The sequence below is a fragment of the Osmerus eperlanus genome, chromosome 10, assembly GCF_963692335.1.
Source record: "Osmerus eperlanus chromosome 10, fOsmEpe2.1, whole genome shotgun sequence".
Taxonomy (NCBI): domain Eukaryota; kingdom Metazoa; phylum Chordata; class Actinopteri; order Osmeriformes; family Osmeridae; genus Osmerus; species Osmerus eperlanus.
In genome coordinates, this window is record NC_085027.1 from 7,152,754 (window position 1) to 7,274,649 (window position 121,896).

The 121,896-nt window shown below is 42.6% G+C and overlaps 1 protein-coding gene and 1 long non-coding RNA gene across 2 annotated transcripts; one reads left to right on the plus strand and one right to left on the minus strand.

Moving 5' to 3' along the window:
* Positions 1–34,973: 34,973 nt before the first annotated feature.
* ntrk3b (neurotrophic tyrosine kinase, receptor, type 3b) lies at positions 34,974–121,174 on the minus strand. The gene is made up of 16 exons (XM_062471874.1): positions 120,574–121,174; positions 106,427–106,501; positions 103,755–103,826; positions 87,285–87,353; positions 82,325–82,479; positions 82,022–82,164; positions 81,541–81,682; positions 74,894–75,199; positions 73,474–73,529; positions 73,097–73,199; positions 54,055–54,243; positions 47,500–47,630; positions 44,850–45,022; positions 43,312–43,555; positions 38,311–38,469; positions 34,974–37,542 (listed from the first exon to the last, which is right to left on the minus strand). The coding sequence occupies exons 1-16, from the start codon at positions 120,816–120,818 to the stop codon at positions 37,357–37,359; spliced, it is 2,448 nt and encodes an 815-aa protein (XP_062327858.1). The 5' UTR covers positions 120,819–121,174; the 3' UTR covers positions 34,974–37,356.
* Positions 105,081–108,675, plus strand: LOC134028383 (uncharacterized). Its single transcript, XR_009931518.1, has 4 exons — positions 105,081–105,197; positions 107,268–107,410; positions 107,643–107,779; positions 108,010–108,675. It is a non-coding gene; the product is annotated as an uncharacterized LOC134028383 (long non-coding RNA).
* Positions 121,175–121,896: the final 722 nt, after the last annotated feature.

A 121,896-nucleotide genomic window follows, 5' to 3' on the forward strand; every position in this document is an offset into this window, starting at 1 on the left:
CATGAGGATGAGAGAGGATAAAATCAGTCCAAGGTAGCTAGTCTAATCACAATGGCACTTGAGGGGGTATTTTTTCGAAGTTGTTCCTTGTTGGGAGAAACACACTTAATGTTTCAGTTTGTTTGGGCAGGTTTGTCCCTGGAGGTCCAATTTAGAATGAAGCATTCTGATTAGCTGAGCTCCCCGGGAGTAGCGTCCCTTGGGGTCTGAGGCCCAGGGCATTGCTTGAATTCTAATCAGACTATGCACAGTCCTTTCCTCTTACGAGGAGAAGAAGCTCAAAGATGTTTTCGTAATCTTGCATGCTTGCACCAGTTTCATAAATGCTGAAGTCCCTGCTACCACATAATCAGGCCCTGTATGCAGAGACATTATCATAACATAGTGATAGCACACAGTAGCATAGCATAACATGGCATAGCATTGCACACAGTAGCACAACACAACAGACTGTAATACAACATAATACAACAACTTGACTCAGTGTTTTGCATACCTGTGAAGACTATGACACAATTTTGACATTCACAATCCTACTTCTGACTTTGTCTGTAGTGTTCCAGAAACAACCAGCAACCCTTGATTTGAACCCAGAGGGCTATGGTATTATGTATTGGGTTGTTAGACCTCCAGTTTCTCGCTTGAAGTGTGACTAGATAAACTAGCTTGGCACAAACAGAATGGACAAAAGCAAGAGTATTTGTCTGACTAGATCATAGTTTGAACACCTTTCAAAGTTTCTGTAAAGTTTTCAAAAAATTTCAGCTTTTAATCAATCTATTATTTTGTGACTGTCACTCCCAGGCAGACAAAGACTGACATGATGAAGTACTGTGTGAAGGTAGTGTGACATGTGGAATACAGGGTTGTCATTCATCATGGATCCCAATAATGATGTGTCTCATCAAAGCTGCACATCATATTGCAGAGTTTTTGTCTTGATGACAGAGTCTTTGTTTGTTTGCTATGCACTCGTAAACAGGAACTACACTGCTAGTGTGATATTTGTTTTGTTTCCTTATTTGGCATGTCAGTGTAAATCAGTTAACCGTGTAACAACTGTGTCTACAGCATGGATTGTGGTGCTGTGCATAGTGTCTTTAGATACGCTCTCATGGTTTCCTTCTGTCTCCTGTGCTCACACACACACACACACACACACACATACATACATACATACACACACACACAAGCACACACTACCATCTTCACTTTTCCACCTGTGATTGGAATATAAATGATCAATTTTCCAAGCTCAAGTAGAAATACTCGTAGAGGAAAATTAAATCCCATGCCTGGGGCAGATGTGATATTTATCTCTCCCATTTGATCTGCTCCTCTCTTCTGCACCTTTTCCATCAGTCACTTTCTCCTTCAGTCAATTGCTCCATATGTACCCTGGCACAGATACTTCCCATCTTATTTCAAGGCAGAGGTTATAATTTGATAAATGCACTTTGGGACCAAAAGGGATAACCACAGTTTCACACATCTTTTTTTTTCAGTGCTGAAAGCCTATATGGAACATGTACGCAAAGACATCATTTTCATACTGTGGTAAACACAGACGTGTCCAACCGTAACTCTTCATTTGCTTGTGACACAACATGACTCTGGTGTACAAGTTCAAAGCGGGTAGACTGTTCCCATGATGCTGGTTCTTCTGAGACCTACCCTGCTCTACTTGCACTCTGCTCATGTCTAAAGCTAATCAATATCTTCCTGCCCCACTGTCATCCACCCATCCTTTGTGTGTGATTGTACAGTGCCAAAGGAAAGCATGGAGTCAGGCCTCCATAAACTCTGCTGCTCTCTTTGTATCCTCAGTACAAGTCAAGTGGAGGGGGAACGGTCTAGTGGCTCGGGAACAGAGTCAGTCTCAATCCAGGAGAGACTGATTGTTTATTTTGAGAGGAGATAACTAGCACCCGTCAATACAGACAAGTCTCGACGGAGCACCAAAAACCTATTTCTCCCTCTTCCTCTTCCAAGCCTTCTGTCAATAATGAGCTGTATCGACAGCCTCCGGTTGTGTCAGGGAGAAACTGCGGTAGCCTGTGACTCAGGAGTGATAGTTGGATTCAGCACCGGGCGCACTTTCCACAGCCCTCTGATCTCGTCTGACAATTGGGCTGTCAGAAGACCGGAGCGGTGCTGGGCTGGTAATCAATGATACCCTAAGTGATGCATGACTCCTCAGGGGCAGCTCTCCTCAGGAATCACCTGCATCACCTGTTCTACAGTACATAGGTTACAGCTGTCATATATATATGTATATATTTATAGTTTACATATATTATTTGTATTCAATAAATATAGTTTATTTTAGGTATGACGGCTTGTTTGATACTGTGAGAATGCATAACGTATCAATACATTCATGTTTAGCTTACAAGCTAAGGTGTTTAAAGGGTCTTAAAACTAATCTGATCAAACATTTTGGTTGGTATTTGCTTCAGTGGAAACTGTTAGTTAAATGATATTACCTGGAATCAAAAAAGGTTCTCACAATGAACTTAATGTCAGAACTTAAGGTTCTCCCACGTTCCCCTAACCCCTAATGATTAAGTACCACAGCAACAATTTGTAAAAAATAATTCTAACATGTTAACTTCAACAACCTTGGTGTTGGTGTTAAAAAGGCCTCAAAAAGGTAAATGAGAATAATAAGTTTAAAGTGATACCCTTTCAATTAAATTGTAAACGGAAACCCATATCCAAGAGCAAATGTATGAAAGTATGAAACAAATGTTTGCACCCCCTTTTATGTGATCCAGTCATTTGTGTGAATGTAAATATAACTCAAGTCAATCCAATCGTATTCTGGATCCCAAGAGATATTTGAAGTTCACGAGGATTGTCTTTACAGTATCCTTAGTGATCACTCAGGATGACAGTGAGTTTGCATGTCTGGACAACTGAATGGCAGAGCACAATTCTCTGTATTACGTTTGACCTAACAACCATTGATTCCAAGAACTTCACACCAGAGGTTGGATCTTTATATTCTTATTCATCTGTTTGCGAGGGAACACTAGCTTCTAATATCACTTTGATGCAATGCAACAAGCAACAAGCTACCTTATAGCTCAGCAAGCCACAACCAGCCATGGTCTCTACAATAAAACCTGCTCTGTGATCTGTACTCCCTGAGATAAACATAATGATCCAGTCAGTTCCAGAAGGTGTGTTCTGGCCTAACCAGTCAGTACTGTGTCTCCCACTGTGCCCGGCCTCTTGGCCCTGGGAGGCCCTGCTAGTCTGCTGGTGTGGATTCACAAACCCTCCACCCATCTGCCTCCCAGATGCTGTGGTACAACTGATGCTGTGGTACAACTGATGTTGTGGTAACAGGGCTGGTCGGGACACTCCTGAATCCCAGCAGCTCCACAAGGTGATTCAAAAAAAATAAAATAATACATAATAATAAAAACTCTCACAAAGAAAACAAAGAGATTACCTGTATCTGTATGCGTAATGGCCCCGGGGTCACTCAGAAACAGTGCTTTGATTATGTGGTCCAAAAACACAGTCCGAGTTTCCGTGACAAACTGAAAGTAGTGTAGCTTCCGTTAGTTTCTACAACGCTTTTGCTCCTTAAACCCAAGAGACCTACAATACTGAGTGTTTCTGCGTTGATCATGTGCTTAACAACCTAGTGGGCGCAGACTAGTTTCCTTTGCCCTTGCTTCTGAGTGTAGGGATTAGAACGCCAGTCCATCCGCCATCTTGGCCTCTTAATAAACACATGCTGTGTCGCTGCAGTGAGTCAATGTGCTGGATCACTGTGTCCAATCTTGTACGAAATTGAATTCTATTAATATTCCATGGGCCGTTGTCAGAGAGTGATAATGCCCTTCATTTGTGTGTGTGTGTGTGTGTGTGTTTGTGTTTTTGGAAGGGTTGGGGGAATGATAGGTTTGTTGTTTCATTTACTGTAGCTGATGAAAAGCGTTGAAAGCACTTTATTGAAGTAAAGCAGTAAAGAGAAGTCTTGCTGATTGGATGGCCACAGGGACAACAGGTAGACGGTGTCTGGGGCTGTTTCTTAATCTGTCTTGTGGCTTGATATCTTGTTGACTCATTTTTTAAACTCTCCATCAGTCTGTGTAAGTGAAAGTGCCCACCCTTCAGCTGGAAATCATCAGCTGGCAGCCATCACACGTTTTTGTCTGCTTAACGCAACCTAAGAACACGTTGTCATAAAATCACATTCTTACTGAAGGCTAAAAAAACAGTGCAGGTGTTGAACATTGAGTCCAAAAGTCATCGTGACATTCAATGGGTGGAACTCAAAGAGAGGTATAATCTTACCTCTGTGCACTGAGTGAAGTATGACATCTTGAAGCTTCAAAAAAAAAAACAAGAGCATTGTAGCCTTCCAGAAAAAAAAGTTAAACTAGGATATGTTTTCTCTTTGCAGTTTATATTGTGGCATTAATGTTGACATTTCTATACCACCAATATACTAAATGATGGCTATGGTACATAGAGGTGTCGTAAGACAACGGGCCAGTTGAGTATAGCCTAAATGGACAAGCTGGCTTTCACTGCTAAGTTCCAAGGCAACCTAGCTTCACAATTAAGGCATGCTGGAATCGTGAAAAAAACACGGCAAAATGTGTTCGTTTTAGTGCTTATGTATTTTATGATTGCAATCCCCAGATTTATGTTCATGACTTATCTTTAAGTGCTTGAGTGGCCGTGTTCTATTTTACTGTCATGAAAGGGATCATTGAGCTCATGAAATATAAAAATGGTCAAGAAGAGAAAAAGGCAACAAATTCGATTGATTTACAGTACCTTGAGACGAGCGTGGGCATAGTTGTATCCGGCCCGATCATAAGCTGTCAGTCGTTCAGCTTTTTATAAACTGGTTTGCAAAGTATTATTAAAGAAAAATACATTAAATCTTGGGCAAGTTAATCTTCTAAAGCATTCACGATGCTATGAAAAGAAGCAACTTTCTCGCTATTGATCGGAAGGAACACCGGACAAAAGGGCAAGGGCAACGATGCATGAAGAAGCAGGGTGAGCTCACAGTAACTATATGGAAACATTCTGTTCCATTCTCTACCATCTTGCATGCAACATTGACATATCGTGGCACTCCCTGTTGGCATCAGAATGGACACTTAGATGACAAACGGCCTAGTGTGTCGGACAACAGCTGTTATTTATCATCCGTGCTGGTCTGGCAGTGCCCGCTGCCAACCCCCCCTGCCGGGCCACTGCCTGGCACTGGCACAGGTGACTGCCTCCTTTAAAGACCCAGGCGGCACAGCTTACCCAGATGAAGAAGTAGGACCGATTAACAACTTCCTTTTATTACCTCTAACCTTCACCCCTGCCAGCACTCTTCAGAGTGTATCCCACAATTGATCACAACAATAATTTCTGAGCCATATATTGAGGTAAAAGTTCATTAACAAATGGTCACACGTGGAGTCATTTATGTTATTATAATTATGTTACCAAATCTTTCCCTAACTAAATGTTGGAATTGGGATTTGTTGATAGAAAGCTGTTCTATAAATGATCATAATAATGTTCTGGAAAAGAGTGTCTGCTAAATGACACTTAAACACTTACAATTAAGTGTACAGGCTTAATGGAGCACAGATTTGAAATGCACTTGTGTTCCTCTCTGCCGGATGCCATTGGTGTGGATATGTTTACCAGAGAGCAGAGTTCCTCAAGGTCAAAAGGACTAGGTGTTTTGGTTTTCTTCCATACATTCAGTAATGTTTTGCAGTTGTGATGATTATTGATGGTGGAAAGCGGCAGAATGTGGATTGTTATCTGCAAAATCCATTCATTTCTAATGTTTTTATAATATTCTCAATGTTGTTATCTGGAAATCAGTTTTCCTTGGGCAGAATAGTGCACTGTACTGTAGAATAAAAAGCCCTGTACAGAATGTATATCCCAGACAATACACTTATTTCCTGAGCGACCTACTGTACAGTCTCAATGTAAAAAATCCTTGAAAATATCAAGTCTCTAATACTTAGAGGCTACAGGGGCTATTTTTTCCTATCAATGCTGGGTAATCATAGCAGCCCAACATGGATTGGAGCAGAGAGTTCCAGGGTATTAAGTTACATCCCAGCAAATCCCATGTGGGGTTATGGCCAGTGATCAGCTCACAGTTCTATCTGTCAGCCTGTCTGTTCTCTCACATTCCAGCAGAGGCGCAGCATAATGCTGCTTACCCATTTGTTGGAGCTGCAGCAGAAAGTATGCACCCCTACCTCCCTTTCTGTTTCTCTCTCTCTCTCTCTCTCTCTCTCTCTCTCTCTCTCTCTCTCTCTCTCTCTCTCTCTCTCTCTCTCTCTCTCTCTCTGTTTCCTCTCTCTCTATGTTTGTCTCTCGCTCTATCTCTCTCTCTGTGTCTCTCTCTGTGTTTCTCTCTCACTCTGTTTCTCTTTCTGTGTATCTGTGCCTCTATCTCTCTGTCTACCCCTCGCTTTATCTTTCTCTCTCATCTTTTTCTCTCTATCTCTATCTATCTCTTTCTCTCTCTCTCACTGTCATTCTTCCTTTTACAAACGCAAACAGTATATGTGAACACACATATAAACAACATGTGCACACAGTGTGTGTGCTTATGCTTACACGTGGTCTCTTTCCCTCGTTCTCTGTCTCTCCTTGTCTCTTTCTATCCCTCTCTCTCTCTATGACACACACACACAAATACGCCCACACACACAAAACACACTGCCTGTCTGCCTGTAGTCATGTGGCGTGTCTTCTCCCATGGCCCCTTATCAGCCATGCTGCTGCAGCTGTGCTGATGAGCACCAAGCCCCCTGTGCCACACGTACATCTCTCTACGTCTCTCACTCTCTCTCTCTCTCTCTCTCTCTCTCTCTCTCTCTCTCTCTCTCTCTCTCTCTCTCTCTCTCTCTCTCTCTCTCTCTCTCTCTCTCTCTCTCTCTCACACACACACACACACACACATTCCAACACACACACACACAGTCCAACACACACACACACACACATATGGAGACATTGGCAAATGTAGTCATGCATTCACACTTACACATAGACAAACACGTTCATTTTCTTGTATGCCTCAACCTGCCCATGCTGCCACCTCAGAGACACCACCCAGCATTTAGATGGGTCGAGAATTAATTGTGTCATAAAGCCAATCTCTGTCAGTGAACTAGGGGACTCTGTGTCTTTCTCTCCTTCTCTCAATCCCTCTCTCTCTCTGCTTTTTACGTAAAAGTGATTTCTCAACGCAGTCCTAATTACAGATTTGATATGAGTAATTAAATGCTAGGCAAATCTCAGCTGACTGGGCTCCAGGGGTAGTGATGCACCTCACTTGTTATTGATATACTCAGCAGTACCACCAAGTAAAGTTCATGTCTTGCATATAAGAATTGTTTTCTACCTCCACTTATTATAATGGTTCATACATTTTATCTGTTTAGCGTGCATGTATCACTTCTACCTTTTACCACTTGCCAGTACACTGCATGGGTAACCAAGTAGCACTGAAATGTTTGTGGTACATGTACATGAAACGTATGTACCTAATGAGACATTAGTCATGTAATAATAATGCTACGGTCACACCTCACAGACTCTGTCAGTGTTTCACTGGATGGCTCTGCACTGTCTCGTTGAATTACTTGGTGTTTATACAATACTTCTAATAAATATATTATAGTATCAGATTTGAGCAGCATCCCACTATGACAAGTAAATAAACAACAGCCATGTATTTAGGATCTTTGTGTTTGTTCACCTTGGGTATGTAGAGGAATCCTGTCACTGTGTTCTCTCCACAGATAGCATGTCATCATGTCTCATGAAGACACGTTCGGCTGCAATCCAACGTTGACACCACCACAACAAACATTATTTGACAAGCCTGCCATGTTTCACTGCCGTCGGGGTTTTCCACTCTATCTCCACGTCTATCTGCTAACTGCAGCCCCATCTCCGTGAAACACAAAATTCCCTTTTCAAACTCAGAGCTCCAAGGAGAACTGAACGGAGCCGTGTTTATTTGACCCTTCTGTTTGTATCTACAGATGATACGGTGCTGAAGCTCGTTCCTCTGCTTTGAAACGTCCCCTGTGTACCTTTTCCACTCTCGGTGATGAAGTCAGTGGTACAGACACAGCAGGAAGGACATATGTCAATTAAACATCTGAAGTCCTAGAGAAGTCTGCAGGCCTTGATAGGTCAAATATGTAAATTAATTCAGTGTCTTATGTGTCTTAGTTAAACCGGAGAGGAGTAGAAACCATCTAATTTTCTTCTCCCAAGACTTGATTATGTGTGTGCGTATGTGTGTGTGTGTGTGTGTGCGCGCACGTGTGCACACGCAAATATTTCTGGGTCAAAAACAAGGAAGTCATTTTTAATATAAAGCAACTGAGCCAAAGAGATGTCTTTATTCACAGTTTGAGCCAGTGATGTGATAAACATCAGCTTTTGTTAGGATAATTGAAATTTGAATAATGAAATTACTCCCTTTGTGGGCATTGAGATGAAAAGTCTTAAATGTCAACCGACCAAAACATGTCTCATATTTTTATCCTGTGCTTTGAGTCTCTTTTCTCTTTCTCTGCTTCGAAAGTGCCCCCGTTTCAGATACTTCTGATCTGTAATATCCAGCGGCCTCTGGCGATACATATTTTTTACTTGAACCTGTGGCAGAAAACTCATTAAATGCACCACTTAGCATTGCTGAAGTGCAGTTCAGTGACACCAGGTATGACCCAAAAAGGTAGACATCATAATTAGACACACCAGATTCAGGGCAGAGAGGGCAGAGCTGACTTTTCCTCATTTCAGTCTCCTTCAAATTAATGACAGGCCGGATGTCTTCAAATAATTAATTCACCCCTCCCGACAAAAGTTAAAAGGAAGGACTGATATGAGCAGGAAGTAGGCGCAGTAATATCACAGCATTATATAATCTGGAGATTCTGTCAGTTATAGAGTTACAAGGCTGGTACAAGGCTAGAATATCAAGTAATATTACTGTTCTGTGCTTATATGGTCTATCTCCCAGGCCTTACTGTGTGGAGTTTGCATGTTTTCCCCGACCAACAGATTTCTCTTCTGCCCATGTCCCTAGTTAGCACTTCGTTCCTGGTTGCCTTGACATGGCTGATCACTGTTCCAGGCTGCCCTTGGAGGAAGGACTGCAGGAAGGGAGAGCAGAGAGGGAATTTCATCTGTAGACACTCATGCATGTATGTACTCTCCCTGCACATGTGTGTCACATCACATGATCAATAAATATTCTTCTAATAGTCCTTTCTCTCTTTTCCTTAGAGGAATACATATGGTGGGGACAATACCGAGTGCCTCCCCTACTTTCCTGCAATGATGTTTCACAACTAATGTGAACAAGTAGCAGATGGACTGAAAGGAGACAACTGTTCTGCAATGAGATTTTACTTAACTGTACTTTGATATCCAAGTCAAGTCAAGTCAGTTTATTTATAAAGCACATTTAAAAACAGCCAACCCCGACCAAAGTGCTGTACAAAATTATCTAATAAGGCAAACACCAATAAATAGAAACAACAGACAAACCAGGAGTAACGTGAGATACAGGAGATCATTCTAAATCAATTCTGGGTCCTATTTGATGACTGACATGGACCTACAGTATGTGTCTCAGTAAAGTAAAAATTGTATTGACCAAAACCCCAATCCTTAAATCTAAAATTCTCACAAACCTTTTTACTTCTACAGTGTCATTATCGATAGTCAGTCACGTTATGCCAGTGCACAATCATTTTTATGAATGACACTGGTAAATGACAGTATTTGGAGTACAAAAAGAAAAATACATGTGGTTGGAACATGTGGGAGTTATCAGAAGAGTCATTAGCCTTAATCTTTGTAGAAACCGCCTTCTCTGCGACAGATCTCAATCAAAACATTCTGAATAACAAGAGGAGACAGGATATCACAATGCTAATTGCTTCATTGTGTTCTTCTATGGTTTCATTTCCCAACATAGAAACAGGCCCAGAGGATCCCTCGGCAGTGATCATACAGAATCTGGCAGATGAGCAGGGGAGCTTCGCTTCACTCTTCTCTGAGCCTGAGTGACAGTTGGAGACGATGGGTTGTCCAGTCACCAGGCCTTGTCTGAGCATGTCTCTGTGTGTGTCCCAGCCGTATATGACGAGGCTGACTTTTTGACCCTACGTTGCGTTGTCTCCGGCAAGCAGCAGCTGGTCTTATCTGAGTGGAGATCCCTGATAAGGGTAAGTGAGACCTTTGTAACTGAGAACCAGTGAAAAGTTCTGCACCATCAGCACAGGGATGAAGAAACCACCTTTAATCCAGGAAAACTGAGAAAGTATGTGTCATTCCCAATACATCACTGTGCACCTCAAAAGGCACTAAGGAATAGCAGGGAGTTGTTTGGCCTTGTGCTGTACTGCACTCTGAATGTACAACAGGTTTTAGGACATGGTAACAGTTTGCTACTCCATCGTGATATTTCTTATCTTCATTGTCCGCTGAGTTGCGAACAAAGTCAAGAGTTTTTTTGTGTTGCTAACATCCCACTCAATGGGGAGCTTTCAATATGCACATGCATATTCAGGCGGAGATACTCCCTTCCTCCTCAATGCCAGCTAATTGTTCTTATGCTCAGTCAGGCGGTGCTCCCTTAAGTCACCGTGCTCTCACATATCTCTGCAGCAACACAGCCAGGGGCTAGCTGCAGACTTAGCTACACTACTCACACATGCTTGGTCCCAGGTACACTGTGGTTTTCTGTCTGCTTTGCTTTGAGACCAACTGTGCAGAGAAAGTGTAGGCAAATAGAGTAGGGCGAGAGAGGGCACCTGGCACACAGAGAAGCTGCAAATGACTCCAGCTCAGTGGAGCAGAGCATGGGTTGGGGGGTCAGCAAGGGAACGAGACAGGGCTCTAAAGGGATGCTGAATGCCGTACAAAGAGACTGCCAACAATGACAAATCACCTGTAATCTGGAGTGGAGGCTTTGCAAGGGAGGTGCAGATAGAACATTACCTCCATTTTGGGGTGTCACTGGGGTTGGCGTCTACTTTTATTTTTGATGGATTTTAGGGGCGGAGATGGACAGCTCATTGGTGTTAGGTACTGCTTAGGTTCTGACTCTAAAAAGGTGTGCATATTTGCTTTAGTACAACGATAAAAAGGCAGATGAATCATGAGAAATAAAACATGTTTATCTGTAAAAAAAAAAAAAAAGAGTAGCATAATCAAAATCATAGAGCTAGATTTCCGGTTTTCTGTGATGTTTGTTTCGTCAGGCATGCCATGTCTATGTGCTTACTGTAGTTCAGTGGGCCTGGCCACATTTTCCCTCTCGCTATACCGCCTTGAAGGTTATATTCTGAGTAAAGTGTCAGAGCCAATCAGTTCCACACGTTGCTCTCAGTGGAGGTGACACATCATTACCATCCTGCACAATGACACCCATATCCTGGTGCACAACTTAATTAGACAAAAAAAAACAAGCTGTGCTCACACAGGCACTGTGCAGTGTGCATCCAGCAACCTGCATCTAACACTGTTGTCCCACATGTGCCAACTCTTGCCTGTTCAATGTGATTTTCTTTCTTCTAAAAATCTTTCATCTTTTAAGATGGCAAAAACGTAGTGTGAACTGTCTCTTTTTATTAAGAGAAGCAGGGTCACATAAAACATGGCTCTGGGCAAGGTGTGATAGAAAGACGAAGAGATAGTCCTCTATATAGGAGGTACCTGGAGCTGTGAGGCTGATTGAATTAAAAACTGCCACTGTACTGCAATCCCGCAGGCCCCCTTCCCTTGAGACAATCGGGCCACTCACATTATTGATTGCCCACCTTCTGATAGTGACTCAAAATCACTCTAAAGCAGATTCTCAAAGATCAGGAGATTTATTGCATGGCATCGAGCAACATTAGCTCTATAAGGATGTAATCAAAGGCTGTGCTTTGAGGATCATTGGAAAAATATTCTCTTTAAGAGCTTGGTCTCCGGAGAATAACGCTTTAGATAAAAAACATTTGTAGTGTCATAGAAGAGTCATTGTGTTACAGGAGTCACAGAAGTGTTATGCTGTGTGAAACACATACTGTATGTTTTCTTTGTGATTCAGACACTGAGATATGAGTTGTGGTCAATACGATGCTTCTGTCAACTCTTTAGTTTTCAACTTTAAGAAACATACAGATCAAACAAATGAACCCTAAACCTAACCCTACCCCTAACCCGACCATTAGTTCAATGAATTAATCAGCTGCAAGGCTTTCTGTAATGGGCAATGGGGTGACCACTCAGAAATGCGCTGGGAATAGCCTCATCATAACCCACTGTCACAATCATAAACCAGCACAATAACAAACCAGTAGGACCAGTGGTTGTTCTCACACATTTTACATCATTTCATCTTCACTCACCCAGATTGAGTCACCAGTCTGAGCAGTGTGGGTCCATCCTGTCCAGCCGTGTGCCAGGGCTTTCTTGAGCTCAACAGCTTGTGCCTGAGTTTCCGGGTGGATGGACCAGAGCCTGATTGGGCTGTGTTTGGCCAGAAGCCTCTTCACAGACGCCGCACAGCTCCGTTTTTGATCCAGGACCTTGGCCAACGTGAACCATGCTTCCCCACTGTCCAATCCAATCTAGTCTGCCTTGAGGTTCACCATGTTTTCTTCTTTATGGGGCTTTGGAGTTGGGAAATGAAATAGCTATTTAGTCATGCTTGACATGGAATTAAATATGGCTTTTATTGGATCATACAGCCAGCCTCGAATGTTGTAAAGTTGTTAATCGACATTAAGAGGTCCATTGGTCTGTGATTCTGTTGCTCTTCGCTCATTACCATGCTAATAAAAGCAAAGATATCCCTTTTCACTCCAAGTCTGAAATCTTTCTTAATACATGCAATTGAAAATGGTATTGTAGTTTGGTTTTGTCTGTATAGGGGCAGACAAATGCTATTCTCAGGGACTTATACAGACACATTCTCTGACGGACATGTTTAAGAATGTTTCTGATTAGCGATGAAACATACTTCCTTGATCCTCAGTCATAAACGGCAGATATGTTGCCAGCATGTTGGGGCTCCTATGTAACTCCTGGTCCAAGCTGTCAGAAGAGCAATGTTAGAGACAGCCCATGCAATGTTTTGTCAAGTGTGATACAGTAGTGTTGCCTAACGCTCGACTCTCAACTGGATGACAGTGAAAAATATTTATCTCCCTCTTTAAAATTTAATTTGGAATAATACTGTCACTCTGGATTCCTCACTGGATTCCATTGAGTGGTTTAAAGATCTCAATTAAGCATGTACTTTAACACGAATTTCAGCTTTTCAATTAATACATTAAATGAAACGCTAAATTGCTTTTGGCCATGAATTTACATGGTGATTACAAGGTGGATAAGACTTTTAAAATCTAAACGTTTGAACACATAGTATTGAGCTTCTCATTTTACACTTGGCTGCTTTGATATGTCCTTAATTCGATGTTTTCTTCCTTCATAAAAGACAGGCACACCATTTGAATTATACTTTTATGCTAATCACACTTTTATACAACATTTATACAACATTTCCCATGTCTTTAGCCCTATTTGATATCACATATTTTAAACATTTCTTGTGACATGTCAGTTTTCTCTCTTGTTTCTGCCCACATTGGCAGTAGTATCCAGGCTCCTGTATGGCCATACGGCCAGGTCAGGAGGTGTGACAACTTATTCTAAGAACATTAAGAAACAGATTAGGTTAGTCGAGGACAGGTGGCCCACCCAGATGTTTGGCTCATGTGTGTTAAGGTTAAGGTGTATTGAGCAATAAGCTACATTTCTTTGATTACAAAGTTTGTATACTTTACATTCTAGATATCTAAGAAGCCTGGACAATGATCAGTCTGCAAAGTAAATTAAAATAAATTACATGTGGCCTTTAACATGCTTCCTAACACCGTCCAATTTCCACTTATCAGGATTTACTGCTGATCTACTTATTAGGAGGTGATTCTTGTTCAAAATGCAGCAGAGATTTGGTATTCTCATGTTTTTGTTTATAAATGGGCATTGTCCATGGTATTCCAGAGCAGTTCTTTGAACAGATGTACCTTTAAGATATAGAACAAAGCCACGGTGACTGGGAGAGAACACTACACAGTAACAACATTTAAAGGAGTAAAGGGCATGATTGCACAGTTTTTCTTAGTCAGGCTGTTTCAAAGGAAGACAGCATCAGTTCAATATTTTGTGAGTTTTCCCCTCCAGTGTTTTCCATCACATTACGCTCATGGCTCTAACCCATGGGACTAGGATGGACTTCAAACGGTAGAACAGAGCCACTGTGAAGGTCAATCCTTTGCCACTGAGGTTCCTTTTCATACAATATTCATCAAGGCCTAATAACTGATGAAAAGACATGACATAAAGTTCTTAGTGTAGGGAATGTCAAATATGAGCCCATGAACAAAACCGTTTCCCCAGGGAACATCGTGTCGTGGGTTGTACTCCTCAGGGCTATGTAGTATATACACACCGAGTCTTAGTCTGAAAGAATTGTGTTTTAATCCCCCAGACTGAGAACATGGGACCTTTTTGTATGTAATACATTTGTATGTATTGTTTCAATCAGAACAAATTTCTTCTACGTTTTTTTAGAATAACACATTCAACATCATTGATTCAACATCAAACAGCCCCTCCTTAATACATCTTGTATGAGTATACATTGGCAGAAATCATACAGATTACAGATTATGACTGCTCTGAAGTCTCATTTTATGTTTGGGTTTTGTGTGTCTACCAGTACAGTTCTTAGGATTTGGAAGTCTGAATACATTCTTCATAGCTAACGTTGCTGAAAAACATGATAGTTTGTCTCCTGCAGACCTATTTATTTGGAATATCAACACGGTGCCATGTCTTATAGACGTCTTTCCCCCTTTGCTCATGACCTCTTCTTTGAGGAAATGCATGAAGAAAAAGATTGCTATTCTCATTTCACAACTGATACAGCACAGCGCATGACATTCATCCCATGTAGATATAATGTTTTTAGAAGCTGATGTGACATTACAGAATGACACATAAACAACTGCTAATACTGAGGGAAATACTAAATCATCACCCTTCAGTTGTAATAACTGGGTTCTTTAAACCCAGTGGAATATGGTGAGAATGTAAAAAGAAGGCTGTCAGGCTTGATTTTAATTTCGAGGTTGGGTAGTGCATTTAGACTAAAGTAAATACCCTATGGTCCTGAGCCATTCAAGCTCTGATGAGCACATTTCCTCTCCAAGCTAATATTCAGTGGTATAGAAAGGTTATTTTGCAAATGAAATTTTCCCAGCGCGTAAGGTGCTAGCTGTCGAGAGAGATTGAGGTAATTTTGAGCTGTGATTGCAAAGGTGGATGCAGTGCTGTACATTTTCATTTTTTCCCATTAATATTTACAGTCAATCTCGAAGGACTAAACATTACAGATCAACATGGTGAGTGCCTTACCTCATGTTTACCAGACAGCCTCGGCCTTGATTCTGATTGCCTCAAAGCGGCCAGCTGGTGGCCCTGTTGATCATCTGCAGTTGTCAAAATACCTGTTTGGTGCTAAAGGAAGCGTCCATGATAGATCCCCTTTCATATAATATAGAAAATGTTGTGTTGCCAATCCAATGCATTCTAAACCCCAAATCAATGCAGATGGACCACAAATAATCAGACCACTCTTAGTTGTCAGTCCTCATTTGAAACGTGAAAGCCAAAAAGACCAGTGAGTGCATCAGAGAGGAAGCAGCAGAGCAAGAGGTGCGTATTCAACCCTTTGTGTTGCTGTGGAGCACTGTGTGCGGCGCCTCGCTCACTGACGAAACTGTCTCCACATTTGCTGCTTTTGAGACAGATAAAGAACGACCTGAGAGCTGAGTCAGGATATCTGACCGTATGAAATTCAGGTATTCAAATGTTACGCCAGCCATTTCAGTGTGTGTCTGGTGTCAGGCTTTTCCCTCCTTTTTCCCCCTCCTTCCCTATTTATTCTTGCATTACTTTCACAGATGCTGAATCAATCTTTTGCATTGAGAACTGCCTTCTGTGTGAATGAGAAGAGGAATCTTCGATGGCACACCTGCAGCTTAAAAAGTTTTGAACAAACTGTAGCAGCACTTCAACATTTTTAAAAGTAAAAAGTAAACCATTTACTGACTATGCCCCCATATTACTTATTGAGAGACCATGGACAGGCGGACTCAGGAGGGGCCATGTGTGACATGATCCTATAGTAAAGGATGTTATAATCCTCAAAAAAATATGTTTTAACAGCGCGGGTACAAATAGGAGCATTTGGACACAGACAAGGAATGTGTTGTGTTTGCACAACTAGCAAGGACATTTTACTCTGTCTTCACTTTAATATTGCAAAGGCCTCCATTTTGTTTCCTCCCTGAAGATTGCTGGGGATCAGAGGGAGAAACAGCCTCTACACACTCACTCTGCAGAGTTCATTAATTGTTGCTTTGCCAAAGGCAGTGTTGTATCACATTCTCAATTTCTAATTTGGTTTAGCCTTTGCAACTGCTCTTAGCCAGTCTTATCATCCTGTTTCCAAATCGAATTAAAGTTGGCAAAGAAATTAGGAAATCTAATAATTGGAGTCATCAGGATGAAAATAAGAATGCAAATGTGCAGATCAATCTCTAGGCATGTTCAGAGCACCTTGTTTCTTGTGTTAGTCAGGTACGAAATATCACACTTATAACACAATTGTCACACATTTTGCTATCAGTGTCCCATAATTTGTTATATATAAATAGTTACACGCTTGTGATATTACTTTGGTTTTACAATATTAATCACATTCCTATTCAGCATGCTGTGTCTCATCACTCTTGAGGAGTAGGTTATGCTGCTCTAACAATAAAATACTCTGACCTGTAAAGAGCTCAGTGTTTTGGTGTATACCATATTATAAATGTATTAAATCTACAGTTAGGTACTGGACTGTATCGGGAACTTTCAGCTGTAAAGCACATTCCACAAGCGGGACTGTGAGGATTGTTGTATTGCTGCCACAGTGAAACAATGTAAAAAGTAGGTCTTTGAAAAGTAAGATGTGAAAGTGCTAGGAAGTTAGAAAGTGAGCACTCGCGAGAATAACTGGTTCACTGAATTCAGTATTGTATATTCAGAGCTATTGCTCTACTGGGGCTCTGCCAATATAAATGACAGCCATCCCTTTGCTGTCAGCCTTCATCTGCCATCATGAGGATGGCATACAGTATGGTGTTAAACCTTGGGGCACTTCATTATGAGCCATAACACAGTCATGATTCTCTTTGAGACTGTGTAATCTGTATATTACGAATGTAATTTGCTTCAACCATAATTTTACTCACATTAATTATCAGCCATTGCTGGTGTTAGTGTTATTACAGGATACTTTATCAGCTAAATAAGTGTTAACAACAAGGTCTGAGGACAAATAAATATATATTTATGTATTCAGCTATTATCCAATAAGGAGTCATTTTCCAAACATTCACCTCTTGTTGGAGGGATGAAGTCAAAACGGATCAACTCCAAGAAGAGAAACTCTCCCCTCCTGTTGGAGATATGAAGAAGGACCAGATCAATCCCAGACAGAGAAACTCTCATGTCAGAAGACAACAAAGTTCTTTCGCCAGGGGGAATGTTAATTACAAAGGGAGCCATAGACATAAAACACTTGTATTATTTTGTTGGATCTCTCAGTATCTCTCCTCTTCCACCGAATGCTGATTAAATTCCTCGGGGAAATAGATCCACCCAACGGCCTACAGATGAGACTAAACAACACACTGCTTTGTTCCAGTGTCAGTGTCCCCTAGAGAGAGACGGGATGGAGGAGAGATAGGGGAAAGTAATGGAGCCATAGAGTTTGTTGTAATTAAACTAGACAATGATTGAAGTTGTTAATCAGGCAGATGAGTGCCTCTCTCTGCTCGCGCTGTCTGCCAGGATGGCTGCTTCACAACACACTCTCCAGGGTTAGCAGGTGAGATATATCTGTACAGTACTCGGGCCATTACTGTTTCTTGCATGGGCAGTGGGTATTCGTCACACAGCGTGGTTGCTTTTAGCATTTTTTTCTTCTTCAAAAGAACATATATGAGATACTTACTGGGAACGCTTTACATTAAGGTTAAGTAACAATACCAATAATAACCACATAGTAGTTACACAGGAAATGCTATGTAGTTACACTTCATTAGAGTTTAGGGGTATTACGCAAGTGAAACTTGATATGTAGGAGGGAACACAACCTTCAACTGTCAATTTTCAACGTCCACTCACCTCTTACACCCTGCCTCATACTGTGCCTTCTTACACTTTTGAAACAACCTGTACTGCTAAGACTTAATACAATTTAATACCCATGTTCCTACAATGTTATTACTATAGGTCTCACTATGTAGTTACACAGTACTGTAGTTAATGCAACCGTAATGCTGCCTTTATTTATATGTATATTTAGAAAGAATATACCTATGTCTTTAAATTACTATTACTATTAAGTCTACAGGCAAGAAGAGAATTAACCAGTCGTGTTTCTGTATATATTCTCCTAAAAGATCTGTTATATGCCAGTGAACATGTGTGACAAGCTAATTTGATATTTTTCTTTGATACCTGATGTGTGTCGGAAGGGCTAATGATTATCTGTCTGAAAGAGACTCATGGTGTCCTTTTGGCTAAGTTCGGCAAACAAATGAGGGCTGAGAGTGTTGTTAGAGAGATGGCTTAATTAGAACAGGAGCAGGAGAGGGAGTCAAATGGTAATCCATTTCATCAACACTGGCTATGCAGATTGCCCAATGAGTGGTCTCTCCACTCAGGTTATTGATGCCTTTGCCCTTTCCAATGCCAACCCTTTCATGATGTCATATCCGGTTGACATCCCTATAAGACATCTCCATCATGCATTGGCAACAACAGTGTTGAACGACAAACTGAACAATTTTAAGTTCTAAGTTGACACCAGAAAATGTCTCTTCTCCTTATATATACACAAACACTCATGGAGAGAATATGAAATAATTTGAAGAAGCCCTGATTGGGGCGAGAGAGAGAATGAAAAGAAGAGAGAGAGAGGGGGAGTAAGAGAGAAAAGGAGGGAGAGAGAGAGAGAGAGAGAGAGAGAGAGAGAGAGAGAGAGAGAGAGAGAGAGACATCTAGTGATCAACATGCAGGTCACATCCTCATCCCTCCGGATCCATGTTTTTTAATCTAATTAGTTGGGCAGGGCTTTGTGTTGACTGTCAATCAAGAGCAGGCTGCCTGAAGGTCAAATCTTTCTTCAGAGGTCTAGCTAGCAGATTGACAAGCGTAAACACAACTCCTGTTGCTATTAAATTACAGCTTAGCCTGCCCCTCACCCTGTAACTCACACCCCCCTGAGTCCCCCAACAGAAAACCTGATGGAGTTTACTTATACACTGGCAACACTAAGACAGTGTTATGTGTAATTTCTTGAATGATTGAAAATGTTTCTGTCCACACTATACTGCGGCTGATTGATAGATAGACTTATTGATTGGTTAAATCATTGATTGACAGACATATTGACCAGTTGGATACAGCATATTCAGGTTAAAGACATTATGTATTATTATTATAATTTGTTCTTTTATTTTTACTAAAATGATGACAAGACAATAACACAGGTAGCTGTGTGGAAAATGAATAATGTACATCAGACAAACTGTACAGGAAACATCCCAGGGATTATATTTACTGTCACTGTTCAAGTAGTGTAAACAGCCCTCCTCAACTCCCAAGGCCATCTTGTTTCATAATGACACCAGGGGGAACACAATGTTTATGCACACATGCAACGAGCATTTGGCTTGACAGTGGTGTGAACTGCAGCTCTGCTGGCAGGGGGCCAGCACAGAAGACAGCTGTACTGTAGGAAAGAGACAGAGAGAGAGACAAAGACAGAGAGTGAGAGAGATAAAGAGAAGACAGAGTGAAACAGAGAGAGAAAAAGAGAGCAAGAGAGAGAGTCAGGTCACCACATTACACAGAAATCTCTCTTCAAGTCCCTGTTCAGTCTCCTCTCTGCAGACCAAGGCAGCGTAAACAACAGGATGAAATGGATTCTCATTTAGCAGCTCCTCCAGGAAAGACCTCACTGATAGCCGCTCAGCCTGGCTTAGTCTGCTTTCCACTGCTCCCGTCTCAAACTGTCCTACCGTCCTGACCACCACGGAAGAGTACTGTAGCTCTCATAATCTCACCACTCTCATAATAGTATATTGTACCATGTCAGGAACAAGTTTTTACATTTAGATTTGTTGAAATGTGAAGGTAACTAGATCCTGAGCAGCTGGTAGGCAATCTGTGTAGATGCCCAGCTGGGTACCTATTGACAGAAAGGAAATAGTTTATCAATGTTCTAACTTTCTGATTGCATTAAAGAAGATGAAGGAAGGTGAAGGAAAGTCAGGGATTCTTCTGACTCATAACCTTGGAAAGCAGAGGAGGCTACAATGCTGTAGGCACTGACGTGCCTCATAATAAAGACGTCCTCTGCTAAAGCTTTATGCTAAAATGTTTGGAAACACACATGCTCCTAGAGTAAGGCAAGGGTGAATGGACACCTAGAGTGTGCTAGGCCATAACCTAAGCATTTCTGGTGTGTTGAAATATGGAAGTTATTCAACTTTTGGCCAGGTTCATTACATTTACATTTTACATTTAGTCATTTAGCAGACGCTCTTATCCAGAGCGACTTACAGTAAGTACAAGGACATTCCCCCGAGGCAAGTAGGGTGAAGTGCCTTTCCCAAGGACACAACGTCAGTTGGCATGACCGGGAATCGAACTGGCAACCTTCGGATTACTAGCCCGATTCCCTCACCGCTCAGCCACCTGACTCCCTTGGTTCATGATATTTGATTAAATATATATGGGAATTATTTTGAAGGCATATTTCTTGAGGAGCAGTTTTAAGGTTATTTTCTCTCGCTAACTCTTGGTTATAATCTAAATGTCCTTTCAGAATATTTACAAATAAGAGATGTGTGATTATGTTTTAATTATGTTGCAAAATGTGATTAACAAAATCCTTATTTTTAAATGCCATTAGAGTTGAGAAGTGTCATCATCTATTTAATCATTGGTAATGTATAAGACTAAATTAGCCTCACAGGAGTCTTCGTAATACATGCAAAAAAAATCTGTCCATTGCTACATTCTGTAAGAAGTCCTGAAAACACAGGCTGTCATTCTAGACACATATCTAATAGTCAAACAACCTTCATGTACTAACATGTCCGTTTGGTTTCTATCTTTCCACAATTACATCACAAATCTATAAAGGACCCTGCAAACACAGACAGAGCTTCATTGAGGATGCTGTTAGTACTGCTGAATGCACATCAAGCATAATAATGTGTGATGTCTAAGACTGTAGGCACACCATATGGATAGCCATCTTAACAGAACAAGAGGTCCTTGAAAACTGTACTAAAGACAATGTTCATTCAACAGTCCTCTCATTTTGCAAAGTTATCAGTCTTGCATTTTATTTCACACAGCATATCTTATCCCTACTGTTAAACATAATTTTTTAAAGAGAAAAAAAAGCCTTAATCTCATTTCACTACATCAGTTTCTCTGTTGTTGCGCTGACGTTGTGTAATGTTGCAAAGTGTCATACACGTACTCTTGCAAAACAAATGAATTGCATTACAATTATAATCATATTCTCCCATTTGGGAGATGAGTGAAATATAGGGGGAAGTCGATGTCCCAAACAGGTAGCATTGGCTTCATTTGAATGCTACAGGCATGAGGCGGTTCACACATCACTGCATTTCTTAATTAGTGTCTCACTCGAATCACTCTGCTTCAACTCTCTAAAGGATCAGATCAGTGTGCTATTACCAGCCAAGTCAGCCAGTCTGGAACCACACAAAGAACCTCACTTAGTTGGCCCTGCAATAATTGCTCAACAACTTTTCTTTTCACTAGTTGATAGTACATAATGCATATTCATTAGTCATTTCCCCTGCCATTATCAATATGTGGTAATGTGTACATTTGTAGTACATTTTTGGCACTCATGCTGTGTAGGTATGGCATGTACTTGTATGAGGTATGACAATGACTATTTTATACTGGATGCAAGGAGATTCTAACAAGTTGTAATGTTTTGTAATTGTAAAATCTATTTACGTAACTAAGCGGCCATCTATAGGCAACTCAAAATGACTGCAATCCGGTATGAACATTACTGATGTTGAGGTACTTACACAGGACCACTTAAAGTTCAAAAACTTTTATTGCACATTGATGTCTTTATTAATATCTTAAGCCAACCCATTATACCAAAAGCTTGTATCCGTCCCTATTTTCAGCTACCATTATGCTTTATTCATGTCACACTATGAAGTCTTACTGTTTCAGATGTATAAAATTCATATTAAGATAAAATTGTTGGTTCATCCAATTAAACATTAAACCAGTATTGGCTAAAAATGAGCGTACTGAAAAAGGATTAGGAATTCCAGTACACAGGTCTACACTATGCATTGTTATGAATAAAATATCCATACCTTTCTTGGACTTCACATCTGCAGTTTTTTTCTTCAGTACTGGTGACAGTTATCTGTCAAAGCAGTGGAGACTCACTTTTGCTCATGCATACAGGTAGTACTCATCACTGAAATGTGGAACAGCCGACACATTTAAAAATAGGTGCAGACTACTTTATGATAGCTTTTTTTACACAGAACTTCACTTTCATTCACAGTAACCTTTAGTTTGGTGGTTACAAGCCAGAAAGGGTAATTGAAAAGTATGTACATTGTCCCGGTCTTAAAGAAGTTGTGAAGGGATTCCATTATGCAAATCCAATAAAGCTCATCTGTCCTCATGTGACCGATATTAATGGGATGTAACAGGGGATTTGTACAATTCACATTCGGTCCCAATGACAGGCTTTCATCAGCAATAATAACCAACATTCATCAATAGTTTCCTGCCTCTCACCCCTCACATCTGTCTCAGGGGATCCATTAAGGATAAAACCATTAGACAGTTTCAACAAATAGCTCTGTCACGGATGTACTAGCAAACAGCTTGTCAATGTAAGAAGCAGAAGCCTCTAATGCTATGATGAGGAAGTTCCTAGATTTGAATGTGAACAGACACACAACGACAACTCACAATGCCCCCATGTGGAGAGAAAATCACGAGGACATGTGCCATGCCATCTCACATCCTCATTCTGCCATGATAAAGTCTTTCTGACATCCTGAAGCATTGCTCAGTTGTCCCACTATCTGGCAAAGCCCATAGTTCTAGGTCAGACCGTGCTGTGCTTGTTCAGGGTATTAGTCATTTGGGGGCCTGTGTCCTTCAGCCACCAAGGAAAACCCACAGGAGAGTAGCACCACATGGAGTGGCACTTCCCTGGACTCTCTGGGAGTGGAGAGGAGCGGGCTGGGAGTTGGTCTCATGCACACCACGTCGGGGGAGCGTGAGCTCCCCAGAACAGGAGCTCCAAAGTAGGAAGTCTCCGTCTGTTTCCTATTGGAAGCTCAAACTGCCAACGAAACATGAAATTAAATTAGCATCTAAGGCTCTGTGGTTCCGAGGGCAAGTCTACCCACTGAGAGGCAGGCTTTTCTTTCCCAATGTCTCTAATAAAATGTTTTTGTTATATATTTATTAGTCTGAGTCTTTATTTCGTAGCCATATCCACTCCTCCTACACTCTCCAATTTTGGACTGCTGCACCAGATTACATAACACACCACATATTGGAGACTGCAAGATAATTATTATTATAATTATAGATATATGTTATTTACATTATTGTACAGTAATATTATGCAACCCCCATTTGTGCAACAGTATAAAAATAATAATAATTAAGACAAAATGTAAGTGGTGTAGACTTTTAAAATCTTATTTATCTACACTACACCATTTAGAATAGCATGCTTTCCTGATTTACAAAAATGTATTTTATGCTTGTTTGTATGTATATTTCTCCTGATACTGGTATGGGGTAAATCTGTACTAAATAGTGACTCGTCCATTTGAACACCTTACTTTGTTGAGAACATCTTAATTCACAGACAGACAGATTTTGGTTCCCTCTTTAAAGCATCATCAAAAGAATGTGATTTATAAATCCTCACTTAGTAATGTTCATAAATGCAGAAAAACATACATTGTGCATCCCAAATCAGATGAGCACAGATGCTAAAATCCTCCTAAGAGGATCGTCACAATTTGTTTAACTGAGGTCTTAGGTAGAATTTTAGAGTATGAGGAGGGAAATCAATTCTGCTCCATGTCTAAGAAACAAATTAGATGACATACACAAGTTGGAAAAGTTAAACTAGGATTTGAATCATTACTAGAGTATATTGTCACCGATTTTGAAATTCTTCATGCATTTATTTTTTGAATTCCCAGAGTTGTTGCCAGGAATGGAATAGGCTAATGGCAAATGCCCAAGATTTGTGATTGCACAACCCCCACACAAGTGTGCACACGTACATGCTCACATGCTCACACACTTACGCACACACACACACACACACATGCACACAAACTCACACACACACAGAAACAAACACACATACACATGCACACACAAATACGCGCATGTATCTTAAGTGATAATGATGTACAGTACTGTAAAATGAAATTAGGTTCTTTCAAAATAATTTATAAAGACTGTACTGTACCATATACATGTCTTACCTGAGTTGCTTGTTGGTCAAAGTCATTTATCTAATTGTCACTTGTCAGGTCTCATCTTGACCTGCATTCACACTCTGTACAGTAGTTCATTTGAAATTAATTTCTGGTTAATGCAGTGTGACTGCCTCGACTGGCCTCAAAGGACCCAAAGACTGATTGGATGACCTTTCCAGGCCAGGGTCATATGACTATTAAAAAGTCATGCAGGTTTGAGAGGGTGTCATTTCTAAATATTAATTATTGCTACATAAGACACTATGCAATCTAATGACAATTAAAAATAAGCATTTTAATGATCACATCATTTGTAAACATGTAATAAACATGTAATAATATATTCCATCTCTTCTTTCTAAATATGGTGAAATATCTTTGAGATTATAACCATGAGTTAACCAGCGAGATTGACCTTACTCTGGAAATATGCCTTCAAAAGAATCCTCATACATATTTTATCAAATATCATGACCCTTTTCAAAAGTTGAAAAAGTTCAATATTTCATGCCAGCAAAAATGCATGACTGTGAGTCATGACTGTGAGTCAAGACTCTTCTAGTTTTGTGTCAACACCGAATGGGGTGTGTTGTGATAATAATAATAATAATAATAATAATAAAAAAACACCTTTTCAAGGTCAAGATACTCTCCTTCAACATCCTCATGGAAGGTGGGAGCGGGGGGGGGGGGGGATGTTGGTGCTTCTCCAGGAGAAAGACAGATGAAATGTCAAGAACAGATTGCCTGGGAAGGGATATCCTAATTAACTGGCACCAGGGTGAATACGTTTCCGTGCCTCGACCGTGCCGTGTGTGTCTGATCTTTTATCTACTTCCACCACCTCAGCTCCAACAGTACAAGGAGAAGTCGTCTCTTATAAAGTCAATGAGGACATGCCTGGCTGGCTGGGGGGTGGTGGGTTATGGTGCAATGCAAAGGTCAGGAAATTGAGTGGTGGTTTGTCCCCGAGGGCTAGTCCTAACAGGGGTGCTTTAACCGCAAAATTTAATTTTCTGGGACAAAAATCCCAAGCACTGACAGGTCAAAAACGCCTCAACACTGTTGTTGTGTCTGTTGTGTTGTGCCTTGCAGGGAGTATGTGATATGGTGTTTGGTGTAAAATCTGAGGCCTGTGGTAAGTGTTTCTCCAAGGCTTGGACCACAGGCTGCCTGGAGGGGGGGCTTCTTATCACGACCCCTGGGGGGAATCTGAAAGATGGATTGGCTCTCGAGCAACCCCCTGCAGTGTTCAAGGATCAAAGCAACCAATTATACGAGTACCCACTCTTTTTTTGATTTTTAGAAGATGAATACAATGATTTGAATATAGGGCCTACTGCATTGCTAGGTTTCTGTCTCAATGTTGACAAATAATTTAACATGAGTTGTCAATTCAACAAACCCATCACATTTTTCAGAGCTCAGTATACTGAGGCAATGAGTATTGATTTGCAGTATTTATAAAGGTCAACTGTTCGATTAGATGCATTGAGATGAGAAGAAGTTATCCATCAGCTGGTCTGTGTGTGACAGGCATGTTCACATGAACACGTGCCATTCATTATGCCATGAGAACAGTTTATTGATGATATGGTATGTCTGCATATTCTTGTAAAAACACTTCACTTACAGAGCTCATTTAAAAACATCATAGTGTCATTGCATATATGTCATTGCTTTGTCTCACACAAATGCCTTTGTTTTATAAACATAGACACTCAAGGTATTGTCTTTATTTATTTGTATGTCCTATTACCAAACTGCAATGATGTGGTTGTTATGGTGTAGGTTGGTCTTTAGAAACTGCAGGCCATTAAAAAAGAGAAAAACACTGGTCAGATAAAGCACAGCCTGTCTTATTGTAGCTTCAAGGAGCACTTGATTCAATGAGACCCTCTCTCCAACTATAATAAGGTTTCTATCTGATGTTTATCATTCAACATATGAACCCTTAAAGTCAGACAGGGGAGGGAATGGTTTTAAATTATTTGATTTAGTGATTGGACCATGTATTTCCCGACTTTAAAATTGCATTTCCTGTAACCAAGAATACTTCATCAAACTCTTGTCATTCAATTTATGTCAAAGCCCACTGTTCTGTTATATAAATTCTCCAAATCTGCAATTTTCTCTCAAATCTGAAGTAGCAGGATGTTAGGCCCTCTGTAAATAAACACCACATGTGTGCTGGGAGGATATGGGTTGTAAGGACTGCTTTGGATTCATATCAGATTCAGTATAGACAGCTGTTTTTGTAGATTTATGGCTTCAATGGATGTGCGTCACTTTCCTCACTTACTGTATTTCCTCACAAACTGCAATTTCAATACAGTTATACACATAAACTTTCTGCTAACTGGTTCTATACTTCATTGCACATATATTGTTTCACCCTGCTATGTAGGTACAGTAGAAAGTGTTTGTATACAACAACCACATGTTCTGTGGTGAGGAGAACCTGGGAGACCGCTTACATGTCAGACAAACGTGTGGTGGATTACCATAAGCCCATACCGTATCCGCATCAAATCAAAATCAAATCAAATTTATTTGTATAGCCCTTTTTACACGCAAGCATGTCACAGAGGGCTTCACATATGCCCATAGAACTGCATCAGGGCTCTTTGAAGGATTCACAAGCAGGATGTAGAGCACAAACAGCGAGTCCACATTATACATGGCAAAAAATGCAAATACAAGAGTACCCAGTGTAAAAGCAGCGAGAACTCTGAGTTCACTGAGGTGAAGATCCCACTGTATGAACTCTATGCCCCATTTTACACAATCCTCGCCTCTTCTCCGTCATTCGACAGAACCTGTCTAAGCTTACCTGCTTACCTGTCTTGATCTCCGCTCCACTTTTTACTCTCAGCTGGGGGTCCCCGGCTTAAAAATCTGCACTGAGGACCTTAGATATCATTGTTTTCTCAGACAATTCACTCCTACCTTTCATCTCTCTCCCTGCGTTTGGGTTTATCATGACTGAAGTCTTCCTGTGCTGCTGTGAAGGAGAGGTGAGGTGTTTTTGTATTCTACAGATTTTGAAAACACTTTTCATGACCACCTAACATCTGTTGTCATTGGAGGCAGAGGATTGTGTGCAGTTGCACACATCCATGCTATTCAGGGAAACCGCACGATCCTTTTGACCACCATCCATGTCTCAATGGCGATGATTAGATTTGAATCTTTAGGTTTTTTTCCAGTCACCCGTGACATCATCAATGGAGCCCTTACAGTAAAGGATGAAATATGTGTGCTTATCATACAGGGATTATTATCAGGATCATGGGGATAAGAAGATTTAACAAATCTCAACAAAACAATCTCTTCTTGAAAGTGAATGGGAGAAAATAATGGAAAACCTTTAAAGCTAAAACTTTATTTGAGGATTCCTGGATCCATGTACAGGAGCTTACAATCTTTATATCGATAATATCCTAATTCATGCTTAACTAACATGCTTGTATTGTCATAGTGCTTTGAGGCTAACATTCATTTGTATCTGTTTACTTTATCTCCGCCATCACCTGCCCCTATCTGTCCTGAAGTTTTACTATGTAATTAAATATTATAATCAAACCAGGAAAGTATTCATGCCTGGGAGTTCGACTGAGAGTATAGACAGAGTTTGTGCTAGGGTGTTTGAGGAGAAGGACAAAAAAATGGCCACCAGGTAACATTGAGCAAATGACAAGGGTAGATTTCTCAGCAGTTGGTTACCACAGTGGTTGTATACTTTTCTCTGTCTAATAAGCAGGAGAAGGTATTTCACTGTGTACATGTTGCAGTGGCTCTTTTGCTTAGAACCATCTGAGCCAGCCTGTCCCTTTGAGGACTATGTGAAGTCCTTCCATCACATACCCACCATACAAGAAAACGGAGGCAATTTTTCCCCAACAGATGTTACTGTAGATCTGATATCCTGCTAGCCAGATCCAGAGCTCTTTTCTGCGCCAAGCCGATTATCTTTCCTTCACAAACTGGGAGAGTGGTGCATACATGTCCAGTAAACCCCAGTCTCCAATGGTGCAGTGTTACACGGAGTTGCTCTAGGAAATCCAGCATCAACAAGTCAACAGAAGTCCTTGTGAAAGTGACATCTTTTGACACAAGACATGGTGTTGACAAGCTGTAAGCAGGGCTCTATAGAGCTGTCAGTGGAGCCAAGGCTGTCAGTTGGTCCAAAGGCCCCCCCAGTCATGACCCTGTCACTGCCCTTTGTGGCTCATCTCAAAACAGAGGGTGCGATAACAGAGACCTTCGCTTTGAAGTGCGTGTAAACGTCTATCTCTGCTGCACACTTCTTGGTCTACTGTATCTCCAAGAACAACATGTATATTCATGACACGAGTACACTCTGTGGCACATCAAGAGGCAGCCTGAGCAAGAGTGACATGGCGATATGAATTACCATGCAGACAACATGTCAGACTCACAGGCAGAGGAATAAGTGTCTGAATTCAACTGTTCAACAAAGCTGCGGTTTGTGATATGAAACGCAGACCCGAGACGTAACACTGTTTTCTGGCTCACAAACAAACCAGGTGCTGGATTGAAAGCTGAGAGAAAAACTAACTTGAGATTTCCTTCCTCATGTTGTCCAAAGATATCCTCTCAACGGCCAGATGATAAAAATGCAGATTGAGGTGACGAGTCACTGGCAATACCAATACCAAAAAAGATCAAAGTACTGAAGCCTAACAGTTATTACCTGGTGCTTGTCAGTATTTGTTATGGGAATTGAATCTGGGCCTGCAGACTTACAAACACATGTAACCACCTCCTTATTCCATAAAAGACTGTTGATTGAGAGTGCAAGTGGGCAGTATTTATACTAGGAACCATGTCAACTTGGCTCATAGAGCTAAAGTTTATCCTTGACTGTTTAGACTGTTTAGGTTACCTTCCCTCTAATGTGCAAAAAGAGACTGGAAAATTAACTGCAGGAAATGAAACCATCTAAGACAAACTTGTGAGCGTGCTACCATGTGACTCACAGAAGCCGTTGCCTCACCCCCCTTCACTGCTATGTTGGTCCTACGTGTGAACATAAAGCACTGTGGAAATGGAGCCTCACAAACGGTAATGGGCCTAAGGTTATACATCTTGAATAAATCATATGGAGAAAGGAATACCAGCCAGCTTAGGGGGGGAGCCTCTTAGGAGCGTATATATATAATTCACTTAACCGTGGAGACAAAACACAGATTCCTTTACTGCAGAAGGTGCTGTCAGTTTGCTGCATACCATTCATTTAAAGTTAACTTTGTGATCTGAGGAGCTGCAGTTTACGAAAAAGGACAGTTATGTTGCATTTCTATTGACCATGCTTTGTAAAGGTAATGTAAATGGTTTGTTCACCATTTGCTAATGCTTACTATACCAGCTCATGTACCACTAACACTTTTTAAACTACTGGTTTGCAACTATATTAACAAGCTGTCTATAAAGTATGATTATGCAGTTATCAAACACCTTATTAATTGTATTATGAATAAAATCCATAATTTTTAACAGTGTTTATTAATGATCAACATAGTGTTTAATAATAAGCTTATTAACTATTTAATAATGTATTGTTAATGTTTCAAAATGTTTTATAAAGGATTAACTAACTATTAGTTAACAATTTGTAAATGCCAAAAAGCGTTGACTTATTATAAAGTGTTATCAATAAATCTTATCATAGCCATGTCTTTTTACCATTGTTTAAATCTTTGTCTCTCTCTCTGAATCTAAAACATAATCTTAAATACACACACCCACGCAAAGTACACACAGATATGGAGTTAACAATTGGAAATACTGGAAGATGTTAAGCGGTTTGAATTTAAAGCTTTGTTCCCCCTTATGGGTATATCACCTATAAAAGAAGAAATCTATTTTTGGGAATGACATTTTTACTGCATGTAGAGGGAATATTGTGTAGTAAGTGCCTTCAAGCAAGTTGGGAAATTATGTGTTTGGAAAATCTTACTGTTCTAATGGTCTATAGATTTTGAAAAAATAAATCCATAGGCATATGTGGAAACTCGGCTCACGATTCAGGCAGGTCAATCACTGTTCTGTACTTATCACCTAATTGCACTCGAGGTCTGACATCTTCATCATCACTCACACCGCGCATAAACTAATTGGGACTTAATTCTTACATCAAATATACATCTTCCAAATCTAAAAGCCATTATGGGCAAGCTGTTTAACATATTATCACATATCCATGATTAGTCTGTCTCCTAATTTAAACTCAACTAGTGAAACAGGCTGCTGTCAAATGCTCACACTGTGCTCACACACATTTGATTTAAACCTTGGATTCACTGTACAAACCACTAAGGGACTGCCTGAGTGTTTGTGTACATATTGACAGAATACTTGATGGACTGTGCTGTAAGTATATCGCATCCTTCTCTTACTTGACTTTGCGGACACGTATAGAAGGTTTGAATTGAATTTCTTCACAAAAAGCATGTGAAACAAGATAGAATAATGTGTGTGTGGACAAACAATTCCCCTCATATACACTGAGAAACAATATCCGGAACTTTGAGGGGGAAAATTATGTAGAGGATAATATCTCAAAATCATGCCCACGAAACCTGTTATGATAGGCTATAATACTTTATCTCCATTACTATTGAATAAAAGGGAATACACATTATTGTCCTGTCTTATCAGAATTTAGTACCGTCCTCCACTAAAACACCCTTTGCCAAAGTTGCTATGGCAACAAGTTGCATAATTTTCTCCATGAGACTTTGGAGGAGTAGAATACAAATCAGAATTCACAAGTAACAAGCTTAATGTCAGTGCTCATGAAATGTTGGATAAACATTTGATTTGGGGTTAATTAACGGACATATGGTCAGGTTGTACGGAGGAAAAAAACCACAACAACAACCTGAGATTCTCCCGGGATCTGCTGACGGGCTGTTATACAAGAGATGCACAAAAGTGACTGTGGGGACAGAAATCAACATGTTCTTGTCACTCTGTAGGAGGTATGAAACAGGACTTGTCAGAGCAACACAAGGACACTAAATCTGAACTTGTGTGCTGAAATGCTAAACAGTCACTAACATGTTAGGCCTGTGTTAGCAAAGAAACTAGATCTTCAGAAAATGGATAAGTGATGGATATTAACATTAGATTACCTGCAGTTTAGTTAATTATTTTCTTGGTGTTTTTTTGAGAATGTATTTATGTGAGTTCATAGCATGAAATGTGACACGGTGATGGTTTGTAGGAGCTGAGCTTGGAGAACCTGAATAACAAGTCCAACTCAGTCTGAGAGGAAACAGCTTAAACAATAATGCCCCCCCATCCCCACACACACACACACCCCATCCCCACACACACACACACACACACTCCATCCCCCAGTACATCTGTGAGGCCTGGGGAACAGGCCAGGACATGAGATGATGACTCACCACATGTTGCAGGCCTCTACCTCCTTTTCCCACGTCCCCCAAAACGGAGCTCAGGCTCCTGTCAGATCTGTGGCCGAGGGCTGATTGACAGACCATCGCAGAGCGCTGGGCCTGTGAGGGTTCCAGCCGTGGGATTGGAGGAAAGTTGCCCCTGTGCATTCCAATGAGCCTGGCTACTACAGAGGACTACGACTCCCAGCAGCCCAAGGTTAATCTAGATGTCAACACCTGCTGACAGTGCAGCAGATTGCTCCGGGGTGACATCCCCTCTTCGATTCCCTCCTGAAAACTTAATGCAGCAGTTGATTCCATCCTCCCTCGAGGAGATCAAGCAGGGTTAGCGTTTTTGGTGAGGTCGTGCATGACTGTACCTCGAAGCACTCTGCCTGCTCACTCACTCGCTCCCCAATTTTCTAGAATCCTCCTACATTCTCAGTCATGTTCATGAAAGCAGCTCCATCAATGTACTGCCTGCTGCTGTGCATGAGACGGATCTTGTGCTCATGTCACAATGAAAACCAAACTCAGACACACACAACCTTTTAAGCAAAAATAGACAGATCCAGTTCTGTTCCAAGATCCTGTTCAAGATCTTTATCTTTCAGTAGTAGTGCCATTGCATTGGGACATTTGGTGCAGTCAAAGGTTCAATTGTTAATAGTTATTGTATTGCAATGATGCAATAGGCAAACATCTAACCCTCACCAAGGCGTACCAGCCTTTATAACCTTCACCAATTACTAAGACAGCCCATCATATTTAGAAGAAACCTGAAGCTTAGAAAACTCATTTCAGAGGCAATTTTCACCCATTCTCAAACAGTGGAGTCACTTAACCTACAAAAACCTCTGTCCCCACTGTCACAATCTCTTTTGTTTAATACTCCAACTTCCCACCTCTTCTAAATTCTTTTGTCAAAATTCATTTATTGTTCTTGCAAATTGACCTAATTAAGAGAAAAGGTTTCCACGAAAATACATCTTTATTGCTGTCACCATTAATATTATATTCTTAATCTGGGTCATTGAGCACTGATTGGCTGCATGGTAAATGAAGTGGAAATTCACAATTTTGTCGGCCTTTCAAATTTCAAGCACATCCCCACCAGGGAATTAGTGTGCATATTCGAAGAGGTAAACAGTTATAACAGGTCTGTTTGCAAAACACCTTGTTCTTCTGGAGACTCGCAGAGAAAAAACGGTACATATAAATAGCATCGGGCAAAGATAAAGGTTATACTGGCTTTCAGGAACTGGAGGCTCAATTCCATCACAACAGATAACAATGCCTAGGGGGATACATCGGAAGCGCTCCTTGTGTGCGGACAAGAATTCATGTTCAGAATCAGGCACACAACCTAAAGTATGTTTACAAAGCTAAATGCTAACTAAAGCTGAAGTTTTAAAAAGTAAAGGAAGAAATAGAGAAAGTAAGTCATTCAAACCTGTCAAACCAACTGTTAGGAAATAACCTTTGTCTTGAAATATTGGATTGGAGGAGCTCAGAGGAACGTTTTAGTAATGAACAAACAACACATTTTGTTCTTCTGTCCTTGGATGAGAAAATACCCATGCATGCTGTTACGTGAAAAGCCTCCTCTTCAATTTCATCCCTCTCTTTTTCTTTCTCTCTCACTTTTTCTCTCCAGTCTCTCAAACACAACGTGTGCTCTCGTCCTCCTCATTTCTGCATCAAAGAACAAAGCCACAGAGAGTACCCTCTGCCTACGCACTTGCGCTATTCACATATCCTGCAAAGTCACTTCATCATCCCCAATACCTGTTATGAAAAGATTACTTGATGCAGCCCAGACCCCTGTTCATGATTTTGACAGTATTTCTTCGGTCTCATACTTTATGTATTCTATTTTTCGAGTCATGCAGCACTATAGACAGTCAAGACCCTTCATACTTTGTTAGAAATGGAAATTATGTCAAAATATGTGTTGGTACACTGTTTCTAAGAGTTTAGATGTCTGGTTTCTGACACCGTTTTGTGATACTTAAGCTTAGCACATAACAATTATGTTATTTTCTATGTGACTGTGTCTAAACAAATTATTGTTTATACAAATATCTAATTTCTCAGGGGAGGCTTTGAGCTTAGGGTCGGGCTGGGTGGTCTCTCTTCAATTAGCACCTAATTCACCATGAAGACAGTCTAACCAAATCCATTCAAGCGTGCAATAAAAATACCTACATTTGGAGCTATAACAATCAGTGATCATCTTGTTAAAGGCTATCCCTGTAATTTTCTCTCCACATTTAGTGAAGCCAAGCATGGACAACAGGTTAGGTCAAGCCTGGTAAACTTTGACCATCTCCAAATATATCTTTGCACTGGAGACTACATACTGGATGTGAGTGGGGCCATTTCCCTACAGATTAACACGTACAAACAAACACATGCAACATCATCAAAAGCAATGTCATGCTTCCGCTGTATGAAGCTGAAGGTGTGTGGGTGGGTGAGTATTTACTGTATGTACAGTACACAATACATATTTAACTGGAATTTTCACCTGCTGCTTGAATGGTTACCTATTGCTGGAATGGACTGTGTGTTTCCTTGTCAGTGAAAGGTCATTGTAGAGTATGGATTGCTCAGGACTATGTTTTACAATTGATGGTATTTGCATGGTTATTTCAGTGTACAGAAAAAGGTGTACTTCAAAAAGAGAAACAATTCTGGGTTGTAATGACTGTGTACATTGTGATGTTGCATATTTTACATGTTGCAATACAATTTGTAAGAGAGAGATTAGGATAAGACGGGGTTTCTCAAACTCACACATTTTTATAACACAAGACAAAGTGAAAAACAAGATGATCTGATTGTTTGAAGACATTTTCTTAAGAGTCACATTAATACAAAGATCTATCATGTAATACCAGTCTTTTTATATACTGCATTTTTATACCACGTTTTATATACTGTACGTAACATGTGTACATGATAATATGTCAATTTTGTTTCAAAACGGAGAAAAAAAGTGTTCAGTTAGTTCATTCAAGAAAAGAAAATAAGCACAATTAACTTTTGAAACAATATTCAACTCACTGTGATGAAATGATTACAATACCCTGCAGATATTGTCTGTCATTGTCAGAATGTCCTATATTCTTTACCACAGGGAATTTTACAAAACTCTTTAATTCGGGTAACTCAATGACAAAAAGTTTGTTTAAAGGCAGAGTAGGTAAGTATTGCGAACCTAGCAGTTGTAGCTTGAGTTTGAAAGGATTCAATGTCCTTCCCTTCAAAACCACTTCTCCAAATCACACGAACTCACTGCCTGACTACTGCTGGGAGGTAGGTAAGTAGACAGACAAGTATCCTGTCCAATCATTGGATTCGGTCCGAATGCAATGATTGTGTTTATTACAGTCCTACAACACCCGCAGATATCTGACTTAGTTAATTTTACTCTCAAACCTTTAGATGTATTGGTTTCTATCAGGATGTGAAGTTTATTTCAGCAAACATGACAAAAATGCTTCTCAACAACATTACCTACCCCGCCTTTAAGCTCTGCATTTGACACTATACAACTCATCACTGTAGCATGTTCATTTGGCATGTAACGTAAAATTTCAACTGAGTAACTCAGTATCAGGCCTATGAAGTATGGAACTGTGATCAGTGTATAAGCTTTTACATACCACAGATTTTAAATGCACAAAACAGAACGAAACTAAACTAAACTTATAGGGTAAAAAGCTTAAATTAACCTCCAATTAGGTGAACATGCAAAGGTCACAGGAACAGGATGAGCGTTCGAGGGGATGAGAGTCATACATTATTAAATTATTAATAAATATAAATGAGAAATACTTTGGAATATAAAATCATGTATCCAATCAAAAAACAAGCATCCAATACAGCTCTTACTGGATGAAGATTATGTCATGTGAGACTGTGAAAATGTTTATCTAAAATGACAGTATCTATTTTTCCTCATAGTATTGTGAGTCTTTATGCTGTGTAAGTTACACATGTCTAAAATTCATCATTAATATTCTCTGATACGAAATGTGTTTTCTTAAGAATTGATCTGGACAGTTTTACACTACATAGCATGGAAATGACAACAACAAAAAATCAAAGTGTGTATGTATGTTTGGAGGTCCAGTATGAGTATGGGTGGCATGAAAGACAGTACTTATCATCGCATTATTCTAGTCTTAAAAAGCAAATGAACTGGAAAGTTAATATAAGATTTTATCACCTCTTGGCAAAACATAATTTGGAGTAAAGGCTCGGCATACTCCACACTCTACAAAGTCTCTCTGTCCTACGTCCTCCACTGTATTATCATTCTCTGTTTAAGTTACAGAGTCAAAAAACTATCAACATTAACCTATATTCTCCCTTTTTCATGATTTAAAACATATATTTCATATAATATTTAGAAAACCCAGTCCATGTTCCCCACTGTGTCAGAAAAATAACTAAAATAACCCAAAAAAGAAAATAAGTTAACATAACACACATTGAAATTTACATTATGTACATTCATTTAAATTAAAATCGATTTGTTGACTGATTGGGTAGTTTCACAATTTTTTTTACTGATTCCTTTTTAACCATCCAATGTTTGTCCTTCATCGGCATAATAGATTGGTCTCAGCCAATCAAACAGCAGTAAGGCTTTCTTCATCAAGTCCCTGCCAGCCATTTGTCATTATTAGAGGGCATTCCTCACACAGGGACAAGCCCTTATCGACAAACATGGCAGACTTTTTGACACCTTGAAAAAAAACTAAATAAATAGAAAATATACTGTATGTAATATCTATGTATATTTATAAAATGAAATACAGGAAATATTCTTCCCCTGTCGTGCTGTCGCCATACCAAGAGCAAACATCACTGTGTCTTCCCTTTTTTTACATTTAAATTTTTTGTTTATTTTTTGCAGTTTTTCAGAAACTGTATAACTATACATCATATATGTAAGTAAACAAAATGTAAAAGTGCGTCTTTTTGATACTTTTTATCCAGTATATCGAAAAGTGTTGCAGGCACTTAAGTCCTTCCCAAACTTGTAGGTGTTTTGACAGTGGCGCAGTAAGGTACAGGTTGTTTGGTTATTCCTGGTTTGTGTTTGTCAGTCAGTCAGTGTGTCTGTCTGTCTGGCGAGGAACAAACAAGTCTGACTAGTGCTAGCCAAGGATATCCAGATAGACAGGTGTGGCTTTGCCCATGGCGAAGAGGACCTTCTGAATGTCCTTTATGTTAAGTCGCTGTTGGGGTTCCCTCTGCCAGCACCCTAGCATGATGTCATACACCTCCTTGGGACAAACACGAGGTCTCTCCAGGACACGACCCTGTGTTATACACTCAATGACCTGGGAAACAGAACGGACATAGGTCAGGTAATGTAGCAATTTTTAAGCACAAATACAGTCTGTAGCTGTATAGATAACAATTTAAAAAAAAAATGATTTTTTTCTGATGAAAGAACATATACAGAAGCAATCACACAAAACCACCATTTCAGCAAAGCACGTCTGGAATATCCAAACCCTTCACCTATGCTACTGTCATATACAGTATTTTTGAGGGGCACTATGGAAATTGGTACATTTCTATTTATGTCAAGATCAAAAGACTATCGATGTTTCAATTCCATGACTTACGAGTGTGATGCGTGCCACTTGCCAGGTTATTTTTTAAGGTCAATTTAATTTTCTTAATACGCTTGCTTTACAAGAGTAATCCTAATTGAATCCCATTGATTCTGTCCCACCCCATCCAATGAAAAAGCAAACCAATCATGGAAATTATGTAATAGTGCATCATCTCATGGCACAGCATCAATACATCATCCCAGTGGGTTGGACTGGTTCAGGAATAAGTGAGAAGCGATAGCTAGCTTTAGATTAAGTCCTAAATGACCAGTTTTAATCAAAAGTGCCTCGACAATATTTATTGTATTACAGTTGCTTAGCGACATCAGCCAGATTCTTCACCCCTCCTGCTGAAACCCAGAAGCGCCTACACTTCCTCGTTTTTAGATTTGATTAATTAGGGTAAAAAGTAGTCGGAAAATTTGAAGAAAACATCCAAATACCAGACAGTCCTACCAATCCACTCAATCGATAGAAGGAGCATACCTCGTTGTTAGCTAGCTGAAACCAAGGCTGCTTTCCGTAGGTGAAGATCTCCCACATGATGACCCCAAAGCTCCAAACATCACTCTCTGTGGTGAACTTCCGGTACATGATGCTTTCAGGAGGCATCCAGCGGATGGGTAGCATGGTGTGTCCTCCCACCTGTCAGAGATAAACTCATCAGGACAACTCAGAGGATGACTGTCCCTCTACCTGGAACTGATATTACACTTAACATAAATGTCCAATGTACTATCAGAACTGGCATTAATGAAATGCAGAATCCCACTTTATCCTGACTGGCACCTGTCCCTGTAGGTTTATGCATGCTCCTTCTGGTTGAATGACAGTAATAAACAAGGCCTAATACAACTGAAAAAACATGTACAGAACAATTGAAATATCAACAAAGTATCTCAGTATGAAAGACTCAAGACACTGCTCCCACACATGGTCAGTCAGTACAAAAACAACGTTATTGGTTTACTGAACCTTAAGTTAACTGGTTTGACAAGTGTATCAGTGTCCCGAGGGAGATTTTTAGTATGGGAGCTATCAATTCTGTGATAGTTGACATCTTTAAACCAAGCTGTGCCTGTAATGAAGTCTCTTTCACTGTAAATCCTCTGAAGCTAGATATTAATCGATTAAACAATCAACCATTAATCATCCCAGCTCTCAGCTTTCATTAGCCGGGATTGTTTTAAAATCTATTTCCTATTCATGTCAATGGCTCTGCTTTAATCATACCCATGACAGACTGAACAAGACTGATGTTGCAGTGAGCTGCAGGATATTGCGACTCTCTTCTGCAAGAGAGTGCTAACCAGCACCCTGTATTAATTACAAGGCTCATTGTGCAGCATACACCCGGGGTCAAAGTACAGTATTGACCGAAAATGTAAATAATAAGACTTTTTATTTCACACACCGCTAGAGACACAGCCTATTTAGAAACTGCATTTAGCTTGAAGCTTTTTTGAGGGAATATGGACCAATGGGGGGATAGTGAATCCATTAGCCTTCTGTTGCCTTTTAGTGCTGGCCTTGTCAACAGCAGACAGATCACTCTTAGCTACAGCATATATACCTCAGCCCGAAATGATATTTTTGGCTGTATAAAAGAGTAAATAAATCCATAAACGCTCCCAATTGCACAGGGAAGTCTATTGTCTGTTTTTGAGGACAAACCTATTTACTAAGGTTTATGGAGAAAACAGGCCTCAGCCATGAATACAGCTATTATCACTATAAAACCTAAATAAATAGCAGCATTCAGTATTAAGTTGCTCGTCTTTCTACACTCTTGGCAACACTGCAATCACGTTCATTTATAGTCATAAGTTCTATTCCCTGATTCCACTGAACAGCTTTGGCATCTGTGTGAGTGTTGTATAGCATTTTAAGTACCACAAAAAGATCAACTCAAGTCTTGCTAATTACCTCCCAGTCTCATAGCACATTTCCTTTGAATGTCAAACACATCCCCCTCTCAATCTGACACAGGGTGTAAAGAATCTGTATGTTTTAAAGAAACATTAGTTCTGTCAATCTGCCAACAGTAACTCCTGCCTTGAATGTAAAATATAAATGCGCTCACATTTTTTGCTCAAAATAAACCTGCTAATTTCCAGATCTTGATGGTTTATAAAAGTGAGAATTTGGTAGGTACCACAAAGTGTTACATGATGTAATATTTATGCACATGGCCTGAAGGTCAACCTAGCCACCAGTATTTACCACAGTGTTCCTCTTACACAGCCATAGATTACATATAGCCTACTATTATTGTTATAAAACATAGCCGTTTTACTATCAATGTCTCCATAGTATTCACATAGCCTGACTGCATGAACAGGGTCTTTAGATTTGCCATGGAGAGAAAAACATTTGTGACAAACAAAGTTTAAATCGATGTCAAGGTGGAACTATCAAGTTGGTGCACAGCAGTTGCAGGAGCATGTCCTTCCCCTTGTTAAACCTCCCTTCCACCTTCCACACCCTAGCCTTGCCTAAATGAACACCAAATTAGCTAGATGCATCTCAGATAGCCATGAATGGGAGGTCAGTGCCTTAGTCCTCAAGCAGCAAGGAGATAAGAAAACATGGCGGCAATCAAGGCAAACCTAAATGAGGGACGTGATGTTCTGTATCTCAGAATCTAGATCCTTATAACACTCTAGTCAGTCTTTATCTCAATGGCACAGCTCTTGTCCTTCAAGACATTTAAGGCAATTGCATTTTTCTAGCTGTTCGTTGTATTTCTTGTATGGCCAATCAACTTCATTTCCCAGGATGCACCTGAATGCTTATGGTCATAGTGGCGCTTAAGCATCACCTGGACTCATTTAACACAAGACGTTTTAGTATTGTACACATCATTAGGCTAATGCTGACATTAAAAGCACTGTGGGTTACGTGTTAAAATCACTGGGCCGAAGTCAAGACCGATAGGTGGGCTTAAAAGAGGTGATTGAGCTGGCATGGGCTGTATACCCATGCGTCCCCTTGTGAAGGTTTAGAAAGATTAAGCAAATTAATTAAGTTCCTGTTAGTCTAAATGACTTATCTGAGGTCTACACTGTCCACTAAACGCAAGGGTAAACCTCCACAGATGCATGCAAATGATCCCAACGCCTCTGCGGGAAGGTGGGAATTAAAATTGAAGGTGCATCCTCCCTGAGAAAGACACCGCACCTTGGGCTTTGTGGCAAGGCCGTAGCAATTAACCAGCGTGGTGAAGGGGAAAAATGTAATAAATACATTATAAAAATATAATAATTGCCCCCTTAATTATCCACATATTTCCCATTCAATGTCATATCTCTCGCCATGCACGCCTCTCGGGGAGAGAGGGAGGAGTCAGGCAGTTTTTTTTGTGGTGTGCAAACTGGATTAGTGGCCTGCCTGTCCCACCGTGGCAGGGAAATGATTGGATTAGCAGCGCGGAGAGCAGAGCGCCATGGCAGGGGATGGATTACGGGCCCAGTAGGACTCCTTCACTGGCCGCTTTACGGCCCACAGAGAGCCCAGGAGGAGCCTGTAGATATCTTAAGGGCCACCGATAACCATCTATACACTCTCTCACTCTTTCTATCCATCTCCCTCTCTCTTTCAACCCTCCATCCACGGAATATCTCCAAGCTCAGACGTTTGCAAACACAAATTCACTTTTAGAGTCTATGAGGCCCATTAGGGTAGAACCTGCTGAGTTGCTGCCAGGAGCAGATAAAGTGGGACTGTAGCTGCACCACACTACGGAAGTGTGTTGCTAAACTTTCCATGGTATTTTTCTTCTTTTTTCTATTGGTCGACAGTAAATAAATGTTGTCTGTGTGCTCGTCAGCACAGAGTTTTTCCCAGCCCTGTTCCTGTTGGTGTAATAAATTATGCAGGGGCATGCTTGAGCTACAGTAGTTTGGTGTCTACTGAAAAATCTGGCACCTCTTATCTTCAAAGGGAAACATAAGTTAAAGGATCTGAGATACTAAAAGCATCTGAGATGCTAGCAAAGGACATCATGCTCTTATTTTTTTATTGCTGCAGTGACTATGGGATTTTCAGTTTGTAAATAATCAAGTTAGTTTGCATGAAAACCTACTCTGGTATTCACAGAAATGTCTGTTAGATCGTTGGGTAACAAACTGAAATAAGTAAGGCACTTGGACATGTTTCATTAATACTGTAGATATAAATAACACAATCTGTCTTCCATTTCATGTTGACAGAAAGCAGTTTCTCATTGACAACGCACCACACCAGAGATATCTGATAGGCTGAAGACACACCTGTCCCCTTACAAACAGATTACATAAGAGATTGGCAGTTGGTGAAATGTCTTGAATCTCATCTCATCTCTGTTTCTCAGTACTTTCCTTTGGTGAGACAGTGTCTCCGGAGCCCTAGAGTACAGCAGACGTCAATATGACTAGTCAGCGATGTGAGGATTGTGTAGTTGGCATGGTCTCCTCTTCATAATCACTCCACACAGGGAATGTGTCCAATACTGTTAGGGCCTTCTAATCTCTAGACTCTGTCAATATTCTTCTCTGTGTAGTCTAGCAGAGATGCTATCAGAACCCTACCCTACCCGCCCCTCCCCTGCCTGGCAAACACCCCCACATCCAACTGCCATCAGGGATAGTCATAGTCGGTACTTGGCTTCCTCTGCTAAGATCTCTCTTCTGTTTGTTTATTGTTTGTCTGGACAATAGCAACTCTACAGTTTTAGAATGTGTTTGAATTTGTCCCCAAGTAATACTTTTTTATAAAACTATATACAAAAACTACTGTTCCATTTCATCCAACATCAGTGTGAAAGTTTAGATGAATGTGAAAATGGACTGTAATCATGAAATAGTTCAATAGAAGCCATTGAAACACATATTGTGGATTCAATGCAGTTCGGAGCACGGTTGCATGTGAGAACATAAATGCTGTAATATGATTATAATGATGATCATTACCTTGTTTGGGGAACAATCCACTTGTTTGATTTATGCATTTTGAGTAATTTATTAAAGAAAAGAGAGAACGTCAAACAATATTGTCTTCGTTCTTCCTGGATTTGATTACCTTTTCACCATCCTGATGCATTTAAAGGATGAAATGGGCAAAAGTTTTTCAGGTGCCAACACAGAGTATACATTTCAAAAAATATTACTTTATCTCAACTCCCTCACTCTGTGATGGGTTGGCATGTAAATATTTACAAATCATCCAATGCATGTGCATATTGAAGTGTATTTATTCGACCATGCAGAAAAAAACACAGAAAATACGAAATAAACAGACCTGGGTTCAAACACCATTTGTTGTCCCTCAACTACTTTAGGTACGCTTAATTTCGCTTACACAGCACTTACCCAGCCAGTGGCATAATGTCCAAATCTGCCCACCTGTCACACCGGGCAAACCAAATCAAAGACACCTAAAGCAACTGACTGATCACAAATAGCATTTCCCCTCAGGCCTTTAACCCAACATCCCTATTCCCAGCCTTACCCGGTAGTAGTCAGTGCTGTAGATATCTCTGGACATCCCAAAGTCTCCAATCTTCACCAGCAAACCGTTGCCCACCAGACAGTTGCGCGTGGCCAGGTCCCGGTGGACGAAGTGCTGGGAGGCCAAGTACACCATCCCGGAGGCAATCTGTGTCCCGATGTGAAGCATCTGAGAGAGGCCCAGCTCCCCATTGGACTGCAGCGGCTGGCCGTCCACTAGGATCATGGCGTCAGGCCCATGAGCTCTGCAACAGGAAACCCCAATCACAAATCACAAACATTCACCTTTTATTGGGGACGCTCACTTGGTCCCTTGTTTATAAAAGATAAAATAATACTAGATTATTTACAGTAGTTTCTATTCACCGCAGTTCACAAACTGTTAACCATCCGGGTAAAATGTTACCAAGTTCTTTCTCATAACATAAACTAATCTTATCTGAATAAGTACATGGTTAAAGCAGAAAAAAACTGTTGTTAGCCATGTTTGGACAAGCTTTAGATCAAAAAACGTAGTCACTTCTAAATAAATTCCACTTCTAGTACCTGGAAAGCAATCATTTCAACATTTCAAAATAACCGTATTGGAATAACAAAATATCTCTGTACCACTTTCACATACTTTTCTCTCTGTTCATGGATGAAAACAAGCAAGATTTCTCTCAGGAATTACACACTAGTACTCTTTTGTCCTCATCAACACTGAGAGAATAGAGCCTTTGGCTGATTGCAGAAGTGGCACCATGGGGTGACTGCTCGCTAGTTTTCTCTATCCCCTCTTTCTTTCTATCCTTCTCTCTCACTTTCCTTCTTCCATTTTCCTTTTCTCTCAATTTCTCTCTCCACCTCTACCTCTCTCACTGCTGGGTGTCTCAATTCATGCCTTAAATTGTTCTCTTTCTGTCATTCTCTGTGTCTTTCTCTCTTTATACATACACACACACATGTATATATTATATGTATCAATGTATCTATCTATCTATCTATCTAGGGGCACTACTGTTGTGTATTGAGGTAAAATAATCAAGAGTAAAAATGACATGTCAAATACATCATCACTATTTAGGTGTTGAGACTGGACTGTTATTTTCTGCATATGGATTAATTGAAGTCCGGGATCAACAAAATACGGTTCTAGGAGACCAGAAAAAAAAATTAGTGGTGTCTTGCTCGTTTAATGAAATAATTTCATCATTCAAGGGATTGCTTTTCAATTCAGAAAAGATTCATAAAACATTTATAAATACAATTTAAATAAATAAATAACAAAAAATAATATAACAGTATCGCAGTAAGGGACACACAAACTCAATCATAACATCAGTCTTCTTTTCAATTATTTCCGTCACAGACATCAAACCCAAAACCCCCAAAGACTTTTTCTTTGCTAGTATTCTAGCGAATACTAGCAAATTCACTCTTTTACCTTTCACTTGTACTGACTATTATGTTAAATAACAAGTAACAAATAGCTCTATGTTAAGGAAACATGCAAGTATTTTAGTAATTCTGAGTGTGTGTACGTGTGTACGTGTGTACCTCAAGAACTTGTTAAGGTCTCCGTGCTTCATGTACTCAAACACCATGATGAGCGGGTCTCCATCCACACACACGCCGTAGAACTTAACGATGTGCTCGTGTTGCAGGTTGGTAAGGAGCTCCGCCTCCCTCTGGAAGTCCTTCCTGGCTGACAGGTTGGGATCTTTCAGGGTCTAAAAGGAAGGACGCATGTTGTTGTATTCATGTACTGTATTCACTTGTCTTGTTCCATGCATGGACTATACAGTACTGTATTTAGACTAAGAGGTATTTGGTGACAGTGACTGTAACATTGTACGTGCTGTATGATTTGACAGATTATAAATCAATTATCTGTCATCCTTAACCTTTACTTGGTATTGTAGTATGTATATATACTATATACATCCAGCATAACATGAGTAAGACAATTAATTATTTAAGAAGAATATACTACAGGAGTTGTAATTCCTGGGATTTACGGTACTGAAGGTGCAATCTTAATAGTCCTGTCATATACTATCTAGTCACACATCACCGCCATCTGCCTGAAGGCAGGACAGTCACAACTTTCCAGTATAAAAAAAAGACTTGATTTGTAATAGGATAAAGCAGATAGAGCATGTATCCCTTTGAAGTGGAGTACATTTAAAATATAAAATCCTGATGGGTTGTCATCATTGCCTGCCTGCACCACAGTGTCCCCAGCAGAAAATCAAAAATGTATAATAACATGATAATAACATGTTTGATTCTCCATGAAAAACTCTTGACACTGTGTCACGGAACAAAAAATACATAAGTTCTCTCACTTGATCTTTTCTGCCCTTGACTTCCACTCTCTTAAGATACCACTTTCATTACTATTGGGCTTGGCCTTCTGAAATGCCTTTACTTTACAGTATACATGCTCTTCCTCTGCATCTCTCAAGGATACTGGTGATAAACAGTACTGTAAGTAAAAGCTCATAAAATTCTATTATAAAAATCGACTGGTAGTCAAATGAAATGTTTCATCTCTGGGCGCTACTCCAAAATAATAACTCCGAGTGCTCCACCAAAGCAAATTGGAGGAGCACTGATGACTCTTTTTCTCTTTACTGACCTTAAGAATGTATTCCGTGCACACCCTCTGAGAAGATGCACACGGATATGGAAAGGTTAGAAAGCAAGCACAAACAGAATCTTAAATTGAGAGTGAGAGAGAAAGAGAGAAAAGGAGCAAGAGAGTGAGAGAGAAAAATAAAGAGAGGATGTACAAGGTTGTGGTTGTGAGGTAGACTCAACCTCTGCACAACTTGAAGATATGAAGAGCAGAAAGGAATTGAAGTGATTTTACCTTGAGGGTTTCATTGTGTGATATGATGAAAGTATGATGAGATATGCATCTTCACATATGCCCACATGCTTCACATATGGGCATATGTGAAGCCCTCTGTGACATGCTTGCGTGTAAAAAGGGCTATACAAATAAATTTGATTTGATTTGATATGCATGGTCGAACACACAATGCCCTCCACAGATACTGTATACACTCAGTACAAAGACTCCCATCATGGCTGTTCTGAACTGAGACATTTGCAGCTTGGTCAATGAAAGTAAAGGTCAAGGTTGTAGCTTTCCTACCATTAAGGATGTGGATGATCCACAAATCGCATATTATCTCCACCCCAAAACCGTGTGTGACCTTTTCACGCGCGTTATGTCACGGTGGGCTTTCAAGAGACTGTTACAGCTTTTACTGTATGATGATGTCCAAGCAGCATGTGGTCTTCTCCCTTCCTAATTACACCAGCCGGCCCAGGAACCTCTCCTTTGAACCACATGATCCATCATCACTGGGGGGTTTGGTCATGGCAGGGGGATCCACCACCTCTGGGGGGAGTGGGCATAGCTGAGGGATCCACCTCCAGGGGGGTGGGGGCTTTAGACAGATGGACATGTCTGGAGGGCTGCAGCCCGTAGAAGGGTTGCGTATATGTGCCTCTCTGGGACTCTTCATTAGCCCCCTGTTGTTTACTAGCCCACCCTCTTCAGCCAACTTCTCTTGTGGTGGATGCTAGATCTCCGTTCCCTAGAGACCTTGACAACACCACCTGACTTGAGGAATTCCGTTCCCGCCAACATTTACAGTTGTGCACGCACTGATGAAGAGGGATGATGGTGGTGCCATCATGATGAAGAGACTCTTAATTTGTCATGAATGTGAACCAATACTCCTTAGACACAGCTCTGGAAATACTATTTGTCACAGAATGTATCAAGACTCTTACTTGCAATTCTCATTTTACGAGTCAAAAAAGCTTCCTGAGTGATGGCTCACCATTCACCCTTCCTGAAGTATTACAACTTGGCGTGATAGTCACTCTCACGGACATTTCTCAATCTATCTCTTCTGAGAATTTGACGCATGTTTTTCAGTACAATGCCCCATTAGGTGTTATCTACTTTCTGAGATAAGGGTGAACACATGGTGAAAGACAGACCTGGAAAGACACTACTGTGTCTAATTGAGGGATCATCATTTACCTTGACAGCCACCAAATTCATGTCCTGAGAAGAGAGGAGCGGAGGGGAGATGGTAGGAAAGGAAATAACAAGAAAAGCAGAGAAGAGGAGAGAAGAGAAGAGGAAAAGAGGAGGAAAATAAGTGAGGTCCATCTCTAATACCTTGACAGCCACCAGCATCTTGTCCTTGGTTGGGCTCAGGTTGTAGCACTCCGCCAGGAAGACCTTCCCGAATGCCCCCTCTCCCAACTCACGCTTCAGGATGATGTCACGTCGTTTTATGTGCTGTACGTCTGCAGTGGAGAGAGAGATGGGGGGGCCAGCACAGATGGAGAGAGTGGTTGGGGAAAAAGAGAGAGAGAGAGAAGGACAGAGGTGCAGAGGGGGGTGGAGAAAGAAAGTCAAAGGGAGAGAGAAAGTGGGTGGGAGAGAGAGACAGAGAGAGGGGCAGGGGAGAGGATAGACAGACACGGGACACAGGGTTTGAATATGAGCCACCAGAGAATGTGCTTACTTCTGTTCAAGGACATCTAAGAGGATGCTGTGAAATACATTGGAATGGAACAGCCAGGCCACGTTTGCCCAGATGGGACACTAACAAGATGCGCCCGATGCTGGAGCATGTAATGATCGTTGTTGTCTCAATTGCCTTATTGATACAGAGAGGGCCTAGAAACTCTTGCCCAAAACACTGCAGCTAGATAAGACACCCATGGACTTTTTGTAAAGATTGAAACTAAAATAGATAGGCTGAGAGGTATTGCAAAATGTTTTTTTTTAATGAGATTGAGTCTCTGGCACACAGTTGGTGTAATTGCGATCTGGGCTTTGCCACATTGCATTTATGTGCTTTTGAAAAATCCACCAGAGAATTGAAGGGATGGAGAATAACATGAAAGGGCATTGGGAAGGTAAATAATCAGTTTGCTCTGCACCTGTTCAGAATTCTTGCTAGCATTCGTTTGGGAGGAGTATATTCCATATGGCTAGCTGGCATTCTAAGAGGCAGCAAGTACTGGTGAGAACTCTTGTTGAGGCGTCCTTGAGGTTTCTTCACTGACTGCAGTCCTGTTACCTGATTTATTACCTAGATAATTCTCAGTACATTCTCATCTGAGTTTGTTAGCCAGTCATTCACTTGCCTCCAAAGATTCAAACTTAAAACATCTTGCATTATGATTACACAACTTTCGTATTTCTGATTAATTAATTGTTGAAGTTTAGCATTTACACATTTTCTGTGTTTAGTTTAGTGTCTGAGGATGCACTGAAAGTTAGCTGCTACTTACCCACCCGCTTGGATTTCTTAACACTTATCATTTGGCCTTTGAGTAAAATACTTTTACTGGACAAAAATTAAAGCTTGTGACTCCTTAAAATGCAGTGCTAGCTCAAGAAACAAAAGTTCACTTCAACAGCTGGTGAGGGCTAGGTGGGTGGGTGAGAAAGTAACTAGCTACAGTACACTGTAAGTACCTCAGTTCTCCCAGCACTAAAAAAATGACAGGTGGTGCATTTAACATGGGTAGAATCAGTGAAAAAGTAGGGAGCTGAATGTTTTTCTAATTTAAGTTTGTTGGATATACATTATTTTATGATGACCACACTTCAGTCTTAATCGATTTTTTCAATTATAGCACAGATTATTTATGAAATAAACAGTGCCTCTATATGAAAGAAGTTAAAGTACAACATAGTGTATTTCCTTTTCATGCTGACTCAAGAGGTATTTGAAAATCTGCACAGCACATATACCTCATGATTAAACTACAGTATGAAGACTTCTAAGATGCAATAACAAAGGTGAGGACTGCCCACTCTGTGCAGAGGAAACAGCTAGGGGACCACCTAGCTAGGGATACAGCCCTCTCAATCAGCATGCTCCCTGCAGACAAACACACACACGCCTCCATGCTCTCAAACACACACATAGACGCACACACACATACCTACGTGGACGTACGTACCCCTGAGCACAAGCACACACACTCCAGCACACCTCCACGCGCACTTAGCATACTCCCACCACTCTCTCAACTCAGGTGTTCCAGGTTTCCATCAAATACAAATAACAATAATGCAAATGTGATTCCTATCCAAAATCCCTGCTTTGTCTGCATGCCATCTGTGAGGGATCCACCTGGGGCCACAGTCCCCACCCCCTCCCCCCACGCTTCATCTTTTTTTTTTCATTTAATCCACAGCCACGATCGTGCATCCCAAGCAGAAAGATCGGTCCCCGTACACACAGACAGCTGATAAACAATAGTCAGCGAGCGCTGGTGCATTGAGCCATGGGTGGCTGTTGAAGGGGAAGATGATTTGGGGGATTCAGGCAATTATCCATTGAAAAGAGGTGTGTGGATGAAAAGGTTAGGGGTAATAAGCCTAATTAAATCATTCAGCGTGTACATTTGTAGCACAACACTCAGTCAATGGAATTCTTGGAGAAAAAAAAAGGTTTCATGAGACCTTCTGACAACCTTCATACTGGACTGTTTGCACTGTATACGATTGCTCTACAGCAAAGTCATGCTATGTTAACTATGTTGTGGGTATGTTTTAGGTTCCATGGCAAACTCTTGAAAGTGATCCACTTGCATCATCTGAATGTAGACATGGCCTCCATATTCTGATGTCCAGTGCCATCCTGACTCAGGCCCAGAGCATCAGCATCAGATCTAACACACTCAGCATGACCTTCCGTCAAGAGGCAGCAGGCCCAGCTGCTCTGCTGGAGACCCCAGCCTCTCTTGGTTTAAACATCTCATCTATATTCACTTATTCTGTCCACTAAGTGGTGTGTGGCTCTGTTTTTTGCTGCCATCTCTCTTGCCCCTCAGACAGCCATTACAGGTTGAGCTGCCGTCGTAGACTAGGACATGCTACTCTAACCTTCAGCTTCCCTCTGCAGGCCCTCTCAAGCTGCATCCAGCAACCTATTTACACAGAGCGGCTGGGTAGAAAGCCCTGAGATTAAAGCCACTGTCCCCGGGCTCATTCATTTATCCTCCCTCACCTGAGACCCCCCCCCCCTCCCCCCTCGTACTCCCCAGTGGCTTAGAGGGGAAATAAAAGGACGTGCGGGTGAGATTTACACAGGTGATCAGGTTAGTGTGTATACGTGTGTGTGTGTATGTGTGTGTGCATGTGTGCGCGTCTGTCTACGTACAGTACTGTATTCCTGAAGGAGAGTGTGTGCGTGTGTGTGTGTGTGTGTGTGTGTGTGTGTGTGTGTGTGTGTGTTAGCCATCATCTGTGAGACCAGATTGATGCACAGAAGCCCAGCCTGTCTCTGAATGTGAGAGTGTAACTGTGTGGGTTGGGGGGATGGGCGGGGGGAAGATGTTGAGAGTGCTTTGTGCCCCGTCTCCTCTCATACGCCGTCATTGACAACATGCCAGGGTCGTCTGCAATGCTGCAGACGGCAGTGACCCCTGGCCACAGATAAGCTAGCTGTGAGGATCTTCTAAGTCATTTCATTCAAGCCACTACCGGTAATGTCGAATAATTGGACTTGTATTGTGCACCAAGAGACACTGACATCAAGGCTCAAAATATTCTATTGCCTCCCTATTCTAAGATATTCATAAAATCCCACTTCTAGCAAAAGCCTTTTCAAACGCGTAGAGCCCTCATACATTTATGTGTCCTTTAAATTGTCAAATGAGTCACTGGTGCCTCAGTAGGAAACATTTTCATCTTCAAAATATTACCTTGAGGTTCATTAAGGTTACATCATTTAAAAAGGCAGAGTGGACAAAGAAAGGTCTGTACTGGCCACGACTGCATATCACTACTCAGGCTATTAACATGCGTATAATGGAAAGGGCTTGCTCTCTCCTCCAACATCAAAAGGTATTGTCTAATTCCGCCTGGCGGGACGTGACAAATCCATAATTAAAATAGCAGAGTGAGTGATAAAACAAAAGAAAGTTGCTCGGAGACAGAAGTGTTAGTTTGATAGGGATCTGTCATTAGGGCTGAGGAATTGTCCTGCCATTCTCTCCTTATCTTCTTAATAAGGCTACACTTCCCTTGGTTTGGCCCGTTAACTTTCACTTGGGGGAAAAAACCTCTGCTGATTCCACACGTTATTTTAATCATGCAGGATTTCCTGTTTACAGATTTGTGGCATATAGGAATTTGGCTCATCCAGAGTTCCTCTTTTGGACGACAGGCTTGTTTTCTAACATACGGGCATGTTTTCACATCCACGTTGCAAGAAGACTGTTTTTACTTTTTACATCTGGCAGCTTGGCCGAGTCCAGCTTTGACAGAACGAATCTGTTATGAAACTCACATTTTTATGTTAGAGGATATGTCAGAATTCCTCTCTGATTCATATTTTAATGAGCACCCTGGCTTCAACAATAGCAGTCAAGACATGTGTACCTTGGGCCTTTTCAGGGACCTACTGTGCTACCTAATGGGAGGATCCCTAATGGTGTGAATGCAGCCCAGCAGTGCACAGGGTCAGGGGCAAGGTCCAAGGACATTAGAATTGTAGATTGCTGGCCCTCAACAGAGACATGTGGCCTGACTGAGAGAGCCTGTCATGTGTGAGCTTCTCTTCCCCCTGATGTAGTCCCCTACTCCCACAAGGCTCTGAGGATACTTTGTTTGAGTGACACCCCGCATTCTGTGGAATGCTGATGTGCTAAACTGTGATGGACATAAGTAATGTCCAAGGCATGTTGTGGGGGGGGGGATGGAGTAGGGAGTGTGTACGTGTGTGTGTACGTGTGTGTGCGTGCGTGCACCCACATGGAGGGTTGAGAGCACATGCATTTCCGACCTCTCAGCACAAGCCCTCCAGGCAACAGGATAAGAAGCTTTCAAGTAAATGAATGAATAAATTATAGATCCATGGCCCAACATCAATAATTAAACCATATTTTACCATTTGAGTGGCTAAAAAAGGTTGCAGTTTGACACAGAGCATTGTCCATGGGGGTCTGGAACTATCAGGGAGAGTGAGTGGCAGGGCTGGGGGCTGGGAGGCAGAAGGACAGGCCTCCAGTAGTGGCCAAGGCCCCAGGGCATGCCCTTAGGCAGTGTAAGTGAAGTGATTTATTAAACGGAAAGTAGAGTAGAGCCAGAAGGCTGGCCAACGTGCCCTGTTCTCCATGTCATCTCCCCTCCAAGCTCTCACAAGCACCTTGGGGGTTGAGGAGGGCTCCCAGGTCCATATTTCATGTGCAGCAAAACGGACATGTGCTACAGGCCACGGCTGGGGCCCTTTGATTTTCATCCTTACAGGATGTCGTTCTTGACAACTTGACCTTATGCTCCATCCAATGATGAGATCAGAGGTCACGTTATTTATCGTTCCCTAAATATCTGGATGTGCATGTGAAGTACCTTCAAACAAAAGAATATTATCCATATTACTGATGTCAATTTTAGAAATGTTTGGCTCGCAGGCTGCAAAACTGGTGTTTTAGGCCTCATCTGACTTTCAATTCCAGGTGCATGACAATGGCAAAAAGTTCCATTTGAGCCAACTGTCATTTATTCATTAGTTCCCAAACAGATCTCCTGTGGCAGGCATGACGGGATATAAATCAGTCGTTGCCTGAATATTAAGAATTCATGCCATTCATAATACATAAGTACACTCATTTATTTATCACCTCTAAATGGGATTTCCTTCCCTCTCATTGGCTCCCTTCTTAAAGACACGTCCTGTATTTAGACGAATGGCCATTTTGAGTTGCCAGTCAAAGCGTAAACAATGTTCAATCAAAACAAACCATGGATAGTTAACATCCAGAAAATGCAAAGGCTTGCTCGAAACCATGAGGAAAAAATGATAAGACGTATTGTTCAAGTTCTCCGTACTTGACTCCTGTTGGTTTTGAAGGCAGTAACAGACATCCGACTTTCCTGATTTTTGGCTGGCACTGCTGTTTCTAATGTTTCTCTTGAGCAGTTGATGTAATTGTGAGTAATTAGGCCTTAAACTGATCTTGTCTTTCTCCAACCTGGAACATGAGTCCCAAGGGGGCCTGTCTGAATGCCTGGAGCTGGCTCACAAAAGCCTGTTTTTGTCTAAACAGATCAAACATAAAGTGCCTGGTCTTTTTGCAACCAGATGCGAACGCCATATGATCACTTTGCCTCTGTAGATGACTTTAAATTTTACATTGCCCAAGGGCCAGAGCACATCCTTAGATAGGGCACTTAACCACGGAACAAGACAAAACCCAATAAAATCATCTTTACAACAATATTCCCTCCTCCTTTCATGAAAGGCTTCTATTTTTACATCTATTTTTCAATTAATTACAATCAAAATGGAGGCCGGCAGCTTAACAAGATCTCTTTTAAAGCTGATGCAGAGAGATTAAAGTGTGGCGGGGATCAAAAGGCACCCCATTTTGGTCTTCAAACATTACATTACTAAAGAGTGAAAAGGGAGGAGATCTGAAAGTCAGAAGTAGAATCAGATAGAAATAAGTGGCAGAGGACTATGACTGCGGAGAAGTTTATACTTATCAGACCGCTCCAAAAAAACAGTCAGTCTAATTATGTTAGAAGTATATCAAAAGGTTTCACATACAGTAACAACATGTTAACTTGTCCGCCACTGCAGCATTCCTTTTTATATATTTGTCCTCGCTAAAATCATTGAGTATTTACAATAATGATGATTACTGGGTACAATGTTTAAAAAAACTGTGCATCTTAGTGAAACTCTATTTTGCTACTTACAGGTGGCAGGCTTGTTGCAGTTATGTCCGTGCCGGAAGTACTGAGGATTCTCTATGACTGGGATACGGGTCATCCCTATGACAACCGCATCAGGACCAGCATCCAGGGTGCAGGGGGTGATGATGCCGTGGTTGACATGATGAAGGGGACTGGCAGAGTCTTCCTCACCACTGATCACTGCCACTGGTCCTGAGAGGAAGGAAGGCCAACACGAACATTAGGTTACTGCTTCAACCCCTATGGATACTGAGCCTCTACAGCCAACAGAACAACCAACTGTAAACTGCTAAGGTCAGGCCTTGGGAGACTGTTATGGCAAGGCGATGTGTCGGTGGAATGTCATATTTAACGTGCTGGAGCAACTCTTCAGCAGATCATGTTCTAGTGTCCACTCACCCACCTGCCCTCTCTGACCAACCAATCATAGCAGTATCAACTAAATGTGAATTTTGAGTTAACCCTGTAACAACCTAATTTGAACTTACTACACAGTACTTATGCTAACACCACAGCTTACTTTTACAGTTTCTGCCATCTCACATGATATTCTTGAGGTCATGAACAGATATTAGAGAACCATGATTTTTCGCTTCTCCTCCTCATTTGGTGGGTACTCAATAGTTTCCTAAGCACACTTCAAAAAACAAAGTCAGGAATGTGCATCCACAGTTCAGCTAATACTTTACAGAAGCAAGTCCTTGGCTCACCAGTGTGTCAAAGTCAACATCAAGTTTTTTGACAAGCTCAATCTTCAGAAATGTTAGGAAATAGCTAAGAGACAGAAAGTCAACAGTTCTGGGTCAACAGTGTTGATTTAGTAACAGTGTGTTGGGGGAGCTATTTACCCACAAAGTTGAGACTCCTGCTCACCTTGACAACACAGTAAATAACAATCAATATCCAGTCATATTAAATTATAGTTCCACGGTTGGAACAGGCAGCCAGAGAAACTGAGAAGGAACAGACACACCACACACACACTCACACACCCGAGAATACTCACTCACAGTACACATGCAAACAAACACACACACACTTACACACTATCACACACACATACACACACAAACACAAACACCCACAAACCTAAACAATTACGAAGTCAGTTATGTGATGTGAAGTCCTTCCTTACCCCTTGGGACTGTGTTTGAAACATCAGCCCAGATTGTCTTGAAATGAGTTATGCCCAACAGAGCGGCACTATGAACTGTGATAAAAACACTTTCTGCAGTATCTGAGAGTGGCAAATGAAGAGACACCTCAAAGGATGCTTGTATTGTGATCTCCCTTTTAATGCCACATGAAATGAAAGACAAGCGGATGTCATCGCCTGCCAGAGCCACTGAATGGATCCTCATGGGCGTAGATGGCCTGGCTCAAATCCGGGCTGAGAACTACAACATTGGTGCAGATGTCCCTGGGAAGTGAAGTTCACTGAAATGGGAGGATATTATTGTTGGTGGCAGGGGCTGGGAGGGTAAGTAAGGGGGCAAAGGGGCTTATTGTTGGTGGCGTGGGGTTAGGGCTGGGAGAGTGCCTCTTGACTGAGAACATCCAGAAAATTGCATATATGCCACCTGACTGATGAAAACAGCGAACGATGTCTGAGAGGATTTTTTATCATCTGAAAAGGTTCCCCTGTCTGCGAACAGGCTTACAGACGGCAAGTCTCCTGATGAAAATCTATCAGAGCAAAGCTGGTAGATCAACTGATTTATTTAAGAGAAACTGCAAACTGAAAAACTTTCTTTCTTCCTCTCCCTCAAGTACCCAGCACAACTTCTAGTCAAACTAGTTTAAACATGAGGAACTCTTTCTCAGTGTTCCACTGTTTGTCAGTGACAAAGAAAGTGAATGCTTTGGTATGATGCAGGAGCCTACATTGAAGGTGCATTAGCTAATTCACAAATTCAATTGATCACAAGTGACATTTGTGTCATCTATTTTGTCAGAGTTTGGAGGTCAATCTAATTTATTACACAAGAACAGAGATGTAACATTATTCCACCTCCTTTGGGTTTTAAAATTGACTCATTCATTAAGATATTGTCAAGGTGTTGGCCAGGGGTATCAGTGTACTGTGGGGGAGTGATAAATTGGGGGAGAATGTGATTATGGATTCGGGGGACATTTTGATAGAGAACGAAATAGACGTTATGTTCCCTAAAAACAACTCAAACACACACCCTAACACAAGAGTAACCAAGAAAATGTCAGTTTTGTACCTGCACAAATCGACATATAAACTGAGTAGAAAATAACTAAGTCCATTTTAGCAATCAAATGGAGTAAAAGACGTTCTAGAGGAGGCAAAATACAATAAATCCCTGCTGAAACCCAAACTACCATCCTACAACAGCACTACAGCAGGCTGCTTTTTTAGTCATGTTTCCATTACTTCAATGTTCAGAACCTCTGCAAAGGAAATTAGTGAAGGTAACACTCAGCAAAAAAAGAACAAAAAAAGAAAAGTGGTACCGCTGTAGGTTTTCCCTGTGGTCAGAAATAAATTGCGTAAAGCTTGATTGCTTCCGCTACACCCCCACATGGTAATTATCCCACAGATTCTTTTCAAAGGTAGTTAATTAGGATTTGAATTAAATTGAGGACATGCTAAATGAGCAAAGAACACTGCAATGATACATCACTGAGGCAAGGCCTCTGTAGTACTTTAGCCAGGACTTTTAAACAGGCTTAAATGAAACTACTGTAGGATCTAGAACAGGGGATAACTAATGTATAGACGGACTCATAGTAGAAAAAAACTAAAGAAACAGTAAGAATGTATGGTACTGCATCATTGCCTCTTCATAAATGTATCACAACCAATAATGTGGCGTTCAGTGTTCGGAGTGGGGCAATCACCATACGTCTCAGATCAGAAGAGATAGAGGCGGGAAGATTGCGCTCTCTTCAAACAGCAAGTCACCTAACGATCTTCAAACATAACTGACATCAAATGGCGTTCGTCAACACCAGCCTTAACAAGGAAAGCCTCTGAGGGGATGACTAACATGAGATGTCAAATCTAGTGCTTTCAACCGAGAACTCACATCTTCAACTTTTATGGTAAGGGCCCAGGTATTTTTATCTAGTGGGCAAGCGTGATTATGAGCTCTGTAATGATGGCTAGAGTACAAGCTTGTTAGCTTGTTTTAGTATTTAGCTATTATGCTAACATAAGATGGTTTGAAGTTAAATGAAAAAGTGTCATAGCATTTTGTGGTAAGGCGCAGAGGAGAAATTGAGTGAAAGCCCGCCTTGACAGCATACATTTCTGGCATGCGTGCTGACTGTACTGAACGGCCAAGGTACTGTATTGTAGAACATATAGCAAATGTTGGTTAACCTCATTAACAGAGAGTGTGTGCCTCAGGGTATCTAAACACAAGGTGCGTTCAAGAACAAATCACCTCAGGACGCCAGTAGCTCTTCCTTCCTAGTTAGCTGTGTCCAACTGTGACAAATGCTGAAAGCTAAGACAGTCGATATTTATGGTGCTTCCCAAAGTAGGCTATCGAGAATTTATAGTCGTCCCACAAAAGCCCAATGTGCATTTCCTTTATTGCTGCATAAAAATGGTGAAGACTGAAGTAGAAGGGCAGTGCGTGCGGGAGAGACGGAAATAAACCCAGTCCTGAAATGCTCTGTAAATCAATCTATTGGGAAGAGGAACCCAGAGATTTGTCACTTGTGTCACTTGAACCCCCTCTGGAAATACTAAACTTGCCTTTGTGTTTCACGGTGTGTTACTACTATTGACACTGTTCAATCGTTCAATAACCAATTTTTGTCATAACCAGTGTTTGTCATGTTTACACTGACAGTTTTTTGACTCAATGTTGAAACCAAGCAAATTAGGCAGTTGGTGGATTTGTTGTCCCATTCAGTTCTCACTGCTTCCTATCATGTCTGCATCTCTTACATCACATTGCTACATAATCTCCCAGAAGAGAAAACAACCAATTTCGCTCAAGTTTCAAAATGATTTGGAATGACATGATTTCCAAAACAAGCATCTCAGGTCGATTTGTTTACTCATTATGAAGAGTGGTTCAGAGAATCAGGAAAAAAAAACAAGTCTTGTCCTGCTAGGAAAATCCTAGAAATATCCCCAGAAATATCCCCATGAAAACATCACGTCAGTTTGAACATGTCAGTTTGTTTCTCATCCTTGATGAATTGCAGAAATCAAAAGCCATGAAAGAGAGAGACAGAGAGAAAGAGACAAAGAGAGAGAGAGAGAGAGAGAGAGAGAGAGAGAGAGAGAGAGAGAGAGAGAGAGAGAGAGAGAGAGAGAGAGAGAGAGAGAGAGAAAGGAGAATGAGAGAACAAGGGAAAAAGAAAAGGAGAAGTGGAGAGGGACACAGGAGAGCCTCGCAGTAACTTCCGCACATCCTTGAAGCTTTCACTTCAGGTATAAATACTGTGCTTTATATCCCCACAGGGCTGAATGAGGACACTGCCTTTCTACTCAGCACTAACACTCAATGGTCATATTTCACATAGTAGCAGGAACGCTCCGGAGCCGCTCTTGAACGCAAAGCGCAGGCCGAGACGAGCATGTAAATCAGAGAGAGGCGTAAGAGCCTCATGCATCTCCTCCAGACACAAAATGGCCCCCTGATTGTGTGCATCAGCGCCGCTGTTTCCCTGTAGCACCAGGGCTTGATTCGGCCCTGCATGCTGATGTGAGCCGTCTATAGGCAGGAGAGACATCAGAACCAGTAGAGGGTGAGTTGTGTGTGTGTGTGTGTGTGTGTGTGTGTGTGTGTGTGTGTGTGTGTGTGTGTGTGTGTGTGTGTGTGTGTGTGTGTGTGTGTGTGTGTGTGTGTGTGTAGAGGGAGTTGGGGAGTGGGTTGATGGTGGGGGAAGGACGGGGGGGAGTAAAACAGGAGGGAGATTAAAATTGATAATACTGGATCATCCAGACAGCTGACTCTGAACTGTTAGTGAGGCCATTACACATTTACCTTTGTTGAACATGTGTGAGCAAACGTACAAATTCATGCACACACACACAGACGCACACAAACACACGCACACACACACAATGTCAAAGAAAAAAGAGGTGCTCTGCAGGCCTGCAGGGATAGCAATCAATCAGGTGTCAATGGAGCACTCTCTAGGCTCTCTCAAGACCCCTCCCCTCTCTAAACCCCAGCCCCTATCTGTCTGACTCGCCAGTCCTCCTTTCTCTCACACTCTCCACCTTTATGCTCTCATATCTCTCTCTCTCTCATACATCTCTATTAGTTTCTCTCTTCATCCACCACTCTGTCTCTCTTTTACCCCCCCCCTCCCTCTCATCATCCTTACCTCCCTACCTCTCCCATCCTCCCTCCCCTGCACCTTTCCCTTCCATTTATCCCTTCCTACTATCCACTATCCCTCCTACCCCCCCATCCCTCCTTCCTTCTCTCTCTTGTTCCCTCCCCCTCAGGGGTTTGGGCTCCTTCCCCACCAACTATCATTCATAGTTGCTTCCCCCCACAGACGGGAGCTGGCCAAACGAGAACAGATTTTCAGCAAATTGTCTGTCTGTTTAGTGTGGGGCTGGAATGCTGGGGAGCAAGCTAATTAGATAGCTACCAGAGACACACGCATATGGATCACCATTCACACTCTGGATGAATGCTATCTGCCCCATACAAGGCATCATAGTCCTTGTACTTTAACTACTATCCACACAATACGCATGATTATTCCAAGTGATGGGGCCTACAGTACATTGAGAGATGTACCTATAGATTACAGCTTGGTGGCCACAAGTGCTGGAGTGTGTGGTGGAGAAAGCAATCAATTTACCACAGAGCTGCACAAGAAAACAGTGCCAACGGCACAATAACCGACTACAGCGGGATATCTAACCTATTGTGGTCCAGCTTGAGTGCAGTGCGTGCTGGATGTTCCCTGTAACCGCTAGAGCTACATGCTCTAACAGGAAGCAATCAAAGCACTTACAGAGACTGTTGAGTCATTTTGCTCCAGAACACATGATTGAGAGGTCATCTCTACCTGTCCTTGTTCCATAGTACTGTAACTTCACATTGTACTGTACCATCACACAATCGTTCAACAGTAAATACAAGTATCAAATGTTCAAAGTCATGACGTCCACAGTGAGCTGAATACTAAACCTCTCAGTATGGTATGGTGTCTTTCAACTGGCTTCTATACAGTATGTTGTGGCAGTGGAGAAGGTATTAGATGCCTGTACCAGCTTTGTGAAGACTACAGCTAAAAGCAACTCCTCACCATCTGAACTGCAGTTTTTTCCCATGTTGTTTAAGCTAGTTGTTTAAATTGCAAAACGAAGCTAATTCCACTGAGTGGATCCATGTCTCAGTCTGGCGGGGGCAGGGACAGAGGAGTAGAGTGATGGCAGACCTGCAGACTGTGGGCATGGCCACCATCCAAGGTTACCTGTTCCCAAGCTAACATCAATGGCCCTTCATTAGGTCCTGTCCTGCACCCAAGGAGATCCATCACCAGCATAAGGAGTCAGCAAACGGCCCGCTTCACTTCCTGCTCCGAGTCTAGTTCTGGAGAGAGGATGACGCTTTGCTATCCTGACAATATCCTGACATCCTCACCGTGTATAGAACTACTTTCTATACACGGTGAAACCATTTGTAACCTAGGAAGAAGTCTGTTCTCAGTTTGAAGCCGATTTGCTCCTTCACACGCGGTTTGGAACCAGACTTTTTTTGTGACCTGAAAAGGGTTCTAACTTTGTTATTTTTGTTACAAATGGTTCTATTTATGTATAGTCTGACAGGCCAATTTCACACTTAAAGCTGCACATACAAAGAGTGCTTGAGTCAGCTCTCCAGCCTGGCTTTCTTCTGTACATGCACCAACATCTCTTCATCTGACAAGCATAAACAATCACTGGATCCTTGTTGAAATCTATGATCTCTTTATAGGTCCAAACCAAAGACCTGAGTGGGGAACTACAGTATGGTACTCTACCAAAACTGGCACACAACACAGAAACGGAAGATGACATGAGGAAAGACCGGCAGCACTGCATCAAGATGAAAGACAGGCAAATATAGAGTGCATAATCCGGTTCACCATGACTGGAGGGGCGCTGAGGAAGGAGGGAGTCAAACCAACTAATGGGGCCAATTAAGCGCCCACCGTCCCCTCATCACACACGCACTCATACACACCCTACACATCCCCTTTTACCCGCTACATCAAAGTGCTGCCATAAGCATGTAGAAATGAAGGACCAGAGATAGCTCCTAAATGGTGTGGATGCAGACATAAGACGGGAGAAAGCAACTGTCAAATGATGTTCCGCTTCAAGTAGAAGAGAGCTTGGATTTGAAAATTTGACTGGCTGGCTGATTGGCTGGCTGGCCGGCTGACTATCTGACTAGCGGACTGTTGACTATCTGACTAGCTGACTGTTTGGCAAGAAAGAGTTATTGCCTACAGCTCAAACATAAGAATGGTAACATTGAAGTCAAATAGCTGCATTACCAAATATCGAGGTAAAAGGAGTGGCAGGGTGGTTGAGCAATGGAACATCTACAGCAGATAAGAGGTTTCTTTCTCACAGTCCCACACTCTTAACCTCGACAGGCTGCTGTGCCTTGTCGGAATGTTCTAGGCATGGCTACAATCACACAGTTGGAGAAGCAGAAATCATACGGTGCCCTTCGGCTCTCCTGGCGGTTTCTGTCAAGTCCCGTTGATACACGATTTAGCAAAAATGTTCAGAGCACAGAGTTGTTCTGAGCACAAAATTGGGAAGCACAAGCAGAGAACAACACCTCAATAGGAAGACAAGCTGGCAAGACAGGACTATTGTATATTTCAAGCTCCAGGTAACCTTATTTTGGACCAAAGAACTAGGGTATCCCATTACATGAAATGTATTTCACACAAATATCTTCTTTTACATTTTCTTCTTTCTTTCTTTCTCTCTCTTTCCTTTATCTGTCTCATTCAGACTTTTTTGCATACAGCATCGTTTCAGAAATCATCCCTCTTCTCGTCCCGTACCTTATTTTCATTCCAGTGCCCAGCTGCTTTGCCCCCTGCCAGGCTCCGCAACGGGACAACTTCCACAGCGATCTGAGACCCATTTAGATAAACATAAACAGAAGATGTCACATGGAGGGCTGTGAATATTGCCAGAGGCTTATCTGTTGTTTTGGAGAGAGAGAGAGAGAGAGAGAGAGAGAGAGAGAGAGAGAGAGAGAGAGAGAGAGAGAGAGAGAGAGAGAGAGAGAGAGAGAGAGAGAGAGAGAGAGAGAGAGAGAGAGAGAGAGAGAGAGAGAGAGAGAGAGAGAGAGAATACTGTGAGAGATTATTTTTTAAATGGGGAGGGGGAAAACCAAAAAAGCAAGCCGTTCTTTTTCTTTGCCAGATCCAATTCAATAAACACCATCTATCCATCACTCACTGTCTATCTGTCTTTGAATAGCCCAGACAGGCCCGCCAGCACAGAAGCATTCCCTATGGCACTCTAGGACACTCTGAGGTTCTGGACCTTTGATTAGCTAAGGCTGCTCGAGCCCAAGGGGATCGGCTGAGGTTGTGATCTGTGATTGGATGGGACTCCAACTGTCATATGAATATGAGTCTGTATGACATGGTCAGACCATGCTATGCCACACAAGCTAACTAGCATCCTAGCTAGCAACTCTCATCCCTATCCATCCTCTCATCACTTCTGCTTGTATTTGTCTCAGTTAAGATTTTGGCACAGGTTGTCCTTTAGTTTCATAAGTGTCAATTCCAGCCTCCCACCCACCACCCTTCACCTCCGGGATCAAAGCAACACCAGAAGTAAGCTTTTAAACATGAGTGGTTACTGTTTACAGTGATAGGGCTGAGGACCGTGAGGAACCCTCGCTCTCCTGTCTGATTGACATAATCAGACTACTGCTTTCTGTTTGAACCCAGAGGAAAGCTGGGTAGAGAGGGGGCCCAAACGTGTGCAGTATGATTCAGAATCAGAATCAGAATTGAGTTTAATTGCCAAGTAAGGGAGTCAGGTGGCTGAGCGGTGAGGGAGTCGGGCTAGTAATCTGAAGGTTGCCAGTTCGATTCCCGGCAGTGCCAAATGACGTTGTGTCCTTGGGCAAGGCACTTCACCCTACTTTCTTTGGGGGGAATGTCCCTGTACTTACTGTAAGTCACTCTGGATAAGAGCGTATGCTAAATGACTAAATGTAAATGTAAGTAAGTGGTCACAAACAAGGAATTTACTTTGGTGGGCAGGTGCAAACAGTGAACATTTAAATATAATGAACAAAAAGAATGTAGACAATGTACAACAAAATAAAATAAACTACTGGCAGAGCTATACAATATAATCTAAAATAAAAATACAATATAATCTAAAATAAAGTTACAATATATATAAAATAAAAAATAAAATAATATAGAATACAAATAATACTGAATATGTTAAAGTGACAGAGTGTGTAAGGTAAGTGACAGAGTGCCAGTTTGGGACAGTTTGAAACAAAGGGTGTGGGGGGTTGGAGGGGATGGGGTGTTAAAATGTGACTCTTTATCTACACGTGGGATTATCCAGATTGGAAAGTGTCTGTGGCAGGTCTGGGAGGAGGCAGTGAGGAGTGATATTTACATAGTCGCTAAGTCAGTGGAACTTCTAGTTAAATGAGTAGGCTTCTCTATGCCTCCTCTTTCCCTTCTTTCATGGTAAGCTACATATAAATAGGTTATAAACTGTATTGATTGATTCCAGAAAATGTCTTCTCTGACTGTTCTATGAAGCAAAGAGTCTTTTCTGTATTTAAATGAAAATGATCACGGCGGTACTGAATCACAAGGAGGGTGATGTCATGGTCTGTTAGGATTGAACACTTGGGGGAACGTACAGTAGGTTGCTGTTGAATTACATGTGGCATGTTTTTAATGGCTTCTGCACACTTTCCTCAGGGGAGTGTTAGACATTATTCAAACAACCTTTACATGTTTCATTCAGCGAGATATTCCCATCCCCTCTTAACAGGCCGAGCTACAGTCAGAGGGAATATGTACGCACACTCCAAAGTGACAAAAAAACTTAAACTGGCAGGCGTTTCCTCTCATACCCCAATGACTTCAGGAATGATAATGCTGACGTTCGAACGTTGGCCTACTTAAATTATGTCTTTAGAAGCTTCAGCTAAAGCCATAGTTACATTTACATTTAGTCATTTAGCAGACGCTCTTATCCAGAGCGACTTACAGTAAGTACAGGGACATTCCCCCGAGGCAAGTAGGGTGAAGTGCCCGAGGACACAACGTCATTTGGCATGGCCGGGAATCGAACTGGCAACCTTCAGATTACTAGCCCGACTCCCTCACCGCTCAGCCACCTGACTCCCAGTTGATCCCAGCATCTCTGTTGCTTTCCACACAGCCGATCTCTGGGAGCCACCAACACACACACACACCCAGTCAGACTGGGGTCGGAGGATAAGGGTGTAGGGGGACATCCTGGCCATCCCTCCCTCCGGTAATGGGGGTCAGACTGCGCTTTTCCGTGTTTCTCCCCACATTAGCATCTAGAGTTAATTGGCACCATTTGCTCAATGAGGTTCCTTGAGTTTGTAAATTACTTTTACAATTGTCACTAATTATCAAGCTCAACGAGTGGAATTGGCCCGATTGGACCCCAGTGGAGCAGAAAAACAACACAGAGTATTAGTCTACGGGCATCGGGGGAGAAAGAGGGCATGAAGGAGAAATGGCTGGCAGGAAATGGACATGCTAATCAATTTGTGGCTCAATGTGGATTATGTAGTCTTCTCCCACTTTAAAACTGTAATTACCAAATGTACTGTAATTACCAAACTGTATTTACATTACTGAGAGAAAATACTTTACTACACAAAACACTTACACAAAAACAGAATCTTAGGCAGCCAACCTCTCCAAAGCTGGGGGTCAGAATAACAAGGGACAACCTGGTTTAAAGTGTGTTAGCAGCCGTGCAACAACACAGCACCAACTGCACCGTAAGCTTCAAAGTGTACCTGAAAACGTCATATGAAATATTCATTGTGAGCTTGAGTGAGCTGGATAACTGTAGGCAAGGTACAATTGTGTGAGTCAGTTACTTCCCATTATGTACTAGATAGCTCAGACCCCAAAATGCCAAACTATTTTCGCTCCAAATGTCATGTTGTGAGAAGAGCAACATGAAATAAAGGGAGGTCGGGCAATAGACAGACAAAAGCTAGGTTAAATATGTGACATATGCTATCAAACAATTACTTTCCAGCCACCCGAAAACATGACACACTGAAAACACAATACAATAGAACTGCATGCACACTTTGCACTATCAGAATACACACAAAGATTAATACTAATCTCTCTCAAAAACATTAATCAATGATTAAAAAAGAACCCCTCATTTTTTGTTTTCTCTGCGGTTAGGAGGAAATTGGATTTTGCCCTCCTGCACAATGGCAACATCAGATTGTGACTACACCCGCATAAGCATCTTATCTACGCCCGCATGATTTGTCCAAAACATATTGCTGAATTTCTCCCAATGGAAAGAGGCTTACACCGCGCCTTTCTTGCGGTGCTGCTCAGGCTCTGGAGAGACACACTCTCATAAATCTCTGAGACGTCGCCGGTCACGTGGCTGAAAAAATTGCCTATGGCGGCATAGGAAAGGAATAGGATGTCTTAAATCAGAGCATTAAGGGGTCTAGGTTGGTTTAAATCAATGGTGGCCTCACGCCGCAAACAGATTCAGAGGATCAACATGTAGACAGGACACATCATTGATACAAAAGGAGGTGCCACTCCAGCCTCTGTTCCTGTGCAGCGTAGCGCCCATCGCCAGTGACAAGTGTAACAACTCACCGTGACCATTTCAGAAATTGCCTGTTATGACTGACGGCTCCACTGAACCTAACTCACCAAATGTTCCTGTTTCCCTGAAATCACTGGCACAGTCACTGTGATGCATTTTGAGACATGAGTCGCAGAGGTACACAACAACCATAACAGGCACACACACACATACAGACTACACTATACAATTTGTGTGTGTAAATGTGTGTTACTTTTAGTTAGTATAAACAACATATAGATCTCCACAAAAAAGATGTTTTATCACAGGTGACCTTCACAGGGATCTGGAGGAAGAGTTTACACACAACACAATAAGTTATCTAATGACAAAGGCCAAGTAAAGGTGGCCAAATGAGCAAGCAGAGCCAGCCAATAGCCAGTTATAGTCTATTTGCACAGGAGCCAATAAGCCCATTAGATAGTGCAGCTGCAGCCACCTCCAGTGAAGTTGCAAGCCTAGGCCCCATGGTATCCTCCTGTCAATGTGTGTGTGTGTGTGTATTTGTCTGTGTGTGAGTGTGTGTGTGTGTGTGTGTGTGTGTGCAGTAACACGTGCTCAGCATATTGGACTAGGGTAGCCTGCTAGCCTGTTTGTTTGGCTCTGATCAGCAATGCTCCCTTGGGCACGCAGTACGAGCTAAGTAGGCCTGATCTCCCTGGAGAATGCTTTGGCACGAAGGCAAACATAGAAAATAAAGCTATGTGCTGTTCAAAACACCAAAATTAGACATTACATTAATGAGCTACTGCAATGGAACGCTCAAATGTTTGTGAGGGGATTGTTCTAAATTATTGTCTTAACTTCATGCAGGATGAAGAAATAAATTGTGATTAAAACAAAACAATATATCTAATTCTTACATTGCAAGTGGAAGGAAAGTTGAGAAAGGTTGTTTTGTGTCTTCTAACATTTTGTGACATTTCCAAAATCGCTGCGACAAACTTTTAATTTAGTGAGAGAGATTATAAAATGACTCCTTCAGCACTCAAAGCGCTGCGAGTACCATGGTGCCATCTGGCTGGAGCCAGTTGATGCCAGCTACAACATTTCAGTTCATGCCCGTGAGTATCAAATTTTTAACGCACTCTTAAATTGCGTCACACTTTCCCCTGATGCATCTATTATTGGCTGTTAGGTGTTCCGGTGGTAAAAAAAAATAATAAAAAACGGGCTGACCTGGGAGTGTGTGACCCGTGAAATTGACATAATCTGCTGCCTTTGAAGAGCCAATAATGACCCCTCATCTTGGTGTGACACACACTCCGTCTTCATTTCACACCCTCTTAGAGCAGCACAGATGGCCTTGGCATTTCCTTAACAGCCATCGCTCTCATGTCATTTTTATTATTATTATTTTTCATCAGCCAGTATGTGCCATGGGCCTTCACCACCAAGCTTACAGGATCTGGCTGGAGAGCCACAAGGTGGTGAGGGCAGCAGACTTTGCATTTCATGGCAGACCCCCGCCCTGTCTCCCCTATTCCCCCACCCACACACACCATACCCCATGCCAGAATTTTCGCTGCTTGCATCATGCATTCATGATCAAGGCAGTCTATTGCAAATATCTTAAGTTGTATATTGTATTACACAGACTCGCAAATTTTAATGTGGACGCTGTCTTAAAGAGGACTGTTTTATCTTCACAGAGATGCAGATACACTCCCACATGGGCATAAATAACTACATTTACATTTAGTCATTTAGCAGACGCTCTTATCCAGAGCGACTTACAGTAAGTACAGGGACATTCCCCCCGAGGCAAGTAGAGTGAAGTGCCTTGCCCAAGGACACAATGTCAGTTGGCATGACCGGGAATCAAACTGGCAACCTTCGGATTACTAGCCCGCTTCCCTCACCGCTCAGCCACCTGACTCCCACTCCCAACTACGTCACACTGATGTCACAGAATCCCTAGTTCTTTCAAATCATTTCATCAAATAAAACGGTGGTAATTGTTAAGCCTTTGGTGCTATAGTAACTTACCTTGGTTAGATATATTGCTATATTTCTAGACAGAGAGAGATGGAAGGGAGTCCCCGTACACTGTGCCGGTGGGAGATTTGAACAGGCCCCTCCAGAGAACCTTATGCTCCAACTGCCCCTGCCCACCCAGCCAGAGAATGCTGCTACCATGAATAATTAACTCTCTAGTTGTGATTACATAACAATTACTTTCCAGCCCTTAAAGTTTAACAGCGGATCTCATAAAAAATGGAAGACGGGTTGTCTATCTTTAATGCAAGGGCCCTGGTCTTCAAGTCCCATCGGTGTGTGTAGTGTAGGGCCAAGGAGGCCATTGGGATTCTCCTGGGCAATTTGTGTGTCTTTCTCCGGATACAGTGGGAGAGAGAAGGGTATGACCAGAAAACAAATGTATCCAGGTTCCTTCCATAGACCAGGGATGCATTTAGAATTACTAAGCTGCTGCAGCAAGATTTTTTCATATCAGAAACAGGTTGACTGAGCAGCATTTAAAATGCAGGGTTGAATTACTGTTGGAGCATATGGTAAAATTACAATTTGTCAAAAAGATTTGGGCACTGCACATTGGTGGAATTATTATCATTTAAAAAATACTAGAAAATAAAATACAAAATTCCCATACCCAATGTCATTACTACACACCTATTTCCCCTAGTATTTAACAAGGGAGAAAAATTAGAGTACAAAATCACAAAATGCCAAACTTTTGGTGATGTATCTTAAATGAACTGTGGTATATAACCTGCTTGATACATATTGGCTGGCACGGATGTAAAAATCACTCCATCATTTTGAGCCCTCCGTGTAGGAGTGAGTATATGGTGGCACTCCAGGTTCGACTGGTACATAACAAGCCCTTACATCTGTGTGTTAGCTCTACTTCACACTGAATTAACTAATGGTTAAAGGTAGGGTAAAAGCCTTCCAAGCCAAAACCTTCTCTCTCTTTGAATAAAAAAAAAAAAAAAAGGATTTCTACTATCCTCTCAGTGAAACAGTGCAACTGTGGGAGCAGCAGGCCATGCCTTCCTATTTACAATTGAATACATACTGGAGTTGAGCAATGCTAACGAAGGGAGAAGCTTAATACAGTATTTAAAGATGGCTGATACTTGGACTGTCTATCTCCCTGGATTCACATCCTGATCTTAGATCTTTGATGATGAGAGGAGAACCTTCCCTTTTCAGATTTCAGCCAGAGGCCCTTTATCTGTTATTCCCTTTTCATTAGCAGGCAATGTTAGGCCTCCCTTTTTCTCAATCACAACTACTGTGCCATTAAAAGTATGTCATGGTGGAGTTGGGAAACTTAAAGCAGAAAATGATATTGTACCATTGCAATCTTGCCTAACTCTCCCAAGTCCTTGATGATGTGGAGCGTGTACTTATGAACATAGTTTAGAAGTCAAATACAATAAAGTACAGCAATCAATATGCAGTAAGTAAAATATAATAAATAAGAATATGAATCTCTCATTCAAATGGATCCAATCATAGCCTCTTATTAGCTTGTTTCCTAACGTGTTTCCCCGGCCAAAAGGAAACAGAGTGCCACAAAGAACAAACAATGAACAACAGTATTTAGATGTTTTGTTTTGAGCTAGCTAGCCTACTCCCCATAGGACGCTGTTAGAGTGAAGCATCGGCAAGCGAAATATACCTTGCGCCGAAAACAGCACCCCAAGAGGAACCACGATAACAAACATAGCTCTATGACGCAGCACTTATATCTGCCAGCATCTGCCAAGAAGCCTTGTAGGCTGTTTGCATCAGGCTCTTAGGATCACACAACACTGTCCCAAGCCTCCTCTCACCCATTCCTTAGTAGGCCTAAAATCTATATACAGCAGAGTGACAAAGACCAAAGACATGCTCCTGAGAAAGACAACTCATACAATTTTAAAGTGGATGAATAAATAAAAGAGATCTAGGACTCTTCTTTCTTTTTTTCCCACCAGGTGGAAAGGGTGTAAGGGGCGTTCAGGAGCATGTAGCTTGAGATGGTGCAGTGTTTTGAAATCCTCACAGACTCAACTTAGAGTGAGGGGTATTTTATCCGGGACACCAAGTGAGAGTGGGAGTTAAGGATAAACTTCTTGGAAACCGTCCTTGTTTCAACCCAAACAAAATGAATTTTGTTTGGGTTCTTCCTCTGGCTTGCCAGTCACTGCTCCTCAGCATCGCCCATCTGTCTGCGTCGCTAAGAAGAATGATTTAGCGCCAATTAGCACAGGCTGGTGCTGTACCAAGAGAACAGGGTAAACACATTTGGTGGAACGCAGACAGGAGGCTGCTGAAGCTTTGTCGCTTGAGTTGTTTCTCTGTACAACAGCAGCGCTCTGTCATATCTGAGGGCCTCAAGTCGCTGGTAGAGGCCAAGACAGTCAGTCATGCGTACGATTCTTGTGTTCTCTGGTGTGTGCTGATCATCCCTGGGCTATATTCAGGTAATGTAGCAGAGAGGAGGTTAAACCCCTGCGACAGAACGTGCCGGAATCATGGGTGGGAGTGTTTGGAGTGCACCTACACTGGCGTGCGAGTGTCCGTGTGTATGTGTGCCAGCTGATAATAGTGAATAGCAAAACCAGACAGGAATGGCTAAGTGAAGGTTCACTCCCAGGCACAAAGGCCCGGAGGTAACCTGTTACTCATACAACTATGGGAGACAGTAGTTGTGTCAGTATCATAATGAAATGCGCTCCATGCAGTATCATTTGCCTGGGGTGAAGCTTGCTGTGTGAGAGCACAAAAGTCTGCATTATCTACAGGAACCCCCTCCAAGAGAGGATGGTACATCCCAGAGGGGTTTTATCAACCTGTCAATCAAAATGTCAGAGAAGAAACATGGACGCCCACAGACAGACAGAAGAGAGAGCATGAGGCCATGCATTTGGATTCAGTTGCGGTGAATGGAGAGAGTGGATGGGAGCAGAATCATCTCTGGCAAACAGCAAACTCTACCTCTAGAAACATATTTATCTTTCTCTTTTTTTTTTGCTCTATGAAAGATGAGCTAACCAACAATCCCTATTGATCCCGGACATAAACCCTCTTACGAAATAGCCCGAACCTTAGCTAAAAGTGTGGAAGAAAAGAGGAGGCATGAATGTTTACACAGAGCTAAATGGACAAGGCATTGAAAAACAGGTCACAGGTCAGACTTTGCCCCCTCATCATAATCAGGCTTTCTTTAGAAAGACTGTAATTGCTGAGAGAGAGAGAGAGAGAGAGAGAGAGAGAGAGAGAGAAAGAGAGAGAGAGAGAGAGAGAGAGAGAGAGAGAGAGAGAAAGAGAGAGAGAGAGAGAGAGAGAGAGAGAGAGAGAGAGAGAGAGAGAGAGAGAGAGAGAGAGAGAGAAAGAGAGAGAGAGAGAGAGAGAACAAGAGAATGAGAGAGAATGAGAGAAAGAGGCTGAGTAAGAAGGAAAGGCTGAGTAAGAATAAAAAAACTGAATAAAAAATAAAGAAAGAGAGGGGACAAGAGCAGTGGGCCTGACTACATGGCAGTGGGGCCTGAAAGGCGAGTAAATCAACTGAATGTAGTAGGACATGCCACGGTGCTGCCTCTAATCGCAATCCCAGGCCCCCTTAAAGAAAAAAAACATCAGGATTTTATTGGATGCCCAAGAATAGTTGGTGATCAAACTACAACAGCCAAAGAGCCGCAGCGATTTAGTGGAGTGAAAATCCAATATGCTTCATCCAAGGAAATGACTTCTTTAGGCTTCCAGCTGATTTTCAAAGTGGGGGTTGGGGGTGGGAGATGGTAGTGGAGTTGGAAGGAAAAATATAGGACAAATCAGTCTCCTGTGTTGGCTCTGCGCCGTGAAAGAGGCCACACTGGCATTTCTGTGAGTCTATTCTTCCGTATACAATTTCCGCCACTCACAATAACGGACAATAAGAAAATGCTTCACTTAAAGTAAATTGGCTCACCTTCTCCTGCTCTCGCAAGTGCAGGTCAGTGCAAACAAGAAGAATAAGGTACAGAGACGCAAGGTGTTACAAGTAATGACAGAGTCTTGTTGGAAAACACACTCTTTGGTATGTGACAGTCGTGACGTGAGTTGTTAACAATATGTTGGAAAAAGCTCTCACCTTTTGAACTAGAAAATCACCTTTCTCTACATTTCTCCCAATTACCAGTCTGGAGTGTTAGCTTCGCCACAGACATTAGCATGTTTGTGTGTTTTGGGGCCATCAGAAAAACGACATGCAATACAGTGCGCAGGAAAGCTCATCAACTCCGCTCCAAAAATGTAAATTAACTACAAAGCGCATCGTTCATCAGAAGAGACTTTGGGGTGAAGCAATAATTGCCACCCATAAATGATTATGCCACAGGAATTCTTTATTGAGGTGACAAACCATTTATAATCCCAGTAAGCAGCTAATTACAGGGGTGGGGAGTGGGCTAACACTATACTAGGCTAACAAAAGAAATTGAATAACTTACAGAGAGTTAAAGAGCCTGCTATCAAAATGTACTCTGAGAAAACTAACAGAAAGCCAACTGGGACCTCTCCTCTAAATTTCCGGAGATAGGAGAGGAACACAGCAAACAACAACATCTAACATCTGGTTAAACTGAGTCAAAATCAGAAGCAGAGATTAGAATCTCAATCCCTTGCTGCAAGAGATCCGCCTATTTATGTCTGTAAAACCTCTAAACAAAGCAGCTGCCAATGCACACGGCGTGCAGACGTTGGGGACCCAACAGTATCAACATCGGTGATAAGAACTGCTGCACAGGCTCCCTCCGCAGAGCGCCTTCCAAATCTGAGGCCCCCAGCTGCTTCACGCCCACACCCATGACTCAGACGCACAATGCTCTTCACCGGGGCCCGTCTGGGTCTCCGGCTCCCTTCTACACTATGCCAGAGCACCAAGATAAGCAGAACCTGGATCCGGTCCAAAATCAAAGCTTGCCCCGTGCACAAAAGCCGTATTAATTCTGTTGAATTCCTCAGCATGATAAACAGACATGAAACTAATTAATTCAGGATCCCATCTGTGATAGCCCAATGCAGCCCACATTATCAGGACCAATGGCTGGTGTATTTCGGGGGTTTGTTTCGGTGGGGGGTGTGGAAGGGGGGGTAGGAGAAACCTGGCCAGAGGGCATGAATAATATCAGGTGATGCAATTGTCGGAAAGACCTAGACAAAGCTCAGTCCTGTATGAACAGCTGCACATCTGTGCCGACTCACCTTTCATTCCAAACTTGGAGCGGCGGCCATATTTGTTGATGAGGACGAACAGAACTATGAGCAGCACGCAAGCAAAGCCAGCCAGGCCCACTGCAATGGACACCTGTGGAGGGCAGCAGAGGAGGTGTTGCTACTGTTACAGCTACGATAGCTACAAATCTATCTGTCTATCTACGATGGCTGTAAGAGCAAGCAAAGTATGTCTGGATAAAACAGGGATTCGAATCCTCATGAGTTGAAAAGAGAATTTAGGGATTTTTTGAGAGATGAAACTATCGCTTGATCTCAGCTTTCCTATTGCCACTGTAACTGTTGTGAGGTATTATATATTTTCATCAACATTGTTAGGGAGACTAAGATTTCCTTTTAAAACTCACGCCAAATGTATCCTCTTCTGGTCTGTTAGACTCATTGTCCGATGGTGTGGGGGCAACTGCAACACAGACAAACCCAATGTTAGAGAACTCACAGGAGACTCAAATCCAATTTCTTCAACATTACCCCACAAATCTCTTCAGCTATAAGTCTCTTCTTAAAAGTCTATAGAGATATGCTTGATGGTCCAAGAGAGTCTTTTGAATAGAATATCTCTTTAAAACAGGGGCATTTTGCACTGATAGCTCTGAAAAACAGGGACATTAAAAGGACAACCCAGAGCAAGTGCACTGAAGACAGATACACAACCATGAAATTGTCCCCCTCTCTTTCTCTCTCTGGCTGATGGGGGAATTTCAAGTCTGAAGGGCTGGAAAGTGGGAGATCAGAGAGTAATTGTGGCCAAATTAATGGGCCCATGGTAGACTAACTGCTACTGGCACAGCCGTAGAGTACAGTGGAGCATAAATGTGTGTGTGTGTGTGTGTGTGTACGTGTACTGCCCTCCCTCCCTCCCTCCCTTGCTCCCTCCCTTGCTCCCTCCCTCCCTCCCCTAGCACTGTAATAATTAGAAGCGCCTTGCCTCTCCAGCACTTTCATTGAACTCCACAATCCCCATGCACTACTGTTATGACAGTAGCTGTCTTTGGCTTTCACCACCCTCCCTCTGTGGCAAAGTCCAACCTTTTCTCCCTCCTTCTCCATCCCAGGGGTGCAAGTGTGTGGGTTTGTGGGGGTGAGAATCTGTGTGTGTGTGTGTGTGTGTGTGTGAAGAAGGGGCCCTATGAGAGCAGATCTATCGGGCTGTCCTCTAGCTAATGCGGGCAGGGTAGAGCAGAGCGGAACCGAGCCGGGTGGATCCACGGGGCCCCCGTGTCCTCAACCACAGCTCAGCCCTGCCCTCCTGCCATCCCACTTCATTTAAACCCAGACGTTTCCAATCCGTCAATGTCCACCTGCATATTCAGACTTCATAATCCATGGCAGATTGTAATGGATGGCCTCATATGTAGTGGTAGGGGAGGGCGGAGATGAAGGTCAGAGATTATGCTGTCTACTTTGTTTAAGCTCCTAAATGTGTGGGTTGGGACGCGTTAGGCTCGTCATGACACTGCTTACCAGGGACAGAGGACGTCACATGGTATTTGAGGGTATTGGAGAAACGGAAGGTTGTTTTGGTCAAAGGAAAAAACGATTTGAAGTGTCTGTAAAACTCAGATAATGGAATCAGTGCTACAGTGTGTTTATTATGGACAATGCAATGGATTGCTTATCCTTGATAGTAGACCCCAGTACCTAACCAAGGGGTCTTACCATAGACCCCAGCCTGTGATAAGCCGAAGGAGAAATACATTGATATTGAGGATAACCACCAAGATGAAGGTGTGGGACTGGCTGGAGCCAAAGCAGGAAGGCACTGACCGTTTTCTTCAAACGGAGGGGCCGCCAGGAAGTGTCCGTAGACTGTCTTGGTCACGGTTCCGAGGGCGTTACTGGCCTCCAGCGTGTAGTTGCCGTTGTCATAGTGAGTGGGGTTCTTGAAGGTCAGGCATCCTTCCAGGTAGTCCTGGTAGAACTCCATCTCTGTGCGGATGTAGGCATTCTGGAGGATCTCCTTCTGCTTGTGGTACCAGCGCAGCGTTGGGTGGGGGTAACCCCGCACCGTGAACTCTATACAGGTGTCATGGCGACGCTCTGGCTCCGCCAGTTTGAGGATGGTTGGTGGAACTGTGACAGGGGAAAAGGAAACTGTGAGACTCTGACACATCATGGTGCCGCTATCAGTTTGACAACTCTTCTTGTCATAGGAACACATACAGCATACAGAATAATAACTATTCACAACTTTGGGTGGGTACGCATGCATAGCTAAACTCAAAATGGTGTTAACACGTCAACAATTCATCAACTTAGTATTACCAGATGCATTTAATCAACTATTCTTGCAAACACTGTGTGTGTTTGATGAGTCATACTTGCAGCTGCAGCAGGGCAGAGCATTAGTTGGATCTACTGACAAGAGGCAGGTAATATCCCTGAGGTCCAGGTATCTATTCTTCAATTATTCCTCTCCCCCACCCCCCCAGCCCACCCCTAAAAACAAGATTAATGGGGAAATGCAGTGTGGTGCCATTTGTTTGTTTGCGTCTGAAACAGATTTTAATAAAGCTTTTAGTCTTTGGATTTCCTGGAGCTGTTGTTCCCGCTTTCCTTCTGTGTGGAGACAAGTGAAGGAGTTCTGATGATAAATCTTCCCAGTAGAAACAGCAAGGCACTCAGCCGCCAAAACAGATGACGCGCGTGTGTGTGAGCAGTGTGAGTGTGTGAGAGGGGGTAAAAAGAGCACGAGAAACAGAGAGAAAGAAAGAGAGAGGAAAAAAGAGACCGATTGAGTGTGTGTGTGGGTGTGTTGTCTGTGTGCGTGTGTGTGTGTGTGGTCTTGCGTGTGCATGTGTTTGTGTGTCACATCAGCATGCTGCAGCACCCTTCCCCTGCCCTGCCTGCTCTCTCATCTCCAGCATGCCTGTCATTGAGCGAGCCCTGCAGCTGCCCGAGGCAAGCCCGGTCTGCAATGCAGTCCCTCTGAGACGGAGACAGGGAGGGGACAGAGAGCAGGGAGGGCGACTGATGGTGGTGTATTTGAGCATATCTGTGTGTGCGAGCGTGCGTGTGCATACGTCTCAGTGTGTCTCTCTCTGAGAGTTTGCGCGTGTGTGTGCGTGTGTGTGTGCATACGTCTCAATGTGTCTCTCTCTGAGAGTGTGCGTGTGTGTGTGTGCGTGTCTGAAGGAGTTAGGAACTGAGGGAAGAGAGCGTGAGAAACATGGAGGGAGGGGGAATCACTGAGGGGAAAAGAAGAAGCAGAGGACGATCGAGGAGCTGGAGAGGATATAGAGAAAGAGTGCCCCTCCCCCTCCTCCTCCTCCCCCACCCCCACCTACTCTGCTTTACTGATGGACACGTAGGGACAGATCCATTTTCTCCTCAATGTGCCGCTGTCATCACATCATTTCCCCGGGTCTCAGTCGATACAATAAGTCATTATAACCCTCCATGTTGGACAACAGCAACACTGTGTCCTGGTAATGTCAACATGAAGATGACTGGCTTTGATAAACTCCACGTCTTTGATGAGCGCCGACACGCCATACAAGCATACACTACTTTTCTAACGTTATCTAACGCTAACACATATCTTCTTTTCAAAGCGAATGAGGTTCCAACAAGTTGATGCTAGAATGTAGGCTGCAGGCGACAATGGGTTGCGATCTGCTCTGTTGTAGAAAATAACAAGTCACACTGTTAGGCTGTCGAGTCCTTTCCCTGTGGAGTCCAGTATTCCAACCAGCACTGCATTTCATAGAGGTACGCCTGCTAACTCTTCACAACACGCCAATACAGTAATAAAAAGCAAGTTGACTTCAAAGAAAAACCTGCATGAAATGTGAATGTGAAATAAATAAAAAATTATAACAATTCCGGGACTTCCACCGTTCTCTTGGTGAGGAGAGAAAAGTTGTGCGCAGTTGGTAGAGGACAAAGTAGTGATCTATTGAAAACAGGAAGAACGGTTCTGTGAAGCTTGCATTGTGGATAATTGCAGACTCGCTAAACTTGCTCATTCTGACAACTGTCACACACGATGGAAGGCAGACTCATTTCTCAGTTCGTCATCCTCCATCCTCAGAACAGTAGAAGACCTATTTTATGACATTTCCTGAGACAATAGGCAGTTGCAGAGGAGGAGATGTAATTACCACAAAACATGTGGTGTAAAATCCATCCATCCATCCATCATCTTCCGCTTGTCCGGGGGTCGGGTCGCGGGGGCAGCAACCTAAGCAGGGAGGCCCAGACTTTCCTCTCCCCGGCCACTTCCACCAGCTCTTCCTGGGGGACCCCGAGGCGTTCCCAGGCCAGCCGAGAGACATAGTCTCTCCAGCGTGTCCTGGGTCTTCCCCGGGGCCTCTTCCCAGTGGGACGTGCCCAGAACACCGAGCTTCTCACCCTATCTCTAAGGGAGAGCCCGGACACCCTGCGGAGAAAACTCATTTCGGCCGCTTGTATTCGCGATCTCGTTCTTTCGGTCACTACCCACAGTTCGTGACCATAGGTGAGGGTAGGAACATAGATCGACTGGTAAATAGAGAGCTTCCCCTTTCGACTCAGCTCCTTCTTCACCACAACGGACCGATGCAGAGCCCGCATCACTGCAGACGCCGCACCGATCCGCCTGTCGATCTCGCGCTCCATCCTTCCCTCACTCGTGAACAAGACCCCGAGATACTTGAACTCCTCCGCTTGGGACAAGATCTCCTCCCCGACCCGGAGATTGCACTCCACCTTTTTCCGGTCGATAACCATGGCCTCAGATTTGGAGGTGCTGATTCCCATCCCAGCCGCTTCGCATTCGGTTGCGAACCGCTCCAGTGAGAGCTGGAGGTCACGGCCCGATGAAGCCAACAGGACCACATCATCCGCAAAAAGCAGCGACCCGATCCTGAGGTCCCCAAACCGGACCCCCTCAACGCCCTGGCTGCGCCTAGAAATTCTGTCCATATAAGTTATGAACAGAATCGGTGACAAAGGGCAGCCCTGGCGGAGTCCAACCCTCACCGGGAACAAGGTGAGGGTTGGACAACGACTTACTACCGGCAATGCGGACCAAACTCTGGCACCGGTCGTACAGGGACCGAACAGCCCCGATCAGGGAGTCCGGTACCCCATACTCCCGGAGCACCCCCCACATGAGCCCCCGAGGGACACGGTCGAACGCCTTTTCCAAATCCACAAAACATGTGTAGACTGGTTGGGCGAACTTCCATGCACCCTCCAGAACCCTGCCGAGGGTATAGAGCTGGTCCACAGTTCCACGGCCAGGACGAAAACCACATTGCTCCTCCTGAATCCAAGGTTTGACAATCCGACGGACCCTCCTCTCCAGCACCCCTGAATAGACTTTCCCAGGGAGGCTGAGGAGTGTGATCCCCCTAAAGTTGGAGCACACCCTCCGGTCCCCCTTTTTAAAGAGGGGAACCACCACCCCGGTCTGCCAGTCCAGAGGCACTGTCCCTGATGTCCACGCGATGTTGCAGAGTCGTGCCAACCAAGACAGCCCTACAACATCCAGAGCCTTAAGGAACTCCGGGCGGACCTCATCCACCCCAGGGGCCTTGCCACCGCGGAGCTTTTCAACCACCTCGGTGACCTCAGCCCCAGAGATAGAAGGGCCCCCCCCAATGTCCCCAGACTCTGCCTCCACGTCGGAACGCGTGTTGGTGGGATTAAGGAGGTCTTCAAAGTATTCCTTCCACCGATCCAGGACGTCCCCCATCGAGGTCAGCAGCGCACCATCCCCACCATATACAGCGTTGACAGTGCACTGCTTCCCCCTCCTGAGTCGCCGGATGGTGGTCCAGAACCTTTTCGAAGCCGTTCGGAAGTCATTCTCCATGGCCTCGCCGAACTCCTCCCACTCCCGGGTTTTTGCCTCCGCGACCGCCAAAGCCGCATTCCGCTTGGCCTGCCGGTACACATCAGCTGCCTCTGGAGTCCTACCAGCCAACAAAGTCCGATAGGCCTCCTTCTTCAGCTTGACGGCTTCCCTCACCTCCGGCGTCCACCACCGAGTCCGAGGGTTACCGCCGCGACATGCACCGACCGCCTTGCGTCCGCAGCTCCGGTCAGCCGCCTCAACAATGGAGGCCCGGAACATGGCCCATTCGGACTCAATGTCCCCGGCCTCCCCCGAGACATGGTCGAAGCTCTCCCGGAGGTGGGAGTTGAAGCTCCTTCTGACAGGGGATTCTGCCAGCCGTTCCCAGCAGACCCTCACATTACGTTTGGGCCTGCCAGGCCTGACCGGCGTCTTCCCCCACCATCGTAGCCAACTCACCACCAGGTGGTGATCAGTTGACAGCTCCGCCCCTCTCCTCACCCGAGTGTCCAAGACATTCGGCCTCAGATCCGACGACACGACTACAAAGTCTATCATCGAACTGAGACCTCGGGTGTCCTGGTGCCAAGTGCACATATGGACACCCTTATGCTTGAACATGGTGTTCGTTATGGACAAGCCGTGTCTAGCACAGAAGTCCAACAACAAAACACCGCTCGGGTTCAGATTGGGGGGGCCGTTCCTCCCAATCACGCCCCTCCAGGTCTCACTGTCATTGCCCACATGAGCATTGAAGTCCCCCAGGAGGACGAGGGAATCTCCGGGAGGAGCGCTTTCCAGCACCCCTCCCAGAGACTCCAAAAAGGGTGGGTACTCTGCACTGCCATTTGGTGCATAAGCACAAACAACAGTGAGGACCCGTCCCCCCACCCGAAGGCGGAGGGAGGCTACCCTCTCGTCCACCGGGGTGAACCCCAACGTACAGGCGCCGAACCGAGGGGAAACAAGTATTCCCACCCCAGCTCGACGCCTCTCACCGAGGGCAACTCCAGAGTGGAAGAGAGTCCAGCCCCTCTCAAGGAGACTGGTTCCGGAGCCGATGCTGTGCGTCGAGGCGAGGCCGACTATATCTAGCCGGAACTTCTCTACCTCGCGCACCAGCTCCGGCTCCTTTCCCGCCAGCGAGGTGACGTTCCACGTCCCTAGAGCTAGCTTCTGCAGCCGAGGATCGGACCGCCAAGGCCCCCGCCTTCGGCCGCCGCCCGTCTCGCACTGCACCCGACCCCCATGACCCCTCCTGCGGATGGTGAGCCCACTGGAAGGGGGTCCCACGTTGTCTCTTCGGGCTGTGCCCGACCGGGCCCCATGGGAAAAGGCCCGGCCACCAGGCACTCGCCATCGAGCCCCACCCCCGGGCCTGGCTCCAGGGGGGGGCCCCGGTGACCCGCTTCCGGGCAGGGGCAACTGAGAACCATTGTTAGTTTTCTTCATGGTAGTTTTTTGAGCCACGCTTTGTCTGATCCTTCGCCTGGAACCTGTTTGCCTTGGGTGACCCTACCAGGGGCATAAAGCCCCCGACAACATAGCTTCCAGGATCACTAGGACACGCAAACCCCTCCACCGCGGTAAGGTGGTGACTCAGGGAGGTGTAAAATTGATAAGTTAATCTGCAGCACCAAGAAAAGAAATGAACAAAAGCCATGAAGAAGTGTGTAGCGTACACTGGTAGAGAGGTACGACTGGTGAATATCTATAAATGTTAGTGTGTGGGCTAACGTCAATCTTATGTAATGACATAACAATGAAATACTCTCTAGTAAGTCAGTATCTCAGATTATACCAGAGCTCTCCACAACAGGTTGAAGAATTGCACTCTCTCACAATATGCACCTGTTAAATAGTATAAATATTTGGTTTTGAGTCAAATACTGAAGACAAAAGCCCTCTGATCAGAGCTGGCTTTTCATAAAGGTTGACACATGAGGCTGGGAGACATGCAGTATTCATGTGAACATGTTTCTTGATGGTGATCTAATTATTCATTTCATTACAGTGATGGCTGTTTCTCTTTTTTTCCTACCTATTTCCACTTCCATATCTGCGGTGTGAGGTTTCACACAGGCTAGAGGGTGTATTCTCCCTAATTGGCGACATCAATTTCACTCCATTTAGAACCATGCAACACCTCATTGCATTCTAAATGTACCTGCAGAAATAGACGGTTTCATCTGATAATGGATGGATTTTCCCTTTATTGAGAGTGCAGGGCTGTAAATTATTCTCTGCACTTGTCAGTGACATTAATAATATATAAATATGTATTTCAAATCCTGATCATTCACTAACAAGACATCAAAACAAAGTAATACATGTATATCATTAGATGCGTCATAAAAGATGCATAAAACTTCAACAAACCTTGCACCCTACAAAACAGAGGCACACACAGCCATCCTTTGAAGTCGACAATACATCCGTTTTCCTTCTGTCTTCTTATTTGCTCATTAAATAACATCCCTGATTGGGCCTCAATCACCTGGCAGTTTAGCTCAGTTTCGAATCGGAGAGTAAGGAAGCAGGAAAGAAATCTCAGTCCCTGTATTTAAATAACCCTGTTCATTTCAAACATGCTGGATAGAACACAGATAACCTTAGACAAACCAGAACCTACACTGAACATTGAGCTGGATGGAAGAGTTGGTCATCCCCACCACATTCTCAGCGATGCATGTCAGCTGGAAGCAGTTGTCGTCACGGCTAACGTTGACCAGCGTCATGTTGATAGAGTGGATGTTGGGCCAGTACACGTTGGACTGCAGGAACAGAGCATGAGGGAGGAGAGAGAGAGAGAGAGAGAGAGAGAGAGAGAGAGAGAGAGAGAGAGAGAGAGAGAGAGAGAGAGGACAGGGGGAAAGAGGGAGGAAGAATTTGAGAGAAAGACAGAGAGAGGGAGAAAAAGAGAGAGAGTAGAGAGAGAGAGAGAGAGAGAGAGAGAGAGAGAGAGAGAGAGAGAGAGAGAGAGAGAGACAGAGAGAGAGAGAGAGAGAGAGAGAGAGAGAGAGAGAGAGAGAGAGAGAGAGAGAGAGAGTTTAAACCAGACTGTGGACAACAGAGGAAGGAGGAGGAGACGGACAATGGTTGGTCAGACTCACCAGATGTGTGTTGATGGAGTGGAGACTACCAACAGCCCAGTCCACCTCCGGGAGGGGGGCTCCTGATCCATTGCAGCTTACTGTCACGTTTTCCCCCTCCATCACTGTCAGGTTAGAGTGGCTCACACTGATCTCAGGCAGGTCTGGAGAGGAGGAACACACACACACACACAAACAGAAACACACAAATATCAAGACATAGCAGGCATCCAAGGACACGCACGGCCATGCAAACAGAAACACACAGCGAGTGACACTTGTGACCCGTCACCCCGAGAACATGGGTGAGGCATGTACACCTACCACAGTTGCCAATGTACATGTGGCGGAGCTCGATCTTGGAGGCTCCGTTCCTGCAGTACAGCTGCTGGGTGTGCAGCCCTGCCTCCCCCCTCTGCTGCCACAGCTGGATCCAGCGGATGTCACAGCCGCACTCAAACACCACGCCATCCAGCCTACTGCAGAACACCAGGACAAACAACCACAACATCAGCAACAGCTACGGCAATCAGCCCCCATGAATACCAAACAACAGAGTAGGTGGTTCAGATCAATCAGGCCGGCACAGTGCGGCCCATTTGAAGGAAGTTTTGAGCTTTGGTGTGGAAAGAGGAAGGATTACGCTTGAAACAAGGGAAGGTCACTGAGAGATATGTGATTGGGTGATCAATCCTGGGCGTGTTTCAGTGTAAGGCTTGTGTCATTCTATTTATGTACGTGTTGCTTGAGAGGATATGTTGTATAATGAAGAGACACATTATTCAACGTTCCAGGAGTCAGTGTTTTACATATGCTAATGTATATTCACCGATTGGCCAGTTTTATCAAGATGAATGACCATCCGAACGTCCTTGATAAGGGTCAACCTTACATTGCTGGTAATCATAAATTATGCATCATATCCACGGTTCTCTATAAAGTAATTTGATTGAAATATTTCACAGGTGGATCACAATTAAGCAGTCAGGCTCTTCTATCATATTCAAAACAAGCTGTGATACATTTTCATCATGCTAATGGTAAAAAAAAACTGGGTCAAAAGCAGTTCATGCCCAAACCACAACACCTTACAATAGCCAGTAACAGGTGACGCTCAACGCTTATTAAATTGCAAATAAATTAATCAGCATGGGTTGTAAACCAGTAATTATTTCCCCTCTGTTCCCCTGATACAGTGCCAGAGTGGCAGCTATGTATTCTTCCTGTATAATGAGTCTGGGCCGTGCGAACCGGGGTCCCTAAACTGGGCTGCAGGGATCTCAGGGAGAAGGTTTTCATTAAACACTCGACTAGCAACACCTCATCTGAGACTGGCTCAGCCCTCACCGGGGCCTGCATGGCCAAGCACTCCCCCCGCCCTGTAATTATCATAATTAATATAACCACTGGCTCCATACGCAAGCTTTTATTCATCTGTGAGGAGTTAACACAGACAGATATGCAGATATGCTGGGTTGGCAGGAGCACTGGTGAGACTGGACGAAAGAATCCAAGTGGAAAAAGTGAAATGTTATGTTCTCAACATACAGTTTAACATGCAATTAGATGATTAATTGCTTGTTTGGGGGAATGCGCACTGTTTCCTAATATGCCAAGAGTATCAGCAGCGCAATGGCTTAAATGTGAACCATTTGCAGGAACTGTAAACATTGTTACACGACCCACAAAACAGAGCTTGCAGCGGGATTTTAGCTTGAAGCTAACAATCGGCTACGGCATTCAAGAAGGCCTAATGATCAACAACAGATGCTGGTTGACTGAAAAATCACACACAGGTGCCTGTGCAGAACTGAACTGGCATCCGTACAACAATAGGATATAGAGTAGGTTGTTACTCATGGGCTCTGATCTCAGCTTGAATAGTCTTCAATATCCCCTTTACCATGCATAGAATTATATTAGCTTTTAAATCCTGCTCATTTCCTAAATCCCCATCACCCCCCCCACACACACACACACACTCCTATTTTACCCACATTTAACACAGGCAACATCTATTTTGTGTTTGGTATTTTGGTTTCTGATACTTGTTTTACTATTATTCTCTCTCTGTCTCTCTAGCTCTCTCTTTCTGTTTCTCTCTTTCTATTTCTCTCTCTCTTTAAATCTCTCTATTTCTAGCTGTGTCGTTACTTCTGCCTTGTTCCAGGTACTCAACTTGTCAGTTTTTCAGTGTCACTTTTATTGGGTCCAGATGCTGGGTGGTTGGTGAGTGGAGGTGGAGGCCATGCATTTAAGGTGCTAGAGAGATAATGTAGCTGTCAAGTAGGCAGCCTGCCAGCCCGTTGCCACAGATTGCCTGCAGAAAGACCCATTCAAATAGCTCTTACCAGCAAAACAGGGCTCAATGTATAGTCGTTGTAAGAGCTTTCACGAGAGCGGCGGAAATGTTTCCCAGATTCAAGATTGCCTCGTATTACTTTCCAATGATAGATAAGGCCTACCATTTCCGATGTCTCACTGTCTAATGTCTGCTCTCTGGAGAATGTTATCAGAATAATGGACAATGTTTTCAGGTTAATGTGTTCAGCAATACAAAAACAAATATTGTGTGTCGTTCAGTCAATCAGAGCTCCGGCTTCCTCTGTTATGTTTTACCTATTCAGTGTTGCAAACACCTGGGTTAGCCAGACTCCCAGGAGCTCTCAAAGTGGCTAGCTTTCTTAAATGACTATTGCATAATTTGGCTGGGGGAACCAGACCTTACTTGGCTTATCCACAACACCACCTGCACCGCAATCATTTAGACATTTAAGAAGTGGGAGCCAGGTCAGATGAGTATTTAGGAAGTAATAGTCAAACAAAGTTGCAGCTTATGAGGAACTTTTTTTCCTTCTCCAGAGTAGTTAATCTTTGGCTCTACAACCACCTTGGTGTTTTCAGATGTGTGAAGTACAATAACAAGACTCCAAGACTGCAGGTGCATATTAACAAACTTTAATTATCTCACCTCGTCTATCTCTTATTGGCTGCTCTGGTGGCCCCTGGGCTCCCTATAGAAATCCCTCTAATCCATGACAATACCCATCAAAAGCCTGGCAAGTTTTATCTTTCCATTTTAGTCAAACGGAAATCCCTTTCATGGAGAGACGCATAAATGTTTGGATTTGTAGAACCCTCTGCTTCATGGAGAGAGTAGGATTAAAGTAAAGTCAACAGAATAAAAGGATTGAGGATGCACACTGCCTCTGGCAAACGGGTTTAGTTGCAAACAGAAAAAAAAAACCTGATATATAAGTGATAGGAGGTGTGTGGTGTAGTGAATGAGCTTCCTTGACAGTGGATGTGCTACTCAGGCATCTCCAATCATCGTAGCCTTGGAGCAACAACAGCACATTTAGCATTAAGCAACCCTTCACCCTGATACGATTCACAGGCTTACGATGGGTCAGCGTATGTAGCAGGTCTGTAAACTCTCCTCATGAACCAGAGTAGGAGCTTGACTTCATCGTGGAAAACTCAAAGCCTTGTTAGGCCTCTTTCAACAGAACTACAAAGAGCCTCAGGTGACTGAGGGCATGTTATATCTGTCAGAAAAAAAAACAAAGAAATACACTCTGTCGTATTAACACTCAACTGGCTTAGACAATTAGCTCTTGATAACTAAAGTTGGATATTAGCGGTTGTAAATGAGACTAAAGTCAGGCAGATGCTTTCTTCTGAATCTCCAATGTTTCTCCTCTTTAGTTTTTCCCCAAGGTGTCTGGAACAGTATGCAGGAATAATGTAATTCACTGCAAACAGACAGCTCTCATACACTGTCAATTGATAGGCCTAAATCATGTTTTGCAAAGTACTTTAAAATCATGTTTCAAGAAAAATCTCCAACTCAAATATTTGAGACCAAAATAAAACCAAATGAGACCAAAAGGCCAAGCCTTCTCATCATGGTGTGAAACAACAATTATTTCAGATGGTTTAATGTGTCTTTCCTGATATAAAATGGATGTGGTCTGAAGATCCCTGCTGGGATGCATTATTCAAATAATTACAGACTAAACATTCACACCACCTGGTAGATGTGCTTAATGTGGAGTGATTGACTTGCAGTGTTAATACATTTATATTAGAATGATTATTGCAGTAATGTGCCAGTGTCTCCATTGGATCCAGTGATTCATTTCCTGTTAGCTCAGCTTGATTCCACATGGCTTCTTTCTTATGTAACTCAGTGCCATGCCTCTGTGATCGTGTTGACACCAAATCACGCCCCTTATACCAAAACCCAAGCCTCAATCTCCTATTCGTGTAGAATATCAGATATGAAATGTTAAATTGACCGGCAAATCCCCTGGCGTCCTTTGTCCTCCATGTGGAACGACGAAGAAAAAACTGGGAAACATCTAGAATGTAATTCATCGAGAGGGAGGCGTGGAGAGGAGAGAGGAAGGCTGGGGGAAGAGGGGGGGGGGGGGCGAGGTAGCAAAGGGCATTGTGCAATGTGCACAGGAGCAAATATTCACCTAGAAAGTCCAATAGTCTGTTGGAGACAGTGTGACATTACCGTATGACCGGGCTTTCTCTTCTCACGTCCTTATCTATACAGTAGGACTACCCCGTTAGCATTATCACACCCAGTAGCCTCCCCCCTATCCCCACTCGCCCCATCTTTCTTCTCAAAGGATCTGCCCTGCTTCTACCTCTGGAAATAGCACAATAAGGAGGGCTGCTTTAAATAGGCCTTCCCCCTACACACCCCATGTGACCACACCCTACAGCATGGTGTCATCAGGCTGGTTTAGAGTCTGCATTGGGCCGAGCAGGGAGGAGCCTGCCCCTCCACATGACAGGGCAGGTCCGCTGATGGACAGGGCTTCTATAATGATGTGCAAATTGCAACGCAGGTCTGGACTGAAATGTTCTCCTCGGTGGTGAAAGAGCAAACTCATTTTATAAACACACTGATTGCTCAAATATTCATGACAAACAAGAAAATGAGGTCAGACTCTCCCTTCTACAAAACCATTACGTTTCCTGTGCGTGTCTTAATTAAGTAGGGTGTAAATGACTTTGAAGATCACTGTGCCACGACACCGCAAGTTGAAGCTGAGTCACCCTTCCGTTTTTTTTTATCCTCCATCTCAAACAAAGGAGAGGTTTTGCACAACCCAGACATGAATTATAATAGCATTTACTAAAAGCGATTATTGTTTGGGAAGAATTGTGTGTGAGAATGATGCTGATTGCTGATGCTGATCTAATCTAAACCACAACCTTTTTTTTACCTTGGCAGGAGGCAGATTAAATAAAAGAGCAAACTTACAGCTCAGATAGTTGTAGGTTCTGAAACAGCTGCCATGACAGCGTGCTCAGGGGGTTCTTTGCCAGATTTCTGCAGAGAAAGAGAGAGAAAAAGAAAGGTAAAAAAAGAGTGAATGTTAACCACAGGCAAGTAAGGACAGACCTGGATGGAAATAGGGCAAGAAACTGCAAACGGCTATCGACAAACCAGAGGAAACAGGATCAGCTACAGGAATCGTGCGGTTCAGGCAACTCAATAAAAGAAACTTGGCCATTTTCAAGTCAACAAATTCAATTGACTTAAATAAACCCCCAGGGGAGTGTAAAAGCCACCAAATTCAATAGGAATGGTTGGAAACCTCATAAGTGATCTGACCAGAACACTTGAGGTCAGTTTTAATCTAAAACAGACTTTATTTCAGATCTTATCTGAGGTTCGATGACGATGCTATAGATACTGATGTGGCGGCCCACTATAAGACGGCCTTTTCAAACTCTCCTATCATACAGTTAGTATGAGCACTGACATAGATGAATAAAATTAGGGCAGAAGCAGAGAACAAATTGTATTACGTCATGAATATTTCATTTGGGTTCACTCTGCCAAAGCACAGCTTTTACAGTCTGCTTCAGTGCAGTCTACATGGGCTGTTACGCATGATGCGCATGTTACATTTGATTTGACACATATGCATAGCAAAATTCATAATATGAACCCACTATGCAATGTTTCAGAAACAAGCAACGGTATCTTTTCACACCAGATAGTTGGTAGTAGCTCAAAGCATTGCATTGAATTTCAAAACAATGAAAGGACTATGCAGGCCTTAAATGATGTTCATTAACATATATAAAGTGTATATATATATCCTTCTATACTGGTATATTGGTACATATTTCTCAACTCTCTAATTTACATACCTTTCAAAAAATACAAATATGCCTATCTTCCTCCACACTTTCAGTTACGAAGGACACACACACATTTTATCAGTAACTTATGCAAACAGGCATCTGTGCCGTGGTTGCAGATGTTGCTCCACTGTTTGGCCTGCCTTTCCTCCCAGGCTTCTTTAGAAAGTCGTCTAACAAGCAGCGCTCAGTGATAAGGCCTATTTCCATGGCAACAGGGAGCTAAGGATCCTGCAACCTTTCTCATTTCCTGTGATACTCGGGGAGGAGTTGTTGGTTCTGTGGGTTATCCGCTGTCAACGCATGAAGAGACCTGTGGGAAGTCTTAACACACACCCCCGGGTTCACACACACACCCACACACACCCGCACACACTCACCTGGAGACACAACAACACACCCATACTGACACAACACACACACACATCCAGTTTAAACAGAAGAAACACACAGACTGGCACATGCAACAACACACATATCTGAGTCATCCTTCTTACTGTCTCAATGGAAGGCAGCCTCGAACAGTTTGGAAGAAGGTTTCAATACAGAAAACGGCTAAATGCTTAACAATAACGTCTGCATTAATTCAAAAAAGTACAAATCCACTGCTCCCCCTGGTACATACACCCAGACTCAACAGAGAGAAACAGAAATGTGTGAATACAGTATATAATGAAACAGAATATTCACTGACATTCCCCATGAAAAAAGTACTCCCAACGGGTACAGACTCTGTGCCACAGACTGAATAAATTAGGGAAATGTTACAGATTGAAAAGAAGCCCTTGCAGGTCCTCATTAAGCAGGGTGCAGCACATTGCTACGGGGCAACACTATACGCTTGCACACACTTGTTCCATTTAATAGACGTGTGTTTTGTAGAGCTTTGGAAGCACCAGCACGTGTCCCTAAAGTGCTTGTATGTGTTTTAACGGACATGTTAAAAAGTTGTGTTTGTCACTGAGAGAGGGGGTGAGAATGAGAAAGAGATAGAGGGGAGAGAGATACAAAGAAATGAAGCGCCTATGTTGATTTCTAACCAGCAGACGTTAGTGTCAGTGTTAACCTTGAGCGGCACTGCAGTCAAAAGGCATACGGATGAACATCTGCACCTGAGACTGAGCTAGGACTGGTCTCTGGTCTGCTAGCTAGAGGCTAAAACAAATGCATCAGTGATAGAGCATGAGCAGGGGAGAGAATCAGCTCCCTCTAAATGGAACAAGGAGTCTACCCTTAAGTCTCAAGATAGCAGTTACACAAGGGCCAGCCTGAGCTATTTCCCTCTCTCTCTCTCTCTCTCTCTCTCTCTCTCTCTCTCTCTCTCTCTCTCTCTCTCTCTCTCTCTCTCTCTCTCTCTCTCTCTCTCTCTCTCTCTCTCTCTCTCTCTCTCTCTTTCTCTCTCTCTTTCTCTTTCTCTCATGGATGCTAGGTGGGCAGTGCTGCATGTATGTACTCAAACAAGAGGGGGAGGGTGTGAGCATATTCTGAGACCTCTCGCCCAAAGCTGGCAGGAAGTGTTCTTTTCTCAAAGGTCATCCTTCGCCACTGCAAGGAGAAATGTCAGCTAAAATTGGATTCGGGGGGGGTGGGAGGGGGCCAAGGTAAGTAAATGAATAAGTAAATAAATAAACAAAGAAGCCAATAAGCCATCACAGCTAATGCAAGGCCAACAAGACTAAAAGTGGGTGGAGAGGTGTTGATTATTAAACTGAAAAATTTGTAGTGTAGAAAATTAATGTGTTTACTTTATAGAGAGGTTGAACCCGTTTTTACATGTTTTGAAAGGACAACAACCCAGTAATCACCTCAGACAGTTTCCTATTACAGTAAGACAAAAACACTCAGGCGGAACTAAATCACTGGTTCCGGTTCATAAAACCATGCGTTCCACACGCTAGAAGCTAACTTCTTGCATAGACCTTTTTCCACATACAAGTTTCATAAAGTTGGAAAAGTGACATGCAGTGCAGTTGGATCTACCTAGGAGGTTAATATTGATGGAAACAAGTCCCTGCATGGAGTGTGGGGGTGAATATCAAGCAGCAGCATCCTGTGTGTTAGCTCTCTTCCAGATGAAGACAGAGGCTCTGGGGGCTCTGGGGTCATGAGGGGCCTGGGCTTCTTCAATAATGCTCTTTAATCACATATGTCAATGGGAAACTGTGGCCACGTTCTGGAAGCAACGCTAATTAGAGCTGAAGCCCTGTAGTTATCCATTCTGTTGAGTGAACAGCACCAGAACATAACTTTACAGTGGATATCTGCTGAAGATGAACTGTTTTGGAATTGTGAGCATGGTTCGATTTCTCTAGCAACTTGCAGGTACAGTACCAGACCACAATAATCTAACTGGATCTGTATCCATGGTTGTGTTGATCAGTGTGTTTGTATATTTTACAGTGAAGTGTCATGCCGTTGACAATCTTAATTCTCAAAACACAAAGACTCTGTGCCCGATTTTTTCCTGACACCAGAGTTAGAAGCTTTTTTTACTTACAATATCTCTCAATGTGACTGAAAGGTGAAAAAGTCCTGTCGTTTATTATCCAACAGGGATCAATGATAGCCATCGTAGCTATAGCAGCAGTACATGTTCAAGTTAGAAGGTGGCCATTTTAATTGTCTTTCACACCCGTTCTACAAGGTTGGAACAGGAATATCCCTGCAATCCTCACTGCATGGAAATGAAATGGATTGAAATGAAAAAAGGAATCGATTATTTTTTTCCTCAATGAATTTCATATTCTTGAAACGATTCTCATTTCCTGAGGTGAGCCAGCCAATATCCCTTTGTTTAAAAGAATCACTGTAACTAATGGCCTCCCTGTCTGAGGTCTGGATTGAATACAACGCAACGTTTTTCAGTAATAGACTCTCCTGGGGTTGAATCCTCTCTGTTCATATTCAATAGTATCTTATAAAATGACAGTCTTCAGTACAAAGTCTCCCACAACCTTTTCTGAAAACCCTGGAAATATCCCCTTGTTACTGGGTAAGAACAATTCCCTCTACCTCTGACCTTACCACTACAAGCTATGGATCAAGTATAAAGGTCATAGGTGGATCTCTCTACCAATCAAAACTGCCATAGCATGCAGGACAAGGATTGCATTCTATAGCTTCTCGTTGATGCTAACCTTCTTTTTTGTTTTCACTCAGCTCAGTGCTTCAGTCTGACTCACTCAGTCCATTATTCATGAATCCACCAGTTATACCGCATATTTCTCGACACTGTCCCCAAGGTTTTCAAAGCGCTTGTGTGTGTGAGGTGAGGGGTATGTAAACTCTATAAAACTCCATCCATCCCAACTATAGTGACATAAACCCCTCTATGAGCTCCGGGATCTTTGCATGCCCAGGAATTCTTTCTGAAGACATCTCAGAACTTCAGATTATCGTCTCATACAGCTGTTGAACATTTGACTTTTCAAAGGACAGCAGAGCCCTCGTAACGTCTGACACATCTATCATTCAAAGACAGGCTGGGTCTAAAGACGCATTGTGAATAATTCACTAATGTCTGATGGAGAGAAGAGCTGTGCTAAGTTGCATGGGAGTTTTTGAGAACCAAACAGAAGTCATGGTGTGTTGGATTGTGTTCACACTAAGATCTCTCTTTATTTATTGATAAAGGATCAAAACTAATCTAGTTCTATTACCTCTCGGGAAGAATCTATCACGATAAAAAGCAGGAAGTGCCGTAATATTAATTAATCACTGCATACAATTCAATTAGTGAAAACAGTGGAGGAAAAAACTTCAAACAGGCTTCACTTCATTACAATAGAAGATATTGTTCACTATAAATCTGCACCAGTCCTAGGTATGGTGGGCTCTAGGGAGCAAGGCTAAAAATAAGGGATTCTTTTATCTCAACAAAGATTCTCTCAATGCCATATCTGTTCTTGTGTATCTCTGATCTTAAACTGGCGATTTCAAGAGCCATTAACCTCTTTGAGTTCCTCATTCCTCTGTGAGCAGTTAAACCAACGGAACGTCAATCACTCATACTCTTATAAAATAAATTGCTTTGTGGCCATGACAGATACAGTTTGTCAGTGAACAGTTCTAATAATTTAAAAAGCTACATTTCTAGTTACACGCAACTACAAAGGAATAACTTAATAATGATGTGACGCAATACATGCAACTATACTCACAGCGAATCAGAGTGGTCTACAGTTCACGTGTTGCCAGTGTTTTCTATATCTACTGTAGTTACAGTACCACCATGAAATACACCTAAATGACTGTAACAAGACCTTAAGGCTTTGAAGTGCAAGGAGCTGAAGTCCCTGACCAGCTATACCAAGTCAACCTTCTCTGGGTTCCAGTTTTATGAAATGCTTTTTTTCCCAAGAAATCAATAAAGAGGTAGGAGTAGATTAAAGCAGCTATAAAGACACTGAGGCGTGCAGTATTGTACACCCACCCCCACTCCCTGACTCTCAACACCTCGTTACATAGCTTCTAGATTCCCATCACTAGCCTTGGATCTATCAGCACAGTTCTGGGATAAACTGTCTATAGAAGGTTGGTGAACTGATCTAACGCACAGAAAATTGTGCTTTTAAGTATTCTTTGGTCAGATGGTAAGAAAACACTTTACATTTAGTCATTTAGTCACTTTATCATATGATAGAGAATCTTAGATCCACTATGTTAGCCTACAAACAGCACAAAGTCTGTGAACGACAGCCAATCAGAGTGTGAACTAGCAGACATCAATCTGAAAATGAGTCGTAGTGATGGCGTAGTGGAAATGTACTGGCTTGAGGTTGATGAAATTGGTAGCATGCGTTTCACACCTCGTCTAACATCAGCTCTCGGTAAATCCTTTGGTGTAAGCAGAACCAGGGGTTCCACAGTCAACATGCTAACCCCAGGCTTGGTCTGCAGGTCTGGAGCACGGAGACTATACATGTGGCTCAACTTAAATCGAGCCAGGCGACTTCCAGCATACCTGCAGGGCTGGGAGCCAGTAGTGAACACAGACCAAAAACAACCCAGAATTCTTTGTTTGTTTTTGTCCTCAGCTCCGCATCACACAGACTGGATTGAACATTGTTTGAGTAATTAAAAAATGTCCACGGAGCCATCAGCTGGTGTTAGGTTTTTGTCTTTGCACAATGAGTTTTTTCTCACAGCCAAATATTCTGACAAAAACTTGGGACTGCAGCTGTCCCAAAGAATGGACACAACTCTTTTCATCAAAAGAGCTGCATGGAAATGAAATGGATTGAAATGAAAAAAGGAATCGATTATTTTTTTCCTCAATGACATGTGCCAAGTCCACAATTTACTAAACTCTATGTGGAGAGGCGGAATAATTTGCAGAGGTCAACGCCTGTAACATCCCACGTTCAATATAATGTCACAAAACATTACAGTAAGGGCAACATGAGGAAAATGACAACAGTTGACTGTTTGCAATCAAGGAGAAAACATCTGTATTGCCAGTAGTGTGTGTGTGTGTGTGTGTGTGTGTGTGTGTGTGTGTGTGTGTGTGTGTGTGTGTGTGTGTGTGTGTGTGTGTGTGTGTGTGTGTGTGTGTGCGTGCATGTATGTGTTTGTGGTCTTCAGTATCCTTCTGCATTACATTTCTGTCTCCATGGAAACAGCCAGAGCGATACAACTGCGGCAAGCGGGGAAATACATCTAATTGTACATTAATCAAGTTATTGAAGAGGCTAGGTAATTTATACATAAGAGGAAAACGCTCACATGCATCCATTGTCATCAGATCCAGTTCCCTGTTCTGGAGGCGGGGGTTATGTGGCTGTCTTCAGCTCATGCCTTTCACAAGTCGCCATTCAGATGCAAAGCAAAGGTCATCAGCGGTCATCATCATCCAAATACTGTTGTTCAATGTCTTTTAACTGTTATACGGCCACAGGAAACATGTTATAAAGCCATGTTGACATCTTCTGTTCAGCACCTCTGCTAACACATTCGTTGTTTACAGCTGTTAGTATACTGTCACATGTAGCATGTGCATTCATACCCATCCAAGTTTGTAGAAAAGTTCAAACATTACTTTAACACTGCCTGACAGATGTTGAGTTTTCAAGACCTGTAGTAGGTAGTGTAACTGATGCTGTTTATTTACATTCAGCTGGGTGCCGTACAGAGTAATGTTATCTAAAAATCTGTGGTTTTCTCCTTGACGGCGCAGTAACAATGGTTCAAGGACACTCGACTGACTCCAGAACAACACAGGCTGGCGCAACGATGATGCAAATGTATGGAAATTTGGAACGAGGTGTTGGCGTGAGGAAGATTTACTGTCTAAGCATCTTCAGAGAATATGTTATTGAAAAAAAAGATTGGCCTGAAACCACACCTTGATAGATGCTGCATGCGCAGAGCACACTTGGCGTGAGACACAGGAAGTCAGCCATGTATGGCCGATGCCTTGGGCAGGCCTGCCAGCCCTCACCAGTGTAGCGTGAGACTACCGCTGTGTGTCTCTGCATGCACTGAGATGGAGATGTTCTTGGTCAGTAACAGTATTGTATATTAGCACATGTTGGAGCACAAGTGTGCATGTCAAGATGAAATCCCACGCCGGTCGGCTGGTCAAAGTCAGCAACTATGGTCTGTGTTCGTGTTGACTCTTACAAGGTCAGAGGATATGCACATTCTGCTGAACTGAACCCGTTGACAGACATCTTGAGAAGTCATGGCCCTGAAAAAACATGGCAGTGTCTGTATTTGTTTGCCATCGAAATAGAAACTCAAACTTGACTATAGAGCTACCATAAAGTTGTCTGACACACAATCCAAGTCGTGTGCTTCATACTTCCTGAAATACAACTCTTGCATTACCTAAAAATACACATCATTATTTCAAGCATGCACAGTGCACAGTTGGAATTTGATTTGAAATGTGCAATAATATTAATCAAACGAGGGGCGTTTTTTTAAACGCAACAGGGTTCTGACTCAAACCGTATTATATATTCTAGAGCCAGTCGATTGGAAGTAATTACTTAAACAACTCACACCATAATGTCGACAATTGCCCATAAAAGCACAATAGTAGCACTTTAACTTGGTGTGTTCGCTACTTCTGTATTCCTCTCACTCTATCAACCCAATATATCAAAAGTGAGTAGGTCTCAGAAGCATTTGAATGTATCACATTAGGGTAGGCATAGAGACCAAGTGAGTCCCCCCAGTTTCGCTGGTCTCCCAGTGTTGACAGGAGCTCATCTCTAATGTCCACCACTGATTGCCTTGTCTTTGATTCATCCTCATTGTGAGTTGAACGACCATAATGAATTCAGGGGGCCAGACCTCATGCCTCATACCCATAATCCTGGAAGGTGACAGCCGACTCATTCTCCCTCTATGCTAGGAGAAATGAGGAGGACCACATTCCAAACATGAAAACGCCGCCACCCCCGGCCAGCCCGAATCAAACAGCGCTCGCTCTAGTGCTTTTACAGCTGACACCACTCAGTAAGACTGTTTTCTGTGCTGCCTTCCTTCTCGGTCTCCCCTTATTAGACTAGAAGATCCATTTATCCTTTCATCACGTAGCACTCCTGCACCAATAACACAATCATTGTCTGTGCATCATGTGTCTGCTCTGTTTTGGAGAGGTGATGCTCTTCTGGTCCCCCGGTAATCGCTTTGCCCCTTTAAAGGGAGGAGGCTGGCGGGATGGGGGTGCAGGGCCGTTAATCACACCAGCGTACAGCAGGCACTTGGTGGCTTGATGGCCTTTCCTGGTCGAAGTGAGGTGTGAGCGGGTGCTGATGTCGGAAGCGGTGGGAGAGGGAAAAGAGAGAGTTGGGTTGGGGATAGAGCGACTGGTGGGCTGGCGGTGGGTTATTAGCTTCAGCCCGGGCCCCGGCTGGCTGATAGCCACCTCTGCATCGTATCTCCCAGCAACCCCCTCTGCTACGGCTGTCATGCACTGCCACCTGGGGCGGCCATCTTGACTTGTTCAGACGGGCACTGCCAGGACTGAGCCGCCGGAGAAAAGAGGGGGGCAGCAGCAGATGGTCCTGTAAAACTGGCAGGGGTGACACGGTTGGCAAAGAGCCAGGCACCCCTGTGAATCTCAAAGCAGCAGGATCCTACCTTGACCCAATGGGTACTGCCAGTTCCTAATTCCCCTCTCCCCTTTACAGACCAAAGACCAAGCCGTTGAGACAAAGGGGCAGGATTGAAGGTGGCCAGAAAGGCCTGTCTCCCAATAACCCGCTGGTTGTTGCAGCACACTCAGCCAACTGCCCCATTAGAAATATTTTTATACATCTTGGCTCTGCTTGCCAACGGTGGCAGCAACAGCAGTAACCTCGTGGCTAACCTTACAAATGTGCACATGAATGAGAGCAGACAGCACAGGGAGATGGTCAAAGACCGTGCCAGCAAAATGACAAACAAAAATCTCACAAATGGTGCTTAGTATCCCTCCGGTGACTAGGCATAAGTATGCCTACTTGTCAAAAATTGACTTCAAAGGACATTAGCTTTAAAAGTCACATTTTACAACTAGAGAATGCATATTTTTCACAGATGTGTATAACATCCATCCACATTTGACCCTCTACATCTAAAATACACTTTGTGTATTTTAATCTTTCTGACTTTTTGTTTTCTATCATGACATCTATTGGCTGATGGAACAAGCCATGGTTCCACTGTCCTGTGACCTGTGGTTTTCTGTGGTAAATACAACAAGGAAACTGGATGAAGTTCCAGTTCGACTATTGGGAAAGCATGCATCACATCTAGAAACAGCAGAGAAGGGACTTGTATTCTTCCAGTGGCCATGAGCTGACCTGCAGTATTCCATTTACAGTTTCCGCTCCTTCACATCCTCAGAGGTTTGTGAAAGAAAGTCTTCCCAGACTTTTTGTCTTCCACACACACAGACACACAATAAAAGAGGATTAAAGTGTTCAGCATCTATAGGATTAGGGAAGGAGCATGGATGAAAGTGGGTGCAAGCTGTGGTAGAAAAAAACAGAGACATGTTCTTGTAATCAGGCGGGGCACTGTTCAAAACCAAGGCTGTGTAAGCTGCATTGTCGATATGCTCCAAGCTAATGTGCAACACAAAGGCAATCCTGTGAGTTAGCCAGTTAGCCAGTTAGAAGAGCCAAAAAATGCTATGTCAATGTTTTAGTGTCCTCTGACATCACTTAATGAAAGTGCCATAGCCTTTCTTTAACTTCCTCTGTTTTAATTAGATCATTAGCTGAACAGATTTAATTACAGCTCAGAGCAGAATGGTTTGTATTAAAATTGCACCTGGCAATCTTGGTCACCAAAAACCCCCACAAAAAGCAAAACAAGAGAGGGACCTGTTTTTCAAGGACAGGCCAGTCAGTTCTGCCTTGACTGTCCAGACTTATTGCTGCAAACATATACATCCCTGAGGACTATCCCCTCTGTCAAACATGGACACTTTTCGAAGAGCATTCCTCTGATTACTCATGAGCAGACATTTGTGGTGCAAAAAAAACTAAAAACATTCTATCAATTCAAAAATTTGCCTTGAGGATTTGAGTGCTGGAGACACTTGGGAACAAAATGTCATTGCTGCTAGAATATGAGTGTTGAAATATTATTTTAATATATCTTCATGACTGTTTTCAAAGACCTATGACTCCAACTGTAAACACAGCTTGTTTCCAGAGGATGCTTCCACACTTGATTGGCAGTGGACATGAGACGAAGTAATAAGGAATGGAGTATTCAACACAAAAAAAGTATTTATTTTAGACCGAAAGCCTCCACAGTAGGATTTCTGTGCATAAACTTGCCACGGGGCAGCTTGACAATGTGACAGTAGCTAACTGAGGCATCCCACTGCCAAAGAGAGACATCTCATTGGCACCCGCCTCCACAAAAACCGTAACCCCCTCCCCCCTTCCTGTACCTCACCCCCACACTACCCTCATCCCCCATCTTGCACCACAGGTAAAAAAACAACAACATTGAGCCTCTTTCTGTCTCTGTCACAGTCGAATCAGCCAGCTGACAGCATTGCTGGGTGCCACCGGCAGAGCAGGGTGGGCCGCCCCTACAGTGGATACCACCGGGGCGAGGTGTGAAGAGAATATCTCCATCCAATCCCAGAGCGGCACGGTAAATAGCAATCTGTGAAGGCAGAGCAATCCCCATCCTCTTGTCCAAACAGATCTGGGTGGTTTCTCACTACCCAAACCTTGATTGACAAGCCCGGCCGTTGCTAGCACCCTGGCTGTGTACACAGTGTGTCAGGCCTCCGCCAGACTGCTGTCTGTCAACGGACAGGTTTTGGCATCGGGATGGAGGTATAGGGGGATGAAGGGAGGAGGGCAGAACAGGAGGCCGGTGGGGGCTGATGTTCCATGGAGATGAAAGAGCTTTATCTGACCAGCAGCAACTCCTGAGCTGGCGTTTCCTCGATTTGTTTTGGTAAAATATTAGGCACAATTCACTCATGTCAGGATTGTACTCGCATTGCTGCCTCCCACTAATCACTATGTTGCTGGGCAGTACCCTTATACTGCATTTGGCAGACCATACACACAAATGCCCCACTTAAATAAAAGCATTGCTTCTGCTGGATAAACAACAGTTATTTTAGTTGTGCCGGCAGTTTTATGACAAAAAAAACAAAAACATCATCTGGGAAAAAATGCTACACGAAAAGAAGAGAACGCGTCTGTATCTGAGCCCTTTAGAATTGCGTGGAGGTAATGCGAACAGACGGGGTCACGCTTGAGTCATGAAGTATTAGGATCAGTTAGAGTGCGATGATTATGGATCTAAAGATGGGCCTGGTCTGGCCTTGCCAGGCCTGCATGCCAGTGTGGGGCTGTGTCTTTGTCAGTCTGTCTTTCACAGTCTCTGTCTTTCTCTCTCTCTCCCTCCTCTGTTTCTCAAGCAATCTTTGTGTTTTTATGTTTTCACAAAAGTTATGCATACACATAACACACATTCTTCCGCAAACACACACTCGGAGAGTTATACCCCAAAGGTATATGGAAAAAGAATGATTCCTAATGATTCATGCAAAATGTTCATGTGAGATATGTTAAAGAACTCCTCCCACCATGCATCACACACTCATTGTTCACATTAACATGTACTGTGTGGAAATAACTGTAATTAAGATGGCCTTAAGTGACAGTTTCCACACCCACACAGTCGACTTCATTTAACATAATTCAGTTGTCAGGAAATATACTCAGAGAATATCACGCTGAATTTCATGTCCTAGCAATTAACTCATCTGTAATGATGATCCTGTTTCCATTGCAGTTCTTCCAACACAACTCAGGGTAACTGTTTCTATGTTGACCTACATACGTATTTGCTGTATATATATATAAAATATATTTTATTGCTCACATAAACTCATCAAGGTTTTCATTGAATGTTTTTAATCTAAACAATTCCCCATTTTACTCTTTCAATTTCTCAACAACTATCTGCTATGCACCAAACTGTTTGTTAGAAATGCCCTTTTGGAAGGACCTTTCCTTGCTAATATCTTGTAGTCTCTACAAAATATCATCTTTAGTGGGTTCAACCCCTGTATTTCATATTCACTCAAACAGCCTCACATTTACTGTATGTCCAGATTTAGATTCACTACAATATTACAGGCTCTGCCTGGAGATAAGCTCCGCATACTCTACAGGGCAGTGACATCTCCATTCAAAACCACTGGTGTCTACTCAGACTGTGGGCAACGGACCCTAAAACCTGCCAGCTTGTCTGGCAGATATCATGCTTCGTAGCCCAAGTATCTGGTCCAAGCCGGCCATGTTTACGATGAGATTAGCCCAGAGCAGCCAAACATGCTGGAGAGGGATGGAAAGTAAATAGAAACTCAGTATGATTTTCATGAACGTGTTTATTCAATTTGGGCATCCTGTTTGTTCTTCCAAACTTTCATGCACTGCAGTTGAATAGCCTCCAACTGTGCCCACTTATGTCTGTTTCTAATTTTGTATCTGTTACGGGCAGCTTATCAACATATCTTTAATAGTGACAATGAAAAAGGGGAATAGATTTGGCTTGAGACTCAATCTATTTGAGGTTACAAGCGTGTCTAAAGGATGTCTATGTAACACAGAAAAGAGATAAGAAAGCACACTGCCAAGACAGAAGAGATTGTTTACCATTTCCAAAGCTAAAAAGTGACTGGTGTGATGCATTGTGGGTGGGAAAGGTTTTCAAATAGCGGGGGCGGAGTGGTCTACCATCAGAGGAGAATCCTAAAGTACCCTTCAACCCCCAATCATCCTCCACATCCACACAGGGCTCTGGCTAAACCCTGGAGCGGATCAAGCTAACTGTTGCAGAAACAGCCTGGTCTGTGGGAGTACATTAGTAGATTGCCAACGGGACCACACAACCTTTATCCACAGAATAACGCCAACTTTCAATTTGACAGACTCTGAATCACCACAGCACCCACACAGAACGGGAACTAGTGTGAGCGTGAGGTGAATAACTGTTGAATCATTAGTTGAAAATGAGTGTGTGTGTGCGGAAACATGAACATTTACTCACACACTTACTGACCAAATCGAATTAAAATCACACAAATAAACACACACAAACTGAGATGACTCAGGTGAGAAAGAGCTGTCTAAATCATATCCTCATAACCATATCGCCACAGATGTCAGGAGTAAAATCAATGGTATGCATGCCGTTACATAGAGTATGGCACAAGCACATCTAAATCTATAGTTTTGACATTCATCCATGCTCTATGTGTAAAGCAGCATCCCTAAGGCGGTTTACACAGCATGACAGACTGCTGCAGTGCAACAAGATACAACAGAGCAGACTAGATGAGCAGTGTATTCACAACCAAGGACATTTGTTCGGTGGAAGGCACAGTCTTATTGCAATCCCAACATGTAGGCGGATCATGTCGTTCTGGAAGCAATAGCATTCTTTGTGCAAACGGAGCATTCTGTGTCTACCACATACTCTTCAATTTCAACAAGGTGAGTCCTGTACAAGGTACAGGACTCACTTGCACCTTCAGATTCACTCATCTATTTGTGCTTTACTGTAAAAGCATCCAGCAAAAAAAAAACACCACATCAAAATTCCTTGCTAAACCAAACAAACACCATCACAGCCTCTATATTAACTCATTCCCCCAAGATCTCAATAACTGACGTGGGTCCCCACACGAATTTCAGGAGCCTCACGTCAGACGAATTCCTCCGAAATTAGGGTTTTTACATCCAGACTGCACAAACATAGAATAATCAGGTCTTAATTGAAGACGGGCTCATTCCGGAAGACAGCCGGTGTTAAAGTGACATTTCCATCTAGAACGTGAAAGAGACGGAGATTTAATGAGAGACACTTCCTACTTCGTTCCTTCCCTGGACCAGCTGACCTTTACTACTGCCCTTGTGACAACAGCCCCTCCAGATTTATTGGGTCTCTCCGTCATATGTGGAATAGAGTGGTGTGTTGTCTGGCCATCCAGACAGACAGTAACCTTTAATTTGCCGCACACACACCCACACGTACGCACACACACACTCTCACTCAAACGGGGACACACAGGACGCACATTAAAGCCGGTGCCAGACCTCCGGCATTAAAAGAACCGGGTCGGGGGGAGCAAACAAGTTGAAAGCCAGAGACCTTGTTTTGGATCTCTTTGTTGTTTAAACCAATTTCCATAGGTGCTTTGACCAAGCGATGGGTGAAGGAGTGAGAGCTGAATGGCTTGGGAGGATGATAGACCCTTGGTTGTTTGTAGTCCCAGACAAAGGAGGGATCAGAGAGAGAAAAGAGACAGACTCAGTGTAGTATGTTATTTCATAACCAGGGGGATTGTTTACCGGAATTATGACTATGGATTTTTAGTAGGCTAATTGTGGATTGATCCTGGTCTGCAGCATGGTCTTGCAAGTCACACAAATTGATGCTATGCCGGTGAAAGAAGGTTCTAGGTTGATTGTTTGTCCCCTGAGCATTCAGCCTCTCGGTGGAGTAGATCTCCAGACAGAATGGCTTCAAAAACTAAACAGAATGGATGGAATGATGGAATCAGATGTCTCTTGAGGTCTCTAAGCTTGTACACTTTTAACAAGTAAGGGAATTGGCCACGTACTTCAAACATTATCATCCATCATTAGAGAAGCAAAACATGTACAGAAACCATTCTGAAAGCCTAAGAAAAGACTGCACTGAAGAAACAAACTCATAAATAACTGATTGAGTTCTTCAGACTCCATGCAAACCGTGATGACAGCCTTTCCTCCCCAAGTAGGCTGTCAGCTCCCGAATAGAATCTTTACCAGAGCTTCGTCTTCCCTCTTAGAGGATCTGCTTCCAGCCCTCAGCACAGGAGTCTCCTCCCATTTCAAACCCACAGTCCCAAGGAAGACATAAACCATCATCGTCTTTGTCACAGAACACCCATTCCCATTTTTAATGAGTCCACAATTAGCATGTCCATCTGCTCCATTTGTGACTCAAGTGAAGGCAGCCTTTTAATGACTTTTATCCCATTCATTAAATGTTGATGAGCTACTTCGGCTGAGCCAGTCGACTCGCTAGGCAGAGCGAGTGGTTCCACCCGCTCCTTGTGGAAAAGCGCACACATGCATATAGAGTACCTTTTCAAACACAAGAGGGCCGAATGTCCTAGTCAAATAAATAACCCTTTACAGAAATACCTTAAGTACACCAACAACATTTGGGGTGCTTGAACTAAAAAGATTACACCCTTATGCACACACACATATATCTACTATATTTACACTGTAAATGTAAGTCTGTGAATTTGGCTCTGGCAGATAGTTGATATAGTAACTGTGGTCTGTTCAGGTAGCAGGCTGAGATTCACTTTCTCTTCATGTTTACTCCCACAAAAGTTAAGAAAACATAAAGTCATACATTTTTGATTCATTTTTGATGTGTTACTTTCTGCACAAAAAAACTGAGCAAATAGGATCTCAATTATCTGTGTCATAAAATGGTGCTGTAATTTACTATGTGACATGGTGAAAATTGAGAAATAACAATGACAATGTTGCACAGCCTAATATCAGTACCATCAAGTCTCCTATGACTACAATTCAACAGGCAACTTGTACCGGTAATCACCTTGCCAGCAAGTTCAGAGGAGTTGTTTTCAACATAGCAGATAGTCAAAAACAAGGTTAGAGTCAAAAAACAAGTTCCAAGTTACTTGTTACTTGGATAACTGAGTCTATGCTGTGTTACAGCATTCTTCCACTTCACAATATATTGTGGTCTAACATACAACGCAGAGCTGATTCAATTACTATTTGCAAATAATTAGATTTCTTCGTAATCCAATACCTGGTTAAGGATAGCTTGTTTGCCACTGCAAACAAAAAACTATGGTCTGAACATTTTTAACTGTGAAACAAATCAAGCGTATCTCAATTAATTTCTAAGAGTGTCATTGATGTCTGAAATTGGCCCAGGTACAATATAGACCAATAAGAAAGCAACTGCTCAAATGTGTAATCTCCCAGAAACAGATCATTTTGAGGCTGGGCGGTGACACTTTTAAACCAAGGAAGGGCAGTGATCACAGTTCAAAGTATGTACTTACATGTAGCGTAGATGAGGGTTCTGAGCGAACGCCCTTGGCTGAATCACCCGCAGATTACAGTTCATTATCGTTCTGAAAGAGACATATACACACTCAGTTTAAGGTTTCAGCATTAGTTATTATCTTAATTTTACTTTTAAAATATTCAGTATTCATGGGATGCTGAAAATCATTACTTCAAAAGAATCTATGCATTGGCCCTATTCAGCTTGGAGGATCCTCCTCATATATGCAATGTTTAAAATTATTGGGGTTGGTAGTTACTAGCTATCCAGTTTAGCAGCATGCTAATCCAACATACTTAACTGTCAATCAATACCTTTAAATAGGATCATGGATTGCTATTTACCTAAGCATTTAAATTAACTGTAATTTACTGTTTGGTAACTAAGAGGCCTGTGCCAACGATAATATACTTTTGTATATGTGCTGTTGGGGACAATAATGCTGGCCTAGCTAATGCACTATTGGATAACTCACTAGTGCTTGGCTAAGAATGATGCTAACCTAGCTAATGAACTGTTGTATGTGCTAGACACTATTCTATGTGATAGCCTATAAGTAATGCTAGGCCAGTAATGACATCTAATCTGCTCATCTCCATGTACCATTTTCTCTTGAAGAAGTCATTGACATCATCGGGAGGCCCTATAACACAGTATGCCCATCTACTTTAGCTGCTGGTGCCAATTATCGTTTCTCCTCTGATCACTGCTGTTCTGCACTGATCTCGAGCCATTCATTACTGAAATGGGATGTAAAAACTGATTACTGTTAATACACTTTCTGTTGTTCACTGAATAGTGAACACCCAGCGACAGCCCACACACAGTGAGCTATTTCAACATATTCTTGGTGTACTTTACAATTCACAATAGCTGGGAGGGTTTATTTAAAATAGATCAGGCCATATATGGCAAGCAGCATTATAAATTAAAATGCCTGTTGGCTAAATTGTTTGTGTGAACCCAATCACCAAACCTCTAACTGATGGAAAAACCAAATATGCATTATTTTGCATTTGTAGGGATTTCTAGACCGAGCATTTGTATAGCTAGCAATGTGATTTTAAGCTTGAATAAGCCTATAGTAACGACATGACACGGTTTCAGTGGCTACATGGTCAGATTGAGCACCTATTATAAAAAGTGCTCCCCAACAGTGAAAACAGATTAGTGGTCAAGGACAGTGACACAGATAGCACAGGGCCTACCAAACTCTGACAGCCTCTGTGAGAGAATTAACACCGGCCCTATGGCCTTGTCACATGTCCCTGCAGTTGGTTATATTCAAATGTCGCTCTCTCTGAAAGAAGAGGAGATTTGAGCGGGGCCACGTTCGGCTGACCGACCTTGGTGGCCCCTGCCAACGCCACGGAAGGTCTGGGTAGCCAGAACGGCATCTCCAGGCGTAGGAGGGGAGTGTCCCGATGAGAGGCGGCAGGTGAGAGGAGATGGTAATGAGAAAAATGCTAATTTATCTGTGGGGATATTGCACTTGGCCTCCCTGATGAGGGATCAAGGAGAGCGGGGGAAGAGGCCAGCTTTGTCTTCAGGGTGCAGGAAAGGAAGAGACGGATGTTCTTCACAGGGGAAAGGGAGTGGGAGGTAGAGAGGAGGGACATGGATGGAGGAGGGTGTAAGGACACAGTGTGTGGGTAGAGAGGAGGGACATGGATGGAGGAGGGTGTAAGGACACAGTGTGTGGGTAGAGAGGAGAGACATGGATGGAAGAGAGTGTAAGGACACAGTGTGTGGGTAGAGAGGAGGGACATGGATGGAGGAGGGTGTAAGGACACAGTGTGTGGGTAGAGAGGAGGGACATGGATGGAGGAGGGTGTAAGGACACAGTGTGTGGGTAGAGAGGAGAGACATGGATGGAAGAGAGTGTAAGGACACAGTGTGTGGGTAGAGAGGGAAGGAAAGAAGACAGGGTAACATTGCTTTAAGAAAAAAAAACACGGAAAGAGAAGAAAAAAAAGCAACGCAGAAGCAAGGGCCTCCTTAATTCAATTTTACCCGCTGCTTTTTAGCATTATTTGATCAGTGGCAAAGCAAAGCGAGGGGGATGTTCTGCCTGCGTGTGACTGGGTGAGAATTAAAAGCTTGTTTAAAGATCAGCTTGTATTAGCATCAGTTATACAGTCACAAACCCTCCTCCCCTCTCGCCTCGCCTGCAGACTAACACCTTGTCATCTCCTGAAAGAATTAGCCTGGAAAAAATACTGGCCATTATATCCTGATGTCTTGCTTGTGATGCAACGGCCACATGTGCTAATTCCTATGGCTGCTTCGCTGTTTCCCTGTGGGCAGCAAATATTCAGCTCTCTACTGCAGTCAGCTTGATCGCAAACACTGATAAGGCACAAAGCAGGTTACAATGGCACTTCCCACTTCCCTGGGCTGCCTGCACCACTGTGAGTGCAATGCAGTGAAGTATTCATCACCCTGGCACTATCCAAAACCAGCTCACATCCACGAACTCGCCAACTACTCCCTCAACACTTTTGTAGATCTGAAAGCCTGGAAAGATCTAGGCAAGCTGGTAATGGGCCTCTTTCTCCCTCCGATGGGCTAGATTAAATCTATCTCCCAAATTGTTTAGAGCTATCCTAAACAAACAAATAGGAATAAACACAAGGGCCCTTAGAGGGCTTCAGTAGTTACACTCACAGTCTCTGTAGTCCAGTGTAGAGCTCCATATCCACATCTTTAAGAGTCTGGAGGCCCGTCCAGTTCTCTATATGTCTGCAACAAGGAAAAAAGAGTATATTAAAAGTCATTTTTATTCATCTGTGAAGAAAAACTAAAATATGTAGTAGAAATAGCAGAATAGCAGAGCTTTTTTTCTCTCTTTATGTTGCTAAGTACCATGCAAGGGTATATCCAAAGTTTTGTGAATCCATACTCATTTAAATTGCTAGTTCTGACAGAGCATGCTCTGTTGGCTTCTGATAGATTTAATTGCCCAGGAGAAGGTCTCTGAAGCTTTATATAAGTGTGGGGGGAAAATTACAACTGCAGACAACTTAACTTATACAGACACTACAGTATCAGCCCCCCACAGAGGACCCTATAACTTAATTGTCATGGGAGACTAACATGAAAGGCAGTGCCTCCAACTGTGTGCATACGCTTGCAAATTAGCTTCAAGGTAAGAGAGTATTTGTAAATGATTTGTGTATAAAAGCACAAAAATAGCATTGAGTTGGAAGAGGTAACCAGGGGGGTCTTGATGATACCGAAGTCATAGTGACTGCTTTATTGTCAATAGAGTGAGGGAGAGAGACACACAGAGAGAGAGAGAGAGAGAGAGAGAGAGAGAGAGAGAGAGAGAGAGAGAGAGAGAGAGAGAGAGAGAGAGAGACAGACAGACAGAAAAGAGAGAGTGAGAAATGATTAAAAGCCAGAAATGCACCTCTATTTCACACGTTCAATCCTAAATATCATATGTCAAATCAATCTCTTTAACCCATGTCAAAACACTGAGTAATTTACATTCACCAAATGTCAGGCCAAGCTGCCTGAGCTGATTGTCTATTCAGAAGGAATCTGGTAGCTGCCAAGCAAGACATACACATCCAGAGGACATCTGAAAGGTGTTCAAAACCAAAGGCCTCCCAAGATCACCACCATCTTTAAACAATACCCAGCAAGGTAACAACTACAGTATCCTTGTTACTTTCAGCTTATTCACACATAAGCCACACACAAACGCAGACACACACACACACACACCAGTCCAGTGCTGCAATGTTTCGATGAATGTTATTGAAGACAGTCGGTCCTGAGAGAGCAGTGATCTTGTGGCGAGTAGCTGAGCAGTGATGTGGTACACCATGAAAAAGGGCTAGGGGTTTTTCCCATACTCCTTTTTGGTTTCTCACAGCATTGGAGGGATCCTGATTTCCCAGCAGAACACAACAGAGGGGTTGGTTGGCTGCAGCACTGCAGTTGCCACAGACCAATGCACACAAGAAATGAAGCCTGCACATTGGGAGCTCATCCGTAGAGCACAGAGAAAGGGTCTGTACACGTGTGTTTGTGCAATTCGTACGAGCATGATATATTAGAATTGTTTTGGTATGCGGTGTATAGATTTCACAGGGAAACTTGAGGCTTTGTTGTGACAAAGTAAATGCACCAAATGACACAGATGTAAAGGAAACACTGCCACTGAAGGAATCCAGACTCGATTGTTATCTCTATAAAAATATGAACTTGCTTATGAACTCAACTTGAATTTTCTACTTCAGAATACTGTTCAATGGGGCTGTCGTTACTGGTGGCGAGACACTTTGGCTACTTCCCAAATCTGATTCCTAATTAATAGCCAACTAATACCGTAATATGTGCTGTGAATTGACAACAACGCCTTGAAGATTTTTTTTATAAGAGTACCCTTTTCCAACATGAAAACCTTGAAGATATAAACAGCACATATCAAGATCAATGCGATCAGAGATAAAAAGCCCAAGACGGCTGTTATGCAGTAAAACAAACCAGAAACCACGGAAACTCCAATTAACGAGGGAGCTGGGAAACGTGGGGAATGAGTTTGATAATGCCTTTACCAGATATGTTCCTTCAGAAGACATATATTCAAGTTAGAGAATAACGACAAATACAACAGAAACAGAAGAGCATCCCTACTCCAGCCACCTCAGAGGAACACATTTGATGCACAGGGTGGCAACACATGGTGAATCTATTTCAAAATCTTGTCAAGAGACTCTCTACACAAACATCGAAGAGGCCCCAAATTGTTTTTCCCGTAATCTCCCCTGATTCCCCCCATTGTTTCCAATACTGCTGTCTCTCCGTGATTTACGACTCTGTTGGAATGATGTACAACAGTTGTACTCCTTCCTTAATGGGAAAATGTTTAATAAAATAGAATGTCTTGGGAGTGCTCTCGGGACATTGATCTACATTCTTTTCTCCCTTTGCTGTTTTCATAAAGGCTAGAAGCAGTGAAACACTCCTTCAGTGTGGGTGGATGGTAGTGAAGCTCCAATCTAGATTAAAATACAACCGCTAGCATCAATCAGACCACCCATTGTTCTTCGAACTCGCTTTACTATAGAACCATGGTAAACACAGTCTGAGGTAGACATTCTGATTATGTAAAAGAAGGCCATTGAGAAGCAAGTTGTGACAGGACCAGGACCGTTAGTGGGGGGGTGGCTAGCGTGTCTAGGTCTACAGATTACAGTGTGTTTGATGCGTTGGAACAAGTCATCCTCCAAACCAATCATGAGGTACATTAGGCATTCACAACTTGTAAATGGGAGTCAAGTATTACACTGATTCTTTCGTTTTCTCTCTCTCTCTGTGTCCTCTACAAAAGACAAACGCATGGCCTGTTGCATCTTCATTATGCAAATGCAATCACACCCTCACACATACACACACAGACAGATGCACGGGCTTCCTTTCTAATGCATGTGCCTATGAAATGATATCTGCCTCCCATCTGTTAGCAAAATCAAGTTGGAAAATGGCCTCCAACATTCCCATTAATATACAAATTCAACTGGGACCCCTGTTCACATATGAATGAGAGGAGCTCAATCCAGCTCTCAGTGCTGTGGATCCACATGCTACATGATGCCAGGCAGCTTCTGGAGGAAGGTGTCAGGTCTCACAGAGGGCTGTTCCATGATCATTGATATTTGACACCAGGCAGAATATGGTTTAGGACTTTACCTTGGTGTTGACATGTATTTTGTAACATGACAAAGGGACAAGAACAGACGATGATGTATATGGGTGCCTAAAACAACCCCCACCACACAAACAGGTTTTAGACACTCATCATCAGACACACCTTATATGGGAAAATATAGACTGAAAAAATATTAACGAGACACATTTAAGAAAAGTATGAAAAACTGACCATGCGAGCTGTAAGAATTCTTCTCAATTACTATATCAGTAGGCACTGCTGGGTGAGGAATATGATATCGATATCAAAGTGACAGTCAAAATTGACCAAATTACGACTACATTAGAAATGATTCCACCCTCAGAAGCTATGGATTCAGCACTTAAGATAATGCCCCAAATTCACCAGCAATTGAGGTTGAAAAAGTGAGGCAACTGTGGAATAGAGAGAAAGAACCACAACAAAGAGATTTGAATCAATACCAACAGAAATGAAAAATGCTGAGAATGAAATTTCAATTGATTGGTTAGCTCCATTGCAGGTCTCTAAGGGAACTATCCAATGGGGGACAAGTACTCAATTGGTCAAGTCCACTGACCAATGGACCCACTGACCAATCAAATTGTTTGCGTGGAGTTATATGTACTACCGGTAATCCAGAACAATTTTACATTCTAGTATATTTTATGTGTACCGATAAAGATGTCTACATCTATACTATAGATTTTATAATATTATTATAAAGTAGGCTTCTCAGCACTCTGTACAGCAGGACTGAAAACACGTTACTTGTTGTATTTCTGGGATGCCACCTGTTGGTCTGGTCATATCACATGACAGACAGATCTCAGCCTGCCAATTCACATCAGCTAAATGCCCTTTGACCTTCCTTCCCTGCAGCACTCTGGATGCTGCCAACACTAACTGTGTGGTCTCGGCATCATGGCACCATTGTAACATGGAACTCTCTACACAAAATAGTCAATGTACTATACAGTCAAGCGACCGAGTACAATACAGTTTGTCATATCACAGCCATGGTGTTTGTTGATGTAAGGAGACGGTCATATGTATGGTATTGTGTGAAAATCCACATGTACAGCAGTTTCTTCGCCAATTCAAAGTCTGATCATTTTTTTTTGGGGGGGGGGGGGGATTCCTGTTTCTTTGAATGCATACTCTGAGATTTAATTGTGAAGCAATGGAAAAATCACAAAAAGTGTCTTAATAAATCAAATGTGTTGTCATCGTCCTTTGGTTGGCCCAAAAGCTTCTGTCATTGGTTTACAGATTGGGATTTTGGTGTAAATACTTAAACCCCTGAGCGTCACCCTCAGAGCAGGCTCATTCAATCGTGAGGGTAAACTTGGCAGTGCTAAACGCAGATGCGGCGAGGCGTGCTCTGAAATGTATCTACACTCTGCACATGACTAAGCACTCGTTTCTGCCCAAAATGAAAATGACTATAATTAGCTTCCAATTTGCCAGGAGTCATCAGACTATGATCCCCCCGCCCGCCGGCTTGCCCCACCCCACCCCCCGCTAAAGCTTTGACATACTGAAACACAAACTACTTTACATCTTAAACACTTCTACTATACTGCTTCAATAGACACTGACTACACATTAAACCAGGTCAGAGGAGCATTACCTAAACAGATGATCAATGATCTCACTAGTCAGTCAAATCAAATTGTATGTGAATAATATAACTGCAGGTTAAAAAACAATACGGCAACCACAACTAATCGCTCCCTGAAGCATCCTTCCTTGAGGAAGAATGGGTATAGGCTTGTTTTGTTTACATGAGTTACACAGTCAGCATGTGTGGCTGGGCCAAACCCCTCTGACAGAGTGTTGTAGCGCTATATTCTTGTTAACACTACTAATTTTATTTGCCGTCATGAAGAAAACTCTTAATCATATTGGGCACACTCTGCCCCTGAAAACAGGGCCCAGGAGCTTGGCTTCACATCCACTGGTTTCCCAGGCCCGAGACGTCCCTTCTAATTATCCATCGCAGGGTTATGGTGAGGATAAAAATAAGGAGTTGCATTGTGGTGGCAGTGTTTATCAGGTTACCATGCAGAAGAGTTTCCATGATTTTAACTGTCAAGGCTCGGTGCCAGGAAATTAGAACTATTGTGGAGAGCCCTCCTCTGCCAGCCAGTTTTACTGTAATAAACCTAAATACTTATGTTGGCAATCAGAACGCTCTCATTCTCAGTAACATCATTTGAAGGCCTATGGATTCCTGAAGAATATTATAGATTTTTGCTTGTCTTACCAAGCAAGTCGATTTCAAACAAATCGTATTTATTAAGATGGCCTAGAGAGGTCGACTCGCTCATAATAGTGGGACAGGGGTGAGGAAAGAAGATGCCTCAAACATCATATTACTTTAGTCTACATTTGTATTAATTTGTGTTCTCAATCAGCAAAGTGACAGACTAAGAAAATACATTTTAAATACTTATAAGGCTCTCTACATTTAGTATGTTTATTGATGGATTAGATTTCTTAATTTAAAAGTCAAGACTTTCAAAGTAGTCTGCAGGAAATCCCAGTATTGGAGAAAAACAGGAATTATTCTAGTATTCATTAGTGAGCCTCTGATCTGGTGAATGAACCAATCCAAAGACCTTGACATTTGTCAAACTGCCATTATTACTTTGAGGGTTCATTGACCATGCCAACGTAATTGGATGATTGAGGGCAAGTTTTCCAATCCGTGACCAAAACAAAAACATAACAAGATTAATCAGGTTTTTCTGCTGTTGTCAACGTTTTCATGTCAACTCTCCTTCAGACCATGTCCTGCATACTGCTGTAAGCTACATTTTAATTAAATAAGTGATTCTATTGTTCTGGATTCCTGCCAAAATTGTCATGCAGCATGCAAATCTGTAACCTTTAACCAAGGATATAAAATGTGTTTAAAAGACCTTCCATCTGGTTGGACTAATGATTGAACGCAAATGGATAAAACATTGTACAGAAGCCAATAAGAGGGTTCAAATATATGAAGTCGTCAAATAAACGTGATAAAAGATTTATCCTTTAGTTATTGAATAGAATAAAGTTGAACACAATCCCTTGGATAATATGCTTTGATTTTATACTTAGGATTGAACTACTGTATAGCACCTATCAAACTATTTGCTTATAATTCCCTATTTCGAATTATATTTCAGTACAAACGAAAGATTCAACTTCCGCATGATCTTCCGCTGTCTGAAGTATATAAGGATCGTTTTTTCACTTCCTAAAGATGCAAATGCCAACCTTGTGTCATCAATCACTAGCAAGTTTTATCGTCACCCTGGCTGTCTTGCTCCAAATTATGTGTCTGCTGACGCACTTAGATCCCTGATTCATCTGTTTGTAAGCAGTCAATCTGGTTAGTAAACCAGCATTTTGTCTGTCCTGACACACTTTTGTCTTTGCTTTGCGAAAGAAAGAAACACTTATGGCGAGAAACAAAATTCAAAGAAGGGCAGAGTTATGTCCAAAGCCATTACTCACTATTAAATAGAAAGAAACGGCCTGTATAATATCCTTGATATTTAAGGGTAAAGTAGTGGACACATTTCTGATTTCAAATGACAAGAAGCAATCATGTCCATTTGCTAAATAAGCCTCACTGCACTTGTACCAGGTGAAGAAAAAAAAACTGGAAATGCATCTTCACAAGGTAGAGACTTGATTGAGAAGGTGTGCTATTAGGTGCATTAGGAAGGAAATGGTGCAGACAACAATGCAAACAGCTTCAAAAGGAGGTCATACAGTCCAGGGCTGAGGTATTTGGTATTGTGCTGTGTGCAGCATCTGCTCCCGTTCACCCTCACCTAATACTGCAGTACAAAGCACGCTTTCAAAGGCTGAGGAGCACAATGGGATCACACAATCCTGGCTTGATTTTCCCAGGAAGAACGAAGGACCATGCATTACCACATCACAGATGACTTCCTGAGTGCAGCGCAGCTTCTTCACATAACTAGTCTCCCCCAATTTCAGGATATGATCAATTTACAGCTATGGGGTATCTCTCCTGGGGATTTCAATTAGGTTAAAAAAGAGCAGGATCACAGAGATATTACGGAACTGATCAGAGAGGTGCTCAGTAATGAGCTCTGCTACCTTCCATACACTGATGAGATTAATTTGACAACCAAGGAGTTGGCTCTTAGTTCTGAAGTCTTAACTTTTAAAAGCTGTCATTACAGTATATTGTGTGTGTGTTATTGGGGGGGGGGGGGGGGTACAATGAGTAGAACATGTAGTCCTTAAGTGCTTTGGGGTTGGTTTGAAATATGAGTACAGTTTTGCAGAATGCAGAGAAAAGATTTGGCAGACCTTGACATTCAACACACCTGCCAATGTGTCTAACCTTTAACCTTTTAGATCGTCTGATCTTCCACTCCTGGCTGGAGATGATACGGGCTTCGGACACCCTTCTGCAATCAACGCCCCCACCAAGTACACTTATTTAGGAACTCCTTTATGGTTACAATATCCATTTCAGATCCAAGTGTATTGATGACTCATGAATTGAAGACGCACATGTATTGTGCACCTCAATTTATGTTGTATGACTCTCCATGTCAGCACGTCAAAACCAACCCTGTGGCTAATTTTTTGGTCCCCATAGCCTTAAGTTGTGTATCTAACATTAATGCCAACTCATACTTCTCACGCTGTTCTCAGACAAGCCTTCATTTTCCACCTTGAAGAAACTCTGCATAGAATGGCAGTGATATAGTAGGAGTCAGCTTAGATGTATAATTCATGCAGTCGAAGACCACAGGGACAACACTGCAAAACAGACAATAATGCTTTAAGGCAAGAACTTGTCAATCTGACATCTTATCCAAACAAATTATACATACAGTTCATGTGGATATTATCCAACTCAAAGATACAGCAGCATACCAAAATCAAAAATGAAGTTATTAAGAATGTCTCTAAACCCAACACATACTGTACATTGGGTCTAAACAAAATCTTCTGAAGCTTGGTGCTCTGAAGGGCTACAAAACACCACTGCTTCAAACATGGAGTGTTGTTGTGTTATTTTTATGTGGACTACAATCTAGGCTTGGGGGAAATCAAAGTGAAAGGTTAAACAGAATCTTGTGTGTATCACTCCAGCACCTGAGTACTCATATCTAATTAAACCACTAATGAATTAGCATATTCATGTTGACTGAAAAATATGACCGGAGACATTTTACACCTGCAGGAGAAGGAGGGGTTTGAGTTGAAAATGTGTTTTGAATTTGACTGTATTTATAGTGATGTCAAAATAGTAGCTGTTTATTTCAATGCAAATGCCAACACTTAGGTTATGGAAAGTGGGCTTTGTGTCCAAAAACTTCTTCCTTCTTCCTGCTTCCAACTAGTTACATCCTCCCCCACTACCAACATAATGTGAACAGCACTTCCTCAAACACCAGAATGGGACGATATTACGTAGAATATCCCCAAAAAAGATCAAAGATTTTTTTGTCCAAGGACTTAAAGTGTTCAATATTTCACAAAAGAGAAGGTCCTAAAAAAAAGAAAAAGAAGAAAAAAAAATAGGGGTTGCAGGTGCGGTCTCAACAGTAAGTGCTCTGCTATGGTGTCCTTTCATCACTGCCCCAATGCACTCTGGGTATATTGCAGCAATAAAGACTCAGTGAAGGTTACATCTCCATAATCCCATTTCCTAGTGCAAATCAATGCACCTCAACTCTCCAGGTTTACTGGGACACAAGCAGAAAAGAGACATGGAGAAGTTGGAGGGGGGTGGGGGGTGGGGGGGGGGGGGCAGTGGATTTTCTGCATTGTAGGCTTGAGTAGGATTAAGCCTAACTGGGTTTTTAGAAAATGCACCCAACATTTTTGTATTTGTTTTCTTGGCAACGATGCACCCTCTCATCACACTGTATTCACATCCAATAGTAAACTGTCAACCAATTACCTTAGAGAGGGATCTCAGAGCCTGCAGGTCTGTAGAGGTATATTTGTTTGGCAGTTCTCTCTCTGACATGCAACAATGCACACACCACACACAGGTACACACATGCATGCATACACAGGCACACACACCTGCATGTGTACATTCACACAAAACTAAAGCACAACCAATGTACCAAACATACGTATACACACACAAAGCTATTCATCAAATTCAGCGTATCTAACCTGTTGCTACAACAAACAATCATGCATGAGTTCCAAAGCACAAGACTCGTCTGCTCATCATTCAAGCTGCACTCAAAGTGACAAGTGAGTTGGCAGCAAACCTGGCACACTGGATCTTCTGACACTATGGAGCAATTCAACACACACAAACATTTCATGTAGTCTCTCACTGTGCAGTCAATGTTGTAGTTTTTGTCTTTAAGCCACTGTACACCAAATGACTACAGGAAGTGGCCTGTTTGGAAAGGAGAAGGCATCATATCTCACGCTGACAGAGCCAGACAGCTGTCGAGGCCGGCCACTGTATATGATTGATCAACCATGCCGCGGTTCCATCAAGGACTAGTCAAAACAAGGAACTATGTTTTGTAATTTGTCAAAGTATTCAGCTGACAACTTTCACAAACAGTGCATCTGTAATATTTGATCAAATAACTCCTTCCCTTGGCCTTATCCACTAAAACAAATTACTGCCCTGTCAGAGTCTCACAAAATATTCAAGACCCCCTCAAACTCTCCAGTCTTTCCCACTTAGCAAAAATATTTCTGTGTACGCCCAAATTGTCCCCCACTCAAACTGTACCCCAATATAATACCATATCAAGTGTTGAAACACTCAGCCTGAATTCAGGACAATAACAGCATTGTTCCTGAGCAGTTCCTGAAAATGATAGAATAATCATTGAATATGGTTGAGTGGCCCATCCCCCCGACCGTGTGAAGGTTAAGTCAAACGTATGCCAATACAAGACAGAGCAGAACAAGAATCTAAATCAGAAACCATCTCTAAGAAATCAATAGAAATGTGTTCTGATGCACCCTGTCACTGTAACAGGGCTGAGAAACAGAAGTTGTGTTTACGCCAAGATGGGTCATATGTCCTTAGCGACCCAGTCATTGATTATGTTACCCGTCGGAATCAGGTCGGGTCCATTACCTTTATCAGGCCTGTTTACCACCAGAACCATTACTACTCACCCCATCAATATACAACACACACATACTCGCACACACTCACTCAAACAAATTGCCTTAATACATCCACAGCCTCACCATCCATGAATGCGCGCAAACCCACAAAAAACCCACACATGCAAACACACATCATTGACACTCACTTTTAGTGCCCTAAAGCCAGAGTCTAGAGAGGAGGAGTGAGATGTGGACCCATAACTGATGTCCATTGCCCTGCTTTCACTAAATAAATCTATAATATCACATTAGTAAGAGGGTTGTAGCAGCAATCCACCCAGGGCTATTCCAATAGCAGGGGACATTATTCATATTATTGAAAATGATAATGCATAGTAACTTGTGTAAGAGCTCACACAGGGCATCCTACTGGACAGTGAGTGCACTCCAGACACAATGACAGCTGTCATTCAAGGTCACTAAGGATAGAGGACCATTCCGGCCTTTATAATGTTAACAACAATGTTTGCACAAAATCTAGTGAGAGCTCTTTAGTCGTGGTAATGTAATTGATAAAGACACATAGACCATATACTCGTGTTGTACCTTTCTGAAATGTAAAAGGAAAATCCACATTGTCCAAACTATGCACTCACACTCTACAGACACAGAGGGGTATGATTCATCATAATTGCTAATGCCCGATGATTGATATTTTCAAATGACAAAAACATATGAATAGTAATTGAGGTTTAAACAGGCATGAGGACGGAGAAGGAGACAGGGTGTCATGCACTATTTAAGTGTATGCTGATAAAGGCTATCATGTGGGCGCCGGTGGGGTGATTCATACTTGGAAGGTCACCCACACATTCTCAGCTTCAGGGGAGGTTATCTTGAAGGAAATTAAAGGTGATAACAAAGGTCTCCAACCATAATTTATCTCCAATGAAACCCTATACAGTGTGTTATCTCTCTATAGTCAATGCAATTAGGGGTGAGTGAAGAGTAGCTGAACGGTTTGTGTTGCAGAATAGTCTCTGTGGTTTTATGTAGGTCTTGAATTGTAGAATTAACTAAAATCAGAAGACATTATAGGGTTACAAATCCAAGATTTTTTTTTTTTTTTCCAAATATTAAAATTTTTAAAAAATCAACAAGCTAAGATAGAAGTTCACTGATCAGATTTGATGCATTTCCTAATGAGGATATCTTAAAGGGATTGTCTAATCCTCTCTCAAACAGTGTGGCCTTGGGGCGCCTGCTGGGTTTCTCACCCCGTGGATCCTCAATGCATCTTTTGATTGTTTAAGGAGAGTTGCTTCATTAGTATGCTCCTTTAAAGCAGAGGAGCACTGCAGATGCAGAGGGTGCGTGGGAGAAAGCCGGGTCAGTCACATGGCCAGGCCTTTTCATTGCGTCTCTGCATGCCAGGGATCCAAAACTAACACACTCCTCCTAATTCTCTGATGGCGGCCCTGACCTACTTACCACAAAGACAGGCTCATGCAAACTTGATGATATGCTTATGACAAGAAGAACCTTCAGTGCCTGAGTAACATTATGCCTAGCACAGTCATAGAGAAGGTCCACCCCATGTCCAGCTACGCCAAACAATATGGCTGACATACAGGGCTGCATGCTAGAGACATCTCCAGCGAACTCGGACCATGGGGGGTTGTGTTCCCCTGATTGCCCAAATCTTGGTCTTGGTTCCCTTTTGTCCCAAGAATTAGAGCAGAAACAAAGAATATTTGTGAGAGAGTCTGTAGACTAGTCAGTGTTTTGTGCTTGCTTTGAAAACAGGAAGATGAATGATAAATGAACTAAAACAGCATAGGATTGATTAGAGCTTATGGGTACAGTAACAACAAATAGCAAAAAAAATAAACTATACTACATATTTCAATCATCCAACTGATGTGTAAGTGGCTGAAAACTGAGCAAAACAACCAATTTATTGTTTTCATCTGTCCATCAAATGAAAACCATACCTTCGACATTACACATAAATGTTTCTACACGACAAAGAAGATAATCTCCAAAAGGTAACTTTGACAAATAGATTTTCCTCCAAGCACAAATCTCCTTCTCCAGTTGCGGTTCAACCTCTAAGCCCAGTGAATGGATAACTGCAATGGAGACGTCACTTCACAATGTGCTTCAAAAAATAGGAATTATTCCCAGGATTTCATCCTAGGTGTTTCATAGAGTCCCCTTTGTACCAGATGCCTCTGTAATAAGCAACGGGTTCAGTTGTGCAGCATTACAGAACTAATAGAAAAGGCCTGAACTTCACTACAGGGATGTGAAAAGAAAATATGAGATATTTTCATTAGATTAATAAACCAACCACACCTGCAGTCACACTCATGTGGAATGAGACTCGAATGTCAAATATTTCAACAGCCTTCACTTTCTATTCTATTCCAGTTGTCATTGGAACTATTTCACACACACACGCAGATCACTCAATTCATGACAAATTCATTGTAATTGTGAAAATTGAAAATTATTATCAGACGTGAAATAGAGTTGTCTCTATAATGTGGCACAGTTCAAGGGCGCTGGAAAATATATGCATCCAAACCAGAAAGGGAAGTTAATGGGGGGGAGAGAGAGAGAGAGAGAGAGAGAGAGAGAGAGAGAGAGAGAGAGAGAGAGAGAGAGAGAGAGAGAGAGAGAGAGAGAGAGAGAGAGAGAGAGAGAGAGAGAGAGAGAGAGAGAGAGAGAGAGAGAGAGAGAGAGAGAGAGAGAGACTCATGGGGCCCGGTGCTGCAGACTGCCCAAATGCGAGGCCGTTCCGCCGTCTCACCGGGAGCTGTCCAGCAGACATGGTGCTGACAAGCAAGACGTTCTTCCTGCGCGCAAGCTGCAGGTGCCAACACGATAAGTAAGGGACTGAGCCAACGGCCACGCAAACAAGTAAAACAGCGTGGGTTGCTTAGCTGTTGACACGGTCATTAGATACACAATTAATCTTTGGTCAATTACGTTAGAATAGCTTCAGGCAAGCACAAGCCATGGCACGATTTCACGCATTTTCACAGATGTAGAATTCTACATCTACTTTATGCTGAATGTTTGCCATTACAAACTACCATGGTACCCTCTACACGCCCGGGCAAGCAATGATTAAACCACACACACAACTAGTTGTCCATTAAAATAAAGACGAGGTTAGTGATGGCTACCACAAGCGGCGGAATGATCAGATGTCATGCGAGAAAAAGACGCAACCTTCAGTAGGCCTAATGCAGAAACGAAATTGTCACAATTTGCTTATGCAATTGTAAAAGAAACCAGTGTACGCCGTCAGCTTATGTCTACATCACATGAGAAAACATGCGATAGGGCTAATTAGCTACTTTTAAAGAAAGAGCTCTGTGATGTTGTCTGGCAGGAGGGTCAAGGCCAGCGCGCCGCTCAAACGCATCATATAAGAGCGGAGGAGGAAGGCAATGCAGAGATGGTGAGGCAGCGTGAAAATACACTTCTGGAGGGGAAAGCCTTCGAGAGAAATTCACGTCATCAGTGCTGTGCTCTATTTAAAACATACCATTATTTTAGGAAATACTCCCTGGATATAAACGGGGGGCAGATTAATCTTTAACCATATTTCTATCTTACATGGGTGCCTTTTTATTCCTTTTTTATTCAGATATCTTGAAGTAAGCTATTCATTTTCATATGAAAATGTTTGTTTAAAAAATTGCTGTAGATTCATATAATTTATTGTTTCTTAGATAAAGTTTGTCTGGTCACGTTCAATCTCATCAAAGCATAAATGTTGGCATTTCAGGCACAAGTCGCCTTTAAAAATTCCGACCACAAACCTTTAAGATGTATCTTTAATATATAATTGTATTTACCCAAAGATGTGTATGGAAATCATTTGTGGTTTTTATAGTAGCTAATAGCATTGAATTGTTGTGAGTTGACTGTTGGTTTTCTTGCAGGTGTATTTAGCCAGTTTTTGTTACCCTTATATTTACAGCAAATGAAGGACTTTCATATGCATTGAGACTCCACACACAATTCCCATACTTACATGGACGTGATATTCTTGAACAAGTCTTCTATATCGACACTTGTATTGCCACTGCTTCCTGTATCTTGAAGAGCAAGCAAAGGGAAGAATTTCCCATTGTCGGACTTATTGCAATATATCTCTGTTGGTGAGCAGCTGCAGGTTGGCGGGCAGTCCAGCATTGAGCTCAAATAGTCTTGGAAGATGCTCATGAGAAACAATACCCTCCACCAGCAAATTCGGGTCGAACAGAACCATAGATCCATGTCTCGATCCAAAAAGGTTGACGTCCTTCTTCGTAAAATAAAGATATGTTATTAGTGTGTTTGTGATTATGTTTTTAATGTGACCGCGCGAATACGTGACTGTGCTTGTGAAGGTATGACTGCTGTAGATGTTAGTGTCCTTGTATCAGAAAATCTAATGTTAAGGAAAAGGAAAAAAAAAACGTTAAAGATAGGCTATATCAGCGTAAAATTCTCAGCCTCCGCTCGCTTTCTCACTTTCAACTGCATTGTAGGATCCGCTACCGTGTCCACTGAATTCCAAGTTGATGTCGTCGCGCCAAGAAGGACTAGGGCGACTGGCACTCGAATGGGAAAAGCTCAAACGAGAAGTTTGCGCGGAGCATCAAGTCCCTCCTACACAGCATTATCATATCTTCGATCTGTAACTACCTGCGAAAGCTATGGACATAATCAACACTGACCATATAAAGACAACGTCATCTCTTGCACTATGAAATTGCGTAGGCTACATATTTTCGAGGACGCTATATCCAAATAGCTTGGCAAATTACTTCGACGTTCGAGATAGGCTAGTCCATGATCTAAAGACACATTTTACTTTCACCTTTAAAGTAAACTACTGTCGATGTTTATTCTGTCTTGAGGAGATTTGTTGTCTGTCAAACTGAATTTAAAAGACAGATAATATGTGTCTAGCATTTAGTCTGTGTGTCCGATTAAATTTAATCAAATGTAATATTTTATTCCTACATTCCTTAAGTTATACTGCATGCCCAATCTGCGTTTGAATAGTGATCCTTAAATCTTGTGCATGGAGATTTCCAGAGGAGATCACTTTTAACTGATGAAAATGTGTTCCCACACAATTCCTGCCAGTAAAAAGTCTCCACAGTTTCAATGAATAGGCCCATAGTCCTTTTACCTCCTTACATTATGACGTCAGTATTACTTACTTAGAAGTTTCCCTCATGACAACCACCTGTCATGGACTTTTCTCAATTTGAAGTTTTTGGTCTGTCAGAAATCATCCCTTCCTTGAAGTTTCATTCTTCTTCTTTGTGAGATAGTCCATTAATCAAGTTGGAGAAACTCATGA

Coding starts and splice junctions, on each gene's coding strand:
- ntrk3b (XM_062471874.1), bottom strand. CDS start 120,818: ATGGATCTATGGTTCTGTTCGACCCGAATTTGCTGGTGGAGGGTATTG. Junction 87,354..103,754: donor AACCCTCATCTACGCTACAT/GTAAGTACATAC, acceptor CTTTCTCTGCAG/AAATCTGGCAAAGAACCCCC. Junction 82,480..87,284: donor AACCTACAACTATCTGAGCT/GTAAGTTTGCTC, acceptor GGTGTTCTGCAG/TAGGCTGGATGGCGTGGTGT.